Source organism: Budorcas taxicolor, chromosome 14 (assembly GCF_023091745.1).
Source record: "Budorcas taxicolor isolate Tak-1 chromosome 14, Takin1.1, whole genome shotgun sequence".
NCBI classification, from domain to species: Eukaryota; Metazoa; Chordata; class Mammalia; order Artiodactyla; family Bovidae; genus Budorcas; species Budorcas taxicolor.
Window position 1 is genome coordinate 83,131,423 of NC_068923.1, and position 144,179 is coordinate 83,275,601.

Below are 144,179 nucleotides of genomic sequence, written 5' to 3' on the forward strand. Positions count from 1 at the left end.
TCCCTTCCAGCATCAGGGTCTTTTCCAATGAGTCAACTCTTCACATGAGGTGGCCAAAGTATTGGAGTTTCAGCTTCAGCATCAGTCCTTCCAATGAACACCCAGGACTGATCTCCTTCAGAATGGACTGGTTGGATCTCCTTGCAGTCCAAGGGACTCTCAAGAGTCATCTCAAACACCATGGTTCAAAAGCACCAATTCTTTGGCACTCAGCTTTCTTTGTAGTCCAACTCGCACATCCATACATGATTACTGGAAAAATCCTAGCTTTGACTAGACGGACCTTTGTTGGCAAAGTAATGTCTCTGCTTTTGAATATGCTATCTAGGTTGATCATAACTTTCCTTCCAAGGAGTAAGCATCTTTTAATTTCATGGCTGCAGTCACCATCTGCAGTGATTTTGGAGCCCAGAAAAATGAAGTCTGACATGGTTTCCACTGTTTCCCCACCTATTTGCCATGAAGTGACGGGACCAGATGCCATGATCTTCATTTTCTGAATGTTGAGCTTTAAGCCAACTTTTTCACTCTCCTCTTTCACTTTCATTAAGAGGCTTTTTAGTTCCTCTTCACTTTCTGCCATAAGAGTGGTGTCATCTGCATATCTGAGGTTATTGATATTTCTCCCGGCAATTTTGATTCCAGCTTGTGCTTCTTCCAGCCCAGCGTTTCTCATGATGTACTCTGCGTATAAGTTAAATAAGCAGGGTGACAATATAAGCCTTGACGTACTCCTTTTCCTATTTGGAACCATCCCCCTTGGTCCAACACAAATTTTTATAAGCGAATGGCACACACAATTCTGTTACTATCCTGTTATGTAACTCCAACTCAATGTTTCCACACTCAAAGCACCCAGCCACAAACAAGGGTGATCTGAGCATGAGCTGAAGACAGATGAAGACTTGATGTCGGTCACCCAGGCTCTAGAAGGGGCCAGCAAGAGATCAAAGTGCAGCCTTGCCACCGGCTGCCTGCCTCTGAGCAAGCAGTTCTTTGGAATAGCTCTGCCACAAGCCATGAGCAACTGTTAGTCTAAATTTGGGGCTGGCAGAGATAAGAGGCCAGGCAGATGGCCTGGATGAGAGCTTTTCCAAGGGCTCAGTAAGAATCTACAACCAACAATTGTCAACAGAGTGTAATGGACTGGAAATATGGGCATGTCTTGCTAACAAAGGCATCCCCAAATCCCTTTAGAAGAGGGGGTATGGTTTTCAGTCTACAGGCTTGGTTGTTTACCTGAGTGAGTATTCCTCCCCATAAGACCCCTAAACAGAGATGAAAGAAGGGAATAGTATGGACTATTGCACACTTACCATCACAGGTTTCTTCTGTTAGAAGCATTTTTCTGATCTTCTTTCTTCCCTTACCTCTTGGGCTCATGAAGAGAAATCACAAGTCATGTGGAGGCTAAAGACTCCAAATTTACGTTCAAATTTGGGTTCTTCTATTAGCTGATGGATGCTGGGGCAAGTCACTTAACTGAAGAGTTTGTGGAAATGGGGATATAGAGATATTTACCTTGGAGATGCTAAAAAAAAAGCATCTTAGATAAATAGTGCCTGTTTTCTGAATCAACGGATTATTTTTCTCGTGAAAGAAGAAAATAAATCATATCTTGAAATTTATATGCTGATGGTCTCATCAGACAAGTAGCCTCTTTGGAGGGCTCCAGAAGACCCTTGGTGCTTGGCGTTATGACCTAGGTACTTTCTTCCTCACTTTGTGATGAATCATGATCAAATGTGCGTGTGCCTGTGTGTGTGTAAGAGAGAGAGATTGTGACAGTTAAGGGACAACTTGGCTGTACTGTGCCCAGATATGTTGTCAAACATACATGCTTCTGTGAGATTGTTTTGAGATGGGGACAGGGAGGCCTGGCGTGCTGCAGTTCATGGGGTCGCAAAGAGTCGGACACGACTGTGCGACTGAACTGAACTGAACTAAAATGGAAATTAGTGGGCTCGAATAAAGGAGATTGCTTTCCCTAGTGTGGTCAGCCTTACTCAATCAGTTGAAGGCCTGAATAAAACAAGACTGATTTCCCTGGGTCAAGCATGAATTCTGTCAGTCAATTGCCTTTGGACTTGAACTGGAACATTAGCTCTTCCTGATTCTCCAGCCTGCTGACCCACCTTGCAGATTTTGGGTTTGCCAGAGTCATAATTGCATGAGCCAATTTTTTAAAAAAGCAGTCTTTCTGTTGGTTCTACTTCCTTGGAGAACCGTGACTGATTCTGCTGAGACAAGAGTATCAGCATGCTCTGCTGGCTTATATCATCTGAGAGACTTCACTTGACAAACCTGCTTATAGCGCTTTTTTCCACAAAGATTCTGCATTTTAGAAATCCTGTAGCGTTTTTGTCTTGTGCCTGCTTTTCATTATTTTCTTATTTGGGATAAATTAAAAGCATGAAACAGGGAATACCATGGTCATTACTAGACTGTACTATGTTCAAGGGAATCTTAATTCAAACTAAGACCAAAGACACACACCCACTCCTCTTCTGAAGACAAAATAAAAGACAATACAAGATAGTTTCTGTCAACGTAATTCTATTATCTGGACCTACAAAGCAAGGATCATTTTAATAATTATGATAGTAATAACAATAGCTGACTCTTAGAAAGAAAATGAAAGTGAAAGTCACTCAGTCCGTTCCAACTCTGTGACCCCAAGGAGTATATGATCCATGGAATTCTCCAGGCCAGAATACTGGAGTGGGTAGCTTTTCCCTTCTCCAGGGGATCTTCCCAACCCAGGGATTGAACCCAAGTCTCCCACATCGCAAGCAGATACCAGCTGAGCCACAAGGGAAGCCCCATACATAGAAGCCCTTGCCAATTATTGGGCATATATAAGAATTTACATATATTATTTCCTTAAACATGATAATAGTGGTGGGAAGCCTTCCCAAATGTACTGCAGAATCACTGCAAGCCCCTAAATTTTAGTGTCTAATTTCTCCCTACAAATGATGCATTTCTTTGAATTTTATTTAATTATTTTTAAGTTTTGACGTGCTGGGGCTTGGTTGCTGTGTGTGGGCTTTCTCTAGTTGCAGCGAGCGAGGGCTGCTCTAGCTGTGTGCGGACTTCTCATTTAGGGGCTGCTCTTGTTGCTGAGCTCTAGGACACTCGAGGCTCTGGGACACTCGGGCTTCAGAAGCTGTGACGTGTGGGCTTGGTTGCCCTGAGACATGTAGGATCTTTCTGGAACAGGGATCAAAACTGTGTCTCTTATATTGGCAGGTGGATTCCTAACCACTGCACCTCCAGGGAAGTCCTAAATGATACATTTTGAAAGGACTATTTCTTGGTTATTTTCTACCAGATTTGTTCCATTCAGTTTTATCTGTCTTCAACTCTTCATGTGGTAGAATAACTATGTACTGTGGAGGCCATATTTATCATTATCCAATGGCAGAAAAGCCAGCATGGTCAGAGAGCATGTTTATTCTGGGTAATCATGTATTCTGGTTATATAGATTTTACATAACCATATGTGGCTGAAAAGTTTTTAGATACATTTAATTCAACAGGATATATTTATTGCTCTGCCTCTGGAATGTAATAGCATTTTGGTGGGTCATAAACCTCTTGAGGATATCTTTCTGCCTCTGGGTCATCTTCACAATCATCAGTTCTCACTGTATGTATCATTACTTTCTGTTATTTTTTTTTAATTGGAGTATAGTTGCTTGCAACATTGTGTTACCTTCTGCTGTACAATGAAATGAATCAGCTCTATGCATACACATATCCCTTCCCTATTAGAGCCCTCTCCCTGCCTGCCCCCATCCCCACCATCTAGGGCACCACAGAGCGCCAGGCTGAGCCCCATGTACTACACGGCAGCTTCCCATGTGTGTCCGTTTTCACACACGGCAGTGCACTACCTGCTAATCAGCAGGATGCTAAATAAATGAGCCTTTACTGCAATACTTGCCACGAGCGGCAATGGCTGCATGTGTCTATCAATTATCATTTGTGGTCAGTTAATTTTAAAGTGATAGAAGGTGATAGGAAAAGGAGCTGTGAAACATACCTTCTCCTTCCTCGGTGCCCACCAGCTCCTGCCGGGTTTTCTGGCTGTTTTTGTCCTGGATTTGCTGCCCAGATAAGCGACAGAGGCATCAGTTGTCTTCTGAACTCATTCGCCTTTGGTAACAGGTCTTCATCCTTTCCCTGATGGTGCTGTTGTCCTTATTTCAGTGGGCAGGATTTTCACCCAGGAAATGCTCTGGGCATTGGTGCCCACAAAATGCCACCTGTGGCCTGCCAAACCCAGACAGTGGGGGAGGCTTTTGAAGGCAGAATTCCCTAAGTTAGAGGGCAAATGAAGTCACTTGCTCGCTGTGTGATCCTGAGAGAATAACTCAACCTCTCTGAGCCTCCTTTTTCTTACCTGTAAAAGTGTGGTGGTAATGCCTGTGCTATGGGAGAGGGGAGACTGGAATGATTCACGGAGGAAATGAATATGAAATGCTTAGTACTTGGTCTGGAATGATAATTCATGAATGGCAGTGGATCTAATTGCTTGTAACCCTGCCATCAGCTCAGATTTCTCTGACCATTGGAGACACAGAATCTCAAATCATGCTGTGAAAGGCTAGAGACACCTCCAAGATACCTGCAGATGACTGAGACCTAACCTCAAGTCGGACAACCTGCCCCTTCCTTCTGCACCCCTTTTGCTTCCAGGTCACCAGCTCCTGTGTCTACACATGTGCCACTTGTGTTTCATGCTGTGCCTACTGGCCAAGATCCTTATATCCTTGAGATGCTAGCAAAGGAGAACAGTTCTTCTGTTTCAGCACTAATATTGTAGTGCCCTAAGCTTCAAATTTACCTTCCAATTCAGGAGGCTTCATTTACATTTTCTGAAAGACCAGATTCAGAATGTGAAACTAGAGGGCCAGCACATAGTGTTATGGTGAAACAGTGTCTTCTCTGGAAACTGTCCAATTGAGAATGTGCTCAACACTGTCTCTACAGAAATAAATGCCTCGATGGTTTGAACAACAACAACAAAAAAACACCACTCACTGCTTATTGACCCGGATCCTTTGCTCAAAACAAGAATAAGAAATTAGGGAAAGTCAGAGTGTACATGTGTGTATGTGTAACTAAAGAGTTCTCACTTTAAAGTTTACTAATAGAACATGTCAAAATCAACAAAAATAGAATAATGTAATAAACTCCCATCTGCCATCATTGCCCACTTGCTTTGGTACTTAGCTTGTGCCTAGTCTTGTTTCATTTCTGCTGCCCTGTACCACACTACCTTCCCTTACAACCAGAATGGATTCTTACAAAGCACATCTAAGACAGCAAATCACTTCATCCATAACTCAATACATATTGCTAAATAAGAACCCTTAAAGAACTGAAACCACATAACCATTTTCACACCCCAAAATGGAATTTACCTATTTATATAATTTTTTTTTTTAAGAAAAGAATTGGTTTGGGGAATTCCCTGGCAGTCCAGTGGTTAGGACTCTGAACTCTTACTGACCTGGGTTCGATACCTGGTTGGGGAGCTAAAATCTCCCATGCTGCATGAAAAAACAAGACCACAGCAGAGAATTGGTCCATGCCTTCTCTCAATTTTCTTTTAATCTATAACTGTTCAATCTTTTTTCCTTTTCAATTTATACATGGAAGAAACAGAGTCATCTGTCCTATAGTATTTCAAGTTTTCTATTTTGAAACTCTGAGTGTCATTGCATCTGTAACTTGTTCCTCTCACCAGCATTTCCTGTAGACTAATTGTTTAGACCTACAGTCTAGAGTGGAAAGTTTGATCTGCTTTAGATACAATTTTCTATCAAGAAATCTTCATGAGCGTACTTCTTTCAGGGGGCAGTGGTGCAACATGTTGTCTGTTTGTTGTAGTTCATCATTTTTGATAGACTCATTTTTCACTAGGGGTTGCAAAATGAAAATAGTCTAATTCTATCATTCCTTCATTTATTTGATGGAAGTCTTCTATAAAGAGAAACTTTCCCTTATAACTCTTTGGTTACCCCAAGATAGAGTTTGCACAGTAAGGGCAGATTAAGTCTTTTATTCTTATCTATTCAGAATGAGGACTTGGTTCTCAGTCATTCTCCAAGGGGGATCAATGAGTTTTTGTTGTTGACTATAATTATAGCCTCGTGGATTTAAACATGTTTGATGTGTTTCAGTTCATTTCAGTCATTTTTTGCCTCTGAGAACCTCTTTCTGTTTGTTGAATTCTTTGAATACAACTCCAGTAGATTTTGATAACTTCATTGCTGTCCATTATGACAAATGTTCTAGGTACATTTTGTACATTTCCTGCTCCAGACCAAGAGTCAGCAATTTCTTCAAGGAGATTTAGCTCCTTTTGTGAGAAATGATGTTTAAAGATCACAAGCTGGCTTTAAGGCTGCTCATTGCTTATGAGCTAGTCATTGTTTCTAGGCTGTTTCAGTGGACAGAATGATAAAAATTATTTAGGAGAAAATATATCATGAGTTCCTGCTAAAATTTTGAATTTGGACTTAATATTGCAGGACTTCTGTTTAACTTCTTTGATTTTGTATTTGTATATTTTTGCTCTTCTGCCTAAAATCATGACTTCAAGCAGTGTTAATATAATCACTTTGGCTTTACTATCTGTGTTTCAGAATGATGATATTAATATCATTGCTAGCAGAATGATTTCTGAAAACAGTTTAAGATTTTTAAGGTGATTTTTGTCCTTAGGATCTAATCCACCAGGTTCACAGTGATACTGCTGTTTTTAAATCGTTTGAATTATTTCCTCTCAGGCTATGCTACTCATTCAATACACAGAGAAGTTTGTTTGTTTCATTTGCTTTCCATTTAAGAGTAGCTTTCTTTTAATTTTGAGGTAAGGTTGTTTTGTAGTTATGTAAAGAATTTGCATGGTTCTAAAGGAGATCAGCCCTGGGATTTCTTTGGAAGGAATGATGCTAAAGCTGAAACTCCAGTACTTTGGCCACCTCATGCGAAGAGTTGACTCATTGGAAAAGACTCTGATGCTGTGAGGGACTGGGAGCAGGAGGAGAAGGTGATGACAGAGGATGAGATGGCTGGATGGCATCACTGACTCGATGGATGTGAATCTGAGGGAACTGTGGGAGTTGGTGATGGACAGGGAGGCCTGGTGTGCTGCCAGGACACGACTGAGCGACTGAACTGAACTGAATGTCAAATCTATACAGTCAGTTATATTCAGAGCAGTTCTAGCTTCTGTTCTTATTCTCTCCACTTTGATCTCTAGCTTCCCCTATGATAACTATTAAACAAATGTGCTTTATCCTTCTATTTTCTAAAGTATAAGTAAATGTATATCTGTATGTGTTTATATATGTGCATAATTATATATATATACAAGTATATGAATTTGTATCTTCCCCTTCTTCAGTATTAGATAAATGGTTTGGTTCAGTTCAGTTCAGTTCAGTCACTCAGTTGTGTCCAACTCTTTGCAACCCCATGGACTGCAGCACTCCAGGCTTCCCTGTCCATCACCAGCTCCCAGAGCTTGCTCAAATTCATGTCCAATGAGTTGGTGATGCCATCAAACCATCTTATCCTCTGTTGTCCCCTTTTCCTCCTGCCTTCAATATTCCCTAGCATCAGGGTCTTTTCCAATGAGTCAGTTCTTCGCATCAGGTGGCCAAACTATTGGAGTTTCAGCTTCAGCATCAGTCCTTCCAATAAGTACTCAGGACTGATTTCCTTTAGGATGTACTGGTTGGATCTCCTTGCAGTCCAAGGAACTCTCAAGAATCTTTTCCAACACCACAGCTCAACAGCATCAATTCTTCAGTGCTCAGCTTTCTTTATGGTCCAACTCTTACATCCATATATGACTACTGGAAAAACCATGGCTTTGACTAGATGGACCTTTGTTGGCAAAGTGTCTCTGCTTTTTAATATGCTGTCTAGGTTGGTTATAGCTTTCCTTCCGAGGAGCAAGTGTCTTTCAATTTCAGGGCTGCAGTCACCATCTGTAGTGATTTTGGAGCCCCCCAAAATAAAGTTTCTCACTGTTTCCATTGTTTCCCCATCTATTTACCATGAAGTGATGGGACCGGGTGCCATGATTTTAGTTTTTTGAATGTTGAGTTTTAAGCCAAGTTTTTCACTCTCCTCTTTCACTTTCATTAAGAGGCTCTTTAGTTCCTCTTCACTTTCTGCCATAAGGGTGGTGTCATCTGCATATCTGAGGTTATTGATATTTCTCCCACCAATCTTGATTCCAGCTTGTGCTTCATCCAGCCTAGCATTTCACATGATGTACTCTGCATATAAGTTAAATAAGCAAGGTGACAATATACAGCCTTGACGTACTCCTTTCCTGATTTGGAATCAGTCCATTGTTCCATGTCTGGCTCCAACTGCTGCTTCTTGACCTGCATACAGATTTCTCAGGAGGCAGGAAAGGTGGTCTAGTATTCTCATCTCTTTAGAATTTTCCACAATTTGTTGTGATCCACACATCAAAGGCTTTGGCGTAGTCAGTAAAGCAGAAGTAGATGTTTTCCTGGAACTCTCTTGCTTTTTCTATAATCCAACAGATGTTGACAATTTGATCTCTGGTTCCTCGGCCTTTTCTAAATCTAGCTTGAACATCTGGAAGTTCACAGTTCATGTACTGTTGAAACCTGCCTTGGAGAATTTTGAACATTACTTTGCTAGCGTGTGAGATGAGTGTAATTGTGTGGTAGTTTGAACATTCTTTGGCATTGCCTTTCTTTGGGATTGGAATGGAACCTGACCTTTTCCAGACCTGTGGCCGCTGCTGAGTTTTCCAAATTTACTGGCATATTGAGTGCAGCACTTTCACAGCATCATCTTTTAGGACTTGAAATAGCTCAGCTGGAATTCCATCACCTCCACTAGCTTTGTTGGTAGTGATGCTTTCTAAGGCCCACTTGACTTCTGACTCCAGAATGTCTGGCTCTAGATGAGTAATGGTAGCATACTGTTAAATATATACACTTTCTTTTGGTTTTCAGTTCAGTTCCGTTCAGTTCAGTTGTTCAGTTGTGTCAGACTCTTTGCGACCCCATGAACCGCAGCACGCCAGGCCTCCCTGTCCATCACCAACTCCCAGAGTTCACTCAGACTCACATCCATCGAGTCAGTGATGCCATCCAGCCATCTCATCCTCTGTCGTCCCCTTCTCCTCCTGCCCCCAATCCCTCCCAGCATCAGAGTCTTTTCCAATGAGTCAACTCTTCGCATGAGGTGGCCAAAGTACTGGAGTTTCAGCTTCAGCATTATTCCTTCCAAAGAAATCCCAGGGCTGATCTCCTTCAGAAAGGACTGGTTGGATCTCCTTGCAGTCCAAGGGACTCTCAAGAGTCTTCTCCAACACCACAGTTCAAAAGCATCAATTCTTCAGTGCTCAGCTTTCTTCACAGTCCTTATTTTATTTTAAACTTTTTATTTTGTATTGAGGTATAGCCAATTAACAACAATGTTGTGATAGTTTTAGGTGAACTGTGAAGGGACTCAGCCATATATATAGATATATCCCTTCTTCCCCAAACTCCCCTCCCATCCAGGCTGCCGCAAGACATTGAGCAGAGTTCTATGTGCTCTACAGTAGGTCCTTGTTGATTAACCATTTTCAATATAGCAGTGTTCTGGGTAGCAGCAGCCAAGCAAAGACTCAGCTGCTTGGTTAGAGCCTGAAAGTCAGGCTTTCAGTTGTTGAATTTTCAACTCATGAACTTCTGTCGTTCAGAGAGCAAAAGTTTCTCAAAATTGTCTACCACAAACAAGCAATGTTAAGAATAACTTTCATGGTGGCTCTTCAGACCCTAGCACAAACAATGTTGGAAAAAGCCTCCAGGAGCCCAACCAGCTCAAAAGTAGAAGAGCTGCTGTTCGCTGGATGCCAGTCAGGCAGAGAGAAAAGCTGATGTAATTTTATGAATTGAGAAGCTTGGCCTATAGTCCAGGTGATGCAGGATCATTTGACCTCTAGTAGAGTTGACCAGAAGTCTGCTTCTAGGCAAGACCACTATTTCTTTTTTCCTAAGAAGTCAGTTTGAGTGCTCTAGGGTGAGGGATCAGGTCATGTGTTTCAAGGGAAGCACAGATGGAACAAAGCTGGACATAAGCTGTTAATTGCTAAAGCTGGAGGTTGGTACATGTGTTCATTACATTAATCTCTCTACTTCTGTTTATGTTTAAATTTTTCCACTGCAAAATGTTACAATAAGAGAATTCAAGTCACACACACACACACACAACCTGACTGAAGCATTTGGTATCCAGCCATAGACTACAGATACTCCTGTGAGCCTTCTACATCAATCCTTGAATCAAATTAATCACCAACAGAAAGATTATCCTAGATGGACCTCATTAATTTAGATTTCAGTGGAAATTTAAATTTTTTTAAATTTAAACTTTTTACTAAGTTATTTTTTCATGTTATATCCTTTGATTTGATCAATGGTGGATGTAAGAGATATCCCTATAGAGAATGCACGTCTTTTATACAGTCATGCAAAAAGATATTACATTGTTGGATATGCACTCTAGAATTGAGGTTTAATCTGATTCAGGTATATTTTCCCAGGAATAATCCTGTATAAATGGGATTGCATACTTCTACCAGAAGACATCTGGTGACCAATTTGCCAACTTGTGATGGGACAGTCTAGTCTTTACCTAGACTCATTATTTCACTAGGCATTTGCAAAATGATAACATTCAGATTATATCATTGTCACTTCATTTGTTTGCTGGAAGACATCTATAAGAGAAACTTTTTCTTATGACCCTAGAGTTCCTCTCCTCACAGAATGGCTGGCATGCTTTAAGCCTGGAAAATGCTAAGAGTGGTTGCCACCTTCCTCAACCTCAGCAGAACCTTAGTAAACTTCTGAAATGGAGAGGATGGCATTTGGACAGAGAAGTCTGGATGAACTCATATAAATATGTCACAGAGGGAATATAGAAGTAGGTGAATAAACAGGGCTGTTTTAACATTGCCTACTTCAACATTAGTGAGTTTGCCCAAAGTAACAGTTTTGGCTTTGATATAAGTTCTCCAGAACTTTTTTAAACTACATGAAACAGTTAGTTGTATACTAAGGCCTCTGCTGTTTGGTTGAGCCACTCAAGTCGAAGTAATAGGAGAAAGGATGTGGTCCTGGTGTCCAGGGTAGAAGCTGTGACTAGGACATCTCTATAAATCAGGAGCAGTGTTCACAATGACAAAGATCCTGAGTTATCTGAATCCAACTCTTAGCTCTGTAACCACCAGTTATGTGTCTATGAACAAGTTATTTGACTTCCTTGAACCTCAGTTTCTGTAATTGGGGTTGGAGACTGTGATCTGCCTTTCAGTCTTGAGTACATTAGAGATAAGATAAGCCAAGCACTTTGCCCAGCATCTGGCATAGAAAAGATACTTGCTAAATAGACCTCATCATCATTTAGAAGTAATTCAGAAAAAGGCAAACAGCATATGATACCACTTATATGTGGAATCTAAAATATGACACAAACGAACTCATCTACGAAACAGAAGCAAACTCACAGACACAGACAATAGTCTTGTGGTTGCCAAGGGGGAAGTGGGGTGGGAGAGGGACGGACTGAAAGTTTGGTGGCGGGCGGGGGGGTGGTGGAGGGAGAAGGCATAAGTAAACAAATAAATGGAAGAAAGACAAAGGAACTGCTTAATGATCAGACTAAATAGTTAAGTCGGAATTGGGGACCATCCCTAAATTCAGGACTGAACACATTAGGTGGCAAAACAACTTCTGGAGCAATCACATGGGCTACATTTAAAAACTGTGCAAAGTTCCTACTGGGGAGAAACCAAATCCAAAGATGTTGCTGCAGGTTTATAAAGTCAGGGCAACTCTCTAGTCAGCTACCAGTAGAAATCAGAGTTCTCACTGCACTTTCAGAAGCCATTTGGTGAGAAATATGTCCAAATGGTGTCCGCTGAGATGCCTAATGACTTATTTCAAGCTTTCTCACTGACGTTTGCTGTATTGTAGCTTTTAAAATAGAAACTTAAATGAGAATTTGAACTTAGCTTTCTGTGGCTTCCTTTGTTGGTTTGCTTATTAACGACACCAATTTTAGTTTCCTAGCAGCCTTTGCAATACCACGAGATTAGGGTGATTAAGCCTTCTAGGCTTGTGGTCAGTTCAGTTCAGTTCAGTCGCTCAGTCGTGTCCGACTCTTTGCGACCCCATGAATCACAGCACGCCAGGCCTCCCTGTCCATCAACAACACCTGGAGTTTACTCAAACTCATGTCCATTGAGTCGGTGATGCCATCCAGCCATCTCATCCTCTGTCGTCCCCTTCTCCTGGCCCCAATCCCTCCCAGCATCAGAGTCTTTTCCGATGAGTCAATTCTTCTCATGAGGTGGAGTTTCAGCTTTAGAATCAGTCCTTCCAAAGAACATCCTGGACTGATCTCCTTTAGAATGGACTGGTTGGATATCCTTGCAGTCCAAGGGACTCTCAAGAGTCTTCTCCAACACCAGGCTTGTGGTAGATGAGGCTAATAGCTGTTGGTTCCTGGTCTGAGTGAGGTTGGGAGGCAAATGGCAAAACACCCAGTAATGGAGAGGATGTTCAGTTATTGGGGGAAGGGGCTTCCCAGGTGGCTCACCGATAAAGAACCCACCTGCCAAGCAGGAGATGGTGATTGGATCCCTGGGTCAGGAAGATCCCCTGGAGAAGGAAGTGGCAACCCATTCTGTATTCTTGCCTGGAAACGCCCATGGACAGAGGAGCCTAGCCTGCTGTAGTCCAGGGGGCTGCAAAAGAATCGGACATGACTGAGCGACTAAACAATGAACAACATGTAAAAAGCCCAGGAAGTCAGGGAAAATTGATTGACCGCTGGGGCAAAGTGCACCTGGCCTCGTGTCTCATTCTTTGAACAATATTGGCTGCTGGGCTGGGCTGGTTTGAGCTGAACTCCAGTAAAGCTAACCACTTCCTCATTAGCTCTGAGACAGGGTGACCTTCCTCCAGACCAGCTGAGAGAGAGACTGGATCCAAGTTGGCCAGGTGATGCTCTCACTCTACGCTGAGAAAGGTCAGGGGGATGTCTAAGAGGATACCAGCTGGGGAGGAGATCTGGGTGAAATGTGCTCTAGGGGGTAAAGTAGTTGGTGTTATCTGGGAATGGAAATGACACCAGGGCAGGTTTCGCGGCCGGGGCAGGATTCCCAGGGAAGGAGCTCTCAGAAAACGTGGGGCGAATGGACAGCTGGTGGGAATGTTGTTGGGGTGGGAGTGTGGATGTTTGGGCTGTGGTTCTGTGAGCTGATGCGTCTAAGCTGCCTCTGATTCTGGTGCCTGGTGGATAAGTAGAGCCACATAGGAGAGGCACCCTGCGGGTTATTAAAGGCTCTCAGCCCTGAGTAGCTATGAAGTGCTCTGATATATATGTACATATATATATATATATATATATATATATATATATATATATTTTAAATTCACACCTGTACTCAAGCCTTGGTGAGTCGATTTTTATCTTCTTCTTCTTTTTTTTTTTTCTTGGTTTCTTTATTTGCAAAGTAATAAAAATAATGACCTCACAGCATTGTTGTGAGGATGTTATGCTGAGACCAGTTAGGAAAGTGCCTGACAAAGGGCAGGCCTTGGATCAGTGAGTCTCAAGCTCAGCTGAGCCTTTGGTACCAAGGAGAACAGAAATGGCTGTTGTCAGATCATCAAACACCAACCCAATTAGAATCACTTTGCTTCTGTGCAGCCAAGGTTAAGAAGCTCAGTACTAAAAATTAATTGTTTTCAGAAAGCTCAGAGGATAGAAAAGAGTGGTGGTTTTTGGTTAACTTTTAGTCAAGTCCTGTGTTGTTAACTGTGATTAGTTTTCTTTTGTATAAAGTGGTAACTTGGAGAAGGTACAGCCACCTCTGTCTTGTAAATCAATCTGATCGGTATAGTGCTGGTTCTAGGCAATCCCCTTTGCTTCTCATGCTTAGGAGCGGAACTGGGAAGATATGGGAGTAAAATAGTCTCTTTGGAGCCTTGCCTCTGGGACTCACCAGACAAGACCACAGGGTTTGAAATAGGGGCACAGTGTGAGTGGGATTCCGACAGTTTAATCAAAGACGGTCTGTGGGGCCTCCCCCATGCTTTGTGAGGGGACCTGGCATTACCTGAGTGCTCATTGGTGACCCCCAAGAATCCTTCCCCAGTGGCTTCCCTCTGTCCTCCTCCTTCAGGCTTCTCCTGAAGAACAGCAAAGTGGATCTCAGGTGTGAGATTTCATTCCTGGGTTTTCTCCTGTATCAACTGGGGAATTTCAGGCTTAAGATGACAGAGCTTTTCCAGAAATTCTCCTGCATAATTACTGTGTGCGTACGTGACCCTAGGCTTAATATTACCCTGAGCCGGAAGACCAAAGAAAGAAAAAAATTTCTGTTTTGTTTTCTGAGTTACTAGATTTGGTCACGTCGAAAGGAAATAGACTTCCCTTTTTGGGGGCCAGTGAATTGAAAGAGTTTCTCTAGTGCTGAACTGACTGACCTGAAGCTCTAGGAGAGAGACGGAAAAGCCTGTGGTCACCTGGTCCTCTTTTCCTTCCTTCTTTGCTCAGGGCAGAGAACTTTCAAGAATGGAAATGTTCTTATATACACTTTTAAAAGTAAAACATAGAAGATGAGATCAAATAATAAGTAAAATAAGCAAAACAAATATATTTAGGTGAGACTAACATGATTAAAACCCCTCAAATCATCTGTGATGCTAGAACACAATGAATTTGTTTTGAAGTTCCTGGTTTGAGGTAACTGGAAATGTTTAAGCCTGTGTCTTGTATTTCATATCAGGGTGAGTTTGGCTGCAGGAATTACCTGTTCCTTTTTTTGGTAACAGCTTTACTGAGATAAAAATGAACGTACGTAACAGTTACCAATTTAAAGTACAGAACTCAATAGTTGTTTTTAGTATATTTACAGAATCGTGCAACCATCACTGCAATGAATTTTAGAACATTTTCATCACTAGGAAAAGAAACCCCGTATCCTTTAACATAAACTTCTAACCCCATCGACCCACTCCCTGACCTCAGGCAACCATGAATCTACTTTCTAGCTCTATGAACTTGCCTGTCCTGGGCATTTCACATGAATGGAATCATACAGTGTTTGGCCTCTTTTGTCTGGCTACTTTTACTTCATCTATGTTGTAGCATATGTCAGTTCTCCCTTTCTTTTTGTGGCTAAAGAATACCCTATTACCTGGATACACCACATTTTGTTTATCCATTTGTTGGTTGAGTGGACATTTGGTTGTTTTTACTTTTAGTTATTATGCATAATGCTGCCGTGACCATTCATGCACCGATTTTTATGTGAATGTATGTCATTTTTTTCTTAGATACATACCTAAGAATGACATTGCTAGGTCAGATGGTTTAAGTTTTTGAGGAAATTTCCAGATTTTTTTTTCCAAAGTGACTTTATCATTTACATTCCCACTGAGTATACAAAGATTCTGATTTCTCTATATCTTCTCCAATACTTGCTGTTATGTGTCCTTTTTGTTATAGTTATCTTAATAGGTATAAAGTAGTATCTGATTGTGGTTTTGATTTACATCATGCTTATGCCTAATGATGTTGACCATCTTTTCATGTATTTGTTAGATATTTGAATACCTTCTTTAATAATATCTGTTCCTATCCTTTGTCCATTTCTGATGGATTTTAATCTAGTTATTTTTGAATTCTAAGAGTGTTTTTTTAATGTGTTCTAGCTACAGTTCCCTTCTCAGATATGTGGTTTACTCTCATCTTGTGGGTGGCCTTTCCACTATAAAAAAAAAATTTTTTTAAAATTTATTTGGCTGCACTGGGTCTATGTTGCAGTACGTGGAATCTGATTATAGTTGCAGCATGCAAACTCTCAGTGGTGGCACGTGGGACCTGACTCCCTGACCAGGGGTTGAACTTGGGCCCCCTCCCCTGGGAGTGGGAGTCTTAGTCACTGGACCACCAGAGATGCCCCTCACTTTTAATAGTGTTCTTTGAAGCACAAATTCTTAATTTTGATGAAGTCCAATTTGTTTTTCTATTGTTGTTTGTGCTTTTGCTGTTATGTCTAAGAAACCATTGCCAAATCCAAAGACATCTGAATTACCACTGTTTTCTTCTAAGAGTTTTATAGAGTCCCTAATTTCAGGTCTTTAATCCACTCTGAGTTCATTTTTCTGGATGGTATGATATAGGAGTTTGATGTCATTCCTTTGCATGTGGGTATGCAATTATTTCATCACCATGTGTTGAAAACACTATTTTTCTCCAGGAAATACTTACATTTTCAGAGGCAATCCCAATGTTTTGTTTTCCCATGAGAAACCCATAAGTAGAGAAAGCAATCCAGAGTTTACTGAGCCCTCGTGTCCAAGTCATGGAGTTCTTCCTAGGTAAGGTTGGTGATTCCCAGGCATATTAACTGCCAGCCTCCTATTTGTACCCATGACAGGAATTACCAATCAATCACAGCACCCTGGCTAAGGCTTGGTGACTACCAAGGCTAACATGAAGGGGTAGTGTTCCAAGAGGCTCAGTTTGGGAGAGAGTGAAGTGGTGAGATTAATTTTGGATATGTTGAGTTTGTAGTGCATTTGGGACACATAAAGGGAGCTTTGGCAATAATTGGTTGGTGTAAAAAGACTGAAACCCAGGCCAGGGGAGGGATCTATACTGAGAGACTTGAGACTTTGCTGTACAGATGGGAACAGATCCAACCTCCTAGAGTGAGTGACAAGGTGAGATAACCCGGCATTGACCCAAGGAGTCTGGTTAGGCTATAAATGGGACTGCCAGAGACTGGCTCAAGAAGTAGAAAAGAAATCAGAGCAGAGTATTCGCAAATAAACCAAGGATAAAGGGCAGTTCAGGGAAGGCTATTGATAGTGTCACATGTTGTGAGAGATCTGGTAAAGTGCAGCGTTTCTGATTATCAAACGGGGTTGTTATCACCTTTGCGAGTGCAGCTTCCAGGGGATGCTGGAGGTGGAAACAAGATGCAATAGTCTGAGCATTGAACTGGATGTGAGCCGAGACCAATGCTGGTGAAATCTGGTAAGAGAGACAGAGATCAGACTCAGAAAAGCAACAAGATTATTGCAACTTCTTGGAATTAAGAAAAAAATTTGAGGTCAAATGAAATGTTCAGTAGACTGTTAAGAAAGTGTCTGAGGCAAGATAAGCATCTTTGTGTTTGCCAGATTCAGTCTGCATGGATGACATCAACTCAACTGCAGTGTTGTCTGAGACAGGTCCTGCAGAAATGGTGGGGGAAAATTAATATCAAGGACAGACCTTGTTAAAGAATATTTACTTTCAGATAGAGCACAGAATCACTAAGCTGTATTTCTCAGAGAAGGGTCCATGTGATTACTTGCATCAGGAATCCAGAAGGCTTTAAAAAAATATTGATCCCTGGGATGCATCTGTGACCTCCTGAGTCAGGATCTCATCATAGGAGGCCCAGTTTTAATAAACTGCCCATATTTAAAAGCTCTAGAAAGCATTTGTCCAATCTATGTCTGATGTGGATACTTACTAACCGTTCTAGTCATAGGGTTCTCCAGAAGTTTCCTGATAGGGGTAACTGGAGCCAGATTAAGGACCTATTGCCTATTAGGACCAGTTGCCTGCTAGGCAATCATCTGGAGCAACCCTCTATAGATGGAGTTAAAATATTCCTGAAACAGACAACTGCAAGCCGGGTTCACTTCTCTCAAAATTGAAAACAAGGAAAAGACTTTTCATTAGCTTCAGACTGTCTTTTTTGAATATTTTTAGGATGAGCACAGGTCATAGCTAAGATTTTGAAACTTCATTATGTATGGTTCAGTGTTTTTTACTTGGCATTAGTGTTTTATTTTAATATCTAAGTCTTAAATCACTTAGTAATTCCTTAGAGTGTTCTGGTTTGGGAAATTGCCTGAAACAATAACATGAAAAACAATAAAAAGCCCAAACTCAAGGACAAGAATAAGGGCAGTGTAAGAGTGGGGGCTATGTTGCTTACATTTATCAGAAAGTGGACACGGCATTGGCCAGTGAAAGGAATTAGAGAAAATTCTGCTTTGGTTTAAAACATTCACTAGCAGAAAATTAGTTTCATGTCATTCCACTAAATAAATGTGGAATAAAAGATGTAAAATATAGCCTTGAGAGGATCCAAAATCATTCACTTATCTGGGTTCCCATTAGCCTTGGTTGGGCCTGCATGCAATCCTGACTATTTGGAGTTATTGAATTAAATAACTCAAAAGAGTTTAATTCTAAAAAGTATTTACTGAGAATTTCCTGGTGGGCTAGTGGTTGGGCCATTGCACTCCCACTGTTGAGGGCCCAGGTTCAGTGGTCTGGGAACTAAGATCCTCAAATTGCACGGCTTGGTCAAAAAATAAATAAATAAAATAATAAGAATTTATTCGGTGCTAATGGAAGACAGTTTCTGCCATCAGTAACATGAGTAAGACATGTTTTAAGTAATTAAAAGTATCATTATATATATGTATTATATAACTGCTATTAGATGAAGTTCTATGTTGATAGATGCATGATAAAATGTTCTTAAAATACATAATATGTAATGCAAATAAAGTCCAAGTTAAAGTCCAAGTGAATGAAAAATGGAAAAACTTAGTATTCATAAATTTAATTTGAGCTTATCTAATAAGAATATTAGAAATGTAACATTCTTTGAAATTTAAGAATCATTTCAAATTTTCATCAAGCTTTTGTCTAGGAGGCTATCCAAACTTTATTCCTTGTTAACTAGCTAACTAGCACAGTCCATAGATCAAACACTGCTTATATATTTTCTATGGCTAATGTTGGAGGAATGGTTAAAACACTGTTAATATTAAATGTTAATATGTTCCAATACTATGAAGCTGTTAGGCAGAAGTATTTATCCTAACTTTTCCAATTGTTCACTTGTTTCCATCATATAAACAATTTATATCAACTTGGCTCTGATAAAAATAATTAGTAATCTTTATCAATTAAAATTTCCTTATTATTACTGTCAGTGTTAAACTACTGAACTGGAAATGCCTCATTTTTACATAAGAATGGGTTCCTAAAATGCAAAGGTGTTTACCCGGAAACACAGGGCAGAATTTAATCTAGAATTATAAATCCAGATAATTTTAATCTAAAATTGTAAACCCAGATAATTTTATAACTTATAAATTTAAATTTAAGGTATGAATGGTGAACACACAGCTCTGAAAACTGTGCTAACCTATTATCATGGAGAGCACAGGAGACGCCTTTATAATACAGAGATGTGATTACCTGTTAATTTCTCTGATGGGTGGTTTTGGCCTTTTTAGAGTTTAATCAATCTAATTCTCTGACTTGAGAAACTAGAAACCCAGAACATAAAATATATAAAGGGATGCCCACTTTAGGAACCGGGCTATCTCCCATCAGGAATGGGTCACACAAATGGATTTCTTCCTAAATGGAACCCAAAGAAAAACAAACTGGCAAATTCAACAGCTGTGGTGGTGAATAGGTTAGGCTTTGAATCAGACAGACCAAGGCTGGAGTCCTGATTCTATAATTTTGATCATCGCTAAGAATCAGTGATTAAAAGTGGTACATATATACACATTCTTTTGAAGAAAAGCGTATAGATTTAAATGTACTTTTTGCATACATTATTAAAAAGTACTCCAAGTGTTTGAGGAAGAAGCAAACTCGGAGCAACACCTTGAGATTCTTGTCATTGATTCAGGAAGTAAAACATGCAAGTGAAAGTTCTTTGATCTTGTGGAGCAAGGTCATTTGATCTGGTTCACGGGAGGGCAGAGGTGTTAAGAATGTGAGAGTTGCTTAGCCTCACTGACCTCATTTTTCTAAATGTAGCTATGTTGTGAAACAAAGGAAGAAGGATCCTTGCTGGGCCTGCCAGTCTACCGAGCATGCTGACCGCTGGCCCACAACCAGGTGATTTCACTTCAGGGTCCCCAAGACAAGTGAGGCTTAGTCTTCTCAAGGGGATCGAGAAGGCAGAAGCCTGTCTAGACAGTGGCTATGCTCTTGTGTACTGTACTGGATGCGCGCTAGAGACAGGTGGAGAACGCAGTGCAGCTCAGGAGAAGCCCAGAAATGAGTGTCAGAATGACCACCACATTTGACACAAAAGCGACCTTGATTCACATCTTTAGTGTAGGTTTCCAGAGTGACTGAGGAGTCGGAATGAGGAATCCGTCAAAAAGAGCCCTTGACTTTAGAAATCTGGGCCATAGGCTTTTATTGATTAATTGGAAACTTCATTTTGAGTGGAAAAAGTGGTAACTTGTTCTTAGTAAGTCCATCCTCAGAGAGGTGAGAAAAAGGACTTGATTTGTGTTTTGGGGGAAGGCTACTGCTGGCTGCTTCATGCAGACTTTGAAGAGGACCATTGGGCTTCAGAAGCGGGTGCTGTCAGATTGCACGTGGGGTTGACCGTCTGGATCATTTCCCCTGTCTCTTGTGCCTGGTTATCAGTGAACCAAGTCACTGCTCAGACATGACACCCTGTACTTGTCTGTGTTTAAGATGGAATCTATACAAATATCTGTCAATTATTCTTCTGTGCCAAGTGGTGGGAAAGAGGACTTCCTCTCTGGCTCACTGGGTAAAGAATCTACCTACGATGCAGGAGACATAGGAGATTCGAGTTCAACCCTTGAGTCAGGAAGGTCCCCTGGAGAAGGAAATGGCAACCCCCTCCAGTACTCTTGCCTGGGAAATCCCATGGACAGAGGAGCCTGGGGGGCTACAGTCCACGGAGTCGCCAAGAGTTGAACAGGACTGAGCGACTGAGTGCACAAGTGTTGGGAGAGCAAATTATGGAGGAAACTCAAAGATGTCAGGGAAATCACACTCCACAGACAGCTGAATACACAAAGTTTTTCCATGCTAACTTCCTCTTGTCTTCTATTTTATTTAACCTACATTCTGAAATTCAGAAACTTGTTCTGAGATGTGTTAGATGTGAATGAACTGCTTTTGGTATAAACGCATTTCTTTCCTGGATTACGATTCCATTTATGACATCTGATGAAAATCAATAAAACCAGTCGATGGTTAATGTTTGACTGAAGGGGAAGAGAGAGGCTGGGGAAGCAGAGCCGTGCACTGGGTGTGGCCTCTGGGGAAGATACTTCAGTCCCAGCAAGTGTCCCAGCAGCTGAATGGAAGAAAATAACCTTTAACCACCATTTTTGTTACTTACAGAAAGGTAAGCTTTGGTATGTCTTAACTATGCTGATAATGTATTTCTTTAAGGAGAGCAAAATAGATGGCGAAGGGGCTTACTTAAGTTGATGGATAAAAGCATTCCTTGAGGGGTGCTGGGTAGCATTTGCTGGGAGGGAAAGTTTATTCCTAGCATAATAAGTTATGCTTCTGGAGCATAATTTCTTTTGCAGGTTCTTTTGATTAGTCTGTATCTTCTATAAATCCATTTCATGAAGTGGTTTGGGTTAAATCAAGCTTGGGAGTAGAATTAAAGGAAAGAATAATGCTTTGGATGTTTACATGTGGATTACACCCATTCCTTGCAATTAAAATATAAAAAAGTGCCCAGCCCTGAGAGTCCCTGGGACTCTCATACTCTAGAAATCAGGGCCAGAATCTCATCTTCACAATGTGTTATTTCTCAGAGGTGGTCTTTAAAAACTGTGCATTTTATTTACTTCTCAGAGAGCAAAATTCAGTTTAGGAGTCATAGGACTGCCTGGGACAGAGCAGAGAAAGGGAAATGCATAGGAGGGAAAAAAGTCCTTTGTTAAAAGTAGTGGAATAGGAATTGAAAACAGAGAGACAGATCTGCCTTCCCAATTGGGAAAGCAAGGTTGGTGCGTGTATCGTCAGATTCTGGTCCTTCTTTCGGCCACATCGGTGGATGTAATATCAGCTAACGAGTGATTATTTTAAGATGTCAAGACATGTACAGCTTGTCAGTGTCTTCAAAGGTCCAGTCCCTGTCTCTGTCCCAGCTTTTCCTTCATTGTGAGTGACTTTGAAACAGATGTCCTCTGGGCTGGCAGACGGGCAATGCATTCTCTAACATTTTCTTGTCTTTCTGTTTCTTCAAAAACTCGGATAGCAAGAGAAGAATAATTTGAAAGAAGAAGAAAGCATATGTTTCGATGACAGGGAAAATGGATGGCATTCAGCCCTCACCAGGAAATGAAATGAGTCTTGCTGAGTGAAGGTTTATCATGGACTATAGAGTATGTCGTTTATGAGTCTTCAGGGTTGGGCAGATGGGTTAGGCCAGTTTCATCATTTACCAGCCAGGGGACATGGAGCAGATTGCTTAAGCTCCCTGTACCTTAAATTTCTCACCTAAAGAATGGAGATGCCTGCCTCACCAAGAAGTTGTGAGAATAAGTTAAAAATTAGATCAGCACGTCAAGAACTCAGTACACTGTTTGGCACCCAATAGACGTTTAATGAATGTTAATTAACTCTACTTTCCATGAGAAAAGATGTTGACTCTACCTTTCAAGTAGGTGATGCAGGTCAGACTGAGAAGTTGCTCTTTCGATCTCTAGGGAAAGAAGCCAATGGTAATGTTGCGGTAATTGCATCTACCATTATGCAAGGGGGAAACTAATACTATGCCAAAGAAGTGGGGTCCCAAAATATGAGATAACGAGAAAACACTTGAGTTTTGCTTCTTTTTTTAATGAAGCATTTTAAAGCACGTCTGATGTTTCACATATATCTTTGGTGAGAAGGGGGTGTGGTATCCTTTGAGACTTGCTAAAATGTCCCCTGGGAAAAGTCATTGCTGTCGTTCACGATGAAGATTGCATTTCCAGTACCTCCTCCCTTCTTTTATAAAAGGCAAAATATACCCCGACAACAACTCAACTTCCTGTTCCTTTGTCAAAGGAACTCTCTGGAAAGGAGAGTGGGCTCCCCCTTTCCTTCCCGGTCAAGAGAGGTGACTCTGGTCAAGAGGAAAGCTGAGCACTGTTGTGCTTCTTTCTCTGAAGGCTGACAAGTGTCTTTATGGCTGTTAGTTTACACGGGTAGAGACATACAGGTTTATTTGTTGGCATAAAGTTGTATTCCGTCAGAAATCCCTGGTGTCGAATTTAGCAGGGGCTAGTTGTTCTGTGTTCTCCTCAGTGATTAAACAAGAAAAGAGGTGCTGAAGTTTGTTAGCGGAATATCAATCTACCTATTTGTTACTTGTGAGAACAAACAAGAATGTTTATTTAGGTATAAGAAATGTTAAGTTAGCAAAAGCAGATACCCAATGGTTGAGGTTTAAACTCTTGTACACTCAAGATGAGCTTTTCACTTATGCATGTGTAACAGACCAAGCTGTCCATGGTTATTGTGTATGTGACACAAATAAAACCTAATTTGTCTTAATATTCTGTAAGACCGACATTGAATTCTCTCATCCATGATATTCTGAATCAATGATTTCTTACTGCATTTTAATTATTTTGAAGCATAGGACTTGTGTTTATGAGTGAGAGGCAGAGAAATTGGAAGGGTAGACTTGTGCCCTTAAGGAATGTTAAACTCAGGATGAGCATGTCTTCCTCACGCAGAGGGTTGCATGCTCGGTCTCCGCGATCAGACTGATGTTCCTTCTTCAACCTTGCTGAGCTGTTTTGCCCTGTAGGATGACAACAGGTCCTGTCTTATGGGAAGGTTGTGAAACTAAATGAAATAAGTCATCCAAAGTACATAACTTAGTAAATGTTCACTAAATGCTAGCTTTTTTTTTTTCTTTTTAAAGGTTTCAATTATAAAAAACCAACTCATGAGTGAGTTTTCATAGTGGTATAGCACCCTTTAAGAAGATAGAATTATATTTATTTTCCCCTTACTCTCTTGCCCATCCCAGTTGTCAATTATGACTTAATTACAGAATCAGAAAGTTAGCCTGCTACACCTGAGAAGGACTGCACATTTTTGTTTTTAGAGCCCTTCCCTGAAGGTCACCTCATACGTGAGCTAGTATTGTAGCAAGTCTTTTGTTTTGTTTTAAATCTCAGTGTTTAAACCATAAGTGAAAGTTGAAGTGTTAGTCACTCAGTCATGTCCGACTCTGCGACCCCATGAACTGTAGCCTGCCAGGCTCCTCTGTCCTTGGAATTCTCCAGGCAAGGATACTGGAGTGGGCTGCCATTCCCTTCTTCTGGGGATCTTCCTGACGCAGGGATCGAACCTGGGTCTCCTGCAATGCAGGCAGATCCTTTACTGTCTGTCCACCAGGGAAGCCCTTAAATCATATGGGATGGGATCTAATTTAGATTTACCTCATATTGAATTTCTAAGGCCAGAATGTATTATCTTGACAAAGTATTCACCTGTGCACTTCTTAATATGCAAAGAAATGTATAAAGCATGAAGAAACACTTTGTCAAAAATGATTTCTACTCTCCTTTTGGTGGCTCAGTCAGTAAAGAATCAGCCTGCAATGCAGGAGACCGCCTGCAGCATAGCAGACCCAGGTTTGATCCCTGGGCTGGGGAGATCCCCTGGAGAAGGAAATGGCAACCCACTCCAGTATTCTTGCCTGGAGAATTCCATGGACAGAGGAGCCTGGTGGGCTACATCCATGGGGTCACAAGAGTCGTACACCACTGAGCAACTACACAATGACAACAGTCCTCCTTTTAGGCTAGGAAAGACCCTTCTGATGTTGTTGTGCTAGACATGGAGGAAAGATGTCCTATCTCTGCCTCAGGTTTCTGAGGTGGAAACCTAAACACCTTAGAGAACTCAACATCGTCGTCCTTACTGCCTATCTGCTCAAGTCGTCCAAGTACCATGGGGGTGGGTCGCCATCTGTGACCCCATGTGAGGGCCTCCCTTCCCTCTGACCTCCTCACCCCAGCTGCCCCTTCCCTAGCTCACTCTGAGGGGCGTGCTGGGTGGAAGTAAATATGAGCATACTTCCTGAAATAGTCCTTAGAACTCATTATTACTTTCTTTAATAATTAGGTTTAAAATTTGTATTTAAGTCAATCAGAGAAATTCAACATATTTTAAGAGGAGCCCTCTACCCTCCCATAAGACTGTATAACCAATTATTCACCTACTGATTGAGTAAGAAATCACCCTCAATTTTGCATACGTGTAAATCCAGATTTTCGTATGCTGAAAGATGGGCATATTTCTACTGCAAAAGTCAATGAGAGAACAAAGTGCCTGCCTTTATGTGTGCATTGGCGGGGAGAGGGCAAACTACCCTTCCTCTTCCTTCTTTGAACCTTCCTTCCTCCTCTCTAGTCAGCCTGAAGTGGAAGGCAGCAGCCCAGATTTTACACCTTCCTGTTTGTTTCTAGTTTATTACTAGCTGCTTTAATTGGGTCCTTAATTTGCCAAGAATGCAAATTGGTCGGATCCTCCTGTGATTTTTTCTAAACCTTAAATGATGTAATGAGTGCCTGAGATTTGTGAGAAAGAAGACCACAAAGATGGGCATGATTGATCTGAACATTACTTGATGGACAATGTGAGCAAGCTTTTAATAGGATTTTTATTCATATCTGGCCTTGCTGTCCAATTTATGCTGCTCTTAGCAATATACAATGCAGAGGTGAATTAAATGGCACACAGAATATTTGGCTCTATTATTTGGTCCTGATGGTGCTATGAATTCTAGTCACAATTCTTTCCTTGGCCACATCACCTATGATATTGGGGAGCAAATTTTGCAGCCCTCTCGTGCTGTACCTTCACTGTTCTTTGGAAATGCATGGTTCAGCCTTAGAGCATGGTGAATTACTTTAATTCAAAGCCCTTAACTTTTCTTTTTTTAAACAAAAAGGATGAGTACGGCTGACTTGATTTAAGGTTTGCCTATCACTTAGCTTTTTGTAAGAGGGGGAAAAAAAAAATCAATGCTTGTGTATTGATTTACTTGCAGGTTTTGAGGCCTGGGACCTAGAAATTCCTCGTCCTTACTCAGATACATGGGGAAACGACAGGAGAGTCTAAAAATACCTCTTGGAGTCACTGGAGCCTAGCAGGAGATTCAATCAGCTTGGGGTGGAGCCCCTGGGATGCAGTGGCCACTGCCTATATCGTTACTGGATGAGGGCCCATCTGAGGCCACCTCTGTCCTAAGATGGCACTGCCTTTGTCAGTCAAAACTAGGGCCCCTTGAGGTATTAGTTTGGCAGGGATGCTATAATAAAGTACCACAGATAAAGTGGCTCAAGCAACAGAAATCTATTGTCTCACAGCTCTAGAAGCTTGAAGTCCAAAATCAAGGCATCTGCGGGGCGGACTCCTGAGGACCATAACAGGTCTGCGGTCTCTCCCCTTGGCTTGTCTTTCCCCGTGGCCCTTCATATTGTCTTTCCTCTCTGTGTGTCTCTGTGGCCAAGTTCCCCCTTTTGATGAGGACACCAGTCATATTGGAGCAGGCCTACCCTGACCACTTCATTCTAACCGCATTACCTCTGTGAAGACTTGAGTCTCCAAGTCAGATCACATTCTGAGGTACTTGGAAGTCAGGACTCCAACACGAATTTTGAGGCAAGGGGCACTCTTCAACCCATCACACTTAGCTCGATTAAAACCTAAGAAACTAGGGGGGTGAAGTTCAGAGAGTGAACGAGCAGCGGGTACGATAGAGAAATAGTTGTGTGGTAGGAGCCAGATCTCCGAGGCTGATGGTCCTCTGAGAAGGCGGACGCGTGTTAGCGTCTGAAGAGGAAGCGCCGCCATGGAGTGAAAAGCAAAACTTTTTGAAATTTTAGCAAGATACGTAACCGACTCAGTGACACTAGGCGTCTTATTCGTAAGGATGTTCGTGCTTTCAGAGAGACTAAGATATGAATGACAGCATTGGTGTGAAGTTAGCCAGACAGTGTGATCTTGGACAATGTTTTGTAACTTCTTTGATTTTTGATCTTTAAAATGATTTTATGTTTATTTTCGGCTGTGCTGGGTCTTGTTGCTGTGCGGGCTCTTCTCTAGTCGTGGTGCACGGGCTTCCCTTGGTGTGGAGCACAGACTCTAGGGCCTGGACCCGGGTCTAGAGCACAGACCCAGTGGTTGCGACACATGGGCTTAGTTGCTCCAAGACAGGCAGGTGGGATGCTCCTGGATCAGGGATCAAACCCACATCTCCTGCATTGGCAGGTAGGTTCTTTACCACTGATCCACCAGGGAAGCCCCCTTTTAAGAGAAATTTTAACAGTGCTTGCTTCATAGGGTTCTTACGAAAAATCAATAATTATATAAAAGTCTCACCATATGCTGAGACAAAGGGCTTCCAGTAAATGTTAGCTGCCTTTATGTCATTATCCTGGCTGGACACAGATGGAGGACATGGAGGGGTTTCAGTGTTTTCTGGGCTGTGGTGAATTAAACAAAGCCGTCAGCCCTAATCGTCAAGGCCAGCAGCCCTGATTCCGTGTTTGTAAATGGTCCATGGTTAAAGCAACTGGTGGTGGCTTTTGAAAACTCTCCCAGACCTCTGACCTCTGTTGCTAAGGATGTACTTGGCCTCTCAGATAGTTGCATTGAAACTGTGTGAATTTAGTCTTTGTGCCTGAGGGAAACTCTGACAGATAGCAAAAATTCCTAGCAGATGGCTGGATCAACTGTTTCAGATAGTTCAGATGAAATGTCACTGAATTATCTGGAAATCTACTCCAATCCTTTGCCAAGTAGGGTTGGTGAAGTAGTCTATCAAGTGTGTATGGCTTGGTGGTTTTAGGCAATTTCAGTTACAAACCGTGGTTTCCCTCCAGCCAGGATGTAATATATATTGGTGAAATTACGTCTGTGTAAAGAGGAAAGATAGGCAAGACTTGTTTGTGAGGACGGAGTCCTCCTCTGGCATAATCCTAGCAGTAGGGTACTTTGCCTTGGATCATTCAGACAAAGGCTTTGCTTGGCCGCTTCATTTGGCCGTGAGGGTGTTGCTGTGAAGGCTGCGTCTCGAGTATCCTTGTGACCACGGCCATCGAAAGCTGTGAATTGTGACAGGAGCTGTCTTGTAGGACAACATTTAAAGTTCTGACTGATAAACTTGGGTGGCAGAAGAAAATTTTATTTGACAAAAAATATTAACTGTTCAAAATATTCACTTATTGAGGTCCCCAAAGTAGGTACTATTATCCTCGCTTTACCGATGAGAGTCAGGGGAGGAGCCAGGATCCAAACCAGCCAATCTAACAATTGCATCGTGTGACTGATTCATCCACAAAGAAATCATGAGACCCTAGGCATGGGAACGGAAAGCAATTACTTCTGTTTCCCACTGGAAACATTTCTGTGAGGGGTGAAACCAAAAGTAAATGACAAAATAAAGGATGAGTTTAATGCTTTGTTTATTTTTTAGGTTTCATTAAGCACCTCAAATGGTGGCCTGTTTGAGCATCTAGCTAAAATAAGGTATTTATTTTAATTTGCTTTTCTGCCATTCAACTTACATGTCTTTGGAAGAGTGGAAGTGTTAAAAAATCATTTCAAGTGGAGATGGTATATATCAATCAATTCTTAACCTATTTACTGAGAAGAAATTTGTTTGTGTATTTAAAAGAGAAATAATCCTTTTCATCAACAATAAAAATGTATTACTGTGGATCAAAATAAATCTTTAGATCTCATTAGTTTCCTTCAATGTTTTCTGTTTATTCTGAAAGCTCTTACTAATTGGAGAAATTCATAGAATACCAATGTTAGACAATCACAAATGTTTCAGAATTTAATAAACATCTGTTGAGAGTGTAATATATGCAAGCCATAGTATGAAGAGCTGGGAGAGGTTAAAAATATATAATTTTAAAATAAGGCCTCTGCTTTGAAGGATTTTGTTTTCTAGTAGAGGCAGCAACACAGACATGTAAATAAGTGATAAAAAATAAAATGCAGGTAGGAGGGGCTTTGAGAGAGCTTCTGTCTGGAAATCAGAGAGATTGCATGAAGGACGTAATTTCTAGCTCCATGAAGCAGATGCTACACCCCTTATTTTGTTTTCCCAGATTTTAGCCGAGTATCTGGCACATAATAGAATTGTTAAATTCAGTGATTTTAAAATAAATAAATTGGCCCTAGATGGTCAGGTATGTAAGGAAAAATGAGAATGCATAATCTCAATCCAGCTTGAATCAGCAAATATCAATTGTCGTTTACTCTGGGTGGGGCCCTTTGCTGGGTGGGAAGAACAGCCAGTGCCAAAGTGTGGAGACAGGGAAGCTGGGTTCAAAGTCCACGGAGTGCTCGGTGGCATTCCTGGGTGCGGTGGGTGTGGAAGATAAGGCGAAAAGAGCAACTGGGGACCAACATTTAAAAGATCTTGATGCTGAGGGTTTTGAGGAGGAAGATCCCCAGATGTCTATATTATGTTGTCTATGTTTTTACTTCTCTTAAGCAAATATTGGTTGATAGCTGATCGTGTTCATTTTACTAACTTAAAAAAAATGACTAGTTAGATTTAACAATACCAATGTATTCATTTTAGATATATTGTAGTATGCTAGAACCTGGGCTTGTTATTTGTTTCTGTATGTTTCCAAACCACATAAGCAGTCTAAAGCAGTAGAAAAAAATGTCTTGTTTGTGTTTGACAAGGAGCCAATTCTAAAATGATGTTTGGACACACAGACCAGACTAATTCTGTTGCAAAAGCTCATTTCTAAACATTCACAGAATTTACAGATCTAACTGTCCTGAAGGGTTTTCGTCCTAGCTCTTTCTTAAAATAGCTGTAGCCTTGGGACAATTGGCCTCATTTACACAGCGGCGCAACCAATATGCACATCTGTATGCCTACATCTTCCTCTCTTCCTATCGCACAGTACAGGGTAGAGCTGGGAGAGGAAAAGTTCTTTGAACTTTGGCCTCTGACAGATCGGGTTGGCCACAGGGCAGTATCACTTCCTAGCTGTGTCTTTGGGTGAATGGCTTCACTTTGAACTTCAGTTTCCTCATGTAACTCGTAACAGTGTTCGCTCACTATTGAGGAATTGCTATGTATTTTCCATTCGAGTAAACTGAGGCACAGAGAGAGATTAAGTAGTACCCACGTGGCCACACAGCTAAGGAGAGGCTGCGCTGGGTTTCCGGTCCAGACTCGCTGACTCAGAGTACACCTGCTGGGCCTCTGCCATTCTGTCCGTAAAGGTCCCTCCACTGATCTACCCTATGTGCTGTGCTGTGCTTAGCCGCTCAGTCATGTCCGACTCTTTGTGACCCCATGGACTGTAGCCCGCCAGGGTCCTCTGTCCATGGGATCCTCCAGGCAAGAGTACTGGGGTGGGTAGCCATGCCCTTCTCCAGGGGATCTTGCCAACTCAGGGATCGAACCCAGGCCTCCCACACGGCAGGCAGATTCTTTTTTTTAGCATCTGAGCCACCAGGGATGATCCTTAATAAACACTAATTTCTATCTTTATTTCCCAGGACATTTGTGAAGCTAAATTGTTGTAGTACTTTGGTTATTCTTAAAGTTCAAATAGAAGGTGTCCAAAGGTAAGGAATTAAAAATTTTCAGGGTTTAAATTTTTAGATAGTTTGAATTTTATAATCATTTTCCCATGCTGATTATATCAGCGACGTAAGTTCAATGTAGAAAAACTTTAAAAAATTAAAAAAAAGAAGCAAAACAAGACCATCTTCAATTCCTTGAGGCAATAAAATAATTGGAATTTTAGTGAAGTGAATGCATTCTTCATTTCCTTGTTTTTTTTTTGTTTTGTTTTAGCAGTCCAATATTATGATAGGCAACAGTCCTGCTTCACAAATCATGTGGAAAATTTGTCTCAGATCTTAAAATCAGTTAGTCATGAAAAAATAAGAATAGGAAAAAAAATCAGTCATGATGTATCTTAGGGTGAAAGGTATACTTTTTGTGAAATGTGAAGGCACAGGGAAAGAAGAAAAATAATACTGAGTAGGAGAGAAGAGGGGCGGAGTGTGGATTCTCACTGGGTTGCTTTGGGAGTTATAAATACATTTTTTCCTTTGGTGTATTGTACAGTTAACAGCAAGGTTTAGAAGACCAAAGAGGCGGCTGGTGAGGTCGTTGAATGAAGGACTTGGGAACATGCTTGGGTTCTTCCTCCTTGAAGACTCTCATATATTTGCAGCTGTGAATCAGAACCGCTAAAATTTTAGCGTCTCGTTGTTTTGGCATTTGCCCATCTCCTCCATCCATATAATGAGGGTCTTCATTGCAGCACATGGGGGCTTCTCTAGTTGTAGAGCAGAGGCTCACTAGTTGCGGCTTCTCTGTTTGCCCCCGGGCATGTGGGCTCTTAGTTCCCCGTCTAGGGATTGAATCCTCGTCCCCTGCATTGGAAGGCAGATTCTTAACCACTGGACCACCAGGAAAGTCCCCACTTAAGACTCTTTAAGTGAAGAAGAGTGATAAAGTCAAGCGGCAAAAACGGAGTGAGCACAAGCTTGTTTCGGGATATTGACTTGGGGTTGCTGTGGATGAGGTATCAGGGGGCTTGGGGAAGTCCAGGCTGTTCCGCAGAGGAGAGGCTGGCCTTCAAGGATGCCATCCTACGAGGTTTATAACTGAATATCATCCAGTGATCCTTTGTGCTTGGATAAACATGGTTTTAACAGGAGGGGAACTAATCAACTTATCTCCGGTTTATTCACAGGAGTGTGAATAAGGAAAATTATGACAACGCAAGCCCAGCTACACTGCTTGTGCCTCCTTACACTCTACTTGGTAAGAGAAGAGAAATGTTCTGTGTTTATTTAGTGGAATATTTCTAGCCCATACCGGGGAAGCAACAGCTATCATCACTTTAAAAAAAGTCTATCAAATTAACTTATTGTGAACAAAGCACACAGCTTACCTTAATGGGCCATTTTTGATGAAATGGCTGTTAAGTTATACGTCTAACTTTCAACCAGGGAGATGCTTTCTCCTCAGCTCTTATAAGCCAATGCCCCTTCATGGGCAAGTTTTAAACAATTCATCTACTCAGTTTTAAGCCTTTACATCCAGCTCAGGGAATCTGGAAAGAAAAGTATACTGATACATGTGTTAGTCTCTGTCCGTTAGTCTTGACTTTATTTATTTTTTCTTTAACCATGGTTAAATTACCACTGAAATTAAGAAAAGCATTTTCTCCATTTTTGACTCTGCTCTGCTCTGTACTTTTGTTCCCATATATGGCTTGGACTTTTTTTGGCTAAATTTGCCCTTAGTCACTTGTTGAGCTAACCCTATCGACTCAGGCTTCTAGAAGTTGGAGCTGAATGGAACGTGGGGAGACCAGCCCAGACCTCAGGTAGATAGAGGAATGCTGTCTTGCCTTTTGTCATGAGGTTCATAAGGGTCATACACATGCCAGATTTGCTGTGTTATGAAGCAAAATTATGGGGAAGCACTTGCCTTCTCCTTAGAAGGAAGCTACTAGATCCTCTTACCTCTAATCTTGGTTCCTTTCTTTGAAAACCCAAACATACCATCGAATTTCAAGTTCCAGAGAGCCCCTGAGAGTCTACACAGTTCAAAATATTTAGAGTGACATACAGCTGTACTTGTAAACTTAACAGAGTGTTCCTCTTGAGGGGAAAAGCTGTAGTCTGAACCTTATGAGCACTGTGCATTCTCACAGCCTGGGGCTCGAAGCTTGTCCCCAGGACTGCCCAGAAGCACCACTTGGCTTCGCTCCTGTTGCTACCTTCTCATATGTGCTTTGCTATCTATATTATGGCAGAACGGTGAAATCAGTGCCTGGTTCAAACTTGGCACTGCTGTTGACTGGTGATAGGAACTTGGGTGAGTTACTACGCTCTGAACCTCAGCTTTCTGCCCTGTGAAATGGGTCTAACAAGAGGACTTGCCTTATGTGGCAACTAAATGAGATCATACAAAGCCCTTGGATCAGTGATTGGCACAGTCTAAGGACTTGATAAATGTTAGCTATAATTATTACTATTGCTATTATTAAGTCACTTCAGTCGTGTCCGACTCTGTGTGACTCCATAGATGGCAGCCCACCAGGCTCCCCTGTCCCTGGGATCCTCCAGGCAAGAACACTGGAGTGGGTTGCCATTTCCTTCTCCAATGCATGAAAGTGAAAAGTGGAAGTGAAGTCGCTCAGTCATGTCCGACTTAGTGACCCCATGGACTGCAGCCTTCCAGGCTCCTCCATCCATCGGATTTTCCAGGCAAGAGTACTGGAGTGGGTTGTACATTTTAAATATTCTGTGATTACACTCATATGGACCCTGACCTCCATGAGGAAGTCTGTGTTTTAGTCATCTTTGCAGCCTTAGCACATAGCACAGTGCCAGGAACAAGGTAAAAATTAAATACATAATTATGGATTTATATTAAGAAACAACAATGAGCTCTAAGAAAGAGAGAGAAGATTCTACCAGGATAATTTAACATTAGCAGGCTCAACAGCTTCTGATCTGAGATGGGGATATGCACTTTTCTTCCTAGACAGAGGGTGAAAAGCAGTTTTCTTTTTCCTTCCTTTCATTTTCCTTCCTCTCACCGTAGTGTGGTTTCCACCTGGAGTAAGAAATATGGCCCAAACCACTGCTGGCAGCAAGAGCGTTGCCCGGGAGACAGCCACGTGCACAGCTGTCTCTGGGTGAAGGAGGGAGGCTGCGATCTGTGGCTGGGGTCTCAGGGGCGTTGGGAGGAGCCATGTCTCTTCTGCCCCCCTCACCCCTGTGCCCAGACCCTCTCCTGTGAAGACGGCAAGTTCACTTGGTGCTTCTTTCTTTCAGCATCAGGCTTTTATTTCGCAGAGGTTATTTACCATTTATTCCATACTATAGTGGCTCTCCCGTCTTCTTCTGAGAACTGGTTCTCTTAGGGGATTAGAAACACTGTGTGAACACATTGGAAGGGCACTGAAGAGAGGATTTGGGAAAGTGCTGAGTAGGGATGCAAGGCAATCAGGGAGAAGCCAACTGTTTCAGAACTGTGTCTGGGACTCTGTTTCCTCCAGAAGGAAGAAGAGCTTGAAGTACTTACTGTATAACCAACACAGAGAACTCTTGCTGTAAAGTGCAATGAAGGTGGCTACTAGGCAGGCAGATCTGATAATTGCAAGTGTCCTTTGCTGGCCTGGAAGGCGGTGGGGCAACTTGGTGGAGAGTTGGGGCTTGGTAGTCCAGCCCCATTGGTACTGTTCCACGGTAACACCAACTATCTGTGTCTCTGCTAGGGGGATTCTCTTGAGAGACTTCCTTGATATTGATGAGGATCTTAAGAAATGACATGTGTGGAGGGTCACATTCCATAGCAGGAGACACGAAAATATCAGTTCCATCCGCTTCCTACCTTTCACCTCTTTATGCAAGATAGTGGGTTTTGTTCCTCCAACTCTTTCACAAGTTTTCACTGTAACATTCTTCCCAGTTCTGGCAGTATGGCCTGTTGACTCATGCATTTTGAAATCTTTATGGCTCAAATAGCCCTGATATGAGAACCCAACCCTACTTTGAACCTTGCCACTGAGACATCTCCTTGTTTCCTGATAGGTGAGCCAGCTTGTCCACCGAGGAAAAATGCAGGCTTATGGGTGAGGTGTGCCTGACTAACATAGCTTTCCTGTAGGGGCCGTCACCGGTGTGATCAGCTAAAAGACAGACTGCTTACTGCTGTGAGCAGAAAGCTGATGAAATGAAATGAAAGTCACTCAGTTGTGTCCGACTCTTGGCGACCCCAAGGACTATACAGTCCATGGAATTCTCCATTTCAATTCCATTCCCTATGGAATTCTCCAGGCCAGAATACTGGAGTGGGTAGCCTTTCCCTTCTCCAGGGGATCTTCCCAACCCAGGGATCGAACCCAGGTCTCCCACATTGCAGGCGGATTCTTTACCAGCTGAGCCACCAGACAGACTGCTTCCTGATGTGAGCAGAAAGCTGATGAAAGCAGTGTGCTCTTAAGCAGTAGCCCCTCAAAAAGCACTGCCCTAGCAGTGGCAGCATCCTGTATCCACCACGGCGCCCACTTCTTGTGCCCTGCCTTCCAGAGGGAGGAGGAGCTGGAGCTGGAGAAGATGTGGAAAGAAGTGGAAGGGAAGATGAGCCCTCAGAGGAAGACACACCTTGAAAGGGACTGATGAGCCAGGAGTCTGTATAGTTACTGTGTCAGTCAAGAAGTCCTTTGCTGCTGCTGCTGCTAAGTCGCTTCAGTCATGTCTGACTCTGTGCGACCCTATAGACAGCAGCCCACCAGGCTCCCCCGTCCCTGGGATTCTCCAGGCAAGAACACTGAAGTGGGGTGCCATTGCCTTCTCCATAGAAGTCCTTTAGCTATGAGCCAATTTAGAGTTTCTCCAGTCAACAGGGATTTATTTTTTTGTTAGACAATAAGGATCCTATAGTGGGCAGTCCTGGGCAGGTTTAGCAGTTTTGTGATGTTATCAGAGACCTAGGCTTCTTTATCTTTGCTCCACCATTATTTGAGCTGGTTTATCCCTCATGGTTTCATGACAGCTGCCATAGCTACAGACAGGGCACCACTGCCTGAACAAGAACAAGGAAAGAGGAAGGGCCATGCCACCCACATCAGTTCTTTTTCATCAGCTCAGTTCAGTCACTCAGTCGTGTCTGACCCTTTGTGACCCCTTGGATTGCAGCACGCCAGGCCTCCCTGTCCATCACCAACTCCCGGAGTTTACCCAAACCCATGTCCATTGAGTCGGTGATGCCATCCAACCATCTCATCCTCTGTTGTCCCCTTCTCATCAGAAGAACAAAAGCTTGACTAGAAACATCCCCCTACCCACACCCCGACCCAGAAAACTCCACCTTTTGTTTCAATAACCAGAATTGAGTCACTTGGCCATGATCTTCCCTGCAAAGGAATCTGGGAAAGAGATCATTTGTTTTTCCAAGGGACAGAGGTTGACAATGGCTGTGGGGGCAGCTAACCTGAGTCCACTGTTACTCTGAGGGGGAGGGAAATTCCAAATTCCAAAACCTCTGTGTTCTTATTATCACTTTTTTGTTGGACACCGAGATCAACTCAGTCAAGGTTTAATGAGCCATAGTACAAGATCTTTTTTCCCCATCATTTCATCCTAATTGTTTTTGGGTTACTTATCTCCAGTGTTTCTGCAGTAAGAGTATACTTGCTCCATATAAAGAAATGGAAAATAAATCTCTTCTCCCCAGTTTTTCTTTCTTTTTTTGGTTTTACCTGTCCAGTTCTCCAAACCATTAACTAATATCATACTAATCTATCCCACCCCTGACTGCCACCACAGGAGGGAGAGCGGAAGGACCACTCAGGAGGGGCACTGACACTGGGTGTCGTGCTAGATACCTCGTTCCAGGGGTGCCCACTGTGGTGGGTTTATAGCTGGTGGTCCCTTCCTGCGTGCTGCTCTGCTTCGCGATTTCCTTCAGTGATCCTCGTTGGTGGGAGACACAGGGATGGCGGGAACTACCTCTGAATGTGCCCTCTTGTACACCCCTCATACTGCAGACTTCCTGCCAGGCTGTCTCAGCCACTTGTGAGTAGTGGGGCAGTGGCTTAGAGTGGCTAAGAGTGGTCTGGAATTGTAGGTTAGAATCCTGCTTCCTGTACTGTGAGCAAATGACTTAACCTTTCTGCATCTCAGTCTCATCGCCGGTGAAACAGAGCTAGTGATGATAAATGTAGGATTGTTAACGTGGTTAAATGTGCTTAAGACAAAGCTCAGCATACGCTAGCATAGCGAATGTGAGCTCTTTTTGCTGTGTGCCAGGCAAGCATTGTATTAAACAGGTCCACGTATTTTTTTCCCCTTATGGATTCAATTGTCTTCGAGGTGCCTGAACTCTAGCATGCTGGGGAACCTGCCATGGATTTCCTTATAAGCTAACAAGAGTGGAATGGAGGGGTTTTAAGAAGCTGGTGTCAACCAGGTAGAATTGAATGGCATAGTGGCATTGTGGGACGACGATCAGCAGTTTTCCTTCAGCTAGAACCTAGTGCGTGTGCCATGTCAGCCGCTCATGAGTTCTACTCTGGTCAAGTGACTAACCCTTTGTGAGCCTGATTGAAAACACGGCAGTGTTAATTTTTTCCCCCAGGGTGATTGCTTCAATCACCTTGAATGAGAGAAGCAATGCTAGGCTGCTGACAAACCATCTTGATGTAGTGGAGCCTCAACAAATATTAGAACCCTTCCTGTCTATTTTGATTTGATTTCACTTTTTTGGGGGGGCCATGTTAGAATCTTAGATTTCATATATCACTCCCGGAACCATAAGAAAGCCATCAAGTGGCCCATATACATTCATAGTACATGGTGTTGCTAATTTTCTGTTTTCCTTTCATCTTTTAACAGACAACCGGATATGGCCAAGAGCGAAAGTTTAGTGGGCCCCTAAAACCCATGGAATTTTCAATTTTTGAAGGCCAAGAACCGAGTCAACTCATATTCCAGGTAAGGGCTCCTCTTAGTCCTTGTCATCTTGATTTTGCAGGCTCTCTCCATGGACTTTTACTCCTTTACTGGACACCCAGAAATAAAACAGAGGCCTAGGAGATCTCATTATGGAGAATGAGTTCAGAAGCCAAGGGATGACCAGCCTCAGTAATACCAGGCGTCCTCATTCGGACTTCCTCAGTGGTATCTGGGGTATCTCACATCCCTGAGGCGGGGACCTTAGGGCTTGTAGGCTCCACCCCTCCCCGGGGGTGGGCGGGGAACCAGTCTCGGAAGTGGGTGGTTATGAGTCTTGGTCTATTCCGTGAGGTGGCTGCCTGCAGCGTTTGAAGATGCCGATTCTCTGGTTTAGCACTGGAATTGCCTGCCTTCCTGGAGAAGGAAATGGCAACCCACTCCAGTATTCTTGCCTGAAAAATCCCGTGGACGGAGGAGCTTGGTGGGCTACAGTCTATAGGGTTGCGAAGAGTCGGACACGACTAAGCAACTAACACAAACACACACACACACACACACACACACACACACACACACACACACACACACACAGAGCCTGCCTTCCCCACCGAGCCGTCTCTAGGCTGACGCAGGCGTTGCCCAAGACACACTGGGAGGCAGTCATCTTGTTCACTTAGTTCACTGAGAGAAGCCTCAGGTTGAGGGTGCATGGCAGGGGCTTGAGGGGCAAGAGACTTCAGCCTTAGGGGCACTGAAATAATCCTGGGAACATAATGGAGAGGGAGAAAAACATCCTACTGCATTGGTCAGAAACCCCTGGGGAAGCCTGCTTGGCCCTGGAGTGATTGAAGAGGTTTGATGGGCCTTAGAGGGTGACCGTGACCCCCTACCCCATGCACTGGGGGAGCAACAGGGGTTGCCAAACTACTGTCTGAGGTGGGTATGCCTTCTCTTAAGTGCCAAACATCTCTTTTGTTGGACAGTTCCCATCCACAGAGGAGGGACTGAAAACTGCCTCATCCCAGCTTCTCTTATTTGGTACCAGATCAGTGTGAAGTGGCCCTATTATATGAGCTGGTAGGGGTGCACAGGTATCTCTGTGCCCCCACCGTGGGGTGTTACAGAGGCTTTGACCTCTCCAGTCAGGGGAATCAGGCCCTGAGGGAGGAACAAATGCTTTGTGAGCTTAGACAGAAGAGCATTCTAGCAAAGGCACAGCTGGGACACCTGCCCTGTGCTGGAAGAGGGCAGGGCCTGCCTGGGGTTCTGGCAGAAGGCCAGTGAGACTGGGAAGCCACGAGCCTGGAGAAGGAGGTAGGAGCGAAGGCCGCAGAGACAGGAAGGATCCTGACTTCTAAGGTTCTTAGATTCCCCCGCTCCCCCAGAGGAGCGGGCCTGAATCATGTTTCCATTCAGGGCTGCAAAGTGGAGGGGGCTGGAAAACGGGAAAGGATGCCAGGAAACTGGTTGGGAGTCTCTGGCGAGGGCTCACTTAGGGGAAGATCTCGTTAACTAACTCTGTCTCCCTCACCAGGGAGCATTTAGTTAGAGATTTCTCATTTACATTTGGAAAGTCCTTTTCATTTGTGTGTTTTATGCTTCATAAGGTGGTAAGAATGCTGCGGGCTGGGCACACATTCGTCTCCTTGTATGAACTGTGCAGAAAGTGCCCACTGTTACTACATGCTCTCCTGGGTCCTGGGGGTGCGGGATGAGACCAACAGCAATTCTGCCCCTGGAGAGCTCTTGGATAGCAGAAGGAGACTAACAAGAAAGCAAACAATGCAGTGAGGGTTCTGATTGGAGCCTGGTGGGCTGCAGAGGGGCCAAGTGCAGGCCGAGAAAGAGTGGTTGATTTTAACAGTGGAGGGTAGTCTTTGAACAGAAAGAGTTTCACTGGACCCCTGAACTGGGTATTTAAAGTTGACCAGGCACTCCCAAACAGAAAGTAGGCCCTGAGGACTAGATGAAAAAAAAAATATGGGGGCAGGCATTTAGCAAGAAAATGAAAGATGGCAGGTGGTTTAGGGTGGGAGAGGGTGTGAGGAGGGGTTGCTGAGGGCAGGGGTCGGCGTGGGGGTCCAGACTGGCTGTTTAACCTGTGCTAGGCGGCAGGGCCCACTGGGATGTTAAGGAAGGGGTGAAGGAGTTAGGCCGTGTTTGCCCAGACTTGCTCTGTGATCGCTTTGAGTGTATGATGAGGGGATGAGCCTGGAGGTGGGAAGGGTCTTGGGACACTGTTGGCCATAGAACCAGTGGGATGTAGGCCTGGTTTAAGCAAGTATAAACGGGAGTGGAGGGGAGGGGTCGGAGCAATGCCAGGGGGTCCCATGTGTTGGAATTGGTTACTGAGTGAGTGCAGGCCATGAGAGAAGGTGTTGAGGGTAACTCTGGGGTCTCTGGATTGCTTGACTGGCTGGTTCATGGTGTCATTCAAAGAGAGAATGAGAGAAGGAAGGGAGGGAAAGTTTATGGGAAAGTAAGTTTTAGGCTTATTGAATTTAATCTGTGGGGTTAGCGAGGTGGAGATGTTTGAGAGACAGTGGCCACATGAGTCTAGAGCTGTAGACTGGGGCTAATCCAGGGCTTGGGTTTGAAAGCCTGTCTGTAGTGAGTACCTCAACTACCCACAGGGACCAGGTAGATGATGAACGGTACTATGTTGGGATCAGAAAGGCAATAGCAAAAAAACAGATGTAGAAAAGCCCCCAACTGTGCTAATGTGAAATTAAAAGTCTTCTGACACTTGGTTTCAGCCTGTGGGACACGGAACAGTGGGGAGCAGGACTAACTGAGGGTGCCTCCCCGGGCAAAGGCTCAGTGCAATTCCAGATAATTTCTCAAATCAGAATTTGTGTATTACAGGATTTCATGATTTTTTCCACAGAAGTCAGGCATTTTTATGTTTATGTAGAATTTCCTAGTTCAGTTCAGTTCAGTTCAGTTGCTCAGTCGTGTCCGACTCTTTGCGACCCCATGAATTGCAGCACGCCAGGCCTGGTAGAATTTCCTAAGAATCTAAATATTTCCTAAGAATCAAAATCTAAGAATATTGGCACAGTTTAAAAAAATCATCCTATAATCAAAGCAAAAGGTATCCGTGGGCCAGAGAGTCTGCCGCCATTTCCTCAGGCAGAAAGGAATGGATGTTCTGTGAGTACAGGTCCACGTCTCGTTGAACAGAATCAGAACTGTACATAGTTCTGATGTGCTGACCTGCACAGTCTCCAACTTACAAATATCGCAGACCTAGAAATTGCTTCTTAGGATTCTTTCACAGTCTCTGAGGATCCCAGCCAGTAAAATCATTCCTTGGGTTGCTCCACGTCGTTTTCTGTTCTTTTTCCATCAGTCATGCTACAGAGCTTATCTCTTCTAGGCAGGAAATGAGGGCCCTGCTGTCATGGTTGAAAGTTCTTGTGTATGGGTGTGTGTGTTACAGAGAAGTAGGAGATGAAGGGGATTTCCTTCTAGAATCTCAGAGTCTTCGTGCTAGAAAACACCTTAGAGACTTTTTGTACCAACTGCTTGTTTTACAGATAGGGAAACTGAGGCTTAAATAAGTTAATGGCATAACTGATATTATAACACATTCTAATTGAGTATATCATGCTACCTAACACCATATATGGCTTCCCAGGTGACGCTAGTGGTAAAGAACCCTCCTGTCAATGCAGGTAGAAATAAGGGAAGTGAGTTCAATCCCTGGGGTTGGGAAGATCCCTTGGAGAAGGGCATAGCAACCCACTCCAGTATTCTTGCCTGGAGAATTCCACAAACAGAGGAGCCCAGCGGGCTAGAGTCCATAGGGTCACACAGAGTCAGGCACCACTGAAGTGACTGAGCATGCGTGCAATACCATATGCAAAAATTAACTCAAAATGGATTAAAAACCTAGATGTAAGACCAAAACCATAAAACTCCTGGAAGAAAACAGAAGCAGAAACTTTGATATAAATCATATCTGTCTCCTAAAGCAAAGGAAATGAAAGCAAAAATAAGCAAGTTAAACCTAATTAAACTCCAAAGCTTTTGCACAGCGAAAGAAATGATTGTTAAAATGAAAAGACAACCTACAGAATGGGAGAAAATGTTTGCAAACGATATAACTGATAAGGGGTTAATAGCCAAAATATGCAAAGAGCTCATACAACTCAGCGTCAGAAAACAACCTAATTTAAAAATGGGTAGAATAATGAAATAGACATGTTTCCAAAGAGAACATGCAGAAGGCCAACAGGCACATGAAAAGATGTTCAACATTGTTAATCATCAGAGAAATGTAAATTAATAAACTCTAGAAATGATCCCTGAAAGTACAGTCTTGAGAAATGCAAATTTAAACCACAAAGAGATATCACCTCAAGCTGTCAGAATGGCTATCCTCAGAAAGAGCACAAACGACAAAGGTTGGTGAGGATGTGGAGAAAAAGGAATTGCTCGTGCGCTTTTTTTTGGGAATATAAATTGGTGCAGCCACTGTGGAAAACTGTAGGAAGGTTTCTCGAAAAATAGAACTACCATATGACTCAGTGACTCCACTCCTGGGTATATGTGAAAAAAATGAAAACACTAATTCAGAAAGATACATGCACCCCAATATTCATAGTAATAGTATTTACAGTCGCCAAGATATGGAAGCAAGCTAAGTGTCCATCAGTGGATGAATGGATACAAAATACATGACACACACACGCACAATGGAATACTGCTGCTGCTGCTGCTAAGTCGCTTCAGTCGTCTCCGACTCTGTGCAACCCCATAGATGGCAGCCCACCAGGCTCCCCCATCCCTGGGATTCCCCAAGCAAGAACACTGGAGTGGGTTGCCATTTCCTTCTCCAATGCATGAAAGTAAAAAGTGAAAGTGAAGTCACTCAGCCTTGTCCGACTCTTAGCGACCCCATGGACTATAGCCTGCCAGGCTCCTCTGTCCATGGGATTTTCCAGGTAAGAGTACTGGAGTGGCTTGCCATTGCTTTCTCTACTACTCAACCATCAAAAGAACTTCCCTGGTGGCTCAGACTGTAAAGAATTTGCCTGCAGTGCAAGAGAACTGGGTTCAATCCCTGAGTTGGGAAGATCCCCTGGAAAGGGAATGGAAACCTACTCCTGTATTCTTGCCTGGAAAATCCCATGGACAGAGAAGCCTGGTGGGCTACAGACCATGGGGTTGCAAACAGTCAGATACGACTGAGTGACTAACACTTTCACTTTCATAAAAAGAATGTAAATCTGCCATTTGCAGAATTTGGATGGACTTCGAGGGTATTACACTAAATGAAATAAATCAGACAGAGAAAGAGAAATATTGTATGAAAGCATTTATATGTGGAATCTGGAAAACAAAACCAACTAGTGACTAAAACATAAAAGACTCAGAGAACAGAAAGTTCTCACAGAGAACAAGCTAGTGGTTATCAGTGACAGGTTGGGGGAAGAGGAGGGGCCAAGCTAGAGGTAGGGGATTAAGAGGTACCAACTATTATGTATAAAACTCCCTTGAACAGCAAGTGGGTCAAATCAATCAATCCTAAAGGAAATCAACCCTGAATATTCCTTAGAAGGACTGATGTTGAAGCTGACACTCCAATACTTTGGCTACCTGATGCAAAGACCTGACTTATTGGAAAAGACCCTGATGCTGGGAAAGATTGAAGGCGGGAGGAGAAGGGGATGACAGAGGATGAGATGGTTGGGTGGCATCATTGACTCAATGGAGATGAGTTTGAGCAAACTCCAGGAGATAGTGAAGGACAGGAAAGCCTGGTGTGCTGCAGTTCATGGAATCGCAAAGAGTTGGACATGACATAGCAACTGAACAACGGCAAATAATCTACAAGGATGTACTTACTGTACAACACAGGGAATATGACCAGTATTTTGTAGTGACTATTAGTGGAATATAATTTAGACCTTGTGAATCACTTTGCTGCACCCCTATAATTTGTATAATATTATGTGCTGTGCTCTGCTGTGCTTAGTTGCTCAGTCTTGTCCGGCTCTCTGTGACCCCATGGACTAGTCCTCCCAGCTTCTCTGTCCATGGGGATTCTCCAGGCAAGAATACTGGAGTGGGTTGCCATACCCTCCTCCAGGGGATCTTCCTAACCTAGGGATCAAACCCAGGTCTCCTGCATTGCAGGCAAATTCTTTACCATCTGAGCCACCAGGGAAGCCTATGTAATATTGTGCTTCAATTTAAATTAAAAAGTCCTGGAGAAGGGAATGGCAATCCACTCCAATATTCTTGCCTAGAGAATCCCATGGACAGAGGAGCCTGGTGGGCCACAGTCCAAGGGGTCACAAAGAGTTGGACACGACTGAGTGACTAACACTACTACTGTGCCTTGGAAGAAAAGCTTTGACAAAATTAGACAGCATAATAAAAAGCAGAGACATTACTTTGCCAACAAAGGTCCATCTAGTGAAAGTTATGGTTTTTCCAGTAGTCATGTATGGATGTGAGAGCTGGACTGTAAAGAAAGTTGAGCCCTGAAAAATTGATGCTTCTGTGTTGAAGAAGACTCTTGAGAGTCCCTTGGACTGCAATGAGATCAATCCAGTCAAACCTAAAGGACATCAGTCCTGAATATTCATTGGAAGGACTGGTGCTGAAGCTGCAGATCCAATACTTTGGCCGCCTGATGTGAAGAACTGACTCACTGGAAAAGACCCTTATGCTGGGAAAGGTTGAAGGCAGGAGGAGAGGGGATGGCAGAGGATGAGATGGTTGGATAGCATCACTGACTGGTTGGACATGAGTTTGAGTAAGCTCCTGAAGTTGGTGATGGACAGGAAAGCCTGGCATGCTGCAGTCTATGGCGTTGCAAAGAGTCAGACACAATTGAGTGACTGCACTGAACTGAAAGAAAGGTAAACACATGAAGTTAACATTAGGTGAGATGATTATAGAAAAATGGTGCTAGTGGTAAAGAACCTGCCTGCCAATGCATGAGACATAAGCGACGTGGGTTCGATCCCTGGGTCGGAAAGATCCACTGGAGAAGGGCATGGCAAACCATTCCAGTATTCTTGCCTGGAGGGCTACAGTCCATAGCATCACAAAGGGTCGGATATGGCTGAGTAACCGAAGAAGCTCGAATTGTACTTGTAGGAGCAATAAGTAAAATACTGTGAGAACAGACAAGAAAGGAGACACAGAGAAGTTTAGAACTTGCCCAGAAACACAGAGCCTGAAAAGAAGGTGTTGAAGGACCCACAATCAACCAGCTGTTCCCACTCAGCGAGCGCCTTTTATTTCCCATTTTTGGTAACTCCATACTTAAGAAACATATCTCACTCATTTTCAAAGTGAGATTCTGTGATGCAAAAGACTCAGTGGCAGTGCGAGTGGGATTTCTCACTGCTGGGTAAAGCAAAGTGTTTGTGCTGTTTTCAACTTTCTAGTTCCAAGTTAATCTCCTACAGCACAAGATGAGTGTTTGTGTTGAGCTGCTCAGACTCTGCAGAGCAAGCAAATGATAGGGAACTTTAGAGGGGAGATATGCAAAGAGCTGACTCATTGGAAAAGACCTGAATGCTGAGAAAGATTGAAGGCAGGAGGAGAAGGGGACGACAGAGGATGTGATGGTTGGATGGCATCACTGACTCAATGGACGTGAGTTTGAGCAAGCTCAGGGAGTTGGTGATGGACAGGGAGGCCTGGTGTGCTACAGTTGATGGGGTTGCAAAGAGTCAGGCATGACTGAGCAACTGAACTGACTGATATGCTAAAATGTGATTGATGGGAAGATTTCTTGCATTCTTTCTGATGGAGGGAAGACACAAATTGATTATGGACCTTCACGACTGCTGTAAAAATCTTCTTTGCCAAATAAAGTAACATAACCCTGGGGGTGGGGGGATAAATAAATTAAAAAGTAGGTTACATGGCAAAAAATAAAATAAAATCTGACATCTCAGGAAAAAAAAAAAAAAAGGCATTTCATTCTCTCTCCATCTTTGGATGTGGAGGTGATATGGGAAACTCAGCCTTGGTAAGATGCTCTCTGAGCTCTTTATTCCAGGGTAGCATGGAGTTGTCCCAGTCCCCTCATCTGTACCACTCGAAGAACTTCTTACCTGAAGTCAGGGAGGCACAAAACAAGCTTATTGCCCCATGAGGTTGACCCTTGCATTATTACCATATCCTCCAAAAAAGAAAGAAACAAACAAAAGGAAGGAAGGCAGGAACTACACGTCTACAGATTTCTTTCACTGAAGATTTGCAACCATCCCCAGCTCTGTACTCTCAGGGGCTTCCAGATGAAAGAGTTGTATGATACATTTCTGAAATAGGTCATTTTTTGCTTTTTCTCTTTGTAATGTATGAGATGTAACTCACATATCTTAAGATTTGCCCTTTTAAAATGGCTAATTCTTTCGTTTTTAATATATCATAAAAATATGCAACCATCACCACTGTCTGATCCCAGAACACTTTCACTTTCAAAGAAACCCTATACCCACTGGCAGTCACTCTTTCCTCTCCTCCCAACCCCTGGCAAACACTGATTTATTTTCAGTCTCTATAGATTTGCCTTTACAGACACCTCATAAAAATGAAGTCATATAACATGCGGTCTTTTGTGTATAGTTTCTTTTACTTAGCAGAATATTTTCAAGGTTCATCCATATTGTAGCAGCTATTAGTACTCCACTCCTTTTTCATAGCTGAATAATATTCCATTGTGTGAATATGCTACCTTTTGAATATCCATTTATCATTTGATGGACATTTATGGCTATTACAAAGTAATGGTATTATGGACATTCATGTACAATTTTTTGTGAGGGCATATGTTTTCCATTCTCTTAGATACATACCTGAGAGTAAAATTTCTGAGTCATGATGAATATTTAGCCTTTTGAATAACTGTAAAATTGGTCTGCAAAACAACTGAACTATGTTATATTCCCACCGGCATTGTATAAGTGTTCTGATATCTCCACATCCTTGACAACGCTTGTTACCATTAAAAAAATTTTTTTTAATTAAAGCTGTCCTAGTGGAGTAGATCCCTAATGATTAATGTTAATATCTTTTAATGTACTTATGTACTATTTGTGTCTGTTCTTTGGAGAAATGTCTCTTCAAATCCTTTGCCTATTTTTAAATTGTATTATGTCTTTTTATTGTAAGAGCTGTTTATATATTCTGCTTAAAGTTCCTTATCATACACGTAATTTGCAAATGCTTTCTCACATGCTGTAGATTGTCTTTTCAGTTTCTTGGTAATGTCATTTGAAGCACAAAAGCTTTTAATTTTGAAGTTCAATTTATTTATTTTATTTTCTGTTTGTGCTGTTGATATAATATCTAAAAAACTATTGCCTCACCAAGAGTCATAAGGTTTTATGCCTGTGTTTTCTTCTTAAAGTTTTATAGTTTTACCATTTAGGCCTTTGATCTATTTTTAGTGGTTCCGTGCATGGTACAAGGTAGGGATCTAACTTCATTTTCTTTTGCATGTGAGGATCCAGTTGTTCAAGCATCATTTGCTGAAAACACTATTTTTTCCCCCTTGAATTATCTTAACACCTTTGTTGGAAATTAATTTGACAATAAATACAAAAGTTTACTTCTGTACTCCTGATTTTGAGTCCACTGATCTATATGTCTATCCTTATGCAGTGCCATAAGCTTATTGGCCCATGAGGTTGATCCTTAGGTTATTAACATATCCTCCAAAAAAGAAAGAAAGAAATTCTTATACAGTTCTATAATATTGTAGCTTTGTAGTAAAGTTTGAAATTAGGCAGTGCTAGGTCCCCTAACTTGGTTCTTCTTTTTCAAGATTGTTTTGGTTATTTTGGGTCTTTTACATTTAAACCTAAATTTTAGGATCATCCTGTTAATTCTACAAACAAGACAAAGGTAATTTTGATAGGGATTGTGTTGAATCAGTATCTCAACTTGGGGAATATTACTATCTTAAAAATCTTGTTTTTCAGCTTTTAAGGATGGGGTGTTTTCCATTTATTTAGATCTTTAATTTCTTTCAATAATGTTTTATAGTTTTCAGATTAAAAATTCAGATTTTCTTGTATTTCTCAGGTACTTATTTTGAAGTATGTTATTCTTTTTAATCTTATTGTGTATGGGGTTGTTTTCATAACATCACTTTCAGATCTATTTTTTGCTAGTGTATAGAAATAGTATTGATTTTTGTATATTAATCTTTTGTCCTGCAGCCTCATTGTACTTGTTTATTTGCTGTAAAATTCTTTGTAGATTCCTTAAGATTTTCCATATAAAAGATCATGTCTTCTGCGACTAGAGGTACTTTTATTTTCCAATCTGGATGACTTTTATTTCTTTTCTTGCCTAAGATCTCAAGTACAATATTAGACAGGAAGTCCCCTACATGTGAATGAGTTCTGTTCCGAGAGTGCGTTCTTAAAGTCCAATTTGTTCATAAGTCCAACAGAGTTAGACTAGTTACCCAACAATTGGCTATAGAGTACCATATTATAATTGGTTTATAATACTTTTCACACAAATAATATGCAAAAAACAAACATAAAAAATGAAAACATTTTTAACCTTACAGAATAGTACCTTGAAAGTACAGGACAGCACCTGGCATACAGGAGCTGGGACAGAGTGAATAGGCAAGAAGAGTTACTGACATGAAGAGGGAGAGGAGGTGGCAGACGACAGAGCTGAAGGAGCGTCAGCAATAGAAGACAGAGGGCGAGCTGCAATTTCAGTCCTGCCTGATGCTGATAGCTCAGGTTCTGGCTCCTTGCTGCATTCAGCTCTACCCTTTTGATAAAATGATGCAGTGATGTCTGGGTAGGGCCTCTTTTTTTCTCATCATAGATAATATCTTGGGCTTGAAATTAAGACATTATACTACTACACTCTATACAGTGCATGCATGCTCAGTCATATCTGCCTCTTTGCGACCGCATGGACTGTAGCCCACCAGGCTCTTCTGTCCATGGCATTCTCCAGGCAAGAATACTGGAATGGGTTGCTATTTCCTCCTCCAGGGGATCTTCCCAGCCCAGGACTTGAACTAGCCTCTCCTATGTCTCCTACATTGGAAGGCAGATTCTTTCCACCACCGAGCCACCTGAGAAGCCCATTCTCTACAGAACTGTAAAGTCCGCAAAAGCCCAACCACGTGTAGAGGATGCACACACGTGACAACATGCGCCAGATAAGTGAACTAACTTAAGACATGGAGATGCATATTCGAATCTTTGAGCGCTCACAACTTGAAGAGGACTTACTATATAGAAGTGGCAACACTGGGCTTCATTTTCTTGTTCCTGATCATATGGGGAAAGCTTTCAGTCTTTCACCACGAAGTATAATATTAATATTAACTGTGGGTTTTTCTTATATATCCTTTATCAGGTTGAGGAATTTACCTTCTATTCCTGAATGGTTGCATATTTTTCATCATGAAAGGATATTGGATTTTGTGGAATGATTTTCTGCCTCTATTGAGATACTCGTCTGGTTTTGTCCTTAATTCTATTAATATGGAGTATTAAATTAATTGATTTTTGTATGTTGAACCAGCCTTGTATTCTGGGATAAATGCCACTTGGTCATGATATATAATTTTTTATAGTCGGTAGATTCAGTTTGCTAGTATTTTGTTGAAAATTTTTGCATCTGTATTTATAAGAGATATTGCTCTGCAGTTTTATTGTATTTTTTTTCTGATTTACATATAAGGATGATATTGGCCTCATAGAATAAGTTAGGAAGTGTTCCATACTCTTTTTTTTTTTTTTTTTTTGGAAGTATTTGTGAAACTTTGGTGTTAATTCTCTCATTGTTAGGCAGAATTCACCAGTGAAGTTATCTAGACCTGGACTTTCCTTTGTGGGAATTTTAAAAATTATTAGCTCAATCTCTTTACTTACTATAGTTCTTTTATTCTTTTGTCAATTTTGGTTCAGTTCAGCTGAGTTCAGTTGCTCAGCCCTGTCCGACTCTTGTGACCCCATGGACTGCAGCACGTCAGGCCTCCCTGTCCATCACCACCTCCTGGAATTTACTCAAACACATGTCGATTGAGTCTGTGATGCCATCCAACCATATTATCCTCTGTCACTCCCTTCTCCTCCCGCCTTCAGTCTTTCCCAGCATCAAGGTATTTTCAAATGAGTCAGTTTTTCTCATTTAGTGGCCAAAGTATTGGAGTTTCAGCTTCAGCATCAGTCCTTCCAATGGCTATTCAGGACTGATTTCCTTTAGGATGGACTGGTTGGATCTGCTTGCAGTCCAAGGGACTCTCAAGAGTCTTCTCCAACACCACAGTTCAAAAGCATCAATTCTTCGACCCTCAGCTTTCTTTATAGTCCAACTGTCACATCTATACATGACTACTGGGAAAAACATAGCTTTGACTAGATGGACCTTTGTTGGCAAAGTAATGTCTCTGCTTTTGAATATGCTGTTTAGGTTGGTCATAGCTTTTCTTCCAAGCAGCAAGCGTCTTTTAATTTCATGGTTGGAATCATCATCTGCAGTGATTTTGGAGCGCCCCCCAAAATAAAGTCTGTCACAGTTTCCACTGTTTCCTCATCTATTTGCCATGAAGTGATGGGACCAGATGCCATGATCTTAGTTTTCTGAATGTTGAGCTTTAAGCCAGCTTTTCCACTCTCCTCTTTCACTTTCACCGAGCCTCTTTAGTCCTTCTTCACTTTCTGCCATAAGGGTGGTGTCATTTTCATATCTGAGCTCATTGATCTTTCTCCCAGCAATCTTGATTCCAGCTTGTGCTTCATCCGGTCCAGCATTTCTCATGATGTACTCTGCATGTAGGTTAAATGAGCAAGGTGACAACATACAGCCTTGACGGACTCCTTTCCCAATATGGAACCATCCTGTTGTTCCATGTCCAATTCTAACTGTTGCTTCTTGACCTGCATACAGATTTCTCAGGAGACAGGTCAGATGGTCTGGTAGTACCATCTGTTGAAGAATTTTCCACAGTTTGTGGTGACCCACACAGTCAAAGGCTTTGGCATAGTCAATTTTGGTAGTTTTTGTCTAAGAATTTATCCATTTCACCTAGGTTGTCTGATTTGTGAGAAAACGATTGCTCATAGTATTCTATTTAGATTTTTTAACCTTTGTAAGTTTGGTAGTGATGTTCCCTCTTTTTTTTTTGGTTGTGCCATGTGTGGCTTGCAGGTTCTTAGTTCCTCAACCAGAGATTGAACTGGTTGAGATAAGTCCAGTTGAAGATTTGTTCATTGTATTGATCTTTTTTTTAAATCAACTTTTGGTTTTGTTGATTTTCTCCTTTGCTTTCGTATTCTCCATTTCATTAATTTCCACTTTATATTTCATTCTGCTTGCTTTGGGTTAGTTTAGTCATCATTCATTTAGTTTTTATAAAAAATAATTTTTTATTTACTTACGGCTTCTCTGGGTCTTCCTTGCTGCATGTGGGCTTTCTCCAGCTGTGGTGAGCAGGGGCTAACTCTTTATTGCCATGAGCGGGCTTGTCATTGCGGTGGCTTCTTTTTTTGTGGAGCACATGCCACTTATTGTTTAAAAAATATTTCCTTAAGATAAATTCTGTTCAGCAATGTTTGCTATTAAAGGCTATAAACATTTTATGCCTCAAGTTATTTCCAAAAGGATTATGCTAAGTTATATTTTCATTAATAATATATGTGCCTCTTTCCATTCTTTACAAGAGCTTTCACAATATTGGCTATTATTGATGTTTGACTTGTGAATATAGAAAAATATATTAAAATTGTTAATGAGGTTGAATGACTTTTCTGTCTGCTTTATTTTACATGAATTTTCTCTTCTGTGGTCTTAAAAGTATTATAGCTATCCCATGGGTGATCATTGACATTTTCTTCATTTCTGAAAAAGTGAGATTTTCATACAGAATATTATCAAATAAAGCCACTTTAAAGTTGTTTCCCCTACCATTAAAATATCTCTTAATCTTTGTCACAGTTTTTAGAAGTACTAAATGCCGTCTTTTTCATCCTAGCAGTGAAACTATAGTTCTTAAAGTTTCTTAGAAGCTAGTAGTAACATAGCTCTCAGATATTCCCAGAAAAAATCTCATCTAACTCTAGCTGTAATGTAAAGTATCAATTGATTTTTGTAAATATATTAAATTATGTCATTTATTGTTTCTTGAGAGACATGTAGTTTGAATGTTAGTTAATATTAAAGCAGACTTTTAGAATGTATCCCTTTAAAAGCTTAGAAATTCTTATTTTGGTGATTGTGCAAATAAAAATGTTACCTGAAATTGGGGACTTACAACAAATTCTACAACATTGCTCTTCCTAATGACTTAATCTAATTTTTGCTTTTTCCCAGTTTAAGGCCAATCCTCCTGCTGTGACTTTCAAACTAACGGGGGAGACAGACGGCATATTTCAGATACAACCTGATGGACTTCTATATCACAACAAAAGCCTGGACAGGGAAACAAGAGCTGTTCACAGACTCCAGGTGAATCGACACCAGGCCATGGACACCAGCTCCAATCTCTGAGCGCCAGAGATGCCACTGGCATACTCCTCCCCAGCACAGAATCCCGTTTCCACTCTCTTGACCCTAATGATGTGTTTGCCAATCTTGTTTGCCCACATTTTTTTTTTTAACCAACTAGAGAGTGATTTGGTAAAGATATCCCTGTTTTTAGGCTTTTTGACCAGGTAACCCAAGTTATATTGCCAAGGCTCTCAGATGGATCACTCATCCAAGTAAGGCCCTACTTAGGCACCTGGATCAAAACCATTCAACACTTCTTTGACGTTTCACTGGTGTCTCGCCCTGGCTGTTGGGTGGGCTCTGGCTCCGCAAAGAAGGCAGCATTGATGCTAGATGGCCCGCCTTTGGGCCTTGCAAGAAGCAGAAGTAACAGATGACCAATGCATAGTCTGACTAAAGAGACCTCTTCCCTCTCTTTCTCCCTTAGGTTTCATGGTGTGCGTCTGAATACACAGAAATGGTAGAGAGCTAATTGTGGGTAAAGAGCAGGCCAAAGCTTTCTGTTGGTAAACATGCAGACTGACCACTAAAGTGCCTCTGCAACAGCTTGTGACATTTCCATACCCTAAAGGGTCAAAGTGTTCTTACTTCACTGATTCTAGCTATTTAGAAAAGAGCATGTCCAGTGTCCAGCATATCCCACTGCTGGAAAACACAGTCATGATTAGTTTGGCTTAACTGATAGGGCCTCTATTTTAGCAGCCCCCAATTTGGGCTTTTACGGGTGTCTTTCTTCCCTGTAGTTATCAGACCATTGATTCTTCGGGCTCTAATTTCCCTCAAGTGACTTTTGGGTGTATGATATGAGGTTCAGACTCACCAAGAAACTTTCCTTTTCCTGTCAACATCAGGTCTCAGCCCTGGATGCTCAGGGCAATACAGTGGAGGGCCCGGTCCCTGTCACCATTGAAGTGAAGGACATCAACGACAACCGACCTGTGTTTCTTCAGCAACATTATGAAGGCTCAGTAAGGCAGAATTCTCGCCCAGGTAATACGCAGGAGCCTGGAGATATTGGGCAGAATGGCACATTTGTGTGTGGTTAACAGCTATAGCTATCATTCATTAAGCGCTTACTATCTTATTTAATTTTATTTATCTTATTTAAATTTCACAGCAATCCTCTGGGATTTGTTTTATTATCCCCATTGCTCTAGGGTACAATTTCTCACCCTTGGCACAACTGACATCTTAGGCTCCATAATTCTTTTTTGTGTTGTTGTTTTTCTTTTTTTTGGTCAGGGGCTGCTGTTCTGTGCATGATAGGATGTTAGCAGCTTCTCTGACATCTATCTACACATCAGATGCCAGGAGCAACACTTCCCTTCCAAGCTTTGATAGCCTAGATGTCTTCAGACATTGTCAAATATCTCTTGGGGGCAAAATCACGCCCAGTTAAGGACCACTATCTTAGGATGAGATTTTAGAATACCTCACAGCTCTAGAGGGGCTTCCCTGGTGGCTCAGACGGTAAAGACTCTGCCTGCAATGTGGGAGGCCTGGGTTCAATCCCTGGGTGGGGAAGATCCCCTGAAGAAGAGAATGGCAACCCACTCCAGTATTCTTGCCTGGAGAATTCCATGGACAGAGGAGCCTGGTGGCTATAGTCCATGTTGTTGTCAAGAGTAGGACATGACTGAGCAATTAACACACACACACAGCTCTAGAAGGGTAAGCTTACTTTCCCATACCCTCCCAGGAATCCACATTCTCATGGTCACTGCTGGCTCCCAGGTCTTTTTCTTCTCTTACTTCCAACTCCTAGCTAGGGCTCATCCTTTCACAATTTTGTTACGTTTCATCTCCAGGAAATCCCCTCATCAAAGCCTAGATGTGTGCGGTTCAGTTCAGTTCAGTCGCTCAGTCATGTCCAACTCTTTCGACTCCATGAATTATAGCACTCCAGGCCTCCCTGTCCATCAGCAACTCCTGGAGTTCACCCAAACTCACGTCCATTGAGTCAGTGATGCCATCCAGTCATCTCATCCTCTGTCGTCCCCTTCTCCTGCCCCCAGTCCCTCCCAGCATCAGAGTCTTTTCCAATGAGTCAACTCTTCGCATGAGGTGGCCAAAGTACTGGAGTTTCAGCTTTAGCATCATTCCTTCCAAAGAAATCCCAGGGCTGATCTCCTTCAGAATGGACTGGTTGGATCTCCTTGCAGTCCAAGGGACTTTCAAGAGTCTTCTCCAACACCACAGTTCAAAAGCATCAATTCTTCGGCGCTCAGCCTTCTTCACAGTCCAACTCTCACATCCATACATGACCACTGGAAAAACCATAGCCTTGACTAGACGGACCTTAGTCAGCAAAGTAATGTCTCTGCTTTTGAATATGCTCTCTAGGTTGGTCGTAATTCTCCTCCAAGGAGCAAGTGTCTTTTAATTTCATGGCTGCAATCACAGTGTGTGTGGTAGGCTTTACTAAAGATTTAGAGAAATGAAGGAGCATCTTGTCATAACAGTGCATAAAATAAACATGAATATTTGACTTTGAGTTCTCAGAAAGACTCTTGGCCATTTCCATCGACTCACTCTCAAGCTTCCTTCTATGTTACTTAATGTTCTCTCATTTTTCAATGCCCACTTCTGATAACTCAGGAAGAGTATTCCTTTCACTTTATTATGTGGAGTAATTTCATGTGTCTCTGTCCCTGAGGTTGCATACCAAAGGTTCACTGCTGAACTGTGCTAAGTAATAATCTTGCAGGTCTTATTCTTCACCAATAGGATTTTGTAGTCTAGTGGTTCTCAAACTTGGTCTTAGGGCCCTTGTATTCTCCTAAAAACTATTACAGGCTCCAAGGAACTTTTTCAAGGATATATGGCTTATATCCAGTGGTATGCTGGCAAATTTTAATAGCTGTCTATCTGGGGGGCAGAAAAAACCCTCTGATTTGTAGCATTTGTCAATTTCTGTGGTATAAGTACTCCCACCATAACCCATTTTAAACTACCAATGGTGTTAATAATTGACTCACAGAATTTCTGGAAATTCAACTGGGTTGTACAAGTTGGCTCCCCTATATCACTGGTTATATCTACCAATATTTATCATATTTGAAATTAAAACTGAGAAATTGAAAAATTATTTAGTAATTGATCTAAAGTGTTTATCATATTTTAATTAAAAGAACTGTATTTTCAAAGATAGAAGGAATTATTAAGAAAATGGCATTGTTTTAGTCTTTGCACATCCTTTAATGTTTGGATTAGTTGAGAACAACTGGATTCTTATGTCTGTTTTTGCATTCATTTTGTGGCCATAAACTGTTTTGGTTGAAACATTTAAAGAAAAACTGTCCTTAGGCAGACATGTAGTTGAAAAAAGGAGTATTGTAACAGTGTTTTCAGATAACTGTGAATAGTCTTTGATACTAGACAAAACTCAGCAAGGGATGGTTTATTGTTGATTGCAATGTGGAATCTGAAACTGTATCAATGTTTTTTTGGGTACTCCTTTATGCTAAAATGTATAGATTTATCTTGTGATTTGGATGGGTCTTTTATACATATATGACCTTAAAAACAGTCTCAAAGACCCCCAGAGGTTCCTGGACCATACTTTAAGGACTTCATCCTAGGAAAAAGTAGCAGAATAAAGATTTATTCCACACTAATATGAATTATGGCACATTCCTCCATTCTATTTCTGCCCCTTGGAAGGCAAATGTGTCTATTGTTGGTTTAATATCTTTTAATATCTTTTTTTAATATCTAAATATCTTTTTTATCCTGGGTACATTTTGTTAAACAGGAAAGCCCTTTATGTATGTCAACGCTACAGACTTGGATGATCCAGCCACACTCAATGGCCAACTTATTTATCAGATTCTCATGCAGCTTCCCAAGGTCAACAATGTCATGTACTTTCAGATCAACAACCAAACGGGAGGAATTTCACTTACTCCACAAGGTGAGTTAAGTGATGCCCTCATAGGACTCTCTGAATCAATACAAACGACCTAGATCCATATCATCTTCAGAGACATTTCCTTTCCTCTTCTCTCCTACTTCCCATAGGGTCCCAGGAATTGGATCCTTTGAAGAATCCTTACTACAAGCTGGTGGTCTCAGTGGCAGACATGGGAGGCCTGACTGAGCATTCCTTTAGCGACAGTGTACCTGTGGATATTACGGTGAAGGAGAATATTTGGAAACCGCCAGAACCTGTGGAGATTGAAGAAAACTCGACTAAACCTTACCCCTTTAAAATCACTCAGGTAGTGCCCAAGGAATGCTAACAGCCTGCCCAATCAATACACTCACATTGTAGGGGCCCACCCTCGTGGTCTTCACTGATGTTTTTGCATAGTGTCATTATAAAGCAAACTAAATAAACAAAATCTCTGGCCCCAAGTCTCTGGAGTTTGCCATCATGGGTGAACTCTGGACTGTACCAACTTAGATTCATGTGCACTAAGTCACTTCAGTCATGTCTGACTCTTTGTGACCCTGTGGACTGTAGCCCATCAGGCTCCTCTGTCCGTGGGATTCTCCAGGCAACAGTAGTGGAGCAGGTCACCATTTCCTTCCGTGGGGTTATCTTCCAGACCCAGGGGTCAAATCCAAGTTTCCTGCATGGCATACAGATTCTTTATCATCTGAGCTACTAGGGAAGCCCAACTCACATATATTTGAGTTTTAAAAGAGAACTTTACTCACCTTCATTTTCTAAGTAGATAACTCTGTTTTCTTTTTCTTGTCTATAGTGTAGGATATGGCTGAGTTGTATATGGTACATGTGCATGATTTGAATTTGAGACTGCAAATTGCTTCTTATTCCGGTGGGGAAAATCTTGATGTGAAAGATGCGCCCCATCATAGGCTGAGGGGCAGAGACAGAACTGGCCAAGAGTAAGAGCTGAGGAGACAGCTTTTACCTTTGGAGCCCACCCCCTTCCCAAAGCCATCCCCTGTAGGTGCCTCCCCTCTCCATTCAGACCCTCCCCTGGTCCTACCTGTGTCTCACTCTGAGCCTTCTCTTCCTGCTTTAATTCCTGGAAATCCACTCCAGGGCCCACCCAGATCTGATCTTTTCTGGGAAATCAGGAGATTTTTTGACGCAAAAAGCTGTGAGTCAGTGGAAGATCACTGGATTTGGAAGCAGATAAGCAAAACCACATTCTTGCTCTGTTACCTCAAGGACTGATCATAAACAAAGAAAGTGAAAGTGAAGTCACTCAGTCGTTTTCTACTCTTTGCTACCCCATGGATTATAGCCTACCAGGCTCTCCGAAGGGGGTTTTCTAGGCAAGGATACTGGAGTGGATCTCCATTTCCTTCTCCAGAGGGTCTTCCCAACCCAGGGATTGAACCCAGGTCTCTGACACTGCAGGCAGACTCTTTACCATCTGAGCCACCAGGGAAGCATAAACAAGTCATTTGTTGTTTATGAGAAGTTGAGGCAACTTCTCACCAATAAAATGGGGATAATGACAGCTCTTTGGGGTATGACAGAAGTTAATTAGTATCTGTGAAAGTAGATAAAACGGATTAACGTTATAAGGCAGTTCTAGTCTCTAGTACTCCTATATATATATATATTTTTTCAAATGGTACTGCTGCTGTTAAGGGGTCCTGGAATGGCCCATCCCACTGTATCTATCATCTAACTTAAGATTTTTATTTATTGAAGTTTTTTAATGTGAAAAATGTTTCTCCTCCTTTTACAAATTTACTTATTTATTTAATTGGAGGATAATTGCTTTACAATGTTATGTTTGTTTTCTACCATACAACAATGAGAATCAGTCATAACTGTATATATATCCCTTCCCTCTGAAGCCCTCTCTCACCGCCGTCCCCCTCCCCCCAATCCCAGCGCTCACAGAGTACCAGGCTGGGCTCCCTGTGTTATATAGCAGCTTCCCATTTATTGAATGTTGAATTAATGAATTTCACCTGCAGAAGAAAAAAATGAAAGCAAGAAGTATTCTGCTTTACCAGATAAGAAAGTATATCAGGACTCATTGCACCAAAAATTTCAGTTTGGTTCTTTTATGAAGGTCTTCCTATTTATTATTCAGGTTACCTTCATAAGGATTTATAAATGTTAGAAAATTGCATATACTTATTTTTTCATAGCACTGTCAAAGAAAAGAAAATATAAAGAGCCATAGCCAATACCCAGGCCTGGGAAAAGTACTCGGTGTGTCTTCAAACTGGGGAAGAAGAAGTGGAGGGGGACAAGATGGAAGAACTTGGGCTGAATTTGTAGGGCGTAATGGGAGCTTGCTTACAACCAAGAACGTAATCTTTGGCCTGGAGCTTAAATAACTAGAAAAGGACAGTGGTGGCTCCTTGATACCCTTCCCAAGTTGTCTTTGAGAAAATAGTTTAGTGTAGAAATTTCTACACTACACTTAGTGTAGGACCTAAGTGTAAACCCAAGTGTAGGACTTTAGGCAAGTCATTTAAACATTCTGTGTGCTAGTTTCCCCATTTATAAGGTGTGGATAACAATAGTCTCTACCTCATGGGACTGTTTGCAGATTTAATGAGATACTTTAAAGTGTTTAGTATTATGTCTGGAATGGGGCACAACCCTCAATAAGTGTTATTATTAGTAATAAGTAGATTATCCTATAGGCTAGGCTCTGTCTGTAGCAAGTAGGACTTACTATTGAGTTTATTGATTTTTTTTTTTTTTTTTGCAAAGTTATTTACAAAACAACACTGGGAGTTGGCAAATATTCTTATCCCTAAAGTCTATGAGATTAAATATTTAAGGGAGAGATGTTCTTTATTTATGTATCACTTGTTTTAAATAACAGCATGGTGAAGAATTGAAAGTGTCTCCTATCTTTACTGGGGAGTTTTGGGAGCCTGTCATTCATCACGGCTTGGTCCTCACATAATGCCAGATACTAAGTGCTTCTTGTTTCTTAAACTGGTGTTTCATGACAGGAAGTCTTCACAACCAGGCTTCCAAATGAACAACCTATAGACTCTTTAGAGGGTTCACAAAGAATTGCTTTAGGGAAGAGAAATACTGCTATGTGCTTATTTGGAGCAATACAACAGTGAAAAGGAAAAAAGGGGGAGGGATTATTTTAGGTTGAAAATGAAAAATGTAATTTAGCAGTTATACGAAACCACAGACATCCAAACAAGGTCATCAGAAATTTCAAACGGAGAGCTAGAAAATTGTTTATTTCCTTTCCAATTCTCTCCGTCCGGGTCTGTCTTCCCTCACATTTTGCTCTGGGCCCTGTAGGTGCAGTGGAATGATCCAGGTGCTCTATACTCCTTACTGGACAGGGAGAACACACCACGATTTCCATTTTCTATCGACCAGGAAGGAGATATTTATGTGACTCAGCCCTTGGACCGAGAAGAAAAGGATGCAGTGAGTAAAACTAAGAGGAGGTTCACGGGTGACAAGACGAGATCCTGTGCCTGTGGAGATCTGAGAGCAGAAAGGATTTTACTGAACACCCGCACCACCACCACCAAACCCCCAGAACTGTGTTCTGAACCTCAGTGCCTTATTGCTCTCAAAGACATGGAAAATAACCCCACAAATTTGATCCATTTTATATTTTCTCATTTCCCAGTTCTAAATGAATTGAAAATAAGGGGATAAATGAAATAGTCTTGAAATAGTTGTTTTCTCTGCCTTTTAAAGAGGATGATGATGGAGTCATGTTTTCCCTCTGATCTTGTCGTAGTATGTTTTGATGGAGTCATGTTTTCCCTCTGATCTTGTCGTAGTATGTTTTTTATGCGGTTGCAAAGGATGAGCAGGGAAAACCACTCTCAAAACCACTGGAAATTCAAGTGAAAGTGAAAGACATTAATGATAATCCACCTACGTGTTCATCTCCAGTGACTGTACTTGAGGTCCAGGAGAATGAAAAAATAGGTAAGAAAGTGTGTGTCTGTCTTCTTTAACTCTGTAATCCCTTTCTCCTCCCTGGTGGGTAAATGGTGGGCAGGTAAGCCTGACGGGATCGGCTGTCCCTGCCCAACACAGCATAGAGGTAGAATGCATTTGGGGACTCACACAGGTACAGTATTTCAGTTCAGGGAGTGTCTGAGAAGGGTTCTAAAATCGGAGTTTTCTAACTACCACCCCTACTCATAGCACTGTTATTGCTGCTACCATTACTGCCACTGCTGTCAAGCTGCTGCTGAGGCTACACCCCCACCCCTGCCGTGAGCACCATAACCCCTGTGTAAGGTTATCTCATCTGCACAGTTTCACCATAGACTCCTATTTGCCTTCCAAAAAAGTCAGTGACAGATGTAATCCCATCAAATTTGCTAAATAATTTAAACAAACATTCACAGTCCATGTGAATGCAATCGACCCTCTCTAGGCAATGGCAACCCACTCCAGTGTTCTTGCCTGGAGAATCCCAGGGACGGGGGAGCCTGGTGCGCTGCCGTCTATGGGGTCGCACAGAGTTGGACACGACTGAAGTGACTTAGCGGCAGCAGCAGCAGGAGGCTGATAAAAGCTCATGGGGCTTAAAGATGAAGTTCAGTTTCTATCTGTTTTTGTCCTTCTGTTCTTGACCTGCTTCATTTCTTTGTGCTATGCCAGGATAGCTTTAGTTTTGTGCAGGGACAGCCACTATTAGAACATTGATTTCTGGGAGTTCTATGACTTCACTGGATTTGGGACACCTCTTATCTATTACTCCTTACTGCTGAGCTCATTGATTGTGCAGAAGATCTTTGAAAACCTCTGTAGATGATACCTCAAGTATTTTTGTGTAGGGCCCAACATTCAGTGTATCAGTTCATCTATGATGCATAACAAACTGCCCCCAAATTTAGCAGCTTAAAACAACAAACATTTATTATCTCACAGTTACTCTGAGTTAGGGATCTGGACATTCAGAAAGAGAGAGAGAGAGTTCAAAACAGATGGCAAATAAGATGAAAGTCAGTCTTTTCATAATCTAATCTCAGAAGTGACATCCCATAACTTTTGCCATATTCATTAGAAATGAGTCACTAGGCCCAGCTCACACTCAAAAGGAGGAAGTTACACCAAGGCGTCCCTATCAGGGGTGGGGTGATTGCTGGGGGCCATCATAGTGGTGGCCTGCCTTACTAGGGAGGAGGACAGCGTTTGTTTTTGGAGACTAGTGAGGATGTCCTTGCTGGTAAAACACATTGTTCAAGGGTGCAGCCTCTCCAAAGGTGATAATTTATTTTGTAACAATATTTCACAGTCTTGAGTTGTGGACTTAATGGACCAGGAATTTTTATAAATCAACACAGAATGAGCCTATTCTAATATGTATAGCCTAGAAGGGTACCCCCCCAAAAATGCCCCTGCCTTTTGGGGCCTTACTGTCTAGCTCACTAAAATATTAAATTATTCTTTAGTATATTTATATTCTCCTGTTTGGTGTCTTGTATCGGCCAGAAACTTGTGAGACTCATGTCCCCAAGTCTCAGCAGTGCCAACTTTAATTCTGAAATCCCACTTACCACCAACACCTTTGTATTCACACCAGACCTTTATCCTCTCATAAAAGCCCCACCTCCCCAAAGTATTTCTCAGTGCCCCAAGAGATACTGTATGTACCTCTGAATCAGTTTGGGCTGCCACTTATTCCTAGCTGCCGGGGTCCAGCCCCGGTGGATCCAGGGTGATTCGAAGGTGGGGACAGAGTCGGCGTCCTTGGAAATAACTTATTTAATTACAGATAGAGAGAGATTAGAAAATTAGCAGAGAAAGAGAGGCTGAATAACTTGGTTTACATGGAATACCAATCACCACCTACGTAGGTTGCAGGCGTCTTCCCGTTCTCCGGAAGGAGAGGAGGCACTGAGGCCCACCCCCCACCCCCACCCCCCACGCTGTCCGATCTCAGAAGCCCAGGCAAAATTAGCAGGCTTGGTGGGTACCCATGCACCAGATGGGAATTCAGCCAGAAAAACGGAGAGCAAGAAAGAAGCGACATGGGGGAATCAGTCTTTCCGGAAACTGATCCTCTTTCTTTATTTTTGGATTCGCTTACATACCTTTTGTTACACATAGGGATGAATACAGAGTCATGCGGGGGTCAGCAGTTCTGACCTTTATCAAAGTCAGGTGCTTTACATAAAAAAAAGATCTTAGGGGTTTTACATCATCTTCTGGCCATGAGGCCTGCTGACATTTTACGACCCTTTCTTTCTGATAACCAAAAAACTTATTTTCTCCAAAGGTGTTTTTTCTTAAACCAGGCACCACCCTCCAAATAAGGTTGCATTCCTATAGGGTGAGGATGTAGTGAGTTACAATCAAGAAAGGAATTTATTTAACCCAAGGTTAACATGATTAATCTTAAAGGTTAATACTTATTTCTCCTATATGCTTAAAGGTTAATACTTATTTCTCCTATATGCTAGTTATATTCATTATAAGAGCAGGGAATATGGAGATTTAGCAGCAAACATCAGCCCAACAAATGAAAATCCTTTCACCAATGTTCCCCTTAAGATCTATTTAGTCTTAAGATAGTGATAAAGTTACATTTTTACATAGCAAGAACACAGTGATTTATAACAAAGTACAGTGATCTATTACAAAAGAGAAAATTCATTAACTCAAAAAGTCTAGTATTGCTGACCTTAAAAACTACTATATTTCCTTTTCTATATTCCAAATACATTGATTAATATATTCCCAGGTGCCTAAGGATATGGAGGCCTGGCGGCAATCATTGACTCAACAATGAGGAAAGCCCTATGCTAATTAAGACTTTCAAAAACTCCAGACTCTCTGTGCTGTTTATGGTTGAGAGGTAGTAAACAATCATGTTCAGGAGTATGGATAATCCTGTCACACAAGCTAGTTTGCCAGCAGAGAGGTTTGACCTGAGACACCCTTGTCACACCCAGGGCAGGGAATTAGCAACAATTATTGGCACAACAAATGAAAAACCCTTCACCAATATAATTCCTAACCAACCCACTATACTAATAATTTCTAACTTCCCAAAAGAATTTGCCTTTAGTAAGTCTAAAACATCTCGTGCCTCTCAGGTTGAGAGGCTGTAAACAATCACATGTGGCTGGACGAACCTATACAGGTGGGCTAGATAACCTTCAGAGGAGTCCGTAAGTTGAAACACTCTTGTCATGCCCAGGAATTTTTATTGACTTGGAGCTGCACGTTTACTCCTTCTCTGAGAGAACCGGTGGGGAACAGCCCCCCATAAAGTCAGAGGTGTAGGCGAGAACATGAAACAGTAAAGTAGATAGACTCTGGTTTTGGGGGTAGATGCTCGGGAACAGGGGGTTCCTGAGGCTTGATCACGCCTTTGCGTATGCCAAGCCTCCTTCCTCATGACCTTTGCCATGGGCGGAGTTCCTTGCCACTCGGAGACAGGACACTTCTTTCACTCCTGGCTCATTCATAAAGTTCTCTGCTCTCACTGAGTGGCGCCCCCTACTGGAGTTTCCCTGTCATTGATGCCAAACAGTCCTGGTGTCCCTGACAGCTGGAGGGTTCCCCCGCAGTGAGGGGAGACTGGTGTCCTCTGTGTTATGCTCATTTGCCACTTGCCGGGGAAAGAGTCCCAAGCAGGGCTGCTCAGACACCAAAGTGAAAGTGAAAGTCGCTCAGTCGTGTCCGACTCTTTGCGACCCCATGGACTATACAGCCCATGGAATTCTCCAGGCCACAATACTGGAGTGGGTGGCATTTCCCTTCTCCAGGAGATCTTTCCAACTCAGGGATCGAACCCAGGTCTCCCTCATTGCAGGCAGCTTCTTTACCAGCTGGGCCACAAGGGAAGCCCTCAGACACCAAACCACCACAGAATTTAGTGAGATGCACTTTCATTCCAGCACGCAGATGCTTTTCTTACAAGGGCAGATGTAGGTTGCAAAGGTGACTTGGTTGCTTGTGAGGATGCAGAAATGGCAGCTGCTACCACACTAGACACATGTTCTGATGCCTCTCCTTCCCTGGCCAGGAGACAACTTCTGCCAAGGCAAGCCCCTTAGAGGCATAACATAGGTACTTCCATTCCTCCCCTCACGAAACCCTCCAAATCTCCCTGTGAATCAGTAGATGCAAAGGCAAGGGGATAAAATACAGGGCAAGGGGATAAAGCCAAACTCCACAAGGGGGATACATATTCAAGTTCTAGCCCTCACGTGGAATTCTGGCTGTGCGTAGAGAAACACACAATTCCCATTTCACGCAGCAAGATGACCCAGCATCTATCAGAGCTCATCCAGACAGACCTGGGTAGAGCACTGTGTTGTGGCCAGACTTCTAGAACTCCCTGGACTGAGACACTCACAGAAATAAAACTTGGGTCCATAAACTGCAGTGAGGCAGAGAGGACGCCTGCCTGCTCTCGGCCCGAACGGTCTTTATCTTGGGGGTGGAGTCAGTCTCTGCTGTTGTTCCAGAAGCTTGCTTAGAATTCAGCACAGCTGGCTTGTCCTTGTTGAGTTTTACCATTTGCCTTGTGCATTAGTGTCTGAGGGTGGCCATAACAAATGACCACTGACTCAGAGACTTGAAACAACAGAATTGTATTCACACACAGTTCTGGAGGCTAGAAACCTGTAATCAAGGTGCCCGTGAGGGGAGAATCCTGGCCCCTGGTGGCTCCTGGCATTCGTTGGCTGCTCGTGGTGGCCTTGCTGCAGTCTCTGCCCTCTTCTTCTTATTGCCTCCTCCTCCGTGAGTGTCTCTGTCATCTCTTCTGGATTTAGGGCCCACTCCACATCCAGGATGGTTCAAGACCCTGACTTGGGTCCTCCCGAATTCATATGATGAAGTCCTAGGCCCGGGCACCTCAAAGGGGGGCTATCATTTAGAGACAGGGTCTTCAACGTCATTAGCGTGGGTCTTAACCCAATATGACTGGTGTCCTTCTGAGAAGAGAAAATCTGAATAGACACAGAACGGGGGAAGACCACGTGAAAACACATGCAGCAGACGGCCATCTATCAGCCAGAGGTCGCTGAAGAAGTCAGTCCTCCTCACACCTTGTCTCAGACCTCTAGTCTCCAGAGACTGAGAAAATAAACTGCTGTTGTTAAAGCCATCCATTGTGTAGTCACTTTTTTTTTTTTATGGCAAGCCCTAGCCAGCTAAAAATGGACTTCCCTGGTGGCTCAGACAGTAAAGAATCTGCCTGCAATGCAGGAGACCCAGGTTCCATTCCTGGGTTGGGAAGATCCCCTGGAGAAGGGGAAGAGCAGCCCACTCCAGTATTCTGGCCTGGAGAACTCCATGGACATGGACTGTGGGCTACAGTCCATGGGGTCGCAGAGAATCGAATGCTGCTTAGCGACTAACACACACATATGCAGCCAGCTAAGACACTGCTCCACACACTGTAGAGCTGAAAAGGTTAGAAGCACCAGCATCAATCTAAGAACTTTATTCTGCTTCTCACAGTTACTTCCAGTGCCTTCTAGGAACCCGATTCTCCACGGAAGCCATTTTTTAATAGGCTAAAAAATAATGGACGGGTTTCCTTCTTTCTTTCCCTATAGGGAGCAGTATTGGAACTCTTATTGCTCATGACATGGATGAAAAAAACACTATCAACAGTGTTTTAGAATACAGAATTGTGGATCAAACTCCCAAAGTTCCTCAAGATGGACTCTTCCTGGTCCAAGAATACTCTGGAACACTCCAGTTAGTGCTGCAGTCGCTGCATAAGCGGGACACTCCGCAGTACAACCTGAGCGTACAGGTGTCTGACAAAGGTTAGTATCAATTTCACAGTGTCGAGTGAAACACTTGTTTTCTTTCCAGCTGTGATTGTTAGGCTGCTCTAATGCCTGGCTGTGTTACAGAGGCTGCCATTGAAAAAGGTCTTGCTTCCCACGTAAAACAAGCCCAGAAGCCAGCATGGTAACGGCCAGAGTTGCAGATCAGAAAATGTGATTATGTTTGTCTCCTGAGAAGCAGATGCCCAAGAGGGGATTAAATATATAAGGATTTTATTAGAGGAACTGCCTATGAGAAAAAATGGAAAGGGATACAGAGAAGGGTGGAAGAGCCATCAGACCTCAATACGAGCCTGACCCTGAGTGAAGGAGGGAAGGAAGCAAAGTGCTGGGGAAACTCCCGGTCAAAGGGAAGTTCGGCAAGGTCATCAGAGGTCCAAGGCTGGCTGTGGAAGGAGTCTGTGGTCTCCAAAAGCAGGCCTACCTTAGCCTGCCTGCCTTGTTCAGGCACTGCTGGGGCAGCCAATGGGAAGCAAGGTCTTGGTGCACACAGAGTGATGGGTTTCAGAGCCCAGCAGCACATTGTCAATTAAGATCCTGTTGTGAGAAGTTGTTGGCAAGCCTCGTTGTCATGGCCACCGTGATCACAAACAAGAAAGTTAGTAGTATTTCTCAAGTCTCCCTTTCAGACTCAAAGGCTTCTACTGTATGACAGTGAAGGAACTTTTGGAAAGCTTTGTCTTCTCCTATTAGCTTCTAATTGGCCATTTGACAATATCAGGAAACATTCATCCTTATACTTTATACAATTTCAAAGCAAGTGGTTTTTAATCTTTGCTAAGTCATGAGACCCTTTGAGAATCTGATGGAAACTATGGATTCCTAAACAAATGCATACGTTCTCAGATAAATTGCACAGACACACAAACATACTCGACCTCAGAGACAGGCCTATTTTAGGGTCATTAATACTTTTAAGTTAAGAATCTTTCTTCGAGTTCACTGCTCTGGAGTCTTCAATAACCAAGTAGTTCAGTAATTAGTATGCTAGGAAAGAGAGATTATATAGGTATGCTGCAGTGAAGAGCACCATTTCACATTGTGCTTCATATTTTTTTTCTTTATCCAGATGTTGAGATACTAAAGAGAACTGAGAGTACTGGGGTTTACCAGGCCCCCAAAGCAGAAAGTTTGAGGGATAGTAATTTGGCAAACATAGAGGGCCTAACACAATGCTTAGCATTATGCTAAGAGGGACAATGAAATTGGGTAGAATAAATTATCCCTGTCTGTGATGAGCTGACAATTTCACACCGGTAGCCAGCCATTCTTCCAGTGATTACTGAGCATTTACCTTGATTGAGGCACCATTCAAGGTACTGGGAACGCACAAATAAATAAGACCCGGTGTCTGTCCTCAAGGAGCACTTTTTGGTAGAGGAGATGGACAAGTGAATAAATAAATTATAAGGAATATGTACAAGGTAGCCCATGAAAGCAATGAGTGACTCAGTGGAGAGGGAGAGAGACCTGATAGGGCTTTCTGGAAGAGGTATCATTAATCCGACTTTCGGTGGATGAATATGACAAGTTACAAAACAGTGTAAAGGCTTATACAGGAGGAGAAAGCCCAAGTGCAAATGCATGGAGACCCAAAGCAGTTTAATGCCATAAGAGCATAAAGTGGAAATCAGATGACAAATTGTCTATATGCATGAATACATCTATAGACTATATGGACCAGATTATGCAATATATTTATATGTAAATATATGTGTGTATGTGTGTTGATGGAATTAAACATTCAATAGTATACTACAGGAAATTAGTCAGTAGGCTATAATTAGCATAGTTTTACATAAATTCCGGGAAGTGGTTTTATTTACATAAAACCACGAGGCTCACTGCTGGTCCAAATGAGGCTTACGTGGAACAGGCAAGTAGTGAGTTCAGGCCCTGGGACCTCTTCACATTTCCAGCCATTCTTGCTGTCTACAAATGTCCTGGGGGCTGGACCCAGCTTTAATTAGCATCCACTTATTTATAAGATGGGTATTATTAGGTTACATGCCTGGCCTTGTGTCTGGTGTGTTGAGAGCAAGCTCTGGAGCTCGGCAGGCTGAGTATGTTTGTCAGCATCCCAGGAAAAAAAAGCCCTCTTCAAAGAAGTAACCAAAAGAGAGTAAAGAAGGGATTCTCTGTAAAGCTGTGGGTAGGGGTTATGGGAAGCCAGCAGGAGGTGTGAAGCACAATGGAGTCATTCTTACCCCAAGGTGAGAAGTGGCAAGGGAAGTGCCCTTCCCTGAAGGAGCAGGCCCTGGGCGCCCTGGGCCTGGGGCCGTGACTCTAGAGGAAGCTGCTGGCAGTGGGAGCCAGACTCTGACTCTGTGCTCCTGCCCTTCCTCAGACCTCCTGCCAGTGCTCCCCCTGGTAAAGCTCGACTGGTACCCAGAGGGCCAGGATGCCCAGTGATGCTCTCCTAAGGTCAGCCTCAGGGCAGAGAGCGGGGTGAAGGGCGGGGAGCAGACGGAGAGGACTGGGGGACTCGTGGATTCGGATCTGGCTTGACCACGAGCCAGCTGCAGGACTGTGGCCAAGTTACCCTTGGCTTCCTCGGTTGTGAACTAAATGAAAATGACAATAGTACCTACATCAGAGTGAAGAGTGAGGATGAAATGAGTCATGTAAGCAAAGCACCTGATACACAGAGAGTGCCGGCCATGTCTGTTAGGATGAGAACCTTGATTTTGTTGCTATCTACATTTTGTAAACTGACTACCTCACACTGATTTCAAGTAACATAACCAACCTCTTACACGTCTGATAAGTAGCAGAGACAGAATTTCAGTGGTGGGGGTTCCAGAGCCCAAAGTCTTAGCCATTGTATAATGTAGGCTTCACGGTTGGAATAATGGAAACCTCAACAAAAGATCCCATCCTGTTGGTCTTCATGTAGCTGTTTTTCTGGGGATCCCATCTCTACCAGTACTCCATGCTCACCTTGGATCCAGGTTAAACTGCTGTCTCTAACTAGGTCTCTGGATTGTCAAACCCACCCCTCAGAGCCACTTACCAGGATTCTGTGAGCTGCCTCTGGGTAGGCATGCCCTTGGAAGAGGGCTAATTGTATCGTGGGCTTCCCAGGTGGTGCTAGGGGTAAAGAAAGTGAAGTTGCTCAGTCGTGTCCGACTCTTTGCGACCCCGTGTGCTGTAGCCCATCAGATTCCTCCATCCATGGGATTCTCCAGGCAAGAATACTGGAGTAGGTTGCCATTTCCTTCTCCAGGGGAATCTTCCCAACCCAGGGATCGAACCCAAGTCTCCTGCATTTGCATTGCGGGCAGACGCTTTAACCACTGAGCCACCAGGGAAGCCTGGGGGTAAAGAACCTGCCTGCTAATACAGGATGTGTAAGAGATGTGGGTAAAATACTGGGTCAGGAAGATTTCCCTGGAGGAAGGCATGGCAATCCACTCCAGTCCTCTTGCCTGGGAAATCCCATGGACAGAGGAGCCTGGCAGGCTATAGTCCAAAAGGTCGCAGAGTCGGACACGACTGAAGTGACTTTGTACACAGACACACCATTGTACCTTGCCTCCCTCACTTGGGCCTTCCTTTTATGGGGGCAGAAGAGATACAGGACAGTGAGAGCTGGAAGTGTTTAGAGAAGGAAAGACAACCTTCTGGGATGCTCAAATAAGCTTTTTAGAAGGACAGTTTTGCACTGGGCTTTGAAGGCTACATAAGTTTCACGAGCCAGAAAACAGAGGCTGCCTCCCAGGAAGCCTGGCTCAGGAACAAGCTTTTACCAAGGAAGAGGCAGGTGGATGGAGCAGGAAGCCCAGAGGCACCTCTCCCAGGGCTTTCCTCCACATGTGGGGGTCGGTGGGGCACAGAGAGACTCCTTGCTACGCACATCCCAGGTCAACAGTCAAATTGTGGCATGGCTGTTACTGCACTTGCCAATTGTTTTTCTTGCAGATTTCTGATCTTTTTTTTTGTTTTCTGATCTTAATGCATGATTTTCAGTGAAAATTTTTGTGATGTGCTTTTGATTTTCAGACTTCAAGACCCTCTGCTTTGTGCAAATCAACGTTATTGATATCAATGATCAGATCCCCATCTTTGAAAAGTCAGATGTGAGTACTTGTTGCCTTGTTTTTGCTTTACTTTGTTTATATTACCTGACCCCTACTTCTGGGATAAAGACACAAACAGTAGTTAGGGGTAATGCCAGATTTAATATCTTAGTTAATGCTCTGGTAGTAAACTCAGGCATTGTCTTCAGTGGAAATCTTCTGGGAACAGTAACGTTCACTGTTATAGTATCTGCGAGCATCTGTTTATAAACTTCTGCCAAAAGCTCATTTATTTCAAGGACTGCTTGAAAGCTGCAAGCACAGTTTTTGTCAAATTGAGACGAATTGAGTAGCTGCTTCCAGTTTGCCTTTATATATTTTGTGAGTATAAGACAATAAATAGGTTATTGCTAGGTTCTCAAACAAGAATTCTTTGTCAAAATTTAAAATCTGGCAAAATATTGGCAATTTAAACTCACCTTGTATTAACTGAATAAGAATCCAGTAGTCATATACAGATGTGAGAGTATCCAAAGGCTGAGCGCCGAAGAATTGATGCCTTTGAACTGTGGTGCTGGAGAAGACTCTTAAGTGTCCCTTGGACTGCAAGGAGATCCAATCAGTCAATCCTAAAAGAGAGCGACCCTGAATATTCATTGGAAGGACTGGTGCTGAAGCTGAGGCTCCAATAATTTGGCCACTTGATGCAAAGAGTCGATTCATTGGAAAAGACCCTGATGTTGAGAAAGATTGAAGACAGGAGGAGAAGGGGACGACAGGATGAGATGGTTGGATGGCATCACCGACTCGATGCAAATTCTGGGAGATGCTGAAGGACGGGGAGGCCTGGGGTGCTGCATGCAGTCCATGGGGTTGCAAAGATTCGGACAGGACTGAGCAACAGAATAACAACAACAAAGGCGAAGAAAAAGCCAGCCTCTGGTTTATGCCAGAAGAGTGTGCTCAGCACACTTGCAAAAATGAGAAGAACTGGGCAGAAAGAGCAGGAGAAAGAAGATCAGTTGACTATATCAAGAAGAATTCAAGCTAATTTATTGTTAATGTGGGCTTTGAACTTGGCAGTAATTTTATCATTGCTTCCCTTAAAATGGATACCTCTATTTATTTATTTTGGAGGAGAGAGAAGCTGTTTTGACTAGGTTGTTATGTTTGAAGTCAGTGATGAGGCAGCCCCGAGCCTTGTGATAATGTTCATAAATCAAAATAAAGATAAAGCTGTGACAAAGACAGGGAATTGATTTACAGGAGGGTTTGCAGAGGTAAAAGGTATGACAATATAACTTGTGTAGCAGGCACTGAGGTTAAGTGAGCATGAGATGAAGAGCCCGTCTCTTCTCTGTCTCCATTCTCTTGGATATTTGATCTTTTCTGCGTGTTATAGTCTCCTTGCATTACATCTAGACAGTGCTTTTAGACTGAGGACAAGAGTTCTGCTTTAGGAATCTCAGAGCTTGGAAAGGCAAACGGGGCTCTGGAAAGTAGGAGTCCACTTCTTTCACTGCCGTGGTCCACTCCTGGTCCCTGCCTGTTATCATCTTCATGATCGTGATGCCAAGAGACGTGACCTGGGGGATTTTCAGTGGAGGAGTGAGAGATTAACAGCACCTGCTTTGGAGGTGGACAAGCATGGATTTGAACCCCAGTTCTGTGACCAACTAGCTGTGTGGTCTTGAGTGGGTTTTACCTCTCCAATCTTTTGCTTCTCTGTCAGATGGAGGTGATAACACAGCTATTCAGTAGGGCATTTTGTCTTGATGCTTACCTGTTTGAGCACTTATTATGTGCTAGGCATTCAGAGGCTTTATATGTGTTATCTCTATAAATCCAAACAGAAAACAGAAAACAGCTTCCATTTTTATTATGTCCAATGGACAGAGGATGAACCTGAGACTTCAAAAAATCAGGAAACTTATTTCAATTCACCCAGGTAATAAGTGGTGAGCCTAGGATTCATACTGAGGCCATTTGACTCCAAAGTTCAGGCTCTTAACAACTATTCTCTGATTGATTAAGAATTAATTAAAATGATATATGTAAAGTCACATTGTAGGTACTCGATACATAGGAGCTATTTATCTGTCTCATTACTAATAACTATAATGATAGTCCCAGTATTAAATATATTGGATGTGTGTGGGAGAATCTGTTTTAGAATCCGATCAGTCGCTCTCTGAGACACTGTTTCTTGGTATAAGGGATATCAGTCTACAAGTGTGACTGTTGTCAAAAGCAACTTCAACCTACTCATCAACGGGAAAAGCATGCTTGGTAAGTATTGATGTAAACTGTGGCTTGTGTCCATTCTGAAACCAGAGGCAAGTTTGCTCGTTGATAATTGTGCTTGGTGACAATGGACATTCTCATTGTTTCCTTCCCCTATTTCCTTCTTAGTATGGAAACCTAACTTTCCCTGAAGACACAGCCGTGGGATCTGTCATCCTAACCATCCAGGCCACAGACACTGATGAACCGCACACTGGGAGTTCTAAAATCCTGTATCGAATCACACAGGGAGACAGTGAGGGACGTTTGGAGATTGAAACAGATCCCCAAACCAATACTGGATACGTCAAGCTTAAAAAGGTAAATTACCCATTGAATGGAATTTGTCTTTTTCAAAGATTAGTTTCCTTAGGACCATTCAAGGACCTATAAGCAGAGTTAATGAATTGGCAGTGACCTCTCAGGCATGTGATGGACTCCTGGAACCCCCTCAGTCATTCCTGTCCTCGTGAAAGACAGAGGCCAGGATTCCTGCTCTGTGTCTGTCACTAGCTGACCAAGTAACCTTTGCAGAGGGAGGTAGGATTTTCATAAAAATTATAGAATGAATCATTTTTAGTATTAGTATGTCCCATGCAATAATTGGGACATGCTTTTACTAAAAAATCGTTTACTGTTTATCTGAAATTCCAATTTAACCAGGCATTCTTTATTTTTATTTAATAAATCTTGGGCAAGGTGGTGCTCAGGGCTTTATTTTTGCCTTTGCAAGTGTGGGATATTAGACTAGATGAATCCCGTGAACCTTTTAGGACGCAGGCTGTTTATTCTAGTGGACCAGCCATAGGTTCCTCTTTTTAATAACGACTGGAGGTTGGTAGGTCTCCTTTAATAGGCAAGTTACAATAAACAAATTTATTCCCTCATACCTTCTTCCCTGCCCACTCCTTATGTTCATCTTTCACGGTGCTGCTAAGTCCACGGGCTCTTGCTTCGTCTCTCCCTTTGGAAGGACTGGGTAGTCTGGAGGCCAAAATCTTGATTGTGGTGATACTTGCTTCTTTATAGAGGGTCTTCCCATTCTAGGCTCAATCTACTCCTATTCCCTACTGTATACACCTGAAGTTTGACCCTTTCCTCCCTGGCTGCCTCATTTATGCCTGTAAACTGTGTATCAGATGACTCAACAGGAAGTGGCACTCAGTGTCGTCCAATATCTTTAGAATGAAAAGAGATCAGAGTTACAGCAATAGAGACTCTGTAGACATCGCTGAATGCGGAGAGTTTGTAGTACGGTGTGTGGGAGGCTGCATCAGAAAGCTCTGAAGGGAAGTTTTGACCCAGAATAAAGGTAGAAATTGAAAATGAAGACAAAAGAAAATAATTTTACAGAAAATGGATAGAAGCATGGGGGGAAAAAAGTGCTGGTGCTGAAGGAAACCCTGGAGCAGAATCTCAGAATTCTGGTACCGTTCTGACCACACACCCCACCTCTGACAAAGGGCCTCACTGGGTTTCAGCTGCAAGGTTTGTGTGTGGACCTACTTAAGCAGTAGTATTTTGTTTGAGTCTGACCTTTGCTGTTACATCTTCCCCCTCTATTCATGGCTGCCTACATGGACACAAAGAACCCAGAAGGAAAGGCCAGGGCCCCAAGTTTGCAATGGGTGGTCCAGGCAGCAGGCCTGGTCCTGTGGCAGGAGGCGGGGGCAGATAGCTTCCATCCTTCCCCAGGACCAGCACCCTCTAGATGTCTAAGAGAAGATAAAGGCCTGTCCATCTCAGTATGAATGTCGGTAACTTTTCATGGTGGCTTGTTGTGAACTAATGTAAGTTAATTTGACCATCTGTGGCTAGCGGGCATCTATAGGGAAAAGTTGGTAACCTTGATGATCAGCAGTAGGTGAAGGCTCTAATTTTCTTCCCACACTTTCCTTGACATGAGGGGGTGTGTCCCAGTACAGCGGGCCTCTGGCCAAAATCTTGGTCGCATCCTGATTTTGTTTGTGGTTATATGCCAAGTGTCCAGAATATTTGCACACAGTGGAGGTTCAATAAATCTTGGTTGCCTGGATACATAGTTGAATTCTGTCCCATGTGCAATTAATAACAAGCAGGTTTGAAAACCAGCATTCAACTTGTGCTTTAGGCTTTAGGGTTGTGCTGGCCCGGCTCTCTGTCCCTCAGGCACTGTAATCACTGTAATCACTGTAGTCTAGTGACAGGATTCATCTGACTGTCCGCAGAAAAGGTGACGATAGAACAGAACTGGAGTCCTGGAACTCTGAAGGGTATAAGCTGCTGGACTAGCCAGATGCTACATTCTTCTTCAAGAATGTATTTTTCCACCAAATTGCCTGTCTTGAATACCACTGATATCACAAAAACCTCTTTGCAAGATCACTTTGGTAATTAACAGACCTTTTTGTGTAGCTTGAGACAGTGCTAGCTCAGAGCCTGTAGCAGCTGCCTCTGGGGTGTGGCTCTGATTGGGATCTTTCAAATGCTAAGTGCCAGCCGGCCCAGAGGTGTGGATCCTTGACGAGGATACACTGATGTCAGCCAACTGCCCCTAGGATGCGTGTCCTCACCGTGACAGGTGCGTTCATGCAGTTTTCAGGTTTTTAAACTTAGCTTCTATTATGTGGTTTCTCTGGTGGCTCAGTGGTAAAGAATCTGCCTGCAATGCAGGAGATACAGGAGGCATGGGTTCGATTCCTGGGTCGGGAAGATCCCCTAGAGGAGGATATGGCATCCCACTCCAGCACCCTTGCCTGGAGAATCCCATGGACAGGGGAGCCTGGTGGGCTACACGTCCACAGGGTCATAAAGAGTCAGACATGACAGAAGTGACTGAGCACGCATGCATGTGGTTCCAGCCTTACTTCTAAATCCCTTCTCATTAAGCCTTCCATTGCTTCAGAATCATTGTATTGGTCATTAAAAAAAAATTTAAATCCCAATGTAAACTATCATGATCCTATCAGCACCTGTTCACCTGAATCAAATGTGCAAATGAAAGTGAAAGTTGCTCAGTCAAGTCCGACACTTTGCGACCCCGTGGAATATACAGCCCATGGAATTCTCCAGGCCAGAATACTGGAATGGGTAGCCTTTCCCTTCTCCAGGGGGTCTTCCCAACCCAGGGATTGAACCCAGATCTCCCCCATTGCAGGCAGATTCTTCACCAGCTGAGCCACAAGGGAAGCCCAAGAATACTGGAGTGGGTAGCCTCTCCCTTCGCCAGGGGATCTTCCGGACCCAGGAATCGAACCGGGGTCTCCTGCATTGCAGGCGGATTCTTTACCAACTGAGCTATGAGGGGAAGCCCTAAATGTGCAAATGGAAACCAGTAAAATTCACCAAGGAGCACACACTCCACACCTGAAGCCCCTTTCGCTTCATGAAGCACTTCTGCCCATACTCCTTCGCTTCTCACACTGACCCCGAGGGAGGCAGAAACAGTCCCATCATCCAGCTGAGGTTTGGGCTCACAAGTTACAGTCAGCCCCTCTACTAGATGAAGGAGCTGGGAACTTGACCCCTGGCTTCTGACTCCTTTCCGGAAAGGACTGCTATGGGGGCCTGGCATTACCATGTACTAGCTCTGCGACCTTGACACAAATGTTGTAACCTCTCAGACCTCAGTTTTCTGATCTGAAAACCTAAATTGGTAGAACCTTCTTGATGAGGATCCTGGAGGATTCAGTGCAAAAATACACACATAGCTCTTAAGACAGCCCCTAGCAGGTGGTAGCCAACTTCATAAATGTTCAACATTATCTTAATTCTAATTAACTCGGGTGAGGGCAGAAGCTAAGACTCTGGCTGTGGACAGATGAGACGTTTTCTCTTCTTGCCAAGGGGGCCAAACTTGCCCAATCCCAGAGTCAAATGGTGCCCCCTGGGGACAGCTGACTCAGGCTCTCTGGGGGAGGGCCTGGAAATCAGTGGTTTTAGCAAGTGCCCTGCAAAGGCTTTCTCCTCTACTCTTGAGTAATCACTGCACTTCAGGGTGGATACCAGGTGTGTGGGCTTTCCACACACCTATCAATTCTCCAACGCCAGCCTGGTGTCCTACGACATAACTTAATTCTGACACTTATCTGTCGGGAGACAGCATCCGACCCCCCCAGGTTAAGGCTCAGTCCCACTCTCCCACCCCACTCCAGAAGCTGCCAGCAAGTGCCAGGTTGTCGCCTGTTCTTCTGACTGACTGGCTATACATCAGAGGCTCATGACTCCCTCCTTAGGTTCCAACATTTGCTAGAGCAGCTCACAGAGCGCACGGAAACGTATTTACCAGTGTATCACGTAATAAAGGATATGATGAAGGATCCAGCTGAGCGGCCAGATGAAGAGATGCACGGGGTGAGGCCTGGGAGGGCCCCGGCCAGATGAAGAGATGCACGGGGTGAGGCCTGGGAGGGCCCCGAGAGCAGGAGCTTCTGTCTCATGCAGTTGAGCTGTGTATCGCTTCCCCAGCTCGTGGATGTGCTCACTAACCCAGAAGCTCTCTGGATGCCTTACTCTGGGGATCTTTATTGAGGCTTCATCAGGTAGACACGATTGATCATGAACTCAGTCTCCGGCCCCTCTCCCCTTCCTGGGAAGTGGGAGGGGTTGTGCTGAAAATCCCCAGCTCCTAACCATGGCTTGGTCTTGGTCTGGTAACCAGTCCCCGTCCTGGTTACCAGGAGCCACAAAGAGTCACCTCATTAGAACAAAAGGCACTCCTATCACCCAGGAAATTGCAAGGGATTTAGGGGCTCAGTGTCAGGAACCAGAGGAAAAGACCAAGATATACTTTTTGTATTGATTCATATGCCCCAAGTGATGCTTGGGAATAAACACGTTTTATTTATTAATGCTGTCCTCCCTGTCTTTACCACCACCCTGAGCTCTGGCCTATTGTGTGATAGATCAACCCATTCTTGAGACCAAGCAGGTATCAGGAGCCAGGAAGGCTATTTCTCTGAGCCCTGTCAGACTCATCAATAACTCTCCTGAAATTGAAAGTCAGAGGTTTGTTTTGGCTTTAATTTTTATTTTTTGATACAAATTTTGTCACTTCTTCATTATGGCTGGTCCTTTTGAATTCTCAGTACATGATGTCTTTTTAAGCAGCTAGAGTATCATGTGAAAAACTAATGTGCATTTTTTTCTCATCACTGATTATTGATGAAAATGTCAAATGTCCCCGGTCTCAGCTCCTTTCCTTCAGCACTTTATCTCTGCTTCCAGGTTGAATCTAAATCATGAGGTTGACCTTTCAAGCAGTCGTGTACGGAAGAGGGATTATGGCATAAGTGGGTGTTTTCTGCCTACCTGATTAGTAAGGTCGTGAGGGTCTCTTGACTCTGCAGGCATAGCTCCATGTCATGAAAGACAGGGCACATGGTTTGACAAAGCTTGTTCTTGATTAAACTCTGCTGGTCATCACTTGCTAATTTCAGTATCTTCCATTTCTAATTTTATTCCTGGAAAATGTGGTTCCGTGTGTTTTCCTGGTGTGAAAGCTAAGCAGACTGACTGAGGGCAGGCCGTTACTTCCATTCAGTAAGGGTTGAAGGAACACTGACACCCTCTCCTAACAGGCCTCCCTGCCCAGGTCAGATCGGCTCCAATCCATCCCTCCCCTGGCGGCTCCCAGAGTTAACTTCCTCCAGCACCAATCCCAGCTTGTCAGTCTTGCGCTCACCGCCTCCCTCTGCTCATCAGGGATCAAGTCCCAGTTTCTGAGCTTCACGTGTACCATCTTCTCCATCACCTCTCTCTTCTCTCAGGTCACACGTTCTGTCCTGCTAACTCGCGCTGCTCCTCATTTGCAGGGACACCATTTTGTTTCTGTATCCCTCACCTCTGGTGGCCTCGTGAAAGGATCGGAAAGCCAGGGAGGGGACTTAGGACCTGTTTGATGTAAGGATGGGGTGTGCGTCCTCTTCCCGAGCCCACAGAGTGCTGTGCTGCTTGTCTGAGCCTGGTCTTGGCTGGACCCACAAGGAACAGATTGCCGCGTCCTTGGTCCACATGGCGGGCTTGCTCTGGGGGCTGCTGGCTTCCTGCTCCATCTACCAGCCTTTTAGTTTGACAGTCCTGCCCTCCTCCCCTGAGATGATGGGTGGATCCCTGGGAGTCAGACACTCCAGCGTGTACACATCTCTTCCCAACTCCCCTGGGTGGGAAGCCCTATCCCAGCATGAGGTCGTGACCAAGAGGTCATCATGGGGTCATACCTTGTAAGCTGCTGCTACTGCTAAGTTGCTTCAGTCATGTCCGACTCTGTGCAACCCCATAGACGGCAGCGCACCAGGCTCCCCCGTCCCTGGGATTCTTCAGGCAAGAATACTGGAGTGGGTTGCCATTTCCTTCTCCAATGCATGAAAGTGAAAAGCAAAAGTGAAGTCGCTCAGTCATGTCCAACTCTTAGTAACCCCATGGACTGCAGCCAACCAGGCTCCTCCATCCATGGGATTTTCCAGGCAAGAGTATTGGAGTGGGTTGCCATTGCCTTCTCCGACCTTGTAGGCACTGGATGCTTATTTCTATGAAAAACCTCTCTTTTTACATCTCAGCTGGATTACAAAATTTTATATCCTGCATTTTAACAAGAGCCAATTGATTCTCAGATGACCTTGAGTCTTTACACATAATTCTTTCTCTTTCATATGAGGAAATTTTCTATCTTACTTCCTTTTGAACTAGCAATTGGGTTGCGATGTTGTCTGTGTTTGTGTGTTCATGGAGGAGAGGGTTTCTAGAGAGTGAAGATTTTCTCCAGAATCTCTTTCCCACTGGAGCCTGCAAGGGCTTGAGAAGGACCAAGACCTTCTCATTTTCGTATTTCCTAATGGATACACTATGCACACTCTTTGTCAGGGAAGTGATGAGAAGCAAAGAATATAATACAGTTCCTCTTCTCAGAGAGCTCATGGTCGGTAAGGATCTGGAATAGAGAAGCAAACAGTTAGGATCCTGAGTTAAGTCCTGTAAGATTACAGAAGGCATGGAGCTCATCTATTGGGGGATACAGAGTGGGATTGGGGGAAGATGGTACATAGAGAACTGATGGGGAGAATTTTTTCAGATGTTGAGGGAAGAGCAGGCTGAGCTAATGCAGTCATGTGTCAGCTTTTCCTCTTTATGAAAGGAAAATACCATTTTTTGTTTAACTGATGAGAAACTGATATAAACTAAAGTTAAAGAACTGACAGCTCCCCAAGAGATCCTGGGTCCTCCAGGCCTGGAAGAGTGAATAAAACCGAGCAGTTCCCAGAATCTATAATGTGCTTTTTGAGCTTTTCTCTGGTTCCTTTATCTCTTTGAGGTCATGGGTACCTTTGAGAATCTGACAAAAGCTACATAACCTCTCCTGATGAAAAAATTCAAGTATGCACAAACAACAAAAATTCAATGGAGTAAATTTAAGGATCAAATTGGCTTTATTAAATAATTCATAAATCAAGTGTCATTCCACCTAGCAAATAGAAAGGAGCTCCACCAAGCTGTAGAAAAGGAAAGATTTTCAAAGGTAGAATGGGAGTAGAAAAAGGAAATTATTGGCAAAGAATGTCTTGTTTCAGACAAAGTTGCCCTCCTAAAAGGAAGAAAAGGGCCTACGGGGTGGATTACCTCACTAGGGCCGACCAAATTCAAGACTGACTGGTTAAGGTTGCATTCCTGGGGCAGGGATTGAGAATGCAATAAGGTAGGTATTACGTATTGTTGCTGACATGGGGTTTAGCGCAAGTGATTCTATTTTGGGCCTGTTGTTTCTTTAAAGTGTGTGCATGCTCAGTTGTGTCTGACTTTTTGCAACCCCAAAGAGTCCAATTCTTTGTGGACTGTAGCCCGCGAGGCTGCTCTGTCCATGAGATTCTCCTGGCAAGAATACGGGACTGGGTTGCCATTTCCTTCTCCAGGGGATCTTCCTGACCCAGGGATCGAGCCCACGTCTCCTGTGTGTCCTGCACGGCAAGTGGGTGCTTTACTGAAGAGCTACCGGGGAGGCCCTTTAACAGTTTCCCCATTTTGATCAGATTCTCGCTTATCTGAGAAATGTGATTAAAAACTTGAAGCAGTAAATGTCACTATCAGATACTGCTCTTTAGCTGTTTCTTCTGTTGATCTTCTGTGTGATATTCACAGGTCATAATGGTTTGTTTTTTTTATTTACTTAATCCCTGTGGTATTCACAGGTGTCAACTTCAGGTTTAGAGTTTTTAAGTTGGTCATTCTTTCTGTCCCCTTCCTGATGTTCTTAGTCTTAGTGAGACTTGGTAGTGAGTGATTGTGAGCATGTATTTAACACTTTTGAGAGAATGCAACACATAAGAGAGAGTACTCTGATTCTAACAAGCAGGATAATTCCTTGTGTTTGGAGTGTACCTTCGAGCCATGGTCCCCAAGACTCAAACCAATCAAATGCAAATAATTCAAAGAAAGACTCCATGGCAGGAGTCACCCTTTGAAGGCAAGTGGCTTGTTCAGTGATCTGATGTTCCTGAATTTCCGCTGCTCCGAAAGTGTTCTCCAGGTACAGCAGGTGGTGTTGGCTACAGCATAGACATCTCCTTGCTCACCTGAAAGAGAATCAAGGGCTCTCTTATATCAAGAACAACTTTGGCCAGAAAGTCTTATGATTTTTGTTGGGCAGCTATTGCTCTAACAGTGAATTTTTCAATATTTTCAAGAATTAAGGAAAGGTTGCTAATCATATTCTGGTTTACATGCACTGTTAACCAAGGAGGGCTTCCCTGGTGCCTCAGACGGTAAAGAATCCGCCAGCAATGTGGGAGACCTGGGTTCGATCCCTGGGTTGGGAAGATCCCCTGGAGAAGGGAAAGGCAACCCACTCCAGTATTCTGGCCTGGAGAATTCCATGGACTGTATAGTCCATGGGGTCTCAAAGAGTCAGACATGACTAAGCAACTTTCACTTCACTTCACTTAAGAAGAATGGACCGGCTAAAGAAAGGGAATCCTGAGTCATGAATACCTCTTGACAATTCCTTTCTAACTCACTGATGTAAATCCAGGGAGTTCAACCAATGAGGTGTCTCAGTTTGTTTGTGAACACTCAGCGGTGCAGTTAGATAACCTAGGAGACATTGCCTGATGACGATGTACCAGCCGTCTAGGTACATATGGAGAATGACAACCATCACAAAGGTAAGTCCTGTCAGGACACAAGTCGCTTCCATCGAGGCAGCACTGTTTGGGAATTCACTCGTAGGGATAGTTAGCTGCATACGCCTGTTCAAGTTAGATGTCAGTTAGGTTTTCTCCCAGCCCCAAATCGCAGTTGTTTTAAATTTCAGAGGCTGCCTCCCTTAGCCACGGCCTGGGAGATACAGATGATGGCTTACCTTTCCAGGCCAATGCCAGAGTGAAAGGAAGGGAAGGGAAAAAAAGAGAGAGAGAGGTTCATCTTCAGCTGAAGTATGAAGTGTTGGTCTGGAAGGGAGCACCTGCCGCACTGTCAGCTGCCGCTCTTCCTACCCAATCTGATTTGGAGATTCAGTATCTTTATAAGGCCAGGGGTCCGGCGGACTCCTCTTCAGCTGTGAGATGTGTATCTAAGGTTTAAGGCGGTAAAGTTTGGCTGCCATGTGGGGAGCGAGGAGGGCCTGGCAGATCCCTTCCAAGGAGGTTCAAGGGCAGTCTTTGTTCTCACCGATTCCAATTCAGAAAGGTGGGAGACAACTGAAACATCAGGTTGGAGAGTTGTAGCCAGATATTTGAGGAAACTAGAAAAATTCAGGATCCAGTCCAGTTTATGGGTATTTGTGTGCATGCTAAGTCGCTTCAGTCACATCCGACTCTTTGCAACCCTATGGACTGTACCTCACCAGGCTCCTCTGTCCATGGGATTCTCCAGGCAAGAGTCCTGGAGTGGGTTGTCATGCCCTCCTCCAGGGGATCTTCCTGACACAGGGATCAACCCTCGTCTTTTATGTCCCCTGCATTGACAGTCGGGTTCTTTACCACTAGCGCCACCTGGGAAGCCCAGAGTCTAATGTGCTGTGCTGAGCTTAGTCGCTCAGTCATGTTCGACTCTTTGTGATCCCATGGACTGTAGCCTGCCAGGCTCCTCTGTCCATGGGGAATGTAAAGGTTCAAATAGAATTTTCTCTCTACAATTATTCTTGCTTTTTAAAAAATTCTTTATAAGGATAATCCCAGTAAAATAATTTTTTTGCATTAAATTTGGCTTGATTATTTACACAAGCGCAGCAAGAATAGTGATTGACCAAGTAAGCTCATGCTGGAACCTTCAAAGCAAAGTATCCTCTGAGTCTATGTACATCTCTCTCAAATGTGACAATCCAGTCCAAGCCTTAGCAATGTAATCAATGTTTCCAAATGTGTTCCATTATGAGGAGAACAGATTCTTATTGAACATATGTGAATGACTACCTATATTGCCATGAAAATAATATATTTGAGAGTTTCTGAATTCTGGAAAGATCACCTAGAAAAAAAATGTCATTTTTGTTTGAAAAGGTATGCTTTATCGATTGCTATAAGTCATAGATTACTCAAAAGAAAACATTTCTTTAAATCTGGAAAAACAAAACATTAAGAAATATGCACTGTATTAGAACAGAAAGTCATCCAAATTACAATCAACTTCCTCAGTTTATTTAGTTCAATGTAATTAATACTGGCTCTATATTAATCTAGTTTTTCTGCTATTCTGGAATTCTTACCCAGTTTAGTTTTATGATTTTAAAATGATCAGATATTCTAGAATACCTGTCAGAGTCCTTTTTATGGATTTCTCTGAAGATGAAATAGTTTTATAGGAATACTTTTGCAAAAGCATCAGACTAAAACAATTAACTATCTGTAAATGACAAAATCCTTAAAATGCCCATTATTAAATATCTGATAAGAATTCATTGCAATGGAATTGACAAGGAAATTTGGTAATTTTTGCAATGAGTGATGTTTAAGATAACTAGAATTATGACTGATAACATTATACCAGGAAATTATAGATTTCCAGGAATTTTATATAATTTCTATAACATTTACATACCTATGTAAATATAAAGAAGGTTTGGACTTCCCTAGTGGTCCAGTGGACATGGGTTCGATCCCTGCTCTGGGAAGATTCCACACAACGCATTAAAACCATGCACAGCAACTGCTAAAGCCCGTGCACTTTAGAGCCCGTGCTTTGCGTGAGAAGGCTGAGGACGGCAATTAGGGAGTAGCCCCCACTCGCTGCAACTAGAGAAAGCCTGTGTGCAATGAGGACCCAGCGCAGCCAAAAATGAATACATTTTTTTAAAAAAGAAAAAAGCCTGAACACTCAAATCATTAAAAAAAAAAGGGCTTAGTATAACTTGTTTGACAAAGTTTCCCATGTAATTTAACATATCAAATAATCTTAATTAGTGTAACATCTCTCTTTCTATAAGGAGAAAGGAAATGTCTTTTCTGATTTTTCCGAAGTACCTCTGGAAAATCCCAAAGTTATTTCCAGGTCAAAAAGACTTCACTTAGAATTTGATTTTGGGAAGTTCTGCCAAAAAATTCAAAAGGTTTGGGCACAACTAAAAAGGATCACAGATTATGAAACAATACTTAATTATCCACTTAATTATTCAAACAGAATAGAATAGACATTTTCAAGAGCAAATGCAGTAAGTTACATACTTCTGAGCCAAACTTTGCTTTTCTAATATTGAGACGACTCAGTTTACTTAAATAATCAAAGACTTGATAATAAAGATATAAAGCACAAAAAATTATTTTGATAAAACACAAAGTCTTTGCTTTCTAAACAGATTATTTTAAAGATAAAGAAAAGCTTTTCAAATTTCTCATAAAGAGTAGATCTTTTAAATTAATAGACCTAATAAAATTTGTCCTTTTAGCAGATGAAAGAAAATTAAGTTTTAGCTTTACATAAGAATATTTTAGTATTTAAACTTATTTTAAAACTCTGGTATTAAACAATTAATTTTTTTTAGCTAACTTGACCGCACAGGATTTCCTCTTTTTTCCTCTTTTTCTTTCTTTCATTCTTCTTTATTTTCTATGCCCATCAGTTCAATTCAGTCGCTCAGTCGTGTCCGACTCTTTGCGACCCCATGAATCGCAGCACGCCAGGCCTCCCTGTCCATCACCAACTCCCGGAGTTCACTCAGACTCATGTCCATTGAGTCAGTGATGCCATCCAGCCATCTCATCCTCGGTCGTCCCCTTCTCCTCCTGCCCCCAATCCCTCCCACCATCAGAGTCTTTTCCAATGAGTCAACTCTTCACATGAGGTGGCCGAAGTACTGGAGTTTCAGCTTTAGCATCATTCCTTCCAAAGAAATCCCAAGGCTGATCTCCTTCAGAAAGGACTGGTTGGATCTCCTTGCAGTCCAAGGGACTCTCAAGATTCTTCTCCAACACCACAGTTCAAAAGCATCAATTCTTCGGTGCTCAGTTTTCTTCACAGTCCAACTCTCACACCCACACATGACCACTGGAAAAACCATAGCCTTGACTAGACGGACCTTTGTTGGCAAAGTAATGTCTCTGCTTTTCAACATAGTTGTTCCTTAATTTTTCTCCTTCCTATTTTAAAATAAATAGCTTTACTTTAGAAAAAAACCACTTTTATTTCCCTCAACAAAATATATTGCCATACCTCATACCCTTTTTAACCAAAAAAAAAAGCCTCCGAAACAAAAAATACATCCTATTTTCCTTACATACACTGCTGCTGCTAAGTAGCTTCAGTCGTGTCCAACTCTGTGCCACCCCAGAGATGGCATCCCACCAGACTCCCCCTTCCCAGGAATTCTCCAGGCAAAAACACTGGAGTGGGTTGCCATTTCCCTCTCCAATGCATGAAAGTGAAAAGTGAAAGTGAAGTCGCTCAGTCGTGTCCGACTCCTAGAGGCCCCATGGATTGCAGCCTACCAGGCTCCTCTGTCCATGGGATTTGCCAGGCAAGAGTACTGGAGTGGGCTGCCATTGCCTTCTCCGCTTACATACACAATTATTTCTTATTGTTTTAAGTTACATGAGTGACTGAACTTGCACACGTTAGAATTCTTAACCCTTAGAAGTCTTAATTTATAGTGAACACTTGCTAAGCATTATGAACTGTTGCCCTAGCATTCTTTAGACTAGCAAATTTATGAATACATTTCATAATTTTTAGAAAAACATGCTTCCTCATAGTAAACATTTTTAATGTGGCACTAGCCATATATACAAATAGACCCAAATATCTTTAGTTCTTCTGCAAAAGGAAACCAAAGTGGGTAAAATCTATGTTCAGTAATTAATGTTATAGTATTTTATCTTACTTAGAAGTGATCTAGATGTTCAGTGAACTTCTGTGGAGGGGAGCAGGAGGAATTACATCAGTCCTGTAGTCTTTTTTGGATACCTTTTATATCTCTAATTTTTCATCAGCCTTTTGCAATGAAATTTTCAATAAAACTATTTTGGAATTTTGAAGTCTTTTGGAGGCTTCTGCATGCCAATTAAAATAGGTATTCCTTGCTTTTAAGTGCTCTTCTTAAATGCTCTTGTCTAATTGGAACATTCCTCTTAATGGCCCTTAAGACTGACAGCAGTTTGCTAGGAACCTTAGCAGCGTACGGAGTTCAACCTCCATTTCTTTCTGTTTAGCCATGTTTGGGGCCCCAGTTTGATGTTAACCATGCCAAGTTCTCATGCACAAAATTCTAGGTTGTCTTCAGTAAGGTTTTGGCCATTTTGAGGGGTAGGTACTTATAGTTTCTGAGACAGTTTTTAGATGTAAAATGAGCAGGTATGCTCTAGTTTATGCTAACCTCTCCCACCCGCCAAGAGTTTAAGTTCTTTTGTTTTGAAATTCGAATCCTGAGGTTTCTGGGAAATCATTCTCCATACAATGTGGTTGCTGTTTAGCTGCTGTCATGCCCAGCTCTGCAGGCCCATGGACTGTAGCTGCTTCAGCCTCCTCTGTCCATGGGATTCTCCAGGCAAGAATACTGGAGTGGGTTCCCATTTCCTTCTCTAGGGGATCCCCTCGACCCAGGGATTGAATGTGCATCTCCCGCATTGGCAGGTGGAATTCTTTACCCCTGAGCCACCAGGGAAGCCCACACCATGTGGAAATCTCTGTATAAGCATTCCCTAGTGACTTCTGAGAACTGTCTTGAGAGAATCAGTAAGTTTCTGATGAATGAATGAATTATCCTAGGATTAAATAAATTGGAGGAGTGCCGTATTGATTCCCTCCTCTAGGAGAGTCAGAACACACATTAGCATATTCAAAGTCCTGGTAAGTCCTGTAGCAAAAGCTTCTCCATTGCTCTACTATCCAGAGAAGGAAGTTTTTGCTGATGCTAGATTAAGAACTGATGCTCTGTCAGAGCGTTTTTTAGGGCGCCTTGGGGAGGGGCGGATTTTAAGGGAGTTAATTATCCCCCAATTGATTTTCCTTCTTTTTTCCCCTGTACAGCCTCTTGATTTTGAAACAGTAGCCATTCATAATATTGTAGTCCAAGCAGAAAATCCTGAGCCTCTGGTGCCTGGTGTACAGTATAATGCGAGCTCTTCTGCTACCTTCAGACTGATGGTGACAGACGTGAATGAGGCCCCGCAATTTTTCCAACAAGTATTTGAAGCAAAAGTCAGTGAGGCTGTGGCTAAAGGCACAAAAGTGGGCAACATGACTGCCAAGGATCCGGAAGGTCTGGACGTCAGGTAGAGAGGAGCCGTGCTGGGAAGCTTGGCTGGGTGCTGTAGTCATGGCCTTTGGAGGAGGAAGGGCTGGGGGGCAGGTGGGCAGAGAAGCTGGCCTGACTTGAGGGCTCTCCCCTAAAGGAGCAGCCAGGGATCGGAAGCTGTGTCCTCGTGTGCTTGGTGAATCTGCCCTGGTTTCGGCAGGCTCCAGTCACCTGGTGGGCATCGGGGAGCATCCAGACTCGGGAGTGGGAAGCAGGTCAGATTCCAGCCCAGCCTGCCTACTGCAGGTCTCAGCTAGGAAGTCCAGGAGGTGGGGCTCGAGACCCGGCTGCCCAGAGGTAAGCCCTGTGTCTGGACCAGTCACAGGGCCAGGGTCCGGAGACAAGCTCCAGCTCCTGAGGCAGACGGGCGTTCTAGACAGCAAAATAAAGCAGAAACCTGATGCGGTGAACTCAACCACCTGAGAGGGTGAAGGGAACCTTCTCCATGAGGAGCTCTTCAGAGCAGGTCCAGGGCAACAAGATTCATTCTGGAGCTCAGCCCTGGAAAGGTGAATACGTGGGCTAAGATGGTTAGACAAGATGTGTAAGTATTTCCATTTTAGTAGTTCTCATTTTTTTTTCAGGGTGATAGGACCCACACAGATTTTCCTTAAATATGTACAACAATATCAAATTTTCCAAGATAACAGATATATACGTATACATCCGTGTCTGTATCAACGTCTATAACTGTCTTAAGATCATCTCATTAATAAGCCTCAGGACAGGACTTGAACATGGATCTTTCGTTTCTATTGTATAACGTCAGTCCTGCTGTCCATGGCATGACAAATATTTTAGCATGGCTTAAAATCTATGCAAGTGATTATGAATGTTATGAATGACAATTCCTTAAGTGTCTCTAAATATTTGAGGGGAGTCTTGCCTCCCACTGAATGATCCTTTTGGCACTTGGAATCAGTTTCAAGACGTTTTTCTGATTGTCTGTCAGAATAAAGTTCCCACCTACTATTTTACACTGCAAGCACTTATCAACTTTCACAAAGACAAATAAGAGAAGGGAAAGAAGAGATGTGTTGTACTGGATGGTTAGTGTAGATACTACTCTGTACGTCAGAGTCACTAAGCACAAAATGTTCCTAATTTTACAACAGTTTACTCTTTAACAAATGCTTCCATCTCCTTCATGAGAATGCCATGAGAAAGTCATAAGTCAAAGGCAAGTGAATAAAAAATTGAGTTTATGAGTGGAGAAAACAAAGTCATTTAAGAACATTCCTCAGATGTTCATTCTTTCATCTGAGGGAAAGCTATGATGTATGTACTATTAAGTTAAAATCAGGAAGATGAGTAAAAGGATAATGTCCTGGAAGAAACAAATGAAAAGAGTACTTCATGAATGAAGAGTAAGCAATAGTTAGGATGCGAGGAGTAAGTCAATTAAGATTGAAGGATAACGCCAAAGCTGTTGCTGAAGGCTGAGCGATTTAATCCTCTTTCTTTTAGATCCACAAACTTGGAATCCATTAGCAGCCAATGGATCCTAATCCAATCTATCAGTAAATATTAGTGATTCTTTCATTGAAATATATCCAGAATTCACCTGCTTCTCCTCACTTCCTCAGTGATCCAGGCCACATTATCAACTATTCCACCCATTCATTCACTGCAATGAGAGTGGGTCTTTAAAAAAGTAAAATCATGTAACTCCTCTGAAAATCCTCCAGAGGGTTTCCATCTCACTCAGAAATCCCGACCACATCAGTTCAGTTCAGTTCCTCTGTCGTGTCTGACCTTTTGTGACCCCGTGGACTGCAGCATGCCAGGCTTCCCTGTCCATCACCAACTCCGGGAGCTTGCTCAAACTCATGCTCATCAAGTCAGTGATGCCATCCAACCAAACACAGGCAATTTTTAATTCATCGCCCATACACAGAGCCTAACACAGTGCTTGGCATATAGAATATTCTAACACTGGGAAAAAATTAGTTTGAACCAACAACATTATTACTTTTTAATCATTCTACTCCCAGACATGTCGGTTATGTCCAGTATTTTTTAAGTTATAGAAAAGTTTTGAATGTATGTGTATAATTCGTTTTTAAGAGTTCTATTAAATTGTTTTTTGTTTGGAGAACATTTCCAGAGGTGGGTTTTATTTTTTATTTAAAGATATAGACATCCTTATGGCTATGGCGCTTTTTTCCCAAAAGGCTGTAGCCATCTGTTTTCCTTTGTTTCTAGACTTTTCTCACTCAAATTCACCTTTCATGCATCTACCAATGAGTTCCACTGAAAACACAAACATGACTAGGTCACCATTCCCTGCCTGCCCATCGCTTCCCACAACCCAGCTCCTTCCATCCCTTGAGCTTCACCCTTTGCCATCCACTGTGTCCTATTTTTATCCCTTCACTCCTGGAATGTCTGATGCCCCCACACCCTAAGCTATTCCTTGGCCTCTCTGCCTTAGTTCCTGAAATTCCTTCTGCTTAAATCATCCGTCTTTTTCTCGCTTTAGTTAACGTCTACTCTTTCAGATGTTTCAGAAAAACATCGATTTCTGCTTTATTGACTATGCCAAAGACTTTGACTGTGTGGGTCACAATAAACTGGAAAATTCTGAAAGAGATGGGAATACCAGACCACCTGACCTGCCTCTTGAGAAACCTGTATGCGGGTCAGGAAGCAACAGTTAGAACTGGACATGGAACAACAGACTGGTTCCAAATAGGAAAAGGAATACGTCAAGGCTGCATATTGTCACCCTGCTTATTTAACTTATAAGCAGCCTGGTGGGTTGCAGTCCATGGGGTCGCAAAGAGTCAGACATGACTGAGCAAGTAAACACCCCACAGCACACTCTTTCAGAAAGTCTTCTCTGGTTCCATTACCTTATCTGGAATTCCACATGGACCCTGACAATCGTCATACTAGAATTATCTGTCTCTGTCTCCTCTACTGGCCTAACAACCCCCTTTGGTAATTTTCTCTCTTGGTCCACAGCCTGATGTTTGCTATCTCTCAGCAGATGTCTGTTGAATGAAGAGTTCACCGTGCCTCTGAGTATTCACCTATTCACATGTATCCACCAATGAGGGTTCATGTTTTCTTAGAGGGAATGGTTTTAATAGACAATTTCAGGTTGTTTTATTTGAAATAGATGTTTAACTTTTTTTCACTAGAGGTTGTGACTCTACCTTTTTTTAAAAAAAAAAATTAAAGCAAGTACAAAAACCACTTTGTAAGGATGAACAAATCCTTCTTTTGAAGGCAGATGGTAGGCAAACAGAGCATTATTAACATTAGATTATGCTTCTTTATATATGCTGTCAATAGTCTGCAAGGGACAGTGCTGATATAACAGCACAGAGGTGCATAAACTATCTCCACGTTTTCATGCAGGGTAACGTGGGCTTTCTTTTGCTCCTTTCTCTTACTGAAGTTATTCCCTGAGAGGCGACAAGAGAGGCTGGCTAAGAATTGACCCCGCCACTGGTGAGATCTTCAGTGTGGCGCAACTGGACAGAGAAGCTGAAAGTCTGTATCGGGTACAAGTGGTGGCAACGGAAGTAGGTGAGCCAACACAAATACGGAAAAGGTAACACAAGTGATCAGGGGCTACGTCAACAGAAGCGGGAGGGAAGGCGAGGTGAGTGGATACTCTACTGGGTCGAATGGTCAGAATATCTGACCGTGGAGAAACAAGAAGAGGACAATCACAGGGGTAAGGGCTCACCCTGCCCTGGCTGTGTTCCGGGTGAGAACCCTCGTGCCTGCCGCGGGGCTCTTTCCGGCCGGGCTGCCCCTGGAGGCTGGCACGGCTTCAGGGCTGCTGCTCCCTCTGTGGGGTCCTGCAGGGACCACGGCTCCTAGGAAGGTTCCTGTGCCCCCACTGAACTACCCCGCCTGCCTCCAAAGTGACTGTGGGTTTCTCCAGGGAGCGGGATCAAACCGCCATGTAGTAATACAGAATTATATGGTGGTGGTGGTTTAGTTGCTAAGGCGTGTCCAACTCTTGCGACCCCATGGACTGTAGCCCGCCAGGCTCCTCTGTCCATGGGGTTGTCCAGGCAAGAATACTGTAGTGGGTTGCTATTCCTTCTCCAGGGGATCTTCCCGACCCAGGAATCGAACCTGGGTCTCCTACATTGCAGGCAGATTCTTTACCAACGGAGCTATGAGGGAAGCCCCAGAATTACATAATATATAGTAATATACCTGCCTGACTTACCCCCTCAAAAATGAGAACTGAACAAAGTATGACTAAATAAACACAGATTTAGGGCAAAGAAAGAAACTTTCAAAATGTAAAGCCCAGGTTTGGGAGTGGGGAATGGGAAAAATTCCAGTAGGTGGGAATCATGAAAATGGTCCCTGTCTGTGAAAAGCTGAAAGTAAAGTACTGTGGTCATGTTAAACCAAGGAAGCTAGACCCGCAGATGTGTGTGCTGAATTTGAAATGGTTGTGGGTGAGCCCACGGACCTCGCTGAGGTAGGTGTGGGCTCTCTTGCTTCTAGTTAATGTGCTTCTAACAGATACTGCTATCACACTCTACACATGTAACTCTTGATTTTAAAAGCTGCTGATTTAATCAGCAGGAAGTTTCTGGTGAAATCTGTGCTCTGCCTTCCGCTAAAATGTACTGTGGGGTCAGCACTTCACTTTAGACCTGTCCTAAAGCCTCTCACAGTTTAGAAGTGTCGGGAATAAAAAACAGGGTTCAAAACCCTGCCTGGTGTGCAGTTGTTGGCCCTGAACTGATCCGTGTCGATGAAATGACTTGAAGAACCCGGTAGTTCTTCCTCCTTTGGTTAAGCAGACAGCTGGCGAGAAAAGCCGGCAAATCGAATTTACAGGAATTGAAGCAGGTTGGAGTCAGAAATTGTAGGAACATCAGGGAGAATGAGAACCGTCAGTGTTACTGCTGTACTGACTGTCTCCTTCTAAGTACTTACCCCTCACACAACACTATGGGGAGGGATTATTATTGATTATATTTGATGTATGAAGAAACCAAGATACTGATAAATAACTCGCCAATGATCACACAGTTACTAATTGTTCAGGCAGCAAGGTCAAAATTTTTACCATGGTACCCCAGCAAATATTTGTACAGCTCTGTACAATTTTCTAAGAATACTACATGTTGGATCCTCATATAGTCACATTTTACAGCTAAAGAAATGAGGCTTAGAAAAGTTTTTTTTTTTTTTTTAATATTTATTCATTCATTTTTGGCTGCATCGGGTCTTAGTTGTGGCACCTGGGCTTCTCTCTAGCTGTGGTGTGCAGGCTCAGCTCGGTAGTTGTGGAGCAGGTTTAGTTGCCTTGCATCCAGTGGGATCTTACTTCCCTGAGCAGGAATCAAATCCTCACCCTCTGGATTGGAAGGCAAAGTCTCAACCACTGGTCCATAGGGAAGTCCTGAGGCTTAGAAAACTGAACAACCACGCCTAAGTCAGTGATGAGGAGCAATGGAAGTTGTGGGCTCTAGAGTCAGATCTCCTGAGCTGGAAGACTCTCCACTGCTGTGTGACCTTGGGCAAGTCACACAACTTCTCTGAGCTCCAGTCTTCTCATCGATAAATGTATGCAGAATTGTTTTGAACTAACATGTATAAAACATTAGCACATAATTCTTGGGTGCATGTGTGTGTGCTCAGTTGTGTCTGACTCTTTGCAACTCCATGGACTGTAGCCTGCCAGGCTCTTCTGTCCAAGGAATTTTCCAGGCAATAATACTGGAGTGGGTTGCGATTTCCTCCTTCAGGGGATCTTCCCGACCCAGGGATCGAACTTGTATCTCCTGCGTCTCCTACACTGGCAGGCAGATTCATAATTCTTAGTTATTTTTATTATCAAGACTTTTAAAGCAGAAAATGAAACTAGGCCTGAATTGTAAATTTTTTTTTTAAGGAAATATCCTTTCTGACTGAGAGGGGAATGAGAGAGAGCAGACACTGTATTTCAATGATTCAATTCCTTAGGTGGATCCTACTTGAGCTCCACGGCGCAATTCCACCTGACCCTTACGGATGTGAACGACAACCCCCCACGGCTGGTCAAGGAGTACACAGGCTTGTTCTTTTGCTATCCCCTCAAAGCACCCGGAAGTCTCATTTTTGAGGCCACTGATGATGATGAACTGACATTTCGGGGTCGACACTTTACGTTTTCCCTTGGCAGCGAAAGCTTACAAAAAGACTGGGAAGTTTCCAAAATCAATGGTGAGTTGTCAAAAGAACATTGAGAAAAACACTGATGGGCGATGAAATGAGTTTTTAATTTGCCTTGGTGTGTGTGCAGCACTAACACAGAGCTTTCTTCCACGCTCCAGAAAGGAAGTTCATGCTGTGGAAACTCGCACAGGCAAGCTCTCCAGAGGGTTGAAAGCCCCCAAGGTTAACACTCAGTGTCCCCTTTGGTGTACTTGAACAGTTGGACAGTAGTTGGTGTACATGAATTGTTTTGCAATCAGAGCAGCATTGCAAAGCAACCAGTGGCAGCTGAGAAACAGATTTCCTCATGATCTTTTAAAAACAGCTTTATTGAAATATAATTGACATACAATTAACAGCATATTTTTAAAACATACAGTTTTATAAAAGTTGATATACGTATGTGCCACTGAAGCCATCAACACCATCAGGTAAGACGACTCCACCAGCTCCACCAGGTTTGTTCATGCTCTGTTGCAATCCCTATTTTCCACCCCATGCTGTTCATTCCTCAGTCAGTTCAGTTGCTCAGTTGTGTCCAACTCTGCAACCCCATGGACTGCAGCAGGCCAGGCTTTCCTGTCCATCAACCCCAAGTAACCACCGATCTGCTTCCTGTCACCGTAGATTGGTTTGCATTTTCAAGAGTTTTATGTGAATAAAATAACAGCATGTAATTTTTTTTTGTTTGGTTAATTTCACTTAGTATACTTATTTGGAGATTTCACTGTGTTATTGCATATATCAACACAGCACTCATTTGTATTGCAGAGGAGTATTCCATTGTATATCATGATTTATTAGTCATTGACTTATTACTACTTAAATTGCTTCCAGTTTTTGCCATTTCAAATAAAGCTGCTATGAACATTTGTGAAAAAGTACTTTGTAGGAGCCTGTGCTTCCATTTTTCTTGGTCAAATACCTGGAAGTGGTCATATGGTAGCTATATGGTCAAATTTTAAGAGGATATAAAATTGCATCCCAAATAGTCTGTAACGTGTTACATTTCCACCAGTGAATGAGAATTCTAGTTGCTTAATATTCTTCCCAATGCTTGTTATGCTCAGTCTTTTTAATTTTAGCCATTGTAGTGGGAGTATAGTGTTTCATTATGTTTTTAATTTACATGGCCCTAATGATTGATGGTGTTGACCAGCTTTTCATAAGCTTATTTGCAATCCATATATCCTCATTAGTGTAGTGTCTGGTCAAATATTGTGCTTGCTTAAAAAATTAAGCAAAGGTTTGACTTCTATTGTGGTCTTTGTCAGATATGTTTACAAATACTTTTTTCCAAGGCACTGTTATATTTTTATTTTGTAATAGTACCTTTTGAAGAGCAAATTAAGTTTTGATGAAATCTAATTTATCGATATTTTTCCCTTATAATTTGTGACTGTTTTGCCTATTCTGTAAGAAATTTTTGCCAAGGTCACTAAAGTTTTCTAAGTTTTTTTTTTTCTTCCAGAGGAAAAGAGAGCTATGGTTTTAGCTTTTACAATTAGCTCTATGATCCATTTCGAGTTTATCTTTCTTGCATGTATGGTAAATGTCAAGGTTCATTTTTTTTTAATATGGCTAATTATTTAAACACTGTTTATTGAAAATATCCTTTTCACATTGAATTGTCTTGGCAGCTTTGTCAAAAATCAAGTGACCAGATATACATGGATCTATTTCTGGACTCTCTCTTTTCTGTTTCATTGAGCTCTTTGTGTATCTTTATAGCAACACCATAATGTTTTGATAATTTCAGCTCAATAATAAGACTTGAAATCAGGTAGTGTAAATGTCCTCACTTTGTTTTTTTCAAGTTTATTTTGCATTTCTACATAAATTTTCGAATTAAGCTTGTCTGTTTCTACCCCCCAAACCTATGCTGGTTGTAATTGAGATAGTATGAATTGGTGCCTGAATTTGGGGGAGAATTTAAATCTTAACAAAACTGAATTTCCTAATCCATGAATATGATTATGTCTCCACTTATTTAGGTCTTTCTAATTTCTCTGAGCAATGTGTTTTAATTTTTTAAGTATAGTTTTACAGAATTTCCCATGAGCATTTCATATTTTTATGCTGTTATGAATACTTAAAAATTTTAATTCCAGGATATAGAAATATAATAGGTGATTTTCTTATACTGATCTTGTAGCGTATAACATTGCTGACCTCACTTGTAAGTTCTCTCTCCCTTTTTCCTTACATTTTCATATTTTTTCTACATGTTGTCTGTGAATCATAATAGCTTTATTTCCTTTCCAATCTGGATGGCTTTTTCTATGTTTAGCTTGCTTTCTTACCGGTTAAAATCGCCAGGACAATGTTCAGTGAAGGTAGTGAGAGAAGAAACAATTTGGCTTCTGATCTCAGGGAGAAGGCATTCAGAGTCTCTCACCGTTAGGTATAAAGTTAGCTATAAGTTTTTGTAGATGTCCTGTATCAGAGTGAGGACTTTATCTTTTATTCCTAACTTGCTGAGAGGTTGTTTTGTTTTGTAATGAAGTATGATGCTAAAAACTTCAGGTGTTTTTTCTGCATCTATTTAGATGATTGTTGGTTAATTTAGGTTTTTGTTGTTTTGTCTGTTAGTTGGTGAAATATTTCCGTCAACTTTTATATCTTAATTCAGTCTTTTCCTGAGATAAGGCCTACTTGATGGTGAAATATTAGCATTTTTATAAGTGATTGGATTCAATTTGCTAAAATTTTAAGAATATTTCTATTTATATTCATAGGGATATTGGCCTATATTTTTCCCTTCTAGGGCCTGTATCTGATTTTGGTATCAGAGTAGTGCTGGCTTCATAGAATGATTTAGAAAGTGTTCTACCTCTTCAATTATCTGGAAGAATTTGTATAAAATTGCTTTTTATTTTTTCCTTCAAGTTTGAAAGAATTCACCAGTGAAGCCTTCTGACTCAAAGTTTTCTTTGTAGGAAGTCTTAACTACAAATTCGATTTCTTTAATAGATAAGGGACTACTCAAGTTATAGATTTATTATTGGTTGAGCTTGCTAGTTTGTATCTTTCAAATGATTTCTCTATTTCAATAGATTTGTCTAATTTATTGGCATGAAGTTGTTTATAATATTTTATTACTTTCAATAATTACAGAGTATGTAGTGATATCACTTCATTCTAATACTGGAAATTTTTGCCTCTTTTTTGGTCCTGATCAGTCTGGCTAGAGGTTATTAATCACACTGAACGAGCTTTTGGTTTCACTGATTTTGCCTTATTTTTTTGTTTTATATTTCATTGCTCTGATCTTTATAATTTCCTTTATTCTTCTTATGTTGTTTTTAACTTGCTTTTTGGTACTGTTTTTATTAAGATGGAAGCTGAAGCAACTGAGAATTTTTTTCTTTGTTAATGTAGGCATTTGGTGTTATAAATTTATCTCAGTGTCATATTAGCTGTATTCCATAAAGTTTGATGTGTTTTCATTTCATTCAGTTCCAAACATTATCTAACTTCCCTTTAGATTTCTCCTAATACACCTGGGTTATTTAGAAGTAGGGTATTTGGTTCTCATATATGTGGGGATTGCCCACATCTTCCTGGTTACTGATTTCTAATTTAATTCCATGGTGACCTGAGAACATGTGATTGGGATACTTTTAAACTTACTCAGTTTTTCTTTCAGTACTTTACAGTCATTCCTTCACCGTGTTCTGGATTGTATTGGTTCTTCTTTGTTCTTTTGAGTATAATATCCTTTTTTCTCTGGATACCTTTAAGATTTTCTTTTTCACTAGTTTTCAGTAAATTGAGTATTATGTGCCTTGGTGTAGTTGTGTTTAATTTTCTTTTTCCTGAGATTTGCTGATCTTCTTGGATCTGAGGATTTATAGAGTTTTCATCAAATTCTAAAAACGTTAGCAATTACTTCTTCGAATATGCTTTCTAATGCAGTGTTTGTGACCACTTTATGGAACATAACTACCAGGAGCAATGACAACCTACTGCATTTGGTGTTCATTTCTACAGCGAAGTCAGGAATTGAGAATTTGATGGCTGCTTCAGCACCCTTTTTAACATTATGGAGGGTACCTGTGGAGTGGTGATACTTGGGGTAGTTTAACTCACACTTTCATCTAACCATTCATGTATGGGGCAGAGATGAGCTTTATTCCTGCTCATCCAGGGGCCCACAGTTGTGTTTTTTCATGTCAGTCATTTTTTTTTCCCTATTCTGACAGGAACTCACGCCCGTCTCTCCACCAAGCACACGGGCTTTGAGGAGAGAGTTTACAACATCTCAATCCGTATCAGTGATGGTGGCCGGGAACCCTTGGAAGGGATTGTCTCTTTACCAGGTAGATATTTTGCTGCAGGCAACTTCGGATAATGTTGCCTCTCAATATGGTAATTTGTGAGAATTCTTATCTTTAATATCAGATTCTTCAATTGTTTGCTTGAAAATTTATCTACCAAATATTATTCTGTTTCTCAGTTACTTTCTGCAAGTGTGTGGAAAATAGGTGTTTCCAGCCAGCGGCTCACATGCCTGGGATACCCCCAGTGGGCATGGCAGTTGGTATACTCCTTGCCACCCTTTTGGTCATCGGTGAGTATAGTTGCTCAGATTCAAGGATTTCTGTCATGTTTCTGCCTCAGAAACATGAGCTCACATGAGGGTCTGACTTCATGGTCTGAGCTGGGGCTGCTCAGATGGCAACCTGGGCAATAAACAAGAATACAGATCACCAGTACACCTGATTGGGAGTTACTGCTTTGGTACTACCCTCCACCCATCACTGCCTTGCTGGTTAGTTTAAAACCAGCAAGTTTTTAAAACCAGTTAGTATAAAACCACATAGGCGGCTTTAAAGAATAAATTACTATATCTCACGCTGAGTCACCAAGCCTCTGCTATGTGTCAGGCACTGTGCCTGGTGGGAGGCCCGGTGACGGACATAAACGGCTCTTAGACAGCAGAGTTCCCTGTCTTCCTCTTTGTAAACAGCTCAGTGTCTACTGTAGTCTTTACCCTCTTTCAACAGGTGTTCTCACCACAAATTATGTATTAGAAGTAGATATTCATCAGTTCACATGCACCTGAGCGAAGGAGTTGACACAGCTTCACATCCTTTCTCTTTTAAAGGAAGAGCTGGGGTTATTCTTTTTCATTGTTCTCTTGGCATCTGTTCTTTTCTGCCATCGTCCAATCTACCACCCTGGATTCTGACTCGTAGCTCTAAAAGGGATCTCATTTCTTTATACCCTTCTGTTTGTATTCCTCATTATTATGACATAGAAAGGCCTTTGTGACGTGACCATGACCCATCCTAATATGTGCATAGTAGCAGTAATGTGAGTCGCTCAGTTGTGTCCGACCCTTTGTGACCCCACGGACCATAGCCTGCCAGGCACCTCTGTTTATGAGCTTCTCCAGGCAAGAATACTGGAGTGGGTTGCCATTCCCTTCTCCAGAGGACCTTCCCAACCAAAGGATCGAACCTGGGTTTCCTGCATTTAGGCAGATTCTTCACTGTCTGAGCTACAAGGAAGTGCCTAATATGTGCATGGTGACCATCATTTCTCTCTGACAACAATTTGGTGCAAACCTTTTATGCTAATTGAGCTGGCTTTTGAGATTTACTCACTTACCAAACTCCCCCCTACCTCTATGCCTTTTCTTATTCTATTTGTCTTCTCATCTTGAAAGGATTTTTGGGCTTACATGCCATGGTTTTCTAGCATGACCATTTACTCTCAAAATTTTACCACAAGTTAAAGATTGGATGCGATTGGTGATCTACAGACAGAAGTAATAGGATCTTGTAGCTTCATATCCTTACATTTTTTTTCAAAATAAGAGGATTGGGATTATTGCAAGATTCTTAATGGGCCTCTGAGCATCCAGTCTTTTCTGCCGTTATTCCTCCTGTGACCCTAATGCCAGGTTAATTTCCTAAAAACAATTTCCTTTTCCATATAGTCTCTGGTTTGTAGCATACATTTAGGGCTAACACACACAATGTAATTTTGCAGGAGGTCAGAGATGAGGGAAAGCAGAGAGGTTAGGTAGTCTACTCAAGCTGGAGCCACAAGGAAGGTACAAAAGAAAGTGTGATACTTGGTGAAAGTAGGCTTTAGGTAGATGGACGAATCCAAGAAAAGCTCTCTGGTTGTTCTCATTGGATTATTTCCTCCAGGGAAGGAGAAGGAGGACTGGAATCAACATCTATTGACTGTGTCCAGAGTTCAGGAACTCTGTCAGATACTCATACACTTAGTCTTCAGGGTAGTGCAGGCATAAAGTCCTATATCCCTTGACAGAGGCCTGGGGATAGCCATCAGCTTAGATATAACTTGGGACTTGTTACACACTGACAGCAAGAAAAGTGATAAGTGTAGTTATCCAAGAAAACCCATGCCTAGAAGCCCTTAATCACCATGACAACGAAGCTTTGTTGACCCACTCACAAAATGAAATTATATGAGTCATTTTTTCCTACCAGAGTGCTACTTTATAAATGAATGTGACAATACATTGTAAGATTTCATCTATTTGACTCTGATTTTTCTCTTTTAGGTATAATTTTAGCAGTGGCGTTTTTCCGGATGAAGAGGGAGAAAGGCCAACATAATGCTGAAAGTGCTCAGGCATCTGAAGTCAAGCCTCTGAGAAATTGAATGTGAAAAAGAATGTTTGAGTTTATGTACCAAGTGCTATTTCAGTAACATAACCATTTAGTCCCATATTTTTACTTTTCATCCAACATGTGCACTGAAAGTTGTACAGATAAACTCTCTTGTCTTGCAATATTTTATTACTTTTAGATATTTCATGTGCTATAGACATTAGAGATATTTTCCAATTTCTCACGACACTTTTCTATTCTGCAAAAGTCGTAACTATTTCTCCAAACACAAAAATGTGTGTTTTTCCCTCTTAGGGAATGAGGGGCTGATGAAATACTCTGTTTATTTTTGCTTCCTCAAGAGATTTTATCAGTCACCCATCACAGAGCTTTCTGGATTCCATTTATGCTTTTTTCTAATTCCATCCCGTGTCTCCTTCCACCATATCTCCTTTGGCATTTCACTAATTTTAAAACATTTGTTGGAGAAAAGAACAAAGCAGAGTCTCAGGAAAAAAAACAAAAGGGCAGACCTGTCCCTCAGTTTGAACAGAAACTCTTGATCATTTGAAGAGGCCTGCTTCACAGACCCTGGTTGCAAACACCGACCACTCACCATGTTTACTCACCACCTACCATGCTCGTATGCTGTGCATGCTTCCTTTACATGTATATTAATAAAGTCTCGGTTATTATATATTTAATGGTGAAGGAAAATAAGGAAGCATGAAAGATGTAGCGACAACAAGCAAGAATAAACATTGGCTGTGGTTTTGTTTCTTGGATTTCTTTGGTTCTGCTTCCTGGTTCTTTGCATTTCTTGAGGGAAGGACTACATAGCAGTGGTTACCTATCGTTAATCAAAGTTACCTCTCATGTAGAATTAACCCATAAAGAGGGGTCCGCAATGAAATAAAAATTCACTGTGCTTATATGATCATGGATTGGGATGTTCAAGGCAGATACATGAGGAATTTTAAATTTTTAAATAAGAAAACCTTAGATTTGGAAGCACTTCTAGGACCTGGAGCTGTTGTCTGGCTCCCGATTTGAGTCTTGAAAGCATTCAACATTACACAACCTCTCAGAAGTTTCAAGAATTTTGGGGAAAACAACTTGTATCTGAAAAGGCGCTCCTACACTGATGGCTAAAGCAGGCCATGGAGTTCTGTTTTTCATAAATACCCCTCTTTGTGGGCTTTTATTATAGATTTTTTGAAAGCAAAAAAGTAAGAAATTATGGAAACTCTGTTTCTAAGACCTCAGTATTATTTTCTTGCCTAATGTTATCCTGTGCCCCAGCATAATACTGAGCTTTTTCACCTGTTTTTTTTTTGTTTTTTTTTCACACAAGACTCATTGGAAGTCTCATGATGGGTGAGGTTCTCTCTTGTTTCACCAAATGCTGAAAGACCAAACAAAAAATAAAAATCTAGGAGCACCAAAAGCAAATCGACTGCACAAATTTTACCCCATCCGAAAGAATGGTCTAACTTCCTCAGCAACTTCCATAGGAAAACTTCTTGTGTGTTTTTGACCAAAGGTGACTGTGATTTAGGTCACTTAAAATTGCATCCTTGTTGTTGTTCAGTCACTCAGTTGTGTCCGACTCTGCAACCCCATGGACTGCTTATGGCAGATCACTTTATCATGCCTGAAAGACAGGCAGTTCCGTGGCAGGTCTGCTCAGGGGGCTCAGGAACCCCTCCTGCCTCAGTTCAGAGTTGTCCTTTCTGGACCAGCTTGTATCACCTAATAGTAGACTGATCACACATAACCATCTCAAATCTAAAATCACTGCTTTTTCTCATCTAAAACCACTGATGAGTACTCATGCTTCTTCCCCTTGGTGGGCCCTCCATCTAAACCTTCTACTCATTTCATGACCAGATCCTACCCATTCTTACAGTCTTCAAGACCAATTTAAATACTGGTCCCTTTGGGAAGTCTTCTCTGAGGAAACTACAGGGACCCAGCCACCATCTCATCTAAACCTCTACACTGTGGTGAGGAAAAAGCCGGGGCCTATTCCCTCTGCTGGTGAGAGTGGCTCCATTTCCACCAGAAGATATCTTCCCCTCCCCGTTCCCCAGCTTTTCCACACCCCGTCTGTATAGTTTAGAGTCAACTTCCTGTTTCTCCCCATGTCCCTAGACTCATTTCTAGAATTTTGTCGAAACTCTCAGAAAACAGCTCTCTTTAAGTACAATTTGCTAAACTAGGAGAAAATAAGCTTAGAGCATTCTAGTCACCATAAGAAGTAAGCCTGTCTCAGAGCAAGGACCATAGAGAGTTCAGAGGAGACTTGGAAAATGCTGAGTGCCTGCTCCAGCTCTGTCTGAGGGCAACCTTGCTCTGGACTTTCTTATCCTGTGAGGCGGTACGTTCCTTTTTTACTTAAAGCTCAGTGGAGTTCTGCCCTGGCAACTAGAAGAGTGGATGTTTGTACCTTATTTGTGGACCTTCTGTTCCACAGCTGGAGCGTGTTTGATGTACCCAATTAGTCTGGGGTTTCTCTGAATCCTTTCAGTGTCTCTCTGACAAGTCTTGGCTCATAGCGGCTCCTTCATAAGTTTTTAAAGGATGAATACATGAAATAGCTGATTCATTTAGGCCATTTATGCCATTGTCATTTAAGAGGCAACCATTAGACAAAATCGAAACTAATCCATTCTGTGTTTAGTCACGGTATCCTCCACGATACCTTTAACTCCCACTTCACCACGCTCTGATGTGCCGTTCCAACATCCTCAGAACTGAAAGGAGTGGTGAATGAGGCCTGTGAGTGACAAAGCCTGCAGGAATTTCTAGATGATTGAGAAGTAGCTGTGAGAGAGGGTCTCAGGAGCGGGGGTGGGATGTACTCCTGGGAGAAGCTATAAGGAAAGTCTTGGTGGTTTCTGGACAGCAGTAAATGAAGAGGAGAGATCTCAGGGTGGGGGTCCGTGGTCTAGATACTCACAGGCAGGAATCTAAGGTTACCTCTGAAGTATCCAGGGCAAGAAGGAGAGAATTTGTTTCCAAGGTTCTGTATAATGCTATATGCAACATGGGAACTTGTTGAACTTAAGAGACTTAAGAGTTACCTGAAAAGAAACAATGTCTTACAATTTTATTTTTAAAATTCATTTAAACTATTTTAAAAGGTGCAGTTCAGTGGCACATTAAGTACATTCACATTATTGGACAACCACCACCGTCATCCATCTCTAGAACTTTTTCATGAATGTGTAGAGTTTCTAAATGAAACAATTAAAAGTGAACTCCTCATCCCTTCCTACCCCTAGTCCCTGGTAACAACTGTTCTAACTTTCTGTCTCCATGAATCAGGTGTCATACACTATTTATTCATCATATTAGTGTTTTAAAATGGATTTTAAAATAGAGAGAAAAAATTGCATTCAAACCTAGGAGTTATCTTATGAGGAGACTGTCTCAAAGCTAATGCTACTTTTGATTTTGCTGCAAATGTCCTTCTACACTTAGATATATGTTTTACACATCTGTGAAAATATCCATAAATGCATACACAATGCACATGGGTTCTCCAAACACAGACGTTCTCATTGCTCCTAAATTTCTTCTCACCGAAGCCTGTATCCTTCTGGCTGAATCCCAAGACTGTGGGCAGCTGTTGGATGGCCAGTTCTCTACCACAGGGGTGCTCAGTGGACACATGTTAGAATCAACTGGGGGAGTTTTTCAAAAACACTCACTCCAGAGCCCCATCCCCAAATGAGTCAGCAACTCTGGGCAGGGTGTTTTAACTTTAATATTCTGGGAAAAAAAAAAAATCCCTGCCTGAGTCTAATGTGCAACCACAGCTAAGATCTCTTATTCCAGACAATCCTGAGAGGGATTAGCACCAGGCTGGTGTGGAATATGATCCTCTGTGGGGTCTGAGTTAGCATCTTTCTTCAGAACATCAGATTCCCAAGCCTCTCAACTTTCTGGCACCTTGGACCCGAGCCTGCTCCCATTTTTTCCCATGTGGAAACAGGGACCATGACCTAGAGCTCAAGGAAGGTGGGGGGTTACTGTCAAGAGAGCCATTCCTCGGCCCTCAAAGATCCTTCCGCTGAGAGAGGCCTGGTGGGTACAGACTCAGGTCACCCTGCCAGCGCGTCGGAGCCTGTGAACTCCGACCATGAAGCTGAGAAGACACGCCTTTCACCTGTGGAAGAGCAGAACTTTTGTAGACTAGAGCAAAAATTACTCCGAAAACACACATTTCTGTAAAGTGATCTTCTTGTGCTTGGAGACCTGGTTATTTAAAGGGACATTCCTGACAGTCTTCCCTGTAGCTAACATGGTAAAGAATCTGCCTGCAGTACAGAAGACTGGGTTTGATCCCTGGGTCAGGAAGATCCCCTGGAGAAGGAAATGGCAGTCCACTCCAGTACTCTTGCCTGGAGAATCCCATGGACAGAGAAGCAAAGAGTCGGACACGACTGAGCGACTAATACTACTACTTCTTGACAGTGTTAAAGACAAAGAATATTTTTCATAACACAATTACTTCCCATTTTATTGGTTTTCAACTTGTACCTCGAGCATGGTACAGGCCCCATTCGACATGTCAAAAGGACTGTATGCCACCTGTTAGTCATGTGTCAGCCATCTGGGCCCTTCGGACAAGGAGGGTGGCATCCTGACACGGTCTAAAGGGGAAGGGACTGTCCTGGAACCCAGGGGTAATAATGTCCACGGCTAGGGCACAAGTCACACTTGGGGCCTCCACAAGTTATTTGTCTCCAACAGCTCTTGGTGTTTTGGGACAGAAATCAAAGTCCACCCCTCCCCCCACCTTTTTACACACGATCCTCATCCTGGGAGTGCAAGGTGGGACAGGAAGAGGAGTGAAGCCCAGTTATGGAAACAAGGGCTCCTCTGATGGGGAGAAAGTGTTCTCATTCTTTCCATTGCAACAGCTGGGCTGAGGGGTAAGTCCCAGAGTTGGAAAGCTACACTGGAAGGGGAGGAGGGCAGACACCAGGGAGGTGGGAATAAAAATAGCACCTGTGTGCGCGCAGCATTTTAGTTACTTGAATTAAGCACAGGACTGGGAGGAAACAGAATGTATTTTTAGTAACTGAAATTAAAGTGAGACTTTCTGGCTCTTGGCCAAGAGAAGATCCCAGAGGCGGAATTTTCGGGGGCCTGCTGCGGCCTTGGTTGGCGGCAGACAAAGAGAACCAGGGAAAGGTCCCCTGAGGGGCAGGAGGGGAGAGGCCTCAGGGGGTCCCTGCCGAGTGTGGGCCTCTGTGGGGGGATCTCTGAGCGCCTTCCTGGGGCCTCTGAAGGAGAAGCCTACCCTGGAGTAAGCAGGCTGCGCGCCTCGGCGCTGGATCACTGGCATCCCGGTTCCCGCTGAGCCAGAAGTTGGTCCTGGGGTAAGGCTTCCTCGGGGTGTGAGTTCTTCCCCAGTTGCTCCACGTCCTCCCAGCTCAGTGTCAGTGACCCTTCCTTGGAAGGGCCCGTGTGTTCTCCAGGAAGGGCTTTCAGCAAGTGGAGGCTGAGAAAGAAACAGGCAAGGGGAAGTTCTGTGAGAGGCAAGGCCTGTGAGGGATGGAAGAAAGGAGGGTAAGGGGAGCCCGGGCCGTGAGGGAAGGGTGCTGGGTGTTGAAGGAGCCAAGGAAGGCGGGAGGACCTTTAGGAGGAGCCTCAGGCCCGCCGTGCAGCTCTGAGAGCCCGGGGCCAAACCCATGCCGAGCTCGAAGCAAAGACTGTTGGAGAAGCCCACTTTGGGCAGAAGCCTCTGATCTCAGAACCCCTGCTCCGCCAGGCTGCTGACTGGGGATGTGATCCTGAAGGTGGAGGTGGCGATCCTCCAGCTCCTGCAGTGAGGGGCCTCTTGAGGGAACATCTGAGCCTACCCTTCCCCCACCCCACCCCGCCCCACCCCATCCCATGGCCGTCACAGTTAGGTTGCTGTTTTGTCCTTTTGCTTATCCGTAGGTCAGATATTTGTTGAGCCTCCACCATGGCTAGCGGTAAAGAATCCTCCTGCCCATGTAGGAGACTCAGGTTCAATCTCTGAGTCGGAAAGATCCCTTGGAGCAATGAAATGGAATGAAATCCACTCCAGTATTCTTGCCTGGAAAATCCCATGGATGGAGGAGCCTGGGGGCTACAGTCCATGGGGTCACAAAGAATCCAGCACGACTTGGAGACTAAAAAAGCTACAACCACACCATGGCCTGATATTGAGCTAGTCACTAGGAACACAAATCACATTAGCTAGTAATTTTACAGCATTAATCATGTGCCCCGTACTATTCTAAATGCCTTACAAAATATTGTCATTGAGTCCTTACAACAACAGTATGAGGGGGATACATTTATTATGTCTATTGTACAGATCAGAAACTGCAGTAGAGAAAGGTGAAGTATGTAACTTGCTCAAGGTTGCATACCAGGTAAACAACCCCAGAAGTCTTAACTCTGAAGTCCATGCCCCAAACTACCATATTTCATCTAATCTAAGGAACCAGCTCTTGTGGGATGCATTGTTATTTCAAGTGGCACTAAGAAAGAAAGAAAGAAAATGAAGTTGCTCAGTCGTGGCCAACTCTTTGAGACCCCATGAGCTGTAGCCTTACCAGGGTCCTCTGTCCATGGGATTTTCCAGGCAAGAATACTTGAGTGGGTAGCCATTTCCTTCTCCAGGGGCTCTTCCCAACCCAGGGATCGAACCCAGGTTTCCTGAATTGCAGGCAAATGCTTTACCATTTGAGCCACCAGAGAAGAAAGAAAAGAGCTCTGCAAATCAACGTTGCCATGCCATTATTAGTAAGATGCATCCTCAACTGCAGAGAGGCTAAAATGTGAAAAAGAAAGCGAATCTTGAATTGATCATTGTTGCAAAGAGGCACGTCTCTGTTCTAAGGCACGATTGCACAAGGGAGACAACTTCAATGATTGTCGTGCAATGAGCTGAGCTTCAAGTCAGACTAAGGTGGCGTGCACACGGACTGCTTCGGTGGCAGAAACAGGTGACCTTCACTTCTATCTGAGGGTCTGGGAACCCATCGCAGAAGTGGCGCCCAGCTCTGCCTTAGGGTTTCTCCAAATAGAGAAGGGAAGGATAGAACTGGGAAATCTGGGGTATTTTAAGGGCCATGGTTGCTAATACGAATGCTAATATTAATTAGCAGTAGCTAACAATAGCTAATTGTTCAGTCTTCACCACGTGTCAGGCACCATGTTTAGGGCTTTCCATGCATAATCCCATTTAATCTTCACAGAAACCCTTTGAGAAAGCACCCTTACGAGGAAGAATCCCGAGGCTGAGGAGGTGAACAGATTCATCTCGTACAGCACAACTAATAGGTAATGTACCAGGATAAGGGTCTTTGGCAGCCCAGCTCCCAACTCTCAGATTTTAACTACACTGCAGAGCCACCTCTAGGAAGCAGGTTAGTCTTATAACAATGTCCTGTACACCTGAAATTTGCTAAGAGAGTAGAATTTCAGTGTTCTCTCTCACACACAAAAGGTAAATATGTGAGGTGATGGCTGTGTCGATTTAATTAGTTCAATAGGAGGAATTCTTTTACAACATGTACCTATATCAACTCATCACATTGTACACTTTTAACTCTCTTGCTATGTTATTTGTCCATTGCTATCTCTCTCAATAAAATGGGGAAAAAAAAAGAGAGAGAGAATTGGTGATGAGACCTGCTCACCAAGATCACTCTCATCCACTGAGCTCTCCATTTCCTGGGAAAAGCACGTGTGAGGGCTAAGCGTTGTCCAACCCAAGGGCTGAAGAGAGACCCTTGACAGATCAAAGACCTGACTCTGAAGTTGGACATAGGATGAGTGATGGGCAGGAGGTTCTGAAAGCGTTGGTGCAAGATTGGGGGCACTCAGTCATTTCAACAAGCAAGTCTTTGCTGAAAGCTCATCTCAAGGCAAAGATCTGTGCTGGGCATCCAGAGGACTTTTGAAAGAAGTCGTGGACTGAGCGTCAAATGCTGCACGAATGAAATAAAACGTTGAATTCCTTTGCTGCTGCTGCTGCTACTAAGTCGCTTCAGTCATGTCTGACTCTGTGCGACCCCATAGATGGCAGCCCACCAGGCTCCCCCGTCCCTGGGATTCTCCAGGCAAGAACACTGGAGCGGGTTGCCATTTCCTTCTCCAATACATGAAAGTGAAAAGTAAAAGTGAAGTCACTCAGTTGTGTCCGATTCTTAGCCTCTCTTATCCAACCCCTACCCGCTCTGACCTCATCTCCTGCCTCCTCCCTCTTACTCACCATGCATTAGTCACACGGACCATCTAGCACCTCCTTGAGGGGGCAAATTCCTTCCCCTTCTGTTTCTTTACATGTGCCTCTGCCTCGAAGATTCTCCCACCTCTAACCCCCTTTTCTGTGTCCGCCCTTTTCTCTTGCTTTAGGTCTCAGTGTAAAGTTGGTCTCCTCCAGGCTGTCCTGCCTGTTATTATCCACCTGTTAATTTTCTTCCTAGCACTTTCATAGTGTATATTATGTCCTTTATTAGTTTGCTTCTTTAGGGGCAGAAACCTTGTTTGCTATTGTGTCCCTTCACTGAGCATGGCGCTGGCATGTAGCAGAGGCTCTGTATTCGAATAAGTGAATAGCTTAACTTAGAATCTAATTATGGAGCCAAGATGTACATCGATGGCAGCAAAGAGTTAGCTGCTGAACTTTCAATAAATGGAGAGATTGATGTGGGCAGAAAATGTCAAGGAGATACAAGCATTGAACAGGGTGGGCAGAATCCAGACTTAGGGATAGCCCTGGAGAAGAACCAGCTAGGAGAGAAAATCCAGTCTGTGGGAGAACACAAAAATAGTTTTCTCTTCCCTACAGGTTTGAAGCACCTTCAGTTTCAGTACCTGTAATCCGTCTAGCTTTACTTACCTCATGAGCTCTCCTCCTACTTACCAGAACACGAGCAAAGGCCACGGTGGCCAGCTGTCCAGGCTTCTTTCCCCAGAGTGCTCTGGTGGACTCCCTTGGGGGACCAAACACAACACTGAGATTGAACTCACCTATGGTTTCTCAGCCGAGGAATGAGGATGTTTGGGGGAAAACCAGCATGGATGCTGCCTCACCTCATGAAAAGTGATCCCCAAAGTCCATGGCTCAGAGGGTGAAGAATCAGCCTGCAAGGCAGGAGACCTGGGTTCAATCCCTGATTGAGGAATATCCCCTGGAGAAGGAAATGGCTACCCACTCCAGTATTCTTGCCTGGGAAATTTCATGAACAGAGGAACCTGGTGGGTTACAACCCATGGAATTGCAAGAGTTGGACACGACTGAGTGACTAACACACAAAGTGCAGAGAGGACCTCAAATGGTCATATTTTAGAATCCCTTCAAGGAATGTAGATGCAGAGATGTAATTCATCAGCTATAGTGTCTTCCGTCAGCTATTCCTCCCCACCCCACCACTGAGGTCTAATAGAGCACATTATTTGATTCACTTGCTTAAGAGTTGTACTTGCACAGCTTTGAATTTCACGAATTTCCACACTGTACATTTTGAAGGTTAAGACTTGTTACCGTTTGACACATGTTCTGCCTTATTCATCTTACATGTCTAGAAGGTGGTCTGTAGAGCATCAAGTCTTACTTTAATTATTTATTCATGTGTTCACATCCCCTCACCCCACCCCTCTCCAGCACACACTCTGCGCAGCTGGAGGGCAAGAGACACGTCTTATTATCATTGTAACTCTGCTGCCAGCAAAGAATCTTTAATAAAACAGTTTCTTGGTAAGTGTTGAATTAAACTGCAGTATTCTAAGACCTTCCAGAAGTTCAGTTCTCTTTTTTAGTAAAGTTGCCTCAATTCACCTGAGCCCAAGGTTGTTTGCCTGTTGACTGTATAAAGCAAAATCTGTGTCCCTCCTTGTCAAAGACTATTAAAGGGCAGAAATCTCATTTTATTTTATTTATTGTTTTTTGAGAAAAGCCACCATAAAGCACTTTTATTGCAATAATAAAACTTGAAACTCATGTGTAGTGCAGGGGATGGGGGTAGGCTGAGGGAGTAGGCAGCAATTTCTCTCACCAAATCACTACACAGGACAGCAAAGGGGTGAGAGGGGGCAAGGAGAAGCCAGGAAACTCTGAGATCAGCAAGGGGAGCTGAGCATCAAAACACAGGAGATGCTGAAGCTGTGATGACCAGCATCATTTTCTTAAGACAACACTCAAGGATTTGTCATGATGGCTGTGCTTTCATGGGTGTTAAGTGTCTACAAACAGCACCTTCAATTTAACTATTGATTAAAGTTCTTGAAATTTAGGAAGTAGAGCTTGGATAGCTATGCGTTTACAAAAATCCTGGATAGCCATTAGAAAAACCACAGGATGGAAAAAAAAAAAAAAGGCCAGGCCATGAAGGTTTCAGAGGTCCCTGCTGGCCTGGGGAACAGACATCTGCAATGTCCAACATCTCAGTGAAAACGATCTGCTTTCAAAAGGCAGAGGGTCTACGAAGAGGGTGAGGGTGGGGCAGTGGAGGCAAAGGCTCTCCCCCTTCCCACTGTGGTTTTGGGTAGGGCTTTCAATTCAACCCGAGGACGTCTCTCAACTCGGAGAATAATTCGGCCCTCAAAAGCGCCTAGAATCTGTGATAGCTTTGCAGCGCAGCAGCAAGAACATTTAATATATAATAGATAAAACTTTTATCCAAAAAATAAAAATAAAATAAAGATTCTTGCACCCTCCCCAACACCAATTCCTAGTCTAAAGTTAACCCATTACTTGTGCTGTTAATACTTGACTAATACTTAATTGGAAACCTAGATCCAAAGGACTGAAACTCAGTCTTCACTCCAAAACAAAAACAAACTGAGTAATTTGAGGTTTATGGCATATAGTTCAGGTCAACACACATACGAGGAGAAAGGGGAAGAGCAAAGCCGGTGACAGAACACATTCAGTCTGGGAAGATGTTTATACAAAGAGTGTAGTGGAATGGCAGGAAGAGCTCCATGCAGACTCGCTGTGTGCGTCTGGAGGCGCCAGATCCTTCTGCGGCACATCCAAGAATGGGGAGCTCAGGGAGGAGGCCACTCCTGCCATTCCAGTTTTAGAAGTTCCACGTCAAAGATGAGAGTGGCATTTGGTGGGATGACGCCTGGGTGCCCAGTGGCACCATAGGCATAGTCTGGGGAGATAGTCAGCTTGGTGCTCTGACCCACGCTCATCTGGGCAACCCCTTCTTCCCAGCCTCGGATCACCTCCTGCTTGCCCCGCACAAACTTAAAGGGCTTGTTTCTGTTCCGGGAGGAATCGAATTTCTTTCCATCTTCAAGCATCCCCGTGTAGTGCCCCACGCAGGTCTGGCCACGCTTCGGGAAGGTGCGCCCGTCTCCGGGAGAGAGGGTCTCCACCTGCGCTCCCACGGCTGCGGTAGCGGCGGACGCTGGGGCTGCGCGATGGGCAGCGTGGTCCGAGACCGGATCTCGCGGCGATTCCACGGCTCTGCCTCGACCCTCCGCGCTACGGCCGCGCACCCAGAAATCTCATTTTAGCTTTAACTGCTCTGCGACTTAATTTGGGAAGCCTCGCCTTACCCACGATTAGACATTATTGAACAAGAATACAGGAAAATGAAATGAAAGTTAAAAATAACTTTCTGCTATAGTGAAACAATTTAAAACTCTAAGCAAAACTCTTTGCCACAAACCTCAACCCAAGAATCCAGCTATTTCAGAATTTGTAGGGATTTAATTGCCACATTTCTGCCAAGGACAATACCATGCAGTGGAGCTAGGGATGAAGTCATTTGGGCACGTGTTTTCTGGAACTGTGCCCGAAATAGTTTTCTTCTTGACATATGCCCAGCTCTTTAATACAGCTTAGCATTAGTAATGCTCATAGTTTCTTTATAAAATCATGTTTAAAATATAAAGGAAGCATGGAAAGATGCTCAGAGTAAGGGAAAGGAAAGAAAAATAAGGAGGAAAGCATTTGTTGAGGATCAGTGAATACTCAACAAGAGTGCATCTTGAAAACTGCTCTGTCACTGAGAACCTTATCCAAAGAGTCAGCCCAATGATTGACATGACATTTGCCCCCTGAATTAGGACACTAAGGATTATTTTCTTTAGATTCATGCATTATTAATCCACACTTACAAAGGACTATTACTCTTTTTTTTTCATTCCTAAGAAGCAGGCAGGAGCAGTGATGACCACCCTACACCTTTGCCCATGCAGTTTCCTTTCTGTCAATTGTTTCCCTCCACTCATGTCAAGTCTTCAGAAGGAATTTTGGATGTTCCCTGATTGCAGGTTCAAGGACTCTTCCACCAAAAGGTTATTAAGTAAATGTTTACAGTCATCTTTACCCACCTTGGACTGTTCCTATCTCTGATATTTCACCACGATCAGAGCCTGAGATCATTTGGCAAATATTTTAAGGAAATAAAAGGTATGAAAATCCCTATTGAGGTCAGAACTATGGAATTACAGAGAGACTTGGTAGACTCCCCAGCAGCTGAGAACAGTCAGCTAGAGAGTGATGCAGAAATTCATAAACCACATTAAAAGTTTTGGTGCCCTGGATAAAGCTATGAAATGTTCCAATCATTAAATTACTCAACTGAAATCACTTTCAGATGAGCAAATGCAGAACAAACCCAAGCTTTTAAACTACATCATATGTTCCGAAAGTAAAATGGAAAGCAGTAAAGCAGAGTGGTCAGTTCTTACTCCCACCTGCTTATGCAGGTGATTTCAGATTTAATACAAAGACATCTCCAATATGTCTGCCCTCAGAGCTGAATATGTGAAAATAATAAGCTTGGACCACTGACTCAAAGGAACTTAATTTTTAAATGGTTCTGCCAATTAGAGTGGTTGATGTCAGGACATTTAATACATAGTAGATAGTAATGTTCATAGTAATGTTCATTTCAGTGATACACAAACACACAGATAAATAATATCTGTGGTGAGAATAAGGTGAAAACTCTTGGCAGAGTAAGTAGCCCTATGAAAGAATAAAAACAGAGGCCAAAAAATAAGACAAAAACTTGCAGACTAAAGTGCTGAAAAAAGTCAGAGAAGAAAATCATAAAAAGGAGTAAGTGATTGACAAGCTCAGCTGTAGCGAGGGGCCTTGGACTGATCAGTGTCAAGCAAATTTAATAACAACCTGGTGATCTGGAAGATGATAGTTGCAATTTGCATGCAAGATCAATGAAGTAGACGTTGCCTCCAACTCCCTGTGCATTCCCTTGTATCATCCCCTTACCAAGAGTGTGGGTGGGATTTAGTTACACAATACTAGAGAATAGAATCTGGAAGAAGTGATGGGTGTCGCTTCTGATATTAGGTAAGAGAAAGACTGTAGTTTCTCTCTTGGGCTGCCCTCTCATTCTCACTCTCTGATTTGCTTGCTTTGGGGAAGCCAGCTGCCACCCTGGAGCTGTCCTAAGGATACAGTCACGTGACAAAAACCCTCCTGTTTCTGGGCAATAGCCAGGGTGAACCCGAGGCCTGCCAGCAGCCATGGGCATCCAAGCACATTCCTGCAGTCATTTACTGTGTTAGGAATATGTATTAATAGACATGGATTGCTTTCATTTATCTCAAGAAGTACGACTGTGCTATTAATATTACTGAAAATCACATTGTAGCCATTCCCTAATCTAACAGCAAAGAGTGATGGCCCTGTGGGCTTAAGGATAAAGGTGGAAGATATCCTTCCTCAATGAATGAGCAAAGAAGATAGATGTCCCCTCACATTCAATTTACTCTTTAGTCTCCTAATTCATGGTTTCACTTATCATTTCAAGGTCTGTTTAGAAAATTCCAATCTGTTTTGGCTAGACAGACAAAAATAGATGACTAAGAGCCAAAACAAAATATTTAAGAAACTGTGATCTTTTTAAATGGGATTTGTTTTTAAGTCACTTTCTCTTTTGAAAAAAGATAACAGGAAGAAAAACAGTTTAACAGGACTGCTTGACACAGACATTTGGATGTGGTTATTTTGATTTAGGAAGTGTTTTAGTGTAACTGTTTTGATCCCAGTATTCCGATGAAAAGGAAAAATGCTGTTTATTTTTAAAATTTTCCGAGTGATATGCCCAGTAAATTAGTGGATCTTTCTGTCCTGACCCTCCCTCACCCTGGATCACTCTGATCTTAATTTCCAGGTAGTAGTTGACGATGAGATGAAACTTAGGGGTTGGGTAAGGATGACAATTTCAGAGTACTGCAGAATGATATTTAAAATGTAAAATTTTAGTGGCACAATTTTGGGGGGATATTCAAATAATCTGATTATCAATATGGCCATTTCAAATTGTCAGGTACTCGGAGGTATATTATTTTTGCTAATATCTCTTTGCTTATGTGACCTTACTCAAAATGTGTAATATCCACTAATATAACTTATGTAAGTGTTTTCCAGAAGGCAATGGCAACCAACTCCAGTACTCTTGCCTGGAAAATCCCATGGACAGAGGAGCCTGGTGGGCTGCAGTCCATGGGGTCGCTAAGAGTTGGACACGACTGAGCGACTTCACTTTCACTTTTCACCTTCATGCACTGGAGAAGGAAATGGCAACCCGCTCCAGTGTTTTTGCCTGGAGAATCCCGGGGACGAGGGAGCCTGGTGGGCTGCCGTCCATGGGGTCGCACAGAGTCGGACACGACTGAAGCGACTTAGCAGCAGCAGTAGCAGCAAGTGTTTTCCAGATTTAAATGTAGATGGGTATCAGTTACATGAAATGCTCTCTGGAATGCACTGTAATGTAATGATTAAGAATACAAGATAATATACTCTATAATGAAGTATGTAATACTATACACTATATTAATACTCTATAATAAATAGGAAAAGGAATATGTCGAGGCTGTATATTGTCACCCTGCTTATTTAACTTCTATGCAGAGTACACCATGAGAAACGCTGGGCTGGAAGAAGCACAAGCTGGAATCAAGATTGCCGGGAGAAATATCAATAACCTCAGATATGCAGATGACACCACCCTTATGACAGAAAGTGAAGAGGAACTAAAAAGCCTCTTGATGAAAATGAAAGAGGAGAGTGAAAAAGTTGGCTTAAAGCTCAACATTCAGAAAACGAAGATCATGGCATCTGGTCCCATCACTTCATGGGAAATAGATGGGGAAAAAATGGAAACAGTGTCAGACTTTATTTTGGGGGGCTCCAAAATCACTGCAGATGGTGACTGCAGCCATAAAATTAAAAGACACTTACTCCTTGGAAGAAAAGTTATGACCAACCTAGATAGCATATTCAAAAGCAGAGACATTACTTTGCCAACAAAGGTCCATCTAGTCAAGGCTATGGTTTTTCCAGTGGTCACATATGGTTGTGAGAGTTGGACTGTGAAGAAAGCTGAGCACCGAAGAATTGGTGCTTTTGAACTGTGGTGTTGGAGAAGACTCTTGAGAGTCCCTTGGACTGCAAGGAGATCCAACCAGTCAATCCTGAAGGAAATCAACCCTGAATATTCATTGGAAGGACTAATGCTGAAGCTGAAACTCCAATACTTTGGCCACCTCATGTGAAGAGTTGACTCATTGGGAAAAACCCTGATGCTGGGAGGGATTGGGGGCAGGAGGAGAAGGGAACAACAGAGGATGAGATGGCTGGATGGCATCACCAACTCGATGGACATGAGTTTGAGTGAACTCTGGGAGTTGGTGATGGACAGGGAGGCCTGGCATGCTGTGATTCATGGGGTCGCAAAGAGTCAGACACAACTTAGCGACTGAACTGAACTGAACTGAATATGATATATAATATTAGTGTAAGCCACTCAATATAGTGGTTAAGAATACAAGATAATATAATCCTATGTATTGTTATCAGAAATGCATATGTTTAAGTTGAATCTGGGAAGGCAATTCCATTGATAATATCATACGCTGATAAAATATAGATGAGAATTATTAAGATGTCCCTGGTGGTCCAGTGGTTAAGACTCCATGCTTCCACCGTGGGCAGCATGGTTTTGTTCCCTGGTTGCGGAGCCAAGATCCTACAGGCTCACATGCCATGTGATGTGGCCAACAAAAAAAAAAAAAAAAAAAAAGGAGAGAATTATGTAAAGTTGTTAATATTAGGAATTCCCAAACATGGGTGCATATCAAGAACCATCTAGAAAGATTTCACCTTCCTGTGAAGATTAAGGAGAAAAAGTTCACTCTTTCTGTAAAGAGTAAGGAGGTTTGGATTTAATTTCAGACCATAAACAACTAGAAAATAGGGTAAAATAGATGAAACAGTTGTTTTCATACATTGGACAACAGGCAGCACATTGATTCTTGAGAGAAGGAAAAGAGCTAAGATGAGCCCTGTGAATCCTGTGAATCCCCCAACCTTCTGCCCACAGGCAATTTATGGATCAGTGATATGGCAGGAGGGAATGCAGAGACTTGCTGAGTTGAAGAGATAGAGACAAAGTTTGGGGGAGACTGAGGTGGCTGAACTTGTGGGACAGAGTTCCAGAAAGGACAGAGTAACACAGAAAAAAAACTCACTTGTGTAGGGATTCCTTTGCATCTTTGCTGAGTACTATGCTGTATAAAGTGTGAAATTCCACAAGCCTGGGTACAGAATGACCAGAGTTATAAACTGAATAATTCCCAAAGCTCACACAGGGAGGGAAAAATTTGAAATCTGGTTATTATGTTCAGTAGAGGGCCCAGAAGAATCACATCATAGTAATAATACTCTAGACTACCCTAGCTTCCCTGGTGGCTCAGCAGTAAAGAATCTGCCTGCAATGCAGAAGATGCGATAGACATGGGTTTGATCCATGGGTCAGCAAGATCCTCTGGAGAAGGAAATGGCAACCCACTCCAGTATTCTTGCCTGGAAAATCCCACAGGCAGAGGAGCCTGGAGGGCTACAGTCCATCTAAGGGGTTGCAACGAGTTGGACACAGCAGAGTACACACACACACACACACACACACACACACACACACACACACAGAGTTATATTAGAAAAGATGGCCAAAATTAATGATCTAAAATCTCACCTTAAAACACAAGATGAAGAAGAGTAAGTTAAACCTAAAGTAAACAGAAAAAAGAAATAATAAAAAGCCCAAAACAATAAATTTAAAAATGGGGGGGGGGGAAGTAGCTAAAATCAGTTCATGTAAAGGCTGATTCTTTGAAAAGATCATTGAAACTGATGAACATTTAGCTAGACTGTTCAAAAAGAGAGAGAGAGACACACACACACCCAGAGACACAGAGAGAAGACACACATTACCAATACCAGAAATGAAAGAAGGAATATCACCACAGATCTTATAGATGTTAAAATGCGGTTATGGACAACTGTATACCAACAAATTAAAAAATTTAAACAAAATGGACTAATTCTTGAAAGACTCAAATGATCAAAACTGACTCAGGAATGAATATCTGATTCTTACGGAGTCAACCTAGCACTGATTCACTGAATATTATTGAAAATCATTGATTTTGATCAAATTTTATCCAAATATATCAGTGGACCAAAATGATAGAAGATTTGAGCATGATTGTTTTTGTTTTTGTTGTTTAAGTCACTAGGTCGTGTCCTACTTTTTGCGAGTAGGCGGTAGCTTACCAGGTTCCTCTGTCCATGGGATTTTCCAGGCTGGATGGCATCACTGACTCGATGCACATGAGTCTGAGTGAACTCTGGGAGTTGGTGATGGACAGGGAGGCCTGGCATGCTGCGATTCCTGGGGTTGCAAAGAGTTGGACACGACTGAGCGACTGAACTGAACTGAACTGAACTGAGCGACTGAACTGAACTGAACTGAATACTGAAGTGAGTTGCCATTTCCTTCTCCAGAGGATCTTCCTGACCCAGGGATTGAACCCATGTTTCCTGAGTCTCCTGCACAGGCAGACAGATTCTTTACCTCTGAGCCAACAGGGAAAGCCAGGATTAGGGTGTCCAAATAAAGCCAAAACCATTAAACAATAAAATATGCAACTGCAATTGAAGTCTGCACCACCAAACACATCTCCAAATAGTTTTCATGGAATTGCTGAGTGATTTGAGTCAATTGTCTAGGAGTTTTACAAACTTAGCTTTCAAGATTTAGATGTGAAGACACTGTGGGTTGTCTTGTCAGCCATTCCCAATCCCCTTCTCTCTTGCTTATTTTCCAAGCCTTCTTTGGAGATAGATGAAGGTGGCCAAATGCACCAACCTGGCAAGAATATAAGCAGATATCTGCTAAAGAGTGGGGGAGCACCTTGATAAAAGGTGAAAAAGTTCAGCAGCTCTCTTGCAAATAAGAAAATGGCAGGGAAGGTAGTCCTAACATCTTTTAGCTGTTGAATTGGTAATGGAAATAATGGGCTTCTTACAAATTTTTTATTATTGGTATGTAAGGAAAAAATCCCTATTTATTTGAACAGTTGATATTGAGCTTTAATTTACTTGCAACTGAGCAGTCTTAACAGAAGACTTGCTGTTACTATTTAGTTGCTAAGTTGTGTCCGACTCTTTCGCCACCTGATAGACTGTAGCCCTCCAGGCTTCTCTGACCACGGAATTCCCCAGGCAAGACTACTGGAGTAGATTACCATTTCCTTCTCCAGGGGATCTTGGTGACCCATGGATCAAACCCATGTCTATCGCATCTCCTGCATTGGCAGGCGGATTCTTTACTGCTGAGCCACCAGGGAAGCCCAAGAGAAGACGGGCACATTTATATACCCCCATAACCGAGGATTCCTGCCCGCAGTAGTAGATACAATGGTCATCTGAGTTAAATTCACCCATTCCAGTCCATTTTAGTTTGCTGATTCCCAGAATGTTGACGTTCACTCTTGCCATCTCTTGTTTGACCACTTCCAATTTGCCTTGATTCATGGACCTGACATTCCAGGTTCCTATGCAATATTGCTCTTTACAGCATTGGACCTTGCTTCTATCACCAGTCACATCCACAACTGGGTATTGTTTTTGCTTTGGCTCCATCCCTTAGAAGAAATGGAGTAGCCATCATGGTCAACAGAAGAGTCCAATATGCAGTACTTGGATGCAATCTCAAAAATGACAGAATGATCTCTGTTCGTCTCCAAGGCAAACCATTCAGTATCACAGTAATCCAAGTCTATGCCCCAACCAGTAATGCTGCAGAAGCTGAAGTTGAATGGTTCTATGAAGACCTACAAGACCTTTTAGAACTAACACCCAAAAAAGATGTCCTTTTCATTATAGAGGACTGAAATGCAAAAGTAGGAAGTCAAGAAACACCTGGAGTAACAGGCAAATTTGGCTTTGGAATGAGGAATGAAGCAGGGCAAAGACTAATAGAGTTTTGCCAAGAAAATGCACTGGTCATAGCAAACACCTTCTTCCAAAAACACAAGAGAAGACTCTACACATGGACATCACCACATGGTCAACACTGAAATCAGACTGATTATATTCTTTGTAGCCAAAGATGGAGAAGCTCTATACAGTCAACAAAAACAAGACCAGGAGCTGACTGTGGCTCAGATCATGAACTCCTTATTACCAAATTTAGACTCAAATTGAAGAAAGGAGGGAAAACCGCTAGACCATTCAGGTATGATCTAAATCAAATCCCTTATGATTATACAGTGGAAGTGAGATATAGATTCAAGGGACTAGATCTGATAGATAGAGCGCTTGATGAACTACAAACTGAGGTTCATGACATTGTACAGGAGACAGGGATCAAGACCATCCCCATGGAAAAGAAATGCAAAAAAGCAAAATGGCTGTCTGGGGAGGCCTTACAAATAGCTGTGAAAAGAAGAGAAGCGAAAAGCAAAGGAGAAAAGGAATGATATAAGCATCTGAATGCAGAGTTCCAAAGAATAGCAAGAAGAGATAAGAAAGCCTTCTTCAGTGATCAATGCAAAGAAATAGAGGAAAAGAACAGAATGGGAAAGACTAGAGATCTCTTCAAGAAAATTAGAGATACCAAGGGAACATTTCATGAAAAGATGGGCTCGATAAAGGACAGAAGTGGTATGGACCTAACAGAAGCAGAAGATATTAAGAAGAGGTGGCAAGAATACACAGAAGAACTGTATAAAAAAGATCTTCATGACCCAGATAATCACAATGGTGTGATCACTCACCTAGAGCCAGACATCCTGGAATGTGAAGTCAAGTGGGCCTTAGAAAGCATCACTACGAACAAAGCTAGTGGAAGTGATGGAATTCCAGTTGAGCTCTTTCAAATCCTGAAAGATGATGCTGTGAAAGTGCTGCACTCAATATGCCAGCATATTTGGAAACCTCAGCAGTGGCCACAGGACTGGAAAAGGTCAGTTTTCATTCCAATCCCAAAGAAAGGCAATGCCAAAGAATGCTCAAACTACTGCACAATTGCACTCATCTCACATGCTAGTAAAGTAATGCTCAAAATTCTCCAAGCCAGGCTTCAGCAATACATGAACTGTGAACTCCCTGGTGTTCAAGCTGGTTTTAGAAAAGGCAGAGGAACCAGAGATCAAATTGCCAACATCTGCTGGATCACTGAAAAAGCAAGAGAGTTCCAGAAAAACATCTATTTCTGCTTTATTGACTATGCCAAAGCCTTTGACTGTGTGGATGACAATAAACTGTGGAAAATTCTGAAAGAGATGGGAATACCAGACCACCTGACCTGCCTCTTGAGAAACCTGTATGCAGGTTGGGAAGCAACAGTTAGAACTGGACATGGAACAACAGAATGGTTCCAAATAGGAAAAGGAGTACGTCAAGGCTGTATATTGTCACCTTGCTTATTTAACTTCTATGCAGAGTACATCATGAGAAACGCTGGACTGGAAGAAGCACAAGCTGGAATCAAGATTGCCGGGAGAAATATCAATAACCTCAGATATGCAGATGACACGACCCTTATGACAGAAAGTGAAGAGGAACAAAGCCTCTTGATGAAAGTGAAAGAGGAGAGCGACAAAGTTGGCTTAAAGCTCAACATTCAGAAAACGAAGATCATGGCATCTGGTCCCATCCCTTCATGGGAAATAGATGGGGAAACAGTGGAAACAGTGTCAGACTTTATTTTGGGGGGCTCCAAAATCACTGCAGATGGTGATTGCAGCCATGAAATTAAAAGATGCTTACTCCTTGGAAGAAAAGTTATGACCAACCTAGACAGTATATTCAAAAGCAGAGACATTACTTTGCCAACAAAGGTCTGTCTAATCAAGGCTATGGTTTTTCCAGTGGTCATGTGTGGATGTGAGAGTTGGACTGTGAAGAAAGCTGAGCACTGAAGAATTGATGCTTTTGAACTGTGGTGTTGGAGAAGAATCTTGAGAGTCCCTTTGACTGCAAGGAGATCCAACCAGTCCATTCTGAAGGAGATGAGCCCTGGGATTTCTTTGGAAGGAATGATGCTAAAGCTGAAACTCCAGTACTTTGGTCACCTCATGTGAAGAGTTGACTCATTGGAAAAGACACTGATGGTGGGAGGGATTGGGGGCAGGAGGAGAAGGGGACGACAGAGGATGAGATGGCTGGATGGCATCACTGACTCGATGGACATGAGTCTGAGTGAACTCTGGGAGTTGGTGATGGACAGGGAGGCCTAGCATGCTGCGATTCATGGGGTTGCAAAGAGTCGGACACGACTGAGCGACTGGACTGAACTGAACTGATAACCAAGGAAAGAACAAAGACGAAAAGGGAGCTGTCATTCAACTCTTCCCTTGATTGGCTGTAAAATCTTAGAACCATTCCTTAGCATCAGGGAGCCTGAGTTTTGACACCAGTAGATTAACAGCAACAATAATAGCTATGTAGTAAAAACAGTGCTGAAAGAAGGAATAAACAAGAGGCTTCAGAATCCCTTTTGGCCACTGGAAACACACTATGCCAGTACAGGAATTTTCTACACATCAGAATGGCTAAATCAAGACTTAGATTCTCCATGTGGCATAATGAAACTTCATTAAGCATCAGTTTTAGCACAAATATGAAGAGTCCTGAGGTTTTTTTAGAGGTACATATGCTAAGAAGGCATCAGCTCCTAAGAGGATTGGGAAAAGTAAATGAAGTGCATTCAGTGTTTCCCCAACAGAAGCCTGTGACAATATTTCATATGAAGGAATCTTTGCCTCTATGATTCACTGCAAATCCCATGACCCATGTTTCTTTTTACATGAAAAACCACCAAGGTTCCCCCCAGAACAACTCCCTGTTTAACAGATATTTGTGGTCAAGTTTCTTTTCCCCATAAATGGCTTGTGCTCTATCCACTTAGAGGAAACTAGAGCTCACAGAATTTCAAAAGGCTGCTAGTGCCCAAGGAAATCCGTGCAAACTACCTGGGCATGTAAGCAAATGGAGCAAGATAGTCATGCGCCACTTCCGGGTGACTGGGAAGGGCAGTGAGATTGGAATCCACACAACCGCAGTGCCTTACCTTTCTTTCTTATACATAAAGCATGGAGCTTTATTTGCTCACTAGTCTAATTGCTTTTTGGCTTCCCATGTGGCACAGTGGTAAAGAATCCACCTGCTGACACAAGAGACATGGGTTCAATCCCTGGGTCTGGAAGACCCCCCGGAGGAGGAAATGGCAACCCACTCCAGTACTCTTGCCTGGGAAATCCCACAGACAGAGGAGCCCGGTGGGCTGCAGTCTCCACGGGGTTGCAAAGAGTCTAACACAATGGAGCATGCACTAACTGGTTTCTTATATGAAAAAGGGCTCTGGTACCATCCAACTCCACCACTTACCACCTGGCTGTGTTGACACTGGGGGGAAAAAAAAGTTGTGTCTCAGTTTTGTCATATGTAAAATAAGGATGGTAATAGCTCCTCCATAATAATAATGGGCTTTCCTGGTGGCTCGGTGGTAAAGAATCTGCCTGACAATACACGAGACACAGGTTCAATCCCTACGTCTGGAAAATACCCCAGAGAAGGAAATGACAACCTGCTCCATTATTCTTGCCTGGGAAATCCCATAGACAGAGAAGCCTGGCTGACTACTGTCCATGGGGTTGCAAAAGAGTCGGACACTACTTAGCAACTAAAAAACAGTTAGCAACTTTAATAATAATAAGTTTATTGAGATTTACTTCATACGGAACACTACTGTAAGCACATTAAGTATGTTAAACTCCTGCAACTCCATGGTGGGGACTCTATTATCATTATTGGATTTTAAGTTGAAAAAAGCTGAAGAAAGGGTAAGAGCCTTCCTGAGGTCACATAGCTAGTAAGAGACAGAGATTACCTAGAGGGTGACTATCAGGATTGAATGCGATAAAGTATGCATGTAAAGTCCTGCCTGGCATATGGTACATATGTGCTACTATAAATACTAGTTGTTATTTCTAGGTCATGTTTTGCCCATGATGTCACCTTAGAAACAAGTATAGGAGTCTGTTGCAAGTTATGAGTAGGGAATGTAACATAAATAAAAGCACTGAACCTTTTTTCTGAAATCCAATTTTGTAGGATAGGAACATACTGGGTAAGGCAGTTCTAATTGTTTTCTAGGGAGTCCTTCCGGAGAAGCAGCCAGCACAAACCAGTCACAGAGACATTGTCAGTGGTGAACTAAAGTCAAGCTTAGGAGAGAAACAAATGCTAAGTTCTCACAATGGCAGGGGAGTTAAAAGAGAATATAAAGGGATAAACCTATAACAGACACAGTCCCACTCCTTTCTAAAATAATCTAGAGTCACCTAATCCTTCTGTTTTTCTATTTCATAATGAAAGAGTCATTGGCTATCTATCTGCTTCTCAGATAAACCCATTCTATTAATATGAACCCTTAGAACATTTTTTCCATTCCCTGAGATACACTTAATTCTAATCCACTTTTGATTTCATCTTTAGCCAAGCTGAATTTTATGCATCTTTACTTGTATTGCCTCCAATTCTGTTTAAAACTATTCACTGAGTTCCTATTTTCTCCAAGATTTTTCCTGCAATCAAAAAGATTTATTCTTTAATGAACTTCATGGAAATACTTTTAAGGGTTTTTTTTTTCTTTCTTTTTTACAACTGCCCAACACAACTTTCTGTTCTGACATTTGTTAGAAATGAGAACTTTGTGGACTGTCTTGTGATTTGTGATATTCTCAGAGAGATGATTCTTTCCTTTTTCAGAGGTCTCCCCTGAGGCTAAATAACTATTTCTCCAAAGAACACGTACAAATAGCCAAAAAGTACATGAAAAAGATGCTCAACATCACTAATTATTAGAGAAAAGAAAATTAAAACTACAATGAAGTAGCGCTTCACACCAGTCAGAATGGTCACCGTCAAAGCAATCTACAAACGGTAAATGCTGGAGAGGCTGTGGAGAAAAGGGAATCCTCTTGCACTGTTGGTGGGAATGTAAATTGATATAGTCAGTAGGGCGATTCCTTAAAAAAACTAGGAATAAAACTATCATATGACCCAACAATCCTGTTACTGGGCATGCACCCTGAGGAAACCGTAATTAAAAGAGACGCATGTTCCCCAGTGTTCACTGCAGCACTGTTTACAATAGCCAGGACATGGCAGCAACTTAGATGTCCACTGATGGGTAAATAGATACAGAAAGTGTGGTACATATATACAATGGAATATTACTCAGCCATAAAAAAGACCCCATTTGAATCAGTCCTAATGAGGTAGACCAATCTAGAGTCTATTATTGAATTAGTGATTTTAGCCTATTAGTGAATTTGATCAGAAAGAGAAAGACAAATATTATATATTAATGCATATATATGGAATCTAGAAAGATGGTGCTGATGAACTTATTTGCAGGGCATCATTGGAAAGGTGGGCATAGAGAGCAGACTTGTGGACACAGTGGGGGAAGGAAAGGGTGGGACGAATTGAGAAAAAAGCATGGAAACATGTATATTATCATGTGTAAAACAGATAGCCAGTAGATATTTTTTTAAAAGATGTGATACACATATACAATGGAATATCAACCATCCATAGAAAAAGAATGAAACAAGGCCATTTGCAGGAACACAGATGGACCTAGAGATTGTCATACTGAGGAAAGTAAGTCAGAGAAAAGCAAATAGCATATGATATCACTTATACGTAGAATCAAAAAAATGTACAAGTGGACTTATTTACAACATAGAAATAGAGTCACAGAGAAAATAAACTTATGGTTACTGGAGGCGGGGGGCAAAGAGCTGGGGGAAGGATAAATTGGGAGATTGGGATTGATATATACAGACAACTACATATAAAAGAGATAACCAATAAGGTCCTACTGTATAACACAGGGAACTCTGCTCAGTACTCAGTAGTGGCCTATATGGGAAAAGAATCTAAAAAAGCGTATATAACTGACTCACTTTGTTGTACACCTGTAACTAACACAACATTGTAAATAAACAATGCTATACCAATATACCAACTATACAAATATAAGTTAAAAAGAGACATTCATTCATTCAATGCTCAGCACCAATTATTTCCTAGGAGTTGGGAATACAAAGATAAACAAGATGTCATAACTGTCTTGGACAAGATACTAAAAGTAAAGGAAAAAAGAGTAAAGGCAGAAATCAACACAACATTGTAAGTCAACTACACTTCAATAAAATAAATTTTTAAAAGAATAAAGGCAGAGCTGAGATTTAACTACAGAACTATCTGGCTCCAGCACTTGTGTCCATCTCATTGGGTTAGACACCCATTCATTGACTTACTCAGAGTCAGGTTCTGGGTGAGGTGACATGGCCAGGAAGTCACCAGGGCATGCAGCAGCTGGGACTTGACCCCAGATCTTCCATACCAGCCCAATGTTCCTCCCACACCACTGCAGTCCTTGACTGGGTAGGTGCCAAAATCGGGCAAATACCATGATAAATGCTAGTGGTAAAGAACCTGCCTGCCAAGGCAGGAGACTTAAGAGACACAGATTTGATCCCTGGTTCAGGAAGATCCCCTGGAGAAGGGCATGGCAACCCACTCCAGTATTCTTGCCTGGAGAATCCCATGGACAGACAGAGCCTAGCAGGCTACATCCATAAGCTCACAGAGTTGGACATGACTGAAGCTAGTTAGCACGCACACATGTAACATGATAAAGACTGAGTGGGGTTGGGGGTGTGGTCTCCCTTGGTTCAAAGGCACCCAACAGAATGTGCAACCCTTTCAGGTCCGCCTCCCCTCCCCACAGCTGCAAACGGACACCCACTTTGCACCTCATCCCTTGCTTCTGCTTTCTTCCTGGGCTGCCTGCAAAGCGCCAGGGACTTAGTGTAGGCTTTATTTATTCTTGTCTCCTTGAGGTTTTGCTTATGTATACTTTCCAGTTTCCAAAGTGCTGAAAGAGATATATATATATATATATATATTTATTCCTTTCATGTAGTTTATTGCAAGCCACTCACAGAATAACTCATTTTAGAAAGAGATTGCTACAAATGTAGCACACACTTTAATTTAGGATTGTCCTTGCTATCCTGTGAGCACCAGTCTTGACCTCTGAGACTTATCTCACCTAATGAAGATTGCAACAAATACGATTTTTGCCTGAATGTCTACTGTTTTAGAAGGAGGTTTAGGATTGCTTAAATACAGATTAAATCCATTTAATTGAGCAAGTGTGTAAGGTCCATTGAAATGCAACTGTCAATAATGGAATCTCCCAGGTTGGAGGCTGAGGGGACAGCCAGGATGAATGAGACAGTCTATGCCCTCTGCGAGATTTTGGTTTAATTTGAAAGGAGGCTGATGGAGAGCAGGGGTCAGCAAACTTTTTCTGGAAAGAGTGATGTAGTAAATATTTTAGGCCCCGCAAGCCATAACATCTCTGTAACAACTGCTCGATTCTGCCTCTGCAGCGCAAGAACAGCCACAGACAATAGTAAACAAATGGAAATGGCTATGTTCCAATAAAACTTTATTTATAAAAACAAGCAGTGGGCCAGATTTGCCCCACCAGCCATAATTTGCTGACACTTGGTTTAGAGTGAGGTCTCTGCCATGAGACTGCCCATATTACAACCCACTGCCTCCAACTGTGGGACCTTGGTCAACTCACTTAATCCCTCTAAGTCTTAGATTTCTTATCTGTAAGCAGGAATGGGGATAAAAGGTGATTCACAGAAATGTTCTAAAATTGAATGAGCTATGGCTTACATAGGGCAATGGCTGGCTCCCGGTAAGAACTCAATAAATGTTAATTATTCTCACTAAGCCAAGAGCCCAATCAGAAGACTCTCTCTGGTGGGGGCATCACAGGGATAGAAGTAGAGAAAGGGGATCATAAACCATAAAGTGTTGTAAAGGAATTCCCTTAGAAATGAAAGGCTTACACAAGGCCCTTGTGAAGAAGGGTGTGAGGATCAGAGAGATTGCTGAGGCTTTTTCTGAGGGTCTCTTCCCCCAACACATATGCCTGGCTTTGCTCTGCTCTCATTACATCTTGTGTGAGCTTCTGTTAGGGTCATTGATGTTTCCTCTGAGGAAAACAAGAGTTAACACCTGTCCTCACTCCACTGTTCGCCTCTCCCTCTGGGATTCCAGGACCTCGAACAGGGCTGGGCTCAGTGTTAGGTGGTTAGTGAGTACTGTTTTGTATACTTTTCAGTGTTTAGGATTCTGTATGAGTGAAGAAACAGCTCTGCTATAACACCTCTGAGCTCTCCAAAGTCAGTCCTGTTTTGAGGGGGTTTTGGAAGGACCTTCCCATCATGCTGCTAACATCCTCCCCCCTTTCACGGCAGTTTCTAAGCTGGATCTTACCCAGTCTCTGAAAGTCTGTTTTCTTTATTTCTAAAAGTCAAGGACAGATCCTGTAACACTTACAGAATGTTGTTGAATAACCAATTGACCCTGATTATTCAATGAATAATCTTCTTTTACTCATAGGAATGAAAAACAAAAGAAAGTGCCAAAGCGGAACAATCCTAGCCTGGCAGTTCTGCGGTGGATGGTCACCTTGCCACTAGACAGAGACCCAGATAAACAAAGTGAGAGGAAGCCAGACAGCCAGCTTTCCATCACACCCCCGGTAGGCATCCTCCAGTGCCTTTCTGGCACAGCCTGGAAGGAGGCCCCAGATGGGGACACGGCTGACATCTGCCTCAGTTCTAACAGACGCAGATCAATGAACCTGGCACCTAGCTCATCTTTATTTGGGTTGCTTTGAAAGCCCAAAATAGGGAGAGCCAACGGGCTCTGCAACACAACGTGCTCATGGCTTTGGCGGAAGGCTCTTCTGCTGTCTGCCTCTCCGCTGTGCTGAGTCATTCTCAACAGGGGAGGTGGCAGGAGGAAAGGGGCCTCTTTGCAAATATGTGGAACCGGCCTAACCGTATCCCAGGTCTTTGCACAAACTGGGCATTGCTACTCACGGTCTGAACCATGGAGTCAGGAATATAGCAGAAGCAAAGAATGGGGGCCTTGTAGAAGAACAAGCCAGTGTGTTTCAGTGCCTGGGCAAGCTTAGCGCCCGCCAGAGGCTGACACACATGCTCACAGGAAATGCCCACAGAAGCTCTGAGAGCTTCACACCAGAGCCCTTCTTTACCCTGGATCCCAGGTATGAAAGCTGCTATCCAGCCTTAACCTCCACAAGCCTCCAAGAGGTTCTGTCACTGCTTCACACTCTCCCCGAGACCAGTCAGCACTTGCTGGACTTGCTTTTCTCAAACTCGGCCTCTCTCTTTCACCTCAGAAGCTTTCCAAGTGCTATGCCCTCTCTCCAGAGCTCTTCTCTCCTCCTGACTCCGCTTCCTCCAGCCTTCTATCTTAGTAACTCAGTACTTAGATCTCAGTTCAGGTTTTCCTTTATCCAGCTTCGCCTAACCCTGCAGTGTAGGTCTCTATCTCTCTTCAAACCTCTTACCTCAGCTTGTAATCACATTTATTAGCAGTAAGTCAGTCGTTAACGCAGTGAGTGTTTTCTCTCCATTGTTAACACAGTTCCTGGCTCTAGAGCTGACCTCTTGAGACTTAAATCTTATCTCTAACACCTACCAGCTGTATAACAAGGGCAAACCACCACATCTGCCTATGCCTCAGTTTATGCATCTATGTAATGAGCATTGGAATAGAACTGATGTTTTTGAACTGTGGTGTTGGAGAAGACTCTTGAGAGTCCCTTGGACTGCAGGGAGATCCAACCAGTCCATCCTAAAGGAAATCAGTCCTGAATATTCATTGGAAGGACTGATGCTGAAACTCCAATACTTTGGCCACCTGATGAGAAGAACTGACTCATTTGAAAAGACCCTGATGCTGGGAAAGATTGAAGGCCGGAGGAGAAGAGGACGACAGAGGATGAGATAGTTGGATGGCATCACTGGCTTGATGGACATGAGTTTGGGTAAGCTCCGGGTGGTGGACAGCGAAGCCTGGCGTGCTGTAGTCCATGGGGTCGCAAAAAGTCAGACACGACTGAGCAACTGAACTGAACTGACATCATAGAGCTGTTGGGATGATCAATCAAGTGAACCCCTGAGGGGCTGGCTCCGCCTCTCCTTGGTGTTGACACCTGTTTGGGCTTCTGCATTCACAGGGATCAGTCAGTTCAGTGGCTCAGTCGTGTCCGACTCTTTAGTTTTAAAAAAATATTTAGTCATTTGGTCATGTCAAGTCTCAGTTGCTGCACACCAGATCTTCACGTGTCATGAGGGATCTTTCGGAGCAGTGTGTGGACTCTCTAGCTGTGGCTCACAGGCTTCGTTGCTTCGTGGCATGTGGGATTTTAGGTCCCCAACCAGGGATCAAACCCATGTCCTCTGCATTGCCAGGCAGATTCTTAACCACTGGACCACCAGGGAAATCCCTCAAATTAGCTTTTAATTATAAAAGTAAAATAATTTTACAGGAGGGCTTCCCAGGTGGCTCAGTGGTAAAGAATCTGCCTTCCAATGCAAGAGATGCAGGAGGCCTGGGTTCAGTTCCTGGGTCGAGACGATCCCCTGGAGGAGGAAATGGCAGCCCACTCCAGTCTTCTTGCCTGGAGGATCCCATGGACAGAGGAGCCTGGCGGGCTACAGTCCATAGTGTTGCAGAGTCAGACAAGACTGAGGGACTGAGCACACAAGCAAATTTACATGATTTAAAACTGATCAGAAGCATAGAAAAGTTATGGAAAAGCTCTCTCCCAACTTACCTATACTTGAAGTCCCAACCCTTTCTGGGGGGTGTCCACAGTCTACTGTGTGTCCTTCTAGAAAAAAAGAAGTCACTCAGTCGTGTCCAACTCTTTGCAAGTCCATGGACGGTAGCCCACCAGGACGTCTGTCGATGGAATTCTCCAGGCAAGAATACTGGAGTGAGTTGCCATTCCCTTCTTCAGAGGATCTTCCCAACCCAGGGATTGAACCCAGATCGCCTGCATTGCAGGCAGTTAGTTTCTTTGCTGTCTGAGCCACCAAGGAAGCCCTGTCCTTCTAGAAAAATGTTTGCCAGATATGGATTTATGCAAAAATGTCTGTGCAAATGATATATCATACATATTGCCCTGCACAAGGGCACTTCTTTTAATAAAGCTGTGCCTTTGTTTCATTTTAAAAGATAGAGACTGCAGGAGAAACAAAGATTCAAAATACCACTTGTCAACCTATGCTGATTCTTCAAAGATTATGGATATATGATTCATTCTTCTCAAGGCAATAGCATTCTGTTCACAAAATTCAGAAAGGTCATCATTTAAAAACCAAAGAAAAACTTTGGTCTTGAATGGATAATGGTACTTGTACAGAGTAGGCATTTATAACCGATAGTGATACCACAACCGATAACATTATTAAAATATTCTAAAAGAGAAGGCTGCCTAAGAGGAGCTGGTTATTCCTTCCCTTGTGTCCTGTTGTCCCTTGAATACTATAATCACATCTATATTCCATATTTATAATTGTGTGTTTGTATTTCTTTCCTCTTGAGTCTTATTTAGCTTTCAAGCTGCATGGACTCAATAGTGTCTGGGACATAATATGCAATCAGTCTTTGCCTTGTCCATCTCTATGTAAAGGCATAGCTTCAACTCTTAAATATAAACAAGCAACCAAGGATGAGCAGCCTTGAGGAAAGCTATGTCATAAGATCCAGGAAATAGGGGACCTAACACGAGAAGGAGATGGAGAGGATAACCAGGATGATGGCAGAAGTCAGTCCCAGGACCACAGCTCTGCAGCAGGCCTGCGAAGAGACCAGAGGTAAAGGAGCAAAGGAACAGAGGATGTCTCCAAGGAAAAAGTGTGATTAATAGGTTACCTGGGGCTTCCCTGGTGGCTCAGGGGTAGAGAATCTGCCTGCAAATGCAGGAGACGTGGATTTGACCCCTGGTCTGGGAGGATCCCACATGCCCCACACCAGCTAAGCAGCTAAGTGTGCCCCAGCTACTGAAGCCCATACACCCTCGAGCCCACGCTCTGCAGCCAGAGAAGCCATCCCAGGGCGAAGCCCGCACACCACAGCTGGAGAGAGCCGGCACTCACCGCCACTGGAGGAAAGCCCACACAGCAACAAAGACCCAGCACAGCCAAAAGTAAACAGATACAGAAAATTATAAAAAAATAGGCGGCCTGATGTGTTTGATCATGTTGAGGGAAACTTCACAGCTTTGTAAGTGAGTCTGGCTGTAAATTGGTGATAAATACACAACATAAACTAAAGGAATAAACAAGAATAATAACACAACCCTTAACTCCAAGAAAAGCCCTTCTACAGGAAAGCAAAATAAACAATGCTGGACTAGACTTAAAAATATAAATGCAAAATAGTAATTTAATCAAAATTTGGGATATAAACATACTTCGGATATAAATATACTTGGAAAATATATGGAGATGGAAGTGAAGTGAAAGTGAAAGTCGCTCAGTTGAGTCTGACTCTTCGAGACCCCATAGACTATACAGCCCATGGAATTCCCCAGGTTAGAATACTGGAGTGGATTCCCTTCTCCAGGGGATCTTCCCCACCCAGGAATCGAATTGGGGACTCCTGCATTGCAGGTGAATTTTTTAGCAACTGAGCTATCAGGGAAGCCCATGGAGGTTGAAGTATAATATACCTTATCTTTCAGGGTACAAAGTCAATCAATAATGTCTATAAAATCAGAAAAAAATAGCAAAAAAATTCTGTTAAAGCATATTACTTAGACACTATGGAGATTCCTTAGAAAGTTAAAAAAAAATCCCCACATAATTCAGTAATTCCTTGTCTAAATATATATCCAGCTTCCCATGTGGTGCTAGTAATAAAGAACCCGCCTGCCAATGCATGAGACATAAGAGACACAGGTTTGAGCCCTGGGTTGGGAAGATCCCTTGGAGAAGGAAATGGCAACCCACTCCAGTATTCTTGCCTGGAGAATCCCATGGACAGAGGAACCCAGAGGCAATAGTCCATCGGGTCGCACCAAGTTGGACGTGACTGAAATGACTTAGCACACATAGCACAAATATAAATCCAAAAGAAGTGAAAGCAGGGTCTTGAAGAGATATTTGTATGCTAATGTTCATTGCAGCCTTATTCACATCAGCCAAAAGTGAATATCCATAGGTGAATATATGGAGAAATAAAATGTGGTGTACAAACACAATGGAATATTATGTAACCTTTAAAAAGAAGGCAGTTCTGCGATTTATGTTCACATGGGTGATTCTGGAGGACATTATGCTAAGTGAAATAAACAAAGAGACAAATACTGCGTGAGTCCACTTATATGAGATAGCTAGTCAAATTCATAGAAACAGAAAGTAAAATGGTACTGTCAGGGGCTGATGGGGAGGAGGGTATGGAGAATGTTGTTCAATGTGTATAGAGTTGCAGTTTTGCAAGATGAAAAAGTTCTAGAGATCTGTTGCACAACACGGTAAATATAGTTCACACCACTGAATTGTACACTTAAAAATGGTTAAGGTAAATTTTGTGTTAAGTTTTTTAACCCAATTTAAAAAGATTCGTAATTAAAAGACACTTGCTCCTTGGAAGAAAAATTATGACAAACCTAGACAGAGTATTAAAAAGCAGAGACATCACTTTGCTGGCAAAAAGTCGGTATAATCAAAGCTATGGTTTTTCCAGTAGTCATATATGGATGTAAGAGTTGGACCATAAAGAAGGCTGAGAGCCAAAGAATTGATGCTTTCGAATTGTGGTGTTGGAGAAGATTCTTGAGAGTCCCTTGACAACAAGGAGATCAAACCAGTCAATCCTAAAGGAAATCAACCTTGAATATTCATTGGAAAGACCATTGGAAGATGCTGAAGCTGAAGCTCCAATAGTTTGGCCTACTGATGTGAAGCGTCAACTTGTTGGAAAAGACCTGATGCTGGGAAAGATTGAGGGCAGGAAAAGAAGGGGGCAATAGAGGATAAGAGGGTTGGATGGCATCGTCAACTCAATGGACATGAATCTGAGCAAACTGCTGGAGATAGTGAAGGACAGGGAAGCCTGGTGTGCTGCAGTTTATGGGGTCACAAAGAGTTGGACACAACTTAGCAACTGGACAACAAAAAACCCTCATCAACTGTGCAGTTAAAATATGTGCATTTTATTGTACACAAGCTATGCCTTAATGAATTTGAAATCAGCAAAAAAGAAGAAGCATGTTATGTAGGGAAAACACTAGAATAAATAGCTCTTTTTAAAAATCTCTTTAAAGAGGTCGTCCCTGGGGATGGGGGAAGTAGAGCAGGGACTACTAGTTCATCCTACAATTAAATGTTACGTGGTATATTTTGTTCATATATTGCTCAGGAAAAAAAAAAACAATAAACTTTAAAAATCCATTCAAGGACATGAGTAAACATTAAGTTTTCAACAGAAAAATAGGTCAAGACTACAAGTCAAGAAATACCAAGAGCTAATGAAAATAAGAAAAAAATTCAAAGTTATTAATAGCCAAAGAAATCCAATGACATACTATTTTTTCCTATTAAAGTAACAAGCTAATAAAAAAATCATGTCATTCAATGAAGGCATAGAGAGAATGAGATGAAGGTTTTCACATGTCGTGGAGCAACCTTCCAAAAGGGCACTTTGGGAATGTGTATTAAGGTCCTTTGGGCCATACTTTTTGACCCAATGGCTCTAGTTTGGGAATTAATCATACAGAAAATTAAGGATTAAATCAGAGACATGGACAAAAAAATATATACAAAAGAATTAATCATTGCACCATTATTTGCAATGTTTTATTATAAAAAATTTCAAACACAGAAAAGTTGAAAGTACAATGAACTCCCATATACTGTTCACCTAGGATCTATTGTTGACAATTTGTCACAAGTCAAATTGTATGACTTCAGCAGTTAACAGTGGTTATGTCTGGCTATTGGGATTACAGGTAATTTTTACTTTTTATATCATATTTTTTAGCTTTTAGTAAAAACAAACATCAACACTATACGACTCAGCAATCCCACTACTAGGCATATTGTTCAGTTACTCAGTCGTGTCCGACTCTTTGCGACTCCATGGACTGCAGCACGCCAGGCTTCCCTGTCCATCACCAACTCCCGGAGCTCACTCAAACTCACGTCTATCACGTTGGTGATGCCATCCAACCATCTCATCCCCTACTGTCCCCTTCTCTTCCTGCCTTCAATCTTTCCCAGCATCAGGGTCTTTTCAAATGAGTCAGCTCTTCGCATTAGGTGGCCAAAGTATTGGAGCTTCAGCTTCAGCATCAGTCCTTCTGATGATCTTTCCAATGAATATTCAGGGTTGATTTCCTTTAGGATTGACTGGTTTGATCTTGTTGTCATGGGACTCTCAAGAGCCTTCTCCAAGACTTATAGTTCTTCTGTATATTCTTGCACTTTTTCTTAATATTTTCTGCTTCTGTTAGGTTCATACCATTTCTGTCCTTTATTGAGCACATCTTTGCATGAAATGTTCCCTTGGTATCTCTAATTTTCTTGAAGAGACCTCTAGTCTTTCCCATTCTATTGTTTTCCTCTATTTCTTTGAATTTATACCTGAGGAAGGATTTCTTATCTCTCCTTGCTATTCTTTGGAACTCTGCACTCAGATGGATATATCTTTGTTTTTTCTCCTCTGCCTTTCGCTTCTCTTCTTCTCTCAGCTATTTGTAAGGCCTCCTGAGACAACTGTTTTGCCTTTTTCCATTTCTTTTTCGTGAGGATGGTTTTGATCACTGGCTCCTGTACAGTGTTACGAACCTCCATCCACAGTTCTTCAGGCACTCTGTCTATCAGATCTAATCCCTTTCTATCTGTCTCTTCCACTGTATAATTTTAAGGCATTTGATTTAGGTCATACCTGAATGGGCTAATGGTTTTTCCTACTTTCTTCAATTTAAGTCTGAATTTTGCAATAAGGAGTGCATGATCTGAGCCACAGTCTTGTTTTTTGCTGACTGTATAGAGCTTCTCCATCTTTGGCTGCAAAGAATATAATCAATCTGATTTCGGTATTGACCATCTGGTGATGTCCATGTGTAGAGTGGTCTCTTGTGTTGTTGGAAGAGGGTGTTGCTATGACCAGTGCACTTTCTGGCAAAACTCTGTTAGCCTTTGCCCTGCTTCTGCACTCCAAGGCCAAACTTGCCTGTTACTCCAGGTATCTCTCAACGTCCTACTTCCTATACCCCAAGGAAACCCAAAATTGAAAAAGACACATGTAACCCAATGTTCATTTCAGCTTTATTTACAATAGCTAGGACATGAAAGCACCCTAAATGTCCATCAGCAAATGAATGGATAAAGAAGCTGTGGTACATATATACAATGAACTATTTACTCAGCTATAAAAAGGAATGCATTTGAGTCAGTCCTAATGAGGTGGATGAACCTAGAGTCTATTATAGAGTGAAGTAAGTCAGAAAGAGAAAAGTGAGTATTGTATACTAATGCATATATATGGAATCTAGAAGGGTGGTACTGATGAACTTATTTGCAGAGCAGCAGTGGAGACACAGGCATTGAGAAAAGACTTAGGACACAGTTGGGGTGGGGGTGGAGGAGAGGGTGGGAGGTAAGGAGAGAGCAACATGGAAACATACATCACCATGTATAAGACAGACAGCCAATGGGAATTTGCCGTATGACTCAGGAAACTCAAACAGGGGCTTGATAGCAACCTAGAGGGGTGGGATGGGAAGGGAGGTGGAAAGGATATTTAAATGGAAGGGAACATGGGTAAACCTATGGCTGATTCATGTTGATGTTTGGTAGAAATCAGTGCAGTACTGTAAAGCAATGATCCTTCTATTAAAAATAAATAAATAAATAAACACATTAACAATTCCCAATTAATATTTCAGCAAAAAGAAATTCCTGATAAGTGATTTGTTTATTCAACAAATATTACATGGTGAGTCGTTTCCTATGTGTCATGCCATATTGCCCTCCCACTACTAATACCATTTCTGAGTTCAAAATGCCTACCTTCAGAAGCTTTAGTAAAGTCAGTGGTGAGCTTCTCCAGGTTTTTTGTTAACAGTTTGCCTTTGAGAGAAGTTTGTAGGTTGCACATTATATATCTGAAACTAGGAGTGAGTTTCCCTCTGGGTCAATCTGAAACTGTGTTTATTACTATTTCTTCTATTTCTGATGACCCTGGAAATTGCCCTGAATTCCAGCTGGTTGCCTGTCTTAACTGGACTGAACCACTCTCCTCCACGCTTGCCTGTCTGGCTCTCACATACCCGTTCTGGAAGGCCTAGCCTGAACCCCTAGTGTCTGATACCCCAGGAGAATGAGAAAGGTGCTCCTCCCACCTCCCATGCCCCTGTAGTGCTGGGACCTCTTGCAGCACAAGATTGCCCCTCGATCTCCTTACCTGCTCCCTACACCTGGCTCTTGGCTCTTGAGGACAGGGTCTGCCTGATTCCAGTGTCACAGGACCGAGAAGACAGGGGGGCCCAGCCCCCTACTCTGTTGCTTAGAAGATCGCTCCTTTGCTCCAGAAACTATTCAAAATGACTTGTTTGGGGGGCTTTCTTAACTTTACTGAGAGAAATGCCTAAAGAAAATGTGGTTTCCCATCTCGCTACCAAGCAGGGGCTCAGAAATTTTGTCCTGCTGCTGATTGCGAGCCTCAGTTAGGGCAACTTTTTGTCTTCCAGAAGGCAATTTGGGGACAACATGGATCACCTTCCAAAAGTCTGCTGTGGGAGGAAGGCTGGCCGGGGAAGAATCCAAAATAAAAGCTCTTTTTGAGCTACCTGAGCAGAATCCACCCTCTGAGGAGGTTTACCTCCTCTCTAAGCTCGTTTCCCGGAGAAGGCACTGGCACCCCACTGCAGTACTCTTACCTGGAAAATCCCAGGGACGGAGGAGCCTGGAAGGCTGCAGTGCATAGGGTCGCTCAGAGTTGGACATGCCTGAGCGACTTCACTTTCACTTTTCACTTTCATGCTTTGGAGAAGGAAATGGCAACCCACTCCTGTGTTCTTGCCTGGAGAATCCCAGGGACGGGGGAGCCTGATGGGCTGCCGTCTATGGGGTCACACAGAGTCGGACGTGACTGAAGCGACTTAGTAGCAGCAGCAGCAACATCAGCAAGCTCGTTTCCACGTTTGTGAAATGGTTAAGTCTGGACTTGAAGGCGTCTCAGGCCTCTTGCTCAATGTGAGTCAGAGCAGGGCCCTTGCCAGAGTCCTAGCTAGGGGTGGAGGGGATACCATCAACCCAAATCCCTAGAAAACGCCAGAAAAAATCAAGAGAAAGGAAATTCAGAGCAGGTCTCCACTCTGGGCAGGTGTCCCCTCCACTTTGGAGAAAAATTAAAAGCCCACCTCAAATGTACGCTTCTACCCCAGCCTATATTTTTGCAGAGCGTCCCTGGCTAGGGGCCTCGGGGGCACAAGCTCACCTTGACTTGTACCTGTTGTTGCCGTTAAATCACTCAGTCATGTCTGACTCTTTCGTGACCCCCATGGACAGTAACCTGCCAGGCTCCTCTGTTCATGGGATTTCCCAGGCAAGAATACTGGAGTGGATTGTCATTTTTTCTCCAGGGGACCTTTCCTACCCAGGGTTCGAACTCGCGTCTCCTGCACTGCAGGAAGATTCTTTACCACTGAGCCACCAAGGGGAGGCCTTGCAGTGGGGAAGATGCTTCTAATATATGATTTGCAGACTTGAGAGCTAATTCGTGATTATGGGGATAGCTCAGCTGAGCTGGAAACAGAGTTCTGCATACACGGCTGCCTGATGAACAAGGGTCAGGGACTCTGTTAGCTTCAACCTCCTGCTAGCTGGCCCGTGCCCAGGGCCTGCCTACCCGGCCAGGCTGCTCGGTCACCAGTGAAAGGACTGCTTCGCTCTGGTGGCAGGCTGCTTTGGGGTTGGTACATCTGAATCATTTTCAGAAACAGCAAATGGACTTCGGGTTCAGACACCCACACATCGTGTGTCACAGCAGCCTTCAGAGAAGCGTCACAAACGGGCAGATGAAAGATCAGGAAGGAAGTTAGGGCACAGGTTAGAAGAGGGCACATTTCCGCAAAGGTCCTCACAATTTATCTTTTGAAAAGTGGAGACTGCCGCGGGGCTTGAGAGGGTGTCGTGCTGGAACGAGCTCTTCCTGGGACAAAGTAATTACCCCCAGCTCCCCAGCGCTATGGAGACCAGCGACCAGCGGCAAAGGGCCTCTGACTAACGTGAACTGAATTTTAAAAGGCGCAATTTTGCCAAAAAAAGAAAAGAGGGACAATAATGAAACTCATAAACATTTGAGTATGACATTTATGACTTTTCTCCTTATGTGCTTGAGATATTTTTCTTTGATGAAATCCAGGGCACAGAGACTTTACATCCTGGCTATTCAGAGTTAAGTATCTCCAACTTTGAGTATGACTGCCTTGTGACAGAACACAGCGCGGGGCAGGCGTGGAACTTGTAGCTTCATACTGTCATAAAAACACAGAAGTCATAATAAAGTGTGCCTCCCGGTGCCTTTATTAAAGCCTGCTGGCCTGACTGCTCCCAGACAGGCTAGCCCACACCACCCGATGCAAGCCTGGGTGAGCGGCCAGCCTGGCGTGTGGGGTAGATTTAGGCCCTTTGGCGGTGCTTCCACTGTCTTCTGCACTGATTTCATTTAACCTCTAGAGTAATTTGAAAACAGATGATGTTTTGCTATGGAAAGTTTTCCTCTTGGAACTGTGCCCAAGCTTTTGATATGGGAAAATTTTTGCATCAATTGCTTAATAATTCCCAACACACATCGTAAAACCCTCACAATTTAGGGTACTTCAGTTCACCCTACCAAAAATAAATCAATTTATTAAAAACAACAAAGGGAATTATTTCCCACAGTAAGTTGAGAGAAGAGGAAACCAGCAGGGCTGTTGGTCCCTGGGGCAGAAGAGAAGTTTTTACTCTTCTTTCCCTTTGCTGTTCAGTCACTAAGTCGTGTCCGACTCTTTTTGACCCCATGAACTGCAGCACACCAGGCTTCTCTGTCCTTCACTGTCTGCTGGAGTTTGCTCAAACTGATGTCCGTTGAGTCAGTGATGCCGTCCAGTCATCTCATCCACTGTCGCCCCCTTTTCCTCTTGCCCTCCCAGCCATCAGGGTCTTTTCCAAAGAATCAGTTCTTAGAATCAGGTGGCCAAAGTATTGGAGCTCCAGCTTCAGCATCAGTCCTTCCAATGAATATGCAGGGTTGATTTGCCCTTTCTTGCTTCTAGAGCTGCTAATCTGCTTGTTGAGATTCTTGGACACTGACGGGGTCATGTTCAAGCAGACAAGGGTGCTAGGAGTGAGTGGCTCTCTCATCCTCCGTGTGTGGTTGAAGTACCCTGAGTCAGGACAGACCGGCCCATCTTCCTTTCTCTTCTCAGTGGGAGGGAGCCAGGAAAGCACTCTCCCTTCCCTGTAGGGAGCGTCTCTCCTTTGCTGCCAACTGGAGAATGAGGATATGGACACAGGAGGAAACTGAGGGCTGCCCTTCAGGCTGCAGGCCTCTTGGCCACTGTCTCCAATTCATCTCTTTGCCATTTTGCACAGAGCAGTGGTTCTCCAACCTCCACAAGCATCGTAATCACTGGAAGACCTTGTTAAAACCCAGACTGCTGGCCTCCAGAAAGGGTCTGACTCAGGATGTCTGAAGTGAGACCTTAGGAAGTGCATTTCTAATGAGTTCCCAGGTGATGCTGAAGCTGTTGGTCCAGGACCATGCTGTGAGAATTATGATAACATAACATTTTGCTTTCTTTTACAAATTAGGTGTTCAGGGTCCCTTGCTGAATACCATCAAAGCCTCTCTCTGACCCCTGAAATGAGTAACAAAATGATTAAATTATCCCAGTAATAGACAAAGGATTTTATGATGTAATGATAAAAGACTCAGAGGTTTTTAACCTAAAGAGTAAGAGGCAAAGAATCTCAAGGAGAAAGCTGTCCACGTTTCCTGCACAGACAGTTAAAAAGGCCTGAGCAGCTATGAGAGACCCACTCCAGTGTTCTTGCCTGGAGAATCCCAGGGACAGGGGAGCCTGGTGGGCTGCCGTCTATGGAGTCGCACAGAGTCGGACACGACTGAGTGACTTAGCAGCAGCAGCAGCTATAAGACAGGGCCTGGTGGACATGTGGAAGGATTTCCAAAGATGATTAAGCAGGCTTGCTGAAGGGGCCTGGAGAAATCTTATCCTCAGGGGTCTCCAAAAGCAGGATCAATGACCATCACTTGGACTGCTTGAACCTGGGTGAAAACATGCATTTCTAGAAGAGTTGTGATTAGCTTGACTCTCATCCTCTTCCAGGAACTATGCTAAATGTTTTATTTTATTCTCTTAATAATCCTGTAAAAAAGGCAGAGGAACCAGAGATCAAATTGCCAACATCCACTGGATCATAGAAAAAGCAAGAGAGTTCCAGAAAAACATCTACTTCTGCTTTATTGACTATGCCAAAGCCTTTGACTGTGTGGATCACAAGAAACTGTGGAAAATTCTGAAAGAGATGGGAATACCAGACCACCTGACCTGCCTGTTGAGAAATCTGTATGCAGGTCAGAAAGCAACAGCTAGAACTGGACATGGAACAACAGACTGGTTCCCAGTAGGAAAAGGAGTACGTCAAGGCTGTATATTGTCCCCTTGCTTATTTAGCTTATATGCAGAGTACATCATGAGAAACGCTGGACTGGAAGAAGCACAAGCTGGAATCAAGATTGCCGGGAGAAATATCAATAACCTCAGATATGCAGATAACACCACCCTTATGGCAGAAAGTGAAGAGGAACTAAAAAGCCTCTTGATGAAAGTGAAAGAGGAGAGAGACAAAGTTGGCTTAAAGCTCAACATTCAGAAAACGAAGATCATGGCATCTGGTCCCATCACTTCATGGGAAATAGATGGAGAAACAGTAGAAACAGTGTCAGACTTTATATTTTTTGGCTCCCAAATCACTGCAGATGGTGACTGCAGCCATGAAATTAAAAGACGCTTACTCCTTGGAAGAAAAGTTATGACCAACCTAGATAGCATATTCAAAAGCAGAGACATTACTTAGCCGACTAAGGTCCGTCTAGTCAAAGCTATGGTTTTTCCATTGGTCATGTATGGATGTGAGAGTTGGACTGTGAAGAAGGCTGAGTGCCGAAGAATTGATGCTTTTGAACTGTGGTGTTGGAGAAGACTCTTGAGAGTCCCTTGGACTGCAAGGAGATCCAACCAGTCCATTCTGAAGGAGATCAGTCCTGGGATTTCTTTGGAAGGAATGATGCTAAAGCTGAAGCTCCAATACTTTGGCCACCTGATGAGAAGAGCTGACTCACTGGAAAAGGCTCTGATGCTGGGAAGGATTGGGGGCAGGAGGAGAAGAGGACGACAGAGGATGAGATGGCTGGATGGCATCATGGACTCGATGGATGTGAGGCTGAGTGAACTCTGGGAGATGGTGATGGACAGGGAGGCCTGGCATGCTGCAATTCATGGGGTCACAAAGAATCGGACATGACTGAGCAACTGAACTGAACTGAACAAATAAGGAGGCAGAGACCACAAAAGCCTCATGCTCACTACACCTGGAAAGTAGCAGAACTCAGGTTCAGATCCATGTCTGTGTGATTCCCTGTCCCAGTTTCTGGTCATACATGAAGCTGTAACTAGCTATTGGTGGTTTGTATCTTCAGATTAAAGAGTCGTTCCTGTCCCAAGAAGTTGGGAAGAAGAAAGTTCCCTGTAACTGAATGAAAGACACATGATTGGTAAGTTTTGAAGCCTTGAGGATTAGGGAGTTGGAGTAGAGGATGTTGGAAGCACACAGGCCCTGGCCAACCAGTGAGGAGCTGGGGTGGGGGTGGGGGGACAATATGGAGAGCCTGGAACCCATGGAGCAGATCACACTGAAGAGGGTGGAGAGAAAGAAAAGTCAGCTCACAGTTTGTAGCTTTCATAATTTTACTTGGGTCAGATCTGCTGAGTATAGGCAGTATCAAAGTAACCCAGACTCAGTATGGACTTACTCAGGATGGAAGGTTGTTTCTCTCTGATGTGAAAGTCCAAGCTGGTAGAGCAAGTTTCCTTTGTGACAATGTCAGGGGCCCCAGAAGTTGTGGCAAGAATACATAGAACTATATGAAAAAGGTCTTAATGACCCAGTTAACCACGATGGTATGGTCACTTACCTAGAGCCAGACATCCTGGAGTGTGAAGTCAAATGGGCCTTAGGAAGCATTACTATGAATAAAGCTAATGGAGGTGATGGAATTCCAGCTGAGCTATTTCAAATCCTATAGATGATGATGTCAAAGTACTACACTCAAAATGTCAGCAAATTTGGAAAACTCAGCAGTGGCCACAGGACTGGAAAAGGTCAGTTTTCATTCCAATCCCAAAGAAGGGCAATGCCAAAGAATGTTCAGACTACCCTACAATTGTGCTCATTTCATATGCTAGCAAGGTTATGCTCTAAATCTTTCAAGCTAGGCTTCAGCAGTATGTGAACCGAGAACTTCCAGATGTACAAACTGGGTTTAGAAAGGGCAGAGGAACCAGAGATTAAATTGCCAACTTTCCTTGGATCATAGAGAAAACAAGGGAATTCCAGAAAAACATCTACTTCTGCTTCATTAACTGCACAAAAGACTTTGTGAGGATCACAACAAACTGTGGAAAATTCTTAAAGAAATGGGAATACCAGACCACCTTATCTGTCTCCTGAGAAACCTGTATGCCAGTCAAGATGCAACAGTTAGAACCAGACATGAACCAATGGACTGGTTCAAAATTGGGAAAGGAGTACGTCAAGGCTTTGTATTATCACTGTGCTTATTTAATTTATATGCAGAGTACATCTTACAACTTGCCTGGCTGGATGAAACACAAGCTGGAATCAAGGTTGCGGGAGAAATATCAACAACCTTAGATATGCAGATGATACCACTCTAATGGCAAAGAGTGAAGAGGAACTAAAGAGCTTCTTGATGAAGACGAAAGAGGAAATTGAAAGAGCTGGCTTAAAACTCAGCATTCAAGAAACTAAGATTATGACATCTGGTCTCATCACTTCATGGCAAATAGAAGGGGGAAAGTGGAAGCAAAGGCAGATTTTATTTTCTTGGGCCCCAAAATTACTGTGGATGATGACTGCAGCCATGAAGTTAAAAGATGTTTGCTCCTTGGAAGGAAAGCTATGGCAAACCTAGACAGCATATTAAAAATTAAAGACATCACTTTGCCAACAAAGGTTCATATAGTCAAAGCTATGGTTTTTCTGGTAGTCATGTATGATATGAGAGTTGGATTATAAAGAATGCTGAGCACTGAAGAATTGATGCTTTCATTTTGTGTTGTGGTGCTGGAGAAGACTCTTAGCAGTCCCTTGGACTGCAAAGAGATCAAACTAGTCAATCCTAAAAGAAATCAATCCTGAATATCCCCTTGAAGGACTGATGCTGAAGCTGAAGCTCCAATACTTTAGCCACCTGATGTGAAGAGTCGACTCCTTGAAAAAGACCCTGATGCTGGGAAAGATTAAAGGCAAAAGAAGAAGAGGGCAGCAGAGGATGAGATGTTTAGACAGCATCACTGACTCAATAGACGTGAAGTGAAATGAAAGTCACTCAGTCATGTCCGACTCTTTCCATGGACTCTATATAATCCATGGAATTCTCCAGGCCAGAATACTGGAGTGGGTAGTCTTTCCCTTCTCCAGGGGATCTTCCCAACCCAGGGATCGAACCCAGGTCTCCAGCATTGCAGGCAGATTCTTTACCAGCTGAACTACAAGGGAAGCCCCAGTAGACATGAATCTGAGCCTAATCCTGAAAACAGTGAAAGACAGGGGAGCCTGGTGTGCTGCTGTCCATGGAGTCACAGAGTCAGAAACAACTGAGTGGCTGAACAACAGCAGCAAGGATTCTCGTGACTACCTGACTCAAACCCATTTCACAAGCATTACACATTCCTCAGGACTTGGCCAGATATCATCCTCTCCAGAAAATTACTTGGATCCTATAGTTTCATTCTAAACCTCCAGGCTGCTCTCCTGCTTTAGCACTACTCATTTTCCTTATCTTCTTATTTATTTACTTTGCCATGCCCAGCTTCAAGACATGTGGGATCTTAGTTCCCTGACCAGGGATCAAACCCGTGCCCCCTGCAGTGGAAGTGAGGAGTCTTTACCACTGGACAGCCGAGAAGTTCCTCTTATCTTCTTGAGGCTGAACCCTATGCTGATTTTGTCCCTAACCCCAGAACAAAACACAATGTCTGATAAATCTCTTAGTAAGTTTATGTTGGGTCCACTTAAAACTCCAAGAATCAAGTTGTACTCAACACTTCTGTATCATGCATGTCACAAGCCAATGGCTAAGCGTTCTGTCCCCTGGCAGGGAATTCACCGCCTGTGTCTGGGCCTGGAGGTGGAGCTCGTGCCTGGCTAGAGCAGAGCCGTCCCTGTCCCGCAGGCCACATG

The 144,179-nt window shown here is 42.8% G+C and overlaps 1 protein-coding gene and 1 pseudogene across 1 annotated transcript; one reads left to right on the forward strand and one right to left on the reverse strand.

Moving 5' to 3' along the window:
- The first annotated feature begins 31,678 nt into the window (after positions 1-31,678).
- Positions 31,679-100,039, forward strand: CDH17 (cadherin 17). Its single transcript, XM_052651699.1, has 17 exons — positions 31,679-31,729; positions 37,321-37,419; positions 51,709-51,843; positions 52,737-52,875; positions 55,640-55,798; positions 55,906-56,105; positions 59,102-59,233; positions 59,599-59,749; positions 65,353-65,568; positions 69,595-69,671; positions 72,024-72,215; positions 86,319-86,563; positions 89,993-90,123; positions 92,539-92,778; positions 96,975-97,091; positions 97,229-97,342; positions 99,314-100,039. Exons 1-17 carry the CDS (start codon positions 31,679-31,681, stop codon positions 99,412-99,414), a joined length of 2,499 nt encoding a protein of 832 aa, XP_052507659.1. The 3' UTR covers positions 99,415-100,039.
- Positions 100,040-110,389: 10,350 nt separating this feature from the next.
- On the reverse strand, positions 110,390-112,870 carry LOC128059209 (peptidyl-prolyl cis-trans isomerase FKBP1A-like; annotated as a pseudogene).
- Positions 112,871-144,179: the final 31,309 nt, after the last annotated feature.

Bases quoted from the DNA above. Each gene is read 5' to 3' on its own strand.
- CDH17 (XM_052651699.1), top strand. From the start codon at position 31,679: ATGACAACGCAAGCCCAGCTACACTGCTTGTGCCTCCTTACACTCTAC. The intron at 55,799-55,905 runs GTGAGTTAAGTG...TACTTCCCATAG, and splicing joins AATTTCACTTACTCCACAAG to GGTCCCAGGAATTGGATCCT. The intron at 59,234-59,598 runs GTGAGTAAAACT...ATCTTGTCGTAG, and splicing joins ACCGAGAAGAAAAGGATGCA to TATGTTTTTTATGCGGTTGC.